At 41.4% G+C, this 122,344-nt stretch overlaps 11 protein-coding genes across 12 annotated transcripts; 3 read left to right on the top strand and 8 right to left on the bottom strand.

The window, feature by feature from the left end:
• The first annotated feature begins 8,209 nt into the window (after positions 1-8,209).
• LOC102700131 (patatin-like protein 6) lies at positions 8,210-10,267 on the top strand. Its single transcript, XM_040522259.1, has 2 exons — positions 8,210-9,680; positions 9,777-10,267. The coding sequence occupies exons 1-2, from the start codon at positions 8,577-8,579 to the stop codon at positions 10,068-10,070; spliced, it is 1,398 nt and encodes a 465-aa protein (XP_040378193.1). The 5' UTR covers positions 8,210-8,576; the 3' UTR covers positions 10,071-10,267.
• A 14,544-nt stretch (positions 10,268-24,811) lies between these two features.
• LOC102712512 (protein TPR3) lies at positions 24,812-33,189 on the bottom strand. The gene is made up of 27 exons (XM_006649696.3): positions 32,941-33,189; positions 32,643-32,825; positions 32,359-32,538; positions 32,168-32,281; positions 31,887-32,045; positions 30,959-31,136; positions 30,765-30,885; positions 30,546-30,661; positions 30,273-30,426; positions 30,072-30,181; positions 29,914-29,983; positions 29,770-29,843; positions 29,567-29,662; positions 29,386-29,481; positions 29,171-29,298; positions 28,846-29,080; positions 28,575-28,739; positions 28,244-28,342; positions 27,993-28,139; positions 27,482-27,592; positions 27,174-27,350; positions 26,973-27,101; positions 26,789-26,884; positions 26,516-26,704; positions 26,274-26,440; positions 25,446-25,713; positions 24,812-25,108 (listed from the first exon to the last, which is right to left on the bottom strand). Exons 2-26 carry the CDS (start codon positions 32,720-32,722, stop codon positions 25,506-25,508), a joined length of 3,399 nt encoding a protein of 1,132 aa, XP_006649759.1. The 5' UTR covers positions 32,723-32,825; positions 32,941-33,189; the 3' UTR covers positions 24,812-25,108; positions 25,446-25,505.
• Positions 33,190-36,596: 3,407 nt separating this feature from the next.
• Positions 36,597-40,447, bottom strand: LOC102700417 (chorismate synthase 2, chloroplastic). The gene is made up of 13 exons (XM_015834350.2): positions 40,233-40,447; positions 39,673-39,823; positions 39,450-39,526; positions 39,288-39,346; positions 39,129-39,212; positions 38,932-39,024; positions 38,695-38,775; positions 38,476-38,607; positions 38,164-38,266; positions 37,959-38,053; positions 37,773-37,838; positions 37,107-37,191; positions 36,597-37,012 (listed from the first exon to the last, which is right to left on the bottom strand). Exons 1-13 carry the CDS (start codon positions 40,381-40,383, stop codon positions 36,858-36,860), a joined length of 1,332 nt encoding a protein of 443 aa, XP_015689836.2. The 5' UTR covers positions 40,384-40,447; the 3' UTR covers positions 36,597-36,857.
• An 847-nt stretch (positions 40,448-41,294) lies between these two features.
• Positions 41,295-45,362, bottom strand: LOC102712788 (probable E3 ubiquitin-protein ligase LOG2). The gene is made up of 3 exons (XM_006649697.3): positions 44,442-45,362; positions 42,136-42,634; positions 41,295-41,923 (listed from the first exon to the last, which is right to left on the bottom strand). Exons 1-3 carry the CDS (start codon positions 44,996-44,998, stop codon positions 41,705-41,707), a joined length of 1,275 nt encoding a protein of 424 aa, XP_006649760.1. The 5' UTR covers positions 44,999-45,362; the 3' UTR covers positions 41,295-41,704.
• Positions 45,363-52,825: 7,463 nt separating this feature from the next.
• LOC102713058 (protein FAR1-RELATED SEQUENCE 6-like) lies at positions 52,826-56,141 on the top strand. Its single transcript, XM_006649698.3, has one exon. It carries the CDS (start codon positions 52,901-52,903, stop codon positions 55,886-55,888), a length of 2,988 nt encoding a protein of 995 aa, XP_006649761.2. The 5' UTR covers positions 52,826-52,900; the 3' UTR covers positions 55,889-56,141.
• An 872-nt stretch (positions 56,142-57,013) lies between these two features.
• LOC102713337 (beta-galactosidase 6) lies at positions 57,014-63,148 on the bottom strand. The gene is made up of 16 exons (XM_006649699.3): positions 62,699-63,148; positions 62,465-62,560; positions 62,003-62,115; positions 61,621-61,924; positions 61,336-61,530; positions 61,132-61,219; positions 60,707-60,825; positions 60,355-60,522; positions 60,044-60,261; positions 59,820-59,926; positions 59,583-59,692; positions 59,316-59,423; positions 59,058-59,165; positions 58,121-58,332; positions 57,494-57,821; positions 57,014-57,415 (listed from the first exon to the last, which is right to left on the bottom strand). The coding sequence occupies exons 1-16, from the start codon at positions 62,873-62,875 to the stop codon at positions 57,308-57,310; spliced, it is 2,559 nt and encodes an 852-aa protein (XP_006649762.3). The 5' UTR covers positions 62,876-63,148; the 3' UTR covers positions 57,014-57,307.
• Positions 63,149-70,238: 7,090 nt separating this feature from the next.
• On the bottom strand, positions 70,239-74,775 carry LOC102713609 (protein CHAPERONE-LIKE PROTEIN OF POR1, chloroplastic). Its single transcript, XM_040522084.1, has 5 exons — positions 74,631-74,775; positions 73,967-74,161; positions 73,771-73,871; positions 72,925-73,369; positions 70,239-70,728 (listed from the first exon to the last, which is right to left on the bottom strand). The coding sequence occupies exons 2-5, from the start codon at positions 74,116-74,118 to the stop codon at positions 70,578-70,580; spliced, it is 849 nt and encodes a 282-aa protein (XP_040378018.1). The 5' UTR covers positions 74,119-74,161; positions 74,631-74,775; the 3' UTR covers positions 70,239-70,577.
• A 382-nt stretch (positions 74,776-75,157) lies between these two features.
• Positions 75,158-80,400, top strand: LOC102713884. The gene is made up of 5 exons (XM_006649701.3): positions 75,158-75,609; positions 76,854-78,446; positions 78,559-78,623; positions 78,736-78,871; positions 79,629-80,400. The coding sequence occupies exons 2-5, from the start codon at positions 77,042-77,044 to the stop codon at positions 80,138-80,140; spliced, it is 2,118 nt and encodes a 705-aa protein (XP_006649764.1). The 5' UTR covers positions 75,158-75,609; positions 76,854-77,041; the 3' UTR covers positions 80,141-80,400.
• A 1,747-nt stretch (positions 80,401-82,147) lies between these two features.
• Positions 82,148-87,984, bottom strand: LOC102714161 (phosphoenolpyruvate carboxykinase (ATP)). Its single transcript, XM_006649702.3, has 13 exons — positions 87,920-87,984; positions 87,509-87,764; positions 85,388-85,596; positions 85,135-85,288; positions 84,949-85,033; positions 84,752-84,852; positions 84,170-84,468; positions 83,751-83,924; positions 83,608-83,673; positions 83,339-83,517; positions 83,067-83,236; positions 82,787-82,955; positions 82,148-82,676 (listed from the first exon to the last, which is right to left on the bottom strand). The coding sequence occupies exons 2-13, from the start codon at positions 87,742-87,744 to the stop codon at positions 82,533-82,535; spliced, it is 1,986 nt and encodes a 661-aa protein (XP_006649765.2). The 5' UTR covers positions 87,745-87,764; positions 87,920-87,984; the 3' UTR covers positions 82,148-82,532.
• A 14,176-nt stretch (positions 87,985-102,160) lies between these two features.
• On the bottom strand, positions 102,161-103,463 carry LOC102700696. Its single transcript, XM_006651166.3, has 2 exons — positions 103,010-103,463; positions 102,161-102,899 (listed from the first exon to the last, which is right to left on the bottom strand). The coding sequence occupies exons 1-2, from the start codon at positions 103,297-103,299 to the stop codon at positions 102,617-102,619; spliced, it is 573 nt and encodes a 190-aa protein (XP_006651229.3). The 5' UTR covers positions 103,300-103,463; the 3' UTR covers positions 102,161-102,616.
• Positions 103,464-106,672: 3,209 nt separating this feature from the next.
• On the bottom strand, positions 106,673-112,982 carry LOC102714439 (imidazole glycerol phosphate synthase hisHF, chloroplastic). Of its 2 annotated transcripts, none has more exons than XM_006649703.3 (17): positions 112,779-112,982; positions 112,362-112,643; positions 112,088-112,257; positions 111,892-112,006; positions 111,633-111,688; positions 111,512-111,550; positions 111,328-111,426; positions 111,055-111,117; positions 109,915-109,977; positions 109,750-109,832; positions 109,342-109,450; positions 109,221-109,274; positions 108,709-108,796; positions 108,600-108,637; positions 108,191-108,296; positions 107,235-107,401; positions 106,673-106,859 (listed from the first exon to the last, which is right to left on the bottom strand). In XM_006649703.3, the coding sequence occupies exons 1-17, from the start codon at positions 112,930-112,932 to the stop codon at positions 106,800-106,802; spliced, it is 1,746 nt and encodes a 581-aa protein (XP_006649766.2). In that variant the 5' UTR covers positions 112,933-112,982; the 3' UTR covers positions 106,673-106,799. The 2 variants fall into 2 exon arrangements, with proteins under 2 accessions (XP_006649766.2, XP_015690177.1); XM_015834691.2 differs by having other exon boundaries at positions 112,362-112,646.
• Between the last annotated feature and the right edge of the window lie 9,362 nt (positions 112,983-122,344).

Below are 122,344 nucleotides of genomic sequence, written 5' to 3' on the forward strand. Positions count from 1 at the left end.
TCGTTTTTTCATTCATGTCCAAAAAACCCCTTCCGACATCCGGTCAAACGTTCGATGTGATGTTTTTGCCAAAAAATTTTGGCAACTAAACACCACCTTAACTACCTGATCCAGTACCCAAGTAACAAAAATTGGGTGGTGTCGAATAACACCAAGGTTTCAGATTTTGGTACCTGAATTTTTATTGAGTGATACCAGGTATCATACCCGATATCTATCCAGTGCAAGATAAGATATTTAAGGTATCATACATGATACACCTAAGATATAGGTTTGATACCGACGTACTAGACATGATAACATAGGTATTGAACATGGTATCGAGTATTGCACCTGGTACCAAGTGCTACTAGACCACATAGTTGGATATCAATCCTAATATTAACAAGTAACTGATATGGTACACGTAATTATCATCTTGAAGTAGGACGATGCTTCGCTTTTGTACATGACATTGAGCTCTCTGCATACCTCTCAGACCATAGAGGTCAATGACACAAAGGGGGGAATACATGCCTTCGTCTTCTCAATGGTGCCCTATGGTAGAAACTAGGGTTCTAGTCTTGGGTCTAGCGGGTAGTTCTAGGGTTTAGTTCACGGGAGAGAGATCGATTAGGATAGGTCTATACCTTCGCTTTTAGATGAAGAGGACGTCATGGGACCGATGAAGGTGAAGGTGATGAAGGCGTCGATGGAGATGACGTGACCGACGACGACAACGTTCGGGGTTGAGGACTATGGCGACAGCAATGACATTCATCAGCACGGACTCTGTCATCCCCCAACCCCATTTTTGTGCTCGTTCTGATCGGTAGGATTCTAGGGTTTGTCGGGAGTCGTGTGGGCGCCGGTGAACCTCGTAACCCAAAGCCCCCGGTGACTTCCCCTGATTTTTATAGTGCAGAGGGCGTTGAGACGGACGGGGATTAATTGGACTCCGACCCCGTCAAGAGATCGTTACTAACACCCTACACTCGTCTCGTCGGCTTTGCCACCTGCTTCCTTCAAGTTGGCATCATGACTACAGTTGCCTTCCTCCTTGCCGAGCTCAGCAATTCCTGATAATCTAATGATTTTGTGCGGCATTACCAATGTGCTCACTGGTTCTGACGCCCGATGAATTTGACCATCATCGCTAATGTGTCCAAACCTAGTGTAGAAGAGAGGAAGAGGATGGAGAATGGTATCCGCATTACCGATAGTCAATGGATCCTCTGATGTTAAAGACATGAACGGTTGGGTCGGAGTAATCAAGGGAGTAACGGAGAAGCAGGAGAAGGGAGGCTGAGTCACACACGAAGATGAGGGGAAACAAATCGGATGTGTGCGTGGCGAAGAAGAGAGATAAATAAATCAATTGATGGTATGTCGTTCAAACAGAACAACCTTTTCTTTAGTTTTTCTATTATATAATATAGTGATGGGAAGGATGGTTTGTTGTAGACACAGCCCACAGTGATAATCAACTGATAGTTTCTTTTTCCCTTAAAAGTATCATTCAATATCAAAACCTAGGTTCGTTGTTCTTCCTTCTTTTGACTGTCTGCCATATGATTTTATACAAAATAGGGGGGGTGATTGTTTCATATTTGCAAACAAAAAATAATTTGTGAATAATATTTTTATATATGTATTCTTATCGATATAAAAGTCAAGGATTAACAATAAACTTTGGCGAAAAAATCTGAAAATCAACTCTAAATTTAAGATTAAAAATTTAATTTTGGCTTTATAAATATAAGAAAGCGAAAATATATAGATGTATACCGGCAAGAGAGCTGCCGTTTTCTTTCATTTGAAGAAAGGACTCGTAATAATGGGAAGGATTATTCTTGAGATATATATACCCTATAGCCTTACGAACTGGGCTCTGTGATCTGTCCAGCACACTGAACTAGTAAACCGTTTGTTATGTCCCTTGAACTTTTCGTGATGCAGTCACTTGGGGCAAGCGTGTTAGGTAAGAGTAACAGGCTATAAACCAGCTAAATGCTAAGGTGGAGGAGAGATGAGAGGAGAAGCGAGTTGTATGCTTACAGCCGGCTCTGACAAAAAAACAAGAAACTCTGTGAGAAAGACAAGTGTGTCCGAAAGAACTAATTACTATATGAGTGAGTTAAGAGAAGACTATAAGAATGCTTATAACCGTCTTGTTAACTACTCCCTCTGTCCCTAAATGTCTGACGCCGTTGACTTTTTTTTATACATGTTTGACCATTCGTCTTATTCAATTTTTTAAAAAATATATAAAGCTATATATATGCATAAAAATACACTTAACAATAAATAAACTGATATAAAAATAATTATAAATTATGTAAATTTTTTGAATAAGACGAATGATCAAATGTGCATTAAAAAGTTAATGACGTCAAATATTTAGAAACGGAGATCGTATATAAGATAGTATATATTATTAGCCTTGCTCTTAGAAGATGTTCTCATGGCAGATTCCATACTGACCGGGAAATCGGGAACTTTCGTTTGGCTCTGTTCACTGTTCAGGGAAGAAAAGAGTAGCAGTAGCACTAGCGGTGGCTCTTGCAGCTGCAGTGTGTTGATAAGCTGTTTTTTTGTTAATGTGATGTGCTCCTTGGACCTTGATACTGTAGTTGTTTAAGTAAAGTTGTTTTTTTGTCTTGTTCTCTATACTTCCGTGTGCTAAGGGGGCAGTTGTTCCTTTTCTTGTCTGCCTTATCTTTTTTCTTAATTTAAAGACACACGGGTTCTTTAAGAAAGAAAAATCAATCATAAGAGAACGAAATTAAATAAACCTTTGCATATTTGTGCGTGGACCAACACCTTTGCACGTTGGCCGCCGGCCTAACCATACAAAAACTGCACGAACCGCAGTATTTTTCAATAGAACAACGTAAGCTCGAGACTTATAAAAACATCACCTTACAACAAAGCAATTACATCGGGGTTATGCCTAATTGCCTATACGTCAACTTGGCTATATCAAAGATGAAAAAAGACTTAGCTATAAAAGTCGCTTAGGCTAGCACATCATGCATGCATTTGGTAATGCTGATTGCTGCATAAGGACAGAACCTCTATTCAGCTTTTTAATTTTATAATTATTTTATGTGGTATTTTCTTCGTTATTAAATAAGCACATATTTATAGTAGAAGATGTATTTATTTTAAAATAAATATAGTAATATTATATAATTACATTTTGGAACCTGAATCAAACTTGTGTATCCCATTCAATATAAAAGAATTAGGCATGCCAGAAAATATTTTTTTGATTCGACACATGCGTTGGAATTTGCTTACCCCGTGGGCGGAGGAGTCTTTTGCTAGGATCAACCAGCCCCGATGACCTCCAATAAAATCCGTTGCAGCAAGTAATATAATATCAAGAATTAAACAAAATTAGTGTATTTTGACTATAATAGCCATGATAAACTAAATTTCTAGCTTAGCCCCTTATTCCAGCTCATGGCGAAGTTATGGCCCGGTGATCATGGTACAGGTGGCCAGGCTCCGCCGGCCGCTGCATGCCCATATTGATATATACAGCATGTTATATTTCTTATTTATGCGTAGTAGTTAACACTAGACCAACAGTAGTTAAGCACAACCGTTATCTATGGTTAACCCACAGTTAGGTTTGCTCGGGCTTAAAAAAAATTTGGATCCATCGTCACTAAAACGTACCGTAAATTAACACCCGAAGACGTATCGATGCGATTAAATAAGCATATAATACAGCAAATCGTATAGCAACAATTATTTAGTTGGAATAAAACAGATGGACCGCACTTGAATTTAGTACACCGTACACCGAGATGAATGTTACAATTAAGCTGAAGAGGACAGGATGTACTAATTTTGATATAGTTCTACTATTAGCACTCCATGGTCGTACGGATGCTCTGTAAGGTTGCAAGGTTTACGAAGCCATGGGTTATAGTAGCCCGTATTTTATTTTTTCAAAAAAATTATTCAATTTTTTTCTGTCAATGGGTAAAGTTTTTCGCTTTAAACCGTGGGGTTATATGTTGAAACCACAGTAAAACCATCCAGGATGCGGACTTTTGATTTAAACAGCTAGGTAACAAAACCATGGTAAATCTGTCCTTATTGCTGATTTTAAATTTCAAAATTTAAAAGATAAATTCATGGTGTGCTGATCTAAATTCAAAGTTTAAAAGATAAATTCATCGTGGCTTTTCTTTGTAGGATAATTACGCTACCGCTAGGAAATGGCTAGGTAGGTCAAAGTGTCAAACAGTTTCATGAACAAAGATGCTCTCAGTCTTACACACTCGCCTTTTCATTTTTCTTATCAACTTTAAATTTCGAGTTAATTTTCAAGATTTTTCCATCATAGCTTATTTTTAGACTTAGCTTTTAAACCATAAAAACATATATATAACAATTCTATTTATAAATTACTTTTATCTACAAATACGTAGTTTGATATTTTCTCACCCCTCCCTTATCACCAGATTACTTCCATATCAAGCAAGACATGAACACACCGTACAAAACATTAACTTTAGAGACCGAATCATTTCGGAATACGCCAGTGCGTTGAAGTACAGCAACGAACCTGTACCTGTGAAACCAAGAGTGGTTTTGATTAATTGTGATGGAAAATTGGTAAGTGTGAGAGAAGCGTGTGTATTGACTAACGAGGGTCAGGTCACAAAATCTGTGCCCACAAAACGATGGTTCGGATTGTTTGTGTGCAGGTGCTTGGGGTCAACCTTTGTCAACGACAGACCGGGATCAAACTCAGGGGGAGTTGGGGTCTAGCACGGTCGAGGGCGTCAGGTGACAAGGTGGGACACAAGAGCATACACAAAAACGAACGTCGTGTGGACACATTGGATATTCGCGAAGAAAATAGAAAAGGAGAAGGAGTATGTACATGGATGCATGCATGCACAAGTGTATATGGCTGCATGCATACCTACGTGCAAAGAATGGAAGGCTAGCTAGCTGGTTGGTGCAAGGCATGGCTGGCTTGGATTGCATGGTCTAACGTGCATGGCCTGGTCAACATGCATGCATGTACCGGTGCTAGCTAGCTTTTGGGCGGATGGCAAGCAATCGGCAGAGAAGTCGGAAGTGCGAGTGCACGCATGCGTTTTTGCTCACGGGAGGAAGCGGCGTCGACCGTTCGGTCCATGGAGGAAGCGTCACTGGCAGGCGGGCCTAGCGAGGCATCAGGACGCGCGTGGTGTGACCGCGAGCGTTGTGCTCGACCGCTGACGAGCGGGCCCAGGCCGCAGGTGCGTGCGTGTTTGGCTTCAGGTGGGAGGAGCTCTCCCGCACGGGACACGCGGCCTATTCTGCTTCGGCGCTCGCGAGCGTTCCAAACGGAGGGCGACGCGTGGCAGGATTGCTCTCCCGTGTGCGCGGGCTGGAGGCAGCTGGAGGCTAGATCTTCTACGGTTCAACGGATCAAGATGTGGCGAGCTACGTGGTGCATTCTGGAGCGCTGATTCTCAGTCCGACGGCTGTGAAGACTTAGAGTAGCCGCCAAGTTTTGGGGGTATTTTGGTCTTTTTCCAATGGAGGATCAGCCCTATAAATAGGGGTGAAATGGTTGCTTGAGTTTGTAACTTGGCAATGGAATGAAAAATATTTTTCGAGAGTGGTTTGTTACTCTAGCTTGTGTTGGCTAGATGTGACAATAACTCTCATGAATTGTTATTGTTAAGCTTGTGAACCAAGCTTTGTGAAATTTGAAGTTTACTTGTGAAATGAAATTTTATTTACCGCATTTAAATTTTACGCTTTCCGCATTTAAATTCCTGTCAATATTTCCTGCTCTGTTTTATTTTTGATATCTCCATTCCTGTCCTTCTATTTTCACGGAGATATTTTTGGAGTTTTGCGATCGAGTTGGAATTTTGTTCTTTTCGGGGATAGTTACGATTTAGCTATATTCACCCCCCCTCTATAGCCAAATCCGATCTCACAGTACCGCACGATAGCAAATCGAGGCCTATACGATGATAAAGTAGCCAATCTATCCTGTAGTTAAATTTGTACGGTAGTACAATCTCGAGGTGGATGTTTGGCTTATCTGAGAAAAAAACAAATATATTCATAATAAAAATTTTATATACATATTCTTAACGATGTAAAAGCCTAAAAGAATTTAAAATCAAGTTCAAATTTAAAACTAAAAATTTAAATTTTACTACTTTATTATTAAAAGAATTTTAAGCACGACTTGTCATTTTTTTATATTTATACTAAATTTTTAAATAGGACGAATGATCAAATATTGCAACCGAAAAAATTAATTATTTTACATTATAGAATAGAGGTAGTATCTTATAAATAAATCTAAACAGAAAAAAAATATATGACCGTCGCCGTGCCGTTGGGCAGTCCAAGTTCACACGTCGCCGCCGGGGATTTGACGCACCCCTCCCCTGACGTTGATCATTCGCTCGTTCGCAGGAAGAGTTCAAAACCGTCTAATTAGAGCACGTAAAATAAGAATAATCATTAGCACGTAATTAATTAAGTATTAGTTATTATAAATTTGAAAAATAAATTAATATGATTTTTTAAAACAAACTTTATATAAATTTTTTTAGTAAACAAATACAATATTTAGTAGTTCGGGAAATATGCGTACGGAAAAGAGATGAAATTTCACGTCAACAGTGCATTGCAAGGTACCGTACCTTTCCCCGTGGTCGCCGCCGCCGCTCACACCGGCACTCGCACACACACGTGGGCCGTGCCGCTGCAGTCCAACACCGACGACGAACCCGGGGAGCGGCGGCCATGTCCGCGCCTCCCACCCCACGCGTTCCCGATCGCGTACGCCGGCGCCGCGGCCATCCCCGCCGCTCGCTCGCACGCACGGGCCGCGCCCGCGCGCCGTAAGGAAAAAAAAAAAGCGTCGTGGACCCGGCGCGTCGGGCCAAGGAGGGTTTTCCGGTTGTTCACGGGACCGACGAGCTAGCTAGCTGCGCCTGCGCCGAATCCACACTGTTTGACCGACCCCATCGCTTCTCTTGTCCCGTCTCCGCCGCGAGACCGCGCCCGTGGTGTGGGGAGGGGGATTGGAGTGGACCGACCGAGCCTTCGGTACACCAACAGCACCACAAAGAGATGGACCGTACGCGACACGCTGGTCTAATCCCACCTGGGATTGCAGCCTTCGGCTCAAAAGCTCCACTGTTTCCGCGCCAACAAAGCAGAGCTACACCGCTGACATGTCTAGCCCTCGCGGAAACAGGAGAGGAGTGAGAGGTTGGCCGGTATATTAGTAAAAAAAATAATTTATAAATAAAAATTTTTTATAGTTATTTTCAGTGATCCAAAATTAAGGCTGCAAAATAAACTTTAAAAACAAAGTCAAAAAATCATCTCTAAATTTAGGTTTTTAAATTTAAATTTTAGTTTATAAGCTAGGAGATGGGATGTGAGAGATCTCGACAGTACAACTATCACATCCTCCATCTTAAAAATAAAGGATCAATATTAAAAATTGAGCTATATCATTCATATTAGAAGAGCGAAACTCTATATATGGATGTTCACACTCTATCTTCAAAAAAGATATGGAGTATGTCATATATAAATGATCTATTAGAGTACAGAAGATATAAAGTATGAAACTGTTTTGATGATCATCTAAATAAAGTATGAAACTGTTTTGATGATCATCTAAATAAAAATATAGCCAAGCTCTTGGGAATGCTCTGATATGGCAGCTCAGTTATGGACCGGGTGTACGCAAAGGTACATGGCGCTCATGAACTGGCGTCCACGTCGTCCCTGCTGCTAAACCCTCTGGGGTCTAGAACGGCTGCCATCATTATTAACTCGGCATTATGCTGCCTCCGAGATGATTTTCACTTGACCACGCCTCTTTTAATCCGGATTAATCACTTCCTTCCTTCGCTTTAATTACTTTTCGTATGTTTAATGACCCCGAACCCCAGGTGACGACCGCGCCGCGCCGCCGGCACAGGTGGACCCGGTGCACGGTGGGGTGGCCTGCGCGCGGATCTCGAGGCAGGGCTGGACGGAGGGAGATCGCTCCACGTACGCTGACCCTGGTGCGTCGCGTCCAACCCGCGGGACTAGCGGGACGGGACTGGAGCGCCTCCATCGGTTACGGTGCAGCAGCCAAGACACGATCAAAGCAGAGAGAGAGAGAGAGAGAGGAAGACGACGACCTTTGTATCCTTCTCTCTCTTCTTCTCTTCCTCCTCTTTAGCCTTCGTCTCCTCTCGCTCTCGCCTCTCGCCTTCGCCTTCTCTCAATCGGGCGCGCACCTTTCTGTGTCTGTGTGTGTGGTCGTCTCTTTCCTCGCGTGCTCTGCCGCTGCGCAAGAATCAAAAGGCGCCACTAGAGGGTGTGGCTTGAGTTCGAGACCAATCCGACCATTCGCTGTGATCTAAAAAGAGAGGGAGAGGGAGAGAGGCAAAGCGAAGTGGGAGGGCTTGGCGGCAATCCTTGCGAATCATCCCAAGATTCTGTCTTTTCTTTGCTGCGATTGTTTCTTTGTAGGGGAGGGAGTGGTTCCCCCGCCGAGAATTTGTTGACAGGGAGGGGAGAGGGGTTGTTGGGTGGGTGGGCTGGGCATGGAGGAGGCGGAGGAGATGCAGGTGGAGAGGATGCACGAGGAGGCGGAGGGAGGCGGCGCGGATACGGATAAGCTCAGCTACGAGATTTTCTCCATCCTCGAGAGCAAGTTCCTGTTCGGGTACACGGACCCGCACCAGCTGTGGCTGCCGAAGGCGCCGGCGCAGGCGTCGGCGGCGACGGCCGTGCCGGGGAAGGCGGCGCAGCGGGGGAAGGTTTGCGTGCTGTGTGTCGATGGCGGCGGCGGCGGGCTACGGGCGCTGCTTGCTGGCCGGGCGCTGGCGCACCTGGAGGCCGCTCTGCGGCGCGCGTCGGGTGACCCGGACGCCCGTGTCGCGGACTACTTCGACCTTGTGGCGGGCACCGGCGCCGGCGGCGTCTTCGCCGCGATGCTGTTCTCGACGCACTCTCGCGGCGCGCCTCTGTTCCACGCCGATGACACCTGGCGCCTGGTGGCTGACCACGCTCCCCAGCTCTTCCGTAGGACCGTGGGCTCGACGTCGCTGTTCTGCCGCCCCAAGAAGCGGCCCCTTGCGGCGCCGACGGCGGCGCTCGACGCGGCCATGAGGACGGCGTTCGGCGAGGAGCTCACCCTTCGGGACACCATCAAGCCCGTGCTCATCTCCTGTTACGACCTCAAGTCGTCCGCCCCGCTGGTGTTCTCGCGCGCAGACGCCCTGGAGAGCGAGAGCTACGACTTCCGCCTCTGCGAGGTCGGCCGCGCGGCGTGGTCGGAGGCTGGCCGCTTCGAGCCAGCCGAGGTCGCGTCGGTCGACGGCGCCACGTCCTGCGCTGCCGTCGACGGCGGGCCGATCATGGGTAGCCCGGCCGCCGCCGCCATCACGCACGTGCTGCACAACAAGCATGAGTTCCCGTTCGTGCGCGGCGTCGAGGACCTTCTCGTGCTCTCCATTGGAGGCTGCTCCGCCGGTGGAACGGGAGCCGCGGCCGACGCCGACCTCAGACGGTTGCGCCGCTGGGGCCCCAAGGATTGGGCGCGCCCCATCGCTCGCATTGCCGCCGACGGCGCCGCCGACCTCGTCGACCACGCGGTGGCGCGCGCCTTCGGGCAGTGCCGCTCGTCCAACTACCTGCGCATTCAGGTGAGCAAATTCTCGCGCTGCATTGCACGTTTCTTTCCGGCCTCAACGAACAATTCCTCGGATTAATCCTGGTAAAAAAATTCGCCGCGTGATCAGGCGAAGCGGGAAAGCATGCCGCCGTGCGGGCCGGACGGCGAGTACGACCCAACCCCGGCGAACGTGCACGCGCTGCTCGCGGCGGCGGACGAGATGCTAAAGCACCGGAACGTGGAGTCGGTGCTGTTCGAGGGGAGGCGTGTCGGCGAGCAGACGAACGCGGAGAGGCTGGACGGCTTCGCCGCCGAGCTCGTCGCTGAGCACCGCAGCAGGGGCTCCCGTATTGGCCCCACCGTGGCGTTCAAGCAGGCGCCGCGGAAGGCGGCGGCGCCGGCGCCGGCGCTGGGTTCCTGAGCCGGTGGCCGCGTGCACTTCGGAGTAAGGACATGTAGGGCCCTCTCTTTTCTTCTTGCTTTTGCTGGAATCCTGCTGCATTTTTTACGTGGCAGAGTGGCATTGCTCCAGGAAGCATTTGCCAATGGGAAATTCGAGTTGGAAAAAAAATAGTATGAAAGAACATCTGTGATATATATGTCAGCCTCATTTCAACTTATTAGCATAGAAATGTACCATCTTTCTTCGGAATCATGGTTTCTTTGTTTTGTCTTCTCATAATTTGATGATGATGTTTAGTGTTAATACTTCCTTGGTGGTATGTGGGTACAACGGCGATATCTGAAGCTGATCTTCTGGGTTTGCATTGCATTCTATACATAACATGATACTAAAGAAAAAAATTATGGTACCCTCCACTTTATCAAATACAGAACCAATGTATTTATTCTCTGTTTTCACACACTTCAATGTTACCATCACTTAAAGTTCACTGATTTAGAATAATCAATACGAGCTAAAGTTGATCTTATTTTGGAACAGAGCCAGTACATAGAATCTACCGAGTAGTTGGTGATGTGGTGTACCGAATATGTGAAGTCATTTTCTCTCTTGCTTCTGCTACTTGCATACAGCACTGCACTGATCATCTGATGGTTCTTATTCCATTTGAGCATGCATCAATTGCTACAAACATATTGAAGAAACTAACTTGCACCTGCATTTCATCAATTCTCTCTCGTCTTGTTCATTAAAAGAAAATCTAAACCTGGTCAAATTTTCAGACGTTGAGCATTTCTGCCATGTTGCTGCCACGGCATATATTTTTTTCTCACAGAAAAAACCTACCCTCTCTGTCAAAAAAACAATTCTCCGGTTTCCGTGTCCAACGTTTGACTATCCGTCTTATTTGAAAAAATTCAGAAAATTAGAAAAAAAAATAGTCACACGTAGAATACTATTCATGATTTATCATCTAATAAAAATAAAAATATCAATCGCAAAAAAATTTAAATAAGACGAGAGTCAAAAATTATAGATAAAAAATTAGTTTATTTTGGGACGAATGGAGATTGCAAAACTATACCCAATAGACATATCTCAGATCTTTGTCCGCGATAGGAAAAAGGAAACCCTGTACATGCATGTCCCATCACCATCCTGATGCTGATCAGAACGTACTCCTTGTTTTAAAGCGTCTAAAGATTCCTCCAAGCACACTAAATCAAGGAACCTTTGTTTTAACGGCAAACACCTCCCTCCTTCAGAAACCGTCGGCAGCCACACAGAAACAATTAAGCAAACCTTTCATGGCAATAATGCATAGATTATGTCGAATTGTTCGCTTTTGCTACTACCACTCGAGCTCGATGGCATAGTCGTGTGACTGTTTGTGCATTGAAGCTCCATTGGCTGACACGCGCGTGGTCGCTGTCACTGAGCCTCTCGCACAGCAGCACTTGCTGATTGCAACACCCATGGATCTTGATTAGGGAGGCCACATCCAACTTTGCTGTTCTTGGATGTTCTAATCATCTTTTCTTATCGAAGCAGGTTTGGTTTTGGTTTTGGTGTTGGGTTTGGTTTGGTTTGGTTTGTAGACGAAGGCGTCGTGTCTCGAGACCGTGATGGGAATCGGGCGGTCGCTGCACCATGATTGCTGGTTGTTGGGTTTGGGAGTTTCCCAGCATTTCGCTGTCCGAAGAGGATCACATCAACACCAAGATGCCGGAATATGGCGTCGTCCGTAACTTCGTCAACCGACAGAGATCATTAGTGCCACTCGGTTGTCATCCTTCTAATCCCTCAACCCCTCTGCAACTTTGTTTCCAGACCTCTTATTTCCCAGTAGTGACTCTGAATTCATGTAAAAAAAATATACTACATAGAGAAGAAATCTTCTTCAGATCATAGTTAGAATTCGCATTCGAAGTACTGCCTGTATTGCAGGGATTGGGCCGTCAAAAAAATTGCATCTTGGAAACGTGGTGCCGGTGCGGATTTGAGGCTGGGCACCAAAGAGCTTCTCTGTGGAGAAGGAACAGTGGAGGTTTTAGTGCACCGAGCAGTGGCAGTAATGGAGTTTTGCACGGTGTTTGGTGGCACCGCCTTTGTTGGGTTTGGGTCGTATTCTGGTGGAGTCATCAGGAGGCGGCAGCGGGAGGAGCACGGCATGCAAATGCACGGCGCCACGGCTCGCGGCTCGGCGGGAGCGTGTGGCTGTCACTGTCGTTGAACACCATCTCCGATCAGGGTTCACCCTACGGCCAAGGGCGGAATGCTGCGGACGAGTCGTACAAACCGAACATAAAATTTATAACATACCCGTGAGCTGTAAAATTATAAATCATACTTAAAAGTTAAATAAATCTACGTTTAACCGTTCGTTTTATTTAAAATTATATCTATGTGTGCAAATTATAAAGCATATATAAAGTTCTTATAATAATAAATCATATTATAACAAAATAATTAATAATTATATAATTTTAAAATAAGAACGTGAATCTAAAAGTCAATCGTGTCATATAAAACAAATATAAAGGGAGTATCTACTTGCATAAGAAGATAAAAGAAACAATTAATGCAACTTACTCCAATACTACACTGTACAGGCATAAGAAGGTAGAGAAAATAAATAGTTAATATAACTTAATAATAAACTGTACAGGCATAAGAAAGACGAATGACTCACTAATATCAATCGTTACCATTACTCTACATTAGCATTAAACGCGGTCACAGCGATAACTAGCACAATAAGGCGTTGGAAGAACTTTGGTCGCGATCACATTTCAATTGTTGCTCGCTGCCCGCTTTGACGTCGGCGTCGAGGCATTGCATCTAGGTGTCTAGCAGCACAGCAAGTACTTTGCACCGGCGGTCTCTAAACTTGTATGCATGTGTCATCTAGATCCCTAAACTCTCAAAATGCATTTTTGGATCTCCGAACTTATCCGGAGGTGTCATATAGGTCCAAACGGGCTCCAACTAGCTACATCCGCTGACGTAGCATGTCACGGTAGCGCCTACGTGTTGGTAATGCCATGTCGGTCCCACATGTCAGTTTCTCTCTCTCCTTGTAGGCGCCACCGTGGCATGCCATGTCAACGGATAGAGCCGGTTGGAACCCGTTTGGACCTATATGACAACCCCGGACAAGTTTAGAGACCCAAAAATATATTTTGAGAGTTTAGGGATCTAGATGACACATGTATACAAGTTTAGGGACCGCTGGTGCAATTCACTCAATTTGATATAACATGACCCATGATATCTCCATCTTTTTGCTGTTGAAGCCAAAATTTAAATGTGAAGTTAATTTTATGATATTTTTATTAAAATTTATTTACTGTCTTTACTTTTAGATTGTTAAAAACATATATATAAATTTTTTATTTATAAATTATTTTTTATTTGTAAATATGTTTTTTTTAAAAGCCAAACAGGAAGGGTCAATCCAGACGAAATGTCCGGCAGCAGCACAAAGTACTACCAGTACCAACCTCTTCAAGATCCTTCACTGTATAGCACTTCTGTGACTTTCTTGGAAATCTTTTTAGCTGGATGTAAATAAATGCTAAACCTTTCCGGTTTGGCTAAGTTTGTCACAAATGAGGGTTTAGTTGTCAAAATGTGGTACAGTTTATTGCGGTTGATTCTGACAGCATTTTGAGCCCTAGTCTCTTGGCTTTTCATCTGAAAAGACCAAAATAATATATTTGCAAACGAAAAATTTCTTAACCATCTAAAAAATGCTGAGAAATAAACCATTATAAAATAGAACTTAAAATAAAATATAAATTTAATGTTAACAATTTAAAATGTAACTATAAGTATATAAGTATAAACAAAAGAAAAAATATTTAGTGATGTGAATAGTTATTTTTCCTATGTAATAGGTACATGCACCTAGATATGATTCAACCTGATTCTGCTCCATATCCAAATGCCACAGAGTAGCAGTTTAGCACGTAGTGCCTCGTGGGCTCCCATTCCGCAATTTTCAATGTCTACATTCCACGGAGTTGATTACTACTGCGCGCTCTCTCCTCCGTTACAAAATATAAACGTTCTAATTAAATACTAAAATAAAATAATTCTATTTAGTCATTTAAGTGGTCATTTCCTTCAAATTTAAATAGACATGATTTTCTTTGGAGGTATTTAATTGTTTTAGATAACATTAAAACAATTCGAATTATATAAATCAGAGCACAAATACTTGTAATGCATCTGTCTCAAAATAACTTTATATTTATCCATTCTTGTTTGTCCCAACATTAGTTTATTTTTAAGCAGTTGTTGTATTAGAATATTGATAAGTACAAAACAAATACATTGAAACTAGATAAAGTGGAGGACAATTGAATTGAAATTCAATAAAATGAATGATTCTTTTTTATTTTTATTGATATATATGGTTGAACGAAATATGAAGCCCCATATCTTTTCGCTTATGCTTATACTTATAAGCAAAAAATTCAAATTTTAGAACCTAAATTTGAAATTAATTTTGGGTTTTTTGTTGTAGTTTATTTTTGAGTCCTTGTTTTTTGATTGGTAAGAACATGTATATGAAAGTTTTACTCATAACTATTTTTAATATTTTCGCTTAAGCTTAATTTTAGTGAAACAATGATGCTTGAAGTATAGGATGGAGGTTTTTTCATCGTTTCGTATTATAAGATATTATGATTATACATAAATTCATCCATTGATCAATGAATATATTTATATATGTGTCTAAATTTATTAACATCCATATAAATCCGACGAATGCCAAAACATCTTATAACAGGAATTGAGGTAATAGTAATACTAGTTGACTAGTATTCTTTTCCTCGCAATTCAAGGCCTACTCTGTATGGAGTAAAGAAAACAAAGGAATTGAATTTTCTGGAGATTACTTTCTACAAAAGACATTCAATTCATTTATAGGAATAAAACATAGGAAACCAAATGATCTTTTCTACAAGTTGTATAGAGAAAATGTAGGAAAATTTTCATCCACTCAAACCTTTTAAGAAAATGTCTATATATTAATATGGGCATTCATTGTTATTACTGTTCTTATGGACATGAACTCAAATCTGGTAAATTGAAATTCACCTTTGCTTGGGAGGTCAAGAGCACGTTTCAGAACCGACAGGTTGGTCGTTAGTACTGGCACGGATAGGTTATCTACTTCCCCTTGATCGGCGCTCTGCTTTTCCCAAATTTTTGTGCTCTCTTTGCATCGAAAGAGGAGAAATGCTGTCCCAGCAAACAATGGCAACGTGCAAGGCATATAATGAAGGATTCTATTATTATTTCTGTAGGCTGTTTGTAGGTTAGGAAAAGGTCCATTCCCCATGGCAATCGGCAAAGTTGTCTTGCTTGATGCATAATGTCGTCTTATCTGGTTAATCTTAGACAATCACGTGGTTTCTTCGGTAATGCTCAAATTTGAACAGACACATAATAAGAATTTGGATCCTAATCTCCTTAAATCCAATATAACTACCATGGCGGTCTGATTATACTGTGCCGCTAGTATCGTTATATAGCGTATGTTATCTTGACAATAATTAATTGTTAATTTAAAATTAATTTTTTTTGAATTTATTTTTACATGGAACCATATTATCTGTATTCTAAATTAAATTATGCTTGTACATAAACTCTTTGTATAATAATGAATTTCTAGTTCAAATTTCCTATTATTTTACATATATAATACTACATCTGTTTCATATTGTAAAACTTTCTAACCTCGCCTAAATTCATCAATTAATATATATATATATAATTTATATATATGTCTAGATTCATTAGCATCCATATGAATCTAAGTAAGACTAGAAAGTCTTCCGTTGTGAAATGGAGTGAGTAGATTATAACACTATCTCGAGTGTAGTTGCTTGGATGGTAACAGTGTGTTATCCATATTAGATCATGCGGTTAATATGTAGTGTTGGGTTTTGTTCGGGTTACAAGAACATTTTCGTCTTGGAGGAAAAATAAGGATATCTAATCCTAATTAATAATTTTATAAATATCATTTGGTTGGTATGAGTAAAGTATAGAGAGAACAAATGAATTTCTTTTATAAGCTATACAGAGAAAATAAAGGGAATTTTACACTACTCAAACCTTTTAGAAAAACTTTTATATTAATTCTACCTTTTCTATTCCTATAAAGTATTCCAGCAAACGGAATAATAGGTAAATAGCGCTGTGGCTTCATTCCACGGTGCTCACCGTTTGCATTTAGGGATCAATGGCAGCAATCCCCACTCCTTGCTGGAGCCATTGAGCCAAGGAAGCCTCTAAACATTCTTCTGCCATTTGTTCGCTCCAAATAAGGGAAATTAAGCTGGTCACAATTGATCGGCAAGAACAGAAGAGAGAAAGCTGAGAGTTGGGAGGAGGCAGAAGAAAAGGGCGTGGCAGTTGAGGACTTGAAAGAGCCAGAGAAAGTGAGGTCCGTGTGGTGGGAGCCGCTTCCACTTTGTCGTGCGACGCTTGCTTTGCTCGTCGAGCCGTGTCCGAGTGGATGGATCCCGAAATGCTCGAGTTTGGAATGCCGCCACTCGCGGATGTTTTGGCTACTGGCTCGATTGTGTGGTCAACTAGTGGGGCAATGCATGGGCGCATTTCTGATTTCCCACTAGAGTGGAAGTTCATGTTTCCAGTTGTAGACTAAATATTAAAAATTATGATTTTTTACCATTATTTAATAATATAAACGATGAATTTAGTTGAAAATCTTCTTTTACAATGATATATGATGAAGTTTTATATAAAAATATTATAAAAAATTATATTGTTTAGTAATTCAGAAAACATGTGGATAAAACCGAGGAAAAAGCTGAGATGGAAAAGACCACAGCCTAACACTGTTTGGGCTTTGGAGTGTCCAAAAGGCTAATATTCTTTCCCCCAAAAAAGTTTAATTGTTTGGGGTACTCAATTAAGATAGAAAATAGTAGATTTATTTTCCATTAAGTACAATTTTTTTGATATTATGTTAAAGTTACTTCTGAAATTATAGCTAAGTGTATTAAAACTAAAATTTAGAGTTACATTAACAAAACACTACATTGATAGGCCAAGAAAGAGACGAGATTATATCTATTAATTAAAATTGCAGAATTACTAAATTAGACTCCGTACTATTTTCAACTACATGGTTTATTTAACATGGAGTCTCAATATGATCCACGGTCACAATAATATGATCCATAAAATCAACAGCACACATACGGTTTATAGAAAGTCTCAAATTAGCGAGCGTGTAACGTTGCATGAAAAGTGATTTAAGGATGTGTTTGGTTCGTGGACGTGGTAGGTTGGGTTGGCTCTATCCCTAGATTGTAGGATGAATTATTTTATTTTTCTGTTTGGTTGGATGGATGGGTTGAACCCTGTTTTTTGTTTGATAGAAGGGATGAGATGGGATGAGTTAGACATGTTTTTTTTGGTTGAAGGGTTGAGATGGGATAAATGTTACCTCTCATATCCAAAATAAAATATTAAATATTAGGATTAATATACGAATAACCTAAAGTAATTGAATGTATATTTATACGAGTAATATATTTTAAATAAATTTAATAAATAAAATAGGCACACATCTGTGCGTCGTGGTTGTTTTGGGACGGATCCATCCCACCGTTTTGGTGGGATTGGTTGAACCTGGATCTAGAAGGAATATTCTTCTACTGGATCTAACCCATCTCACCCATCCACCAACCAAACACGGTCAGGGATGGGTTGGTGTCTCAACCCATCCTATCCCTGGAACCAAACACATCTTAAGTGTTGTGTACTCATGTGTGAGTTCGTGCGTCTAACTGTTCTTTGCAAATTGCACAGAGTTAATTGATTTTTTTTACAAAAATGCATTTGATATTCTTGTCTGATTATTTTGTATACACAAATATCGTTCAATACATGTTATTGTAATCTAGATTCTCCATACATCTTTCTCGCTTTTAACCAATTAACATGGTCATTTCTATGTCGTAGGACTTGATTTGGAATAAGGTAGTAACCTTTTTCATGATCAGTGTGACAATTAAATTCCACCAAGTCGAAATCCTACAACAGTTGTAGTAGTATGTTCCAAAATACACTGTGAATCACTCCGTTTTCTGCATAATTCTCGCAAAAAAGTCATGCTTAAGAGGGCTTACTAGTTTTATCCAGTATCTTTTCGCTTCTGCTTATATTTATAAGCTAAAATTTAAATTTTTAATCTTAAATTTAGAATTGATTCTAGGGTTTTTCATCGGAGTTTATTTTTCATTCTTGCATTTTAGACTGCTCAGGACATGCATGTAAATGTTTTATTCACAAATTATTTTTCTTTTACAAATATATTATTTGGTGTTCACCCTCTTTGTTTCGAGCACTGGGCTTCTCCCAATTCCAGTAAGAACGAAACTAACTTACTGCCAAACCCAAGTGATAAGAAGCTGCGTTGCATACTTGCATTGGCTCGATCTCAATTGATGAAATGGATACCTATTGGCGAAAAGCCGAAAAGTCGGACTGATTTTGAGTAGATGAGGCGTCTTTCGGCGAGAGACAGAGATGACTAAAGCTCAACCTGCCGGTTGATGTGTCCAGAAAAAGGTTACATTACACCACCGGAAACGGATTGATGGAAGGTGATTTCTTGCCATCTGACAATCTGTTACAGTCACATGTGTATAGTGCGTGATATGCTTCTGCGTGCATGTGTCCAAAATACACTCTGCTCCTGCATGGTTACATTACTTTGTTTGGTCTCTACCTACGTATTTTAGCTAGAACAGTGATGTTCAGAGATTCTCGGCAGTAGACTGCTAACATTTCCATCCAATGCAGACAAAAAACTCATGGCTCGCTAGCAAGTTTAGCTTGTGGCTGGCTCGGCTTGGCTCGATTCATTTTAATTTATTAATATGTCAAGCCACCGTTTTAGCTCGTTTGCGATAACGTGCCAGCTCGAACTGGCTCGCGAGCTACTCGTGAGCTAAACGAGCCGCGTCGAAGTAATTTTCTAGACTATTTTATACTTTGATACTTATAATTTAAACAATCTTGATCATGAAACGATAAAGGCATGAAATTATATTAAGATTGTGTTTTCATATTTGAATTGAATTTAGATTATATTTTTTATTTTTTTATTTTTATGATTATTGTAAATTTATAGTGCGAATAATCTATATAAATATTATGGCTCGTAATCCTAACGAGCTAGCTCGAGTTGGATAATGAGCCGAGCCGAGCTGGCTCGACTTTCAGCCCTAAATGCAGCAAGTCCAGGAGGCTGGAAATTGATGTAGATTTCCCTTCTCTGAGATGTGATTGCTGCCATTCCTCGGGCCCGTCAATGGCCATGAGCCAACTGAGCGGCTGCACAGGGCCCCCAATTTTAAGGGCCCCCTGCACTGCTATAGTGTTGTATGATCCATTGTTACCTGCCTGCTTCGGTGTGAACCAGTTCTTGCCTCACGTCCTCAATTACTCACTGCCTGTCGGTCTCTTTTGAGTCCTTGGCTTTCACTAATTGACTAGCTGGTTTCTTAGATTAATTTCTTACCTCAGTCAATTCATCAGATGAGTGATTAGACATAAGATAATTTACTAATTTAAATCAAATTGACATTTACCAATTTCAACGATTTGTTGTGAATTAGTAAATTACTTACAAAATTATAGGATTTTATATGATTAATTGGATCAATGATTGAATCAAAAGTAATGTGAATGTTTTTTTTATAAAATAGGAAGAAATTTATGAAGATATAATTGATGATTTTGTTTCGAGAAACGCTAGATTGATGATGCTTTTTGGTATAGCGTAAAGTCAGTACTATATTTAATCTTTTTAGCATTAATGTTCTATATTTTTTAAATATTGTATGAAATAACATATATTAAAGTTATATGGTTAAATCAAATAGTTCCTTGTTTATATTGACATATTAATTTTCTATAATTTAGGGCCCCAACTTATATTTTGTTCCGTGCCCCAAATTCCTGGAGACGGCCCGCCTGCCAAAAATTAAGGGGAAAATATCTCAGCTTCAACATGTAAACTTAGCCAACTGGGATTGTTATTCCTTCATTCGTGCTAAAAGATTTTATTTTAGCTCATCTCATTTTATACCTATACAAAAAGCTATAAAGACTAGAGCATTCATTATTTTTCAAACTCCAATACATTTGTCCTCTGTTTTTCAAATATAAATATATTTATAATATATTTTGCCAAGTCCAATACAATGATTAATTAAAAGACGAAATCTTTATGAGACAAATAAAAACAATCGAAGATGACTTTTTTCCGAACGGAGGTAATACTTACCACTATTCAGGATACTGATATGTGGTAGCGTTAGTGAAGGTAACGCAATCAAATTCTCAGATAAACGATAGCCTTAAATTGATCAAGCATCACAATGCATGATTTGGTAGGGAATACAAACACCTCTACAATTTGAGGCATTGGACCAAAAGGACGGCGAATCTGATTAACATTTATACAACTTGGAACGACAAAATTAGTCACCCATTTTGACCAAACCAACCGTACTGCATGAGAACTTGAAGTTTGGGCCGTGGCCCTCCTGCAGAGGTGCCAAGCCATTGCCAGCACATGAGCTCACTGGCCACCATTTTTATTCCCTGAGGCCTTGTTTAATTTTTAAAAACTTTTTTAAAAAACATCGTATCGAATCTTTGATATCTAAATAAAGCATTAAATATATATGAACATTAAAACTAATTACATAGTTATGGTGGAAATCGTGAGACGAATCTTTTAAGCCTAATTAGTACATGATTAGTCATAAATGCTACAGTAACCAGCATGTCCTAATGACGAATTAATTAGACTGAAAAGATTCGTCTTGCGGTTTCTAGACGGAATCTTAAATTTATTTTGTAATTAGACTTTAAATATGTGTCCGTACAAACTGAGGGACTGTTTGGATCCAGGGACTTTTTTTAAGTCTCTTGTCACATCGAATGTTTGGATGTTAATTAGAAATATTAAATATAGACTAATAAAAAAACTAATTGCATAAATAAAGGCTATTCACTGGACAAATTTTTTTAAGCATAATTAATCCACGATTAGCAAATGTTTACTGTAGCATCACATTCGCTAATCATGGACTAATTAGGCTTAATAGATTTGTCTCGCGAAATAGTACAGAGTATAAGGTGGGTTTTATTAATAGTCTATATTTAATACTTTTAATTAGTATCCAAACATTCAATGTGATAGCGACTTAAAAAAAAGTCTTGGGGATCCAAACCGGGTCTGAATTCCTCAGTTTTGCTTGAGACTCGAGACGCGACGTTCCTGTCCGTCATGATCGCGAGGCAGCCGTCAAAGCTTCCCCAGGTGCCCGACTGTAAAAAGCAGAAAAATTGCTACCCAGCAGCAGCAGCAGCAGCCAGCAGCCACTGTTGCAATTATTATTCATCCAAAGTGGGAGTACTACAGCAGCCAGTTCCTGCTACTGCATTTGTTTTCTTTTGTCCTCCACGACGGACGAACCATTGATGAAGACAATTATTACTGTAGTCCCACAAAAAAAGAATTATTTTTGCACTCTTTATTTATCTAACATAGGCTTTATTTTTGATGCAATCAATACGGTACAAATGCACTAAAGTTTAAAATATAATAGGGAGAGAAATGCATTACAGTTTGAGATTTCTTCTAAAGTTTTTATTGCTATGTGTTAGGCTGAAGATAAGGATTTTCTGGAACGCGGTTAGGGCTATTTGGCTGCTTGTTATGTTTATCAAACCACGCTTTAGGCCTTGTTTAGTTCTTAAATTTTTTTTCTAAAAACATCACATCGAATCTTTGAACACCCAAATAAAGCATTAAATATAGATAAATCAAAAAACTAATTGCACAGTTACGGAAGAAATCCTGAGACGAATCTTTTGAGCCTAATTAATCTATCATTAGCCATAAGTGCTACAGTAACCAACATGTGCTAATGACGGATTAATTAGTCTTAAAAAATTCGTCCCACGATTTCTAGGCTAGCTGTGAAATTCATTTTTTTCATTCGTATCTGAAAACCCCTTCCGACATCCGGTTAAACGTTCGATGTGACTCATTTAGCAAAAATTTTTGCCAGCTAAACAACCCAGACAAGATATGGCTGCCCCAAAAAGTGCAATTAAGAAAATGCTAGCCGTAAGTTAGCCAATGTTAATCTAGTACATAAGACTGAGTACCTGTAGCTCGAGATATGTTTCGTTTGACCGTAACAAATCTCAATTTTTAAAGCTCGGAGTGTCAGCGGAGGCGGCACAACGAGTATATATGCAAACAAGGTAGGCGAGGTCAATACTGGGGTCGGGACTTTTGGAATGGTTAGGGGACAAGAACGGCGGTAACATCTTAGATGAGTTGGTCGCTGCTTATTGAAATTGCAAGCTAAGCACATTCCTCTTGTTGAATCTGCAGTTGGCTCATCCAAGCGCACCAAACATCCCATCCGCCACACCTAGAACTTTTGTTTGTGATAACAAATACCATTGAAATAGTTAAATATATTTGTCCTGATTGATAATGGTGTATTTTAAAAAGCTAATGGATGTATGGGCTATTTGTGCCACGCTTCTTCCAAAGGTACAGACTCTCTATACGTCGGTATTGCTTAGATAACATTTTCTAAGTTAATAATCAGCTTTATAATATTTGATTCATCCGGACAAATATAAGCTTATTCATAAGAGCAAGGCTAATAATATAGCCAACAAGCTGGCTATAAGATTTTTTATAGCCTTCTCTTAACCCACCCATATACTAGTTAGCTCTTCATCATTAATGTAGGGCTCACGTGTCACTCTCATAGAGTTTTTTGATTCATGTGCCCAAACTGGCTATAAGCTTACAGTCTGCTTACACTCTCTTTCATCTCCTCTCTCATCCATATAAGCATACAGCAGCTTATAGTCTGCTATTATACTTGCTCTAACGTATCCAATTATCCTTTTTTTCTCTTTAGAAAGCTCAGTCATCCGGTTGGAATGCCCTTCTACAAAGGACTTCAGCAAAATATAGCTCGATTCTTTCGGCCATCGCCGATTAATTTGAAATAATGAGGGGCTGAGGGGCTGTCTGAATTCACTGACTTTTTTTAATTTCTTGTCATATTAGATGTTTGGATGTTAATTAGGAGTATTAAATATAAAACGAAACAAATTAATTGTATAAATAAAAGCTATTTCATTAGACAAATTTTTTAAGTCTAATTAATCCACGATTAGCAAATATTTATTGTAGCATCATATTCGCTACTCACGGACTAATTAGGTTTAATAGATTTTTCTTGTGAAATACTCTAGAATATGAGATAAGTGTTATTAACGGTCTATATTTAATATGTTTAATTAATGTCTAAATATTGGATGTGACGTAGACTCAGATGGAAAGAAACAGGGTCTGAGTTGATGCACCCGGTAGCCTTTGAAGTTTGAAGCCTTGAACTCCTCTTCATCCTGCTGCCCCGGTCGTACACAGACTGCCCGTAAACGTGTACGATCATCTAGCGGACGGCCACATGACCACCTGGGCAGCTTTTACATTGGTGCGCAGCGCGTGTGTACGAGGCCGCGCGATAAACAGAGCACGACGCCCCAACCCAAGCTGTACTACCACTGCACTGCTGCTACTACTACTCGTACGCTGTACCAACTGGCGATGTACTACTGTACTGATCCAGCCAGTGCAGCGCAGCTGTGGCGATGGCGATCCACCGACCATGTCTCTCCCATGCGAAAACGCCGAGTCCTCTGCGTCCTTTCCCATGCCTCCCCTGATCACGCAGGCAAGCCAGTGCGTGTGCGTGCGTGCGTGCAGCGACGACGACGACGCAGCAGTGGGCGCGCTTTCAAATGCTTCCCTGGCTGGCTAGCGATCGCCTCTCCTTTTTCCGCCGCTGCATGCGCACAGACGATACGCCGGCGAGGAGGGCGAGCCTGATTCATCAGCCTTTCGGGGTTCGAGCGGCGAGAAACGGGAAGAGAGAGCAGAGCTGTGCTGGCCTGGCCTGGTGCCGAAAGCGGTGTCAGAATTTGAAGGGCGGCAGGCTAGCACGAGGAAAGCAAAACTGAGTGACGAGGGAGTACGTGAAGGTACGCATGGTTGCGGTAGCTTTTTGTCAGAGGTTGCTGCTTTGGGCGACGATGAAATGGCACGCTGCAAAAGCCCGCAGTTGCTCGGTTGTTTCCGCTGGCATGGCTGCTGCATGAGTATGGCAGATGTGTACTCCAGCATGGAGAAAAACATCACCCACCCATGCGTGTAAAACCTCCGAACCAATTAAGACCCTATTTAGTTTGGATGTTGTAATGGATTTTCAGACACAAATAAGAAAACGAATTTCATAGCTCACCTGAAAACCGCGAAACAAATTTTATGAGCCTAATTAATCCATTATTAGCATATGTGGGTTAATATACCACTTATAGCTAATCATGAACTAATTAGACTCAAAAGATATCTCACGATTCCCACCTAACTGTGTAATTAGTTTTTTCATTTATGTGTAATGCTTTATTTATGTGTCCAAGGATTTGATGTGATGTTTTTAAAGAAAAAATTAGGAACTAAATAGGCCCTTAATGCGTAATCGAGCTGCATCGTCCCACCGTGCTACGCGGTTGGCACGACCAGCGGCCAATGGTGGAAACAATCAAACAATGCAAGGCGATGCATCATCACCAAAGCAGAAGTGAAGGAACGGAACTCTGATAGAAGCAGCCATTTTACTTTCTAGTCGTGAAGAAAAGGTGGTAGTTCAGTTCAGGCAAATTGTTGCTACAACTTTAAGCTACTGGCAAACATTTTTTTTTTCACAGCACGATAAACACAGCAAAATTAAATACTAGGACTAACTATTCCCTCACTTAATACAGATAATAGAGGCATATAAGCAACAAATGAACTGCTGTTAAGCTTGTCTTTTTATTCCTTCTGGTCATCGACTACCATTTGGAACCAGCTCCGCGGAAAGGAAGGTGTAAATAAGAGTGAAGTGCATCATCTGCATAACAAAGGAGGGGTCAGAAACTAAAAAGGAAAAAAAATACATTTGGATATCAGCTCAGGCCAACCAAAATGCATGTGTTTCTCAACCAAAAACACAAGGAAAATAAGGACATCTATATTTTTTTTTTATGTGTGTAAAAAGACTTCTCAGGAATACGACAGATATTTTTATGGCAAGTTAATCAAGAAATCATAAACAGTGGTAAATTCATCACTAATCGTTGCAAGCGATGCAATATGATTGTTTTTATATCTCAAGAGAATCGGTTATACTTCTGTGGCTTTTGTTAACTTGCAATGAGGCCCAATGAATTAACTTGTAAGAAGGATACCTTGGTTAGTGATTTGTACCATGCAAGTACAAAAAATGTAACACTTCAAACTCCTCATTATTATCTTTCTGGTTGATCAGAACTTGATGCTCCATTAGGAGGTGTGGACAAATTGCTGGTCGACCCATTCTCTGCTGGTGGAGGATTTCCCCATTTTCTCTCAGATTCCAAGGGTTCCAGTACATAAACACCACCATCAGTCAGCCCTAGAGCAACCTGATTTGGTTCCGAAGGATGTGCCGCCACAACGACAGGATAAACACTTGAGCTACAAATAACAAGGATACATCAGAAAAAAAATCATAAATACCATAAAAATATAATGGTTAATACTTGTTATAAGATCAAGTTTGAACAAAAGAAACATTGGCTGATCAGACAAAGATAATTTGTACTTTTCCTCCAAAGACTTCCTTTTCAGTTCAGCACAATCTCACTGAACATGTAGTAATGCATTCAATAAATATAGTAGCCAATCCAATGGTGAAAAGAAGGAGGAAAGATCATCACATCTCTCTCACTCCTAGGATTGGTGACACAGCTACGCACGATAAACATCTAGTTGCTCAAGGGAAATCTCATCCAACTAGTCATAGTGATTTATTGCAGATGTCTGTGCTACCATGTGTTGGTAGTTGATAGCCTACCTGCTACCTCTCAACTCTATATATTCTCTTTGTCTCTTAGGCTCTTAGCATAATATGTCAGTGCATTGATTAGTGAGATTGTTTGAGAACAGCAAACGAAGATCTTTTCAGAAGCAAGAGTACTAATTTAGTCCAGTACTAAGACAGATAAAAAATGCTGCCCTGTTCAGCTTTTGTATACCTGATATTCTGAGGAAGATAGGAAGCTGGAAGAATTCGACATTGTAGTCTCAAACTCGATGCATTAAATATGCAGACAGTGGCATCCAGAAAGCTTGCATAAATCAGTTGACTATCGCAGGAGAACATGGCATGTGTTATTGGAGGAGAATTCTCGCGAACAGGCCACTGAAAGTAAAGTTAATGTGAGTAATGAAAGAGCCTTTGTAGTGAGCTTGAACTACATGCACAGAGAGACCTTACCTGCTTCACAGGTTCTAATTTTGTAGTTTCATATATGGCAATCTGGGTTTCATGCACAACAAGAAAATGCAATTGATCCTGATGGAATTGAACGCGCGTGTCTAAGATATTCGATGTTGGACGACCTGATGGTATCTGTAACATTCTGTTCTTTAATTTATCCCACCCATCTGTGCTCCACACACATATCTACAAGGGTCAAAAGCATAAAAAGTAAATACAAGCAGAAGTGCCTTGCTAAGTATGATCTGACTAGATAGTTCAGTAACTAACCTGAGCATCAGCTCCAGAAGAGACTAACACATTTAATACATTTGAAAAAGCTAGTCCAGTAATTTTTTTAGAGTGCCCTCGAAGTTTGCTTTTGACCTGTGTAAAGAATGAAAAGTAATATTTTCATTGTATCTTGTTCCATTTTGAAAAGAACAATTCAAAGCCTGCCATCAGGTGCTAGTACCTCATCAATTCGGACATTGTAGATTTGAATGGTTGAGTCATCCATTCCAATTGCAATGATGTTGTTATCTTGAGGGTGGAAAGCAAGAAATGTTGCCGCTGGCGGTGGAGGCATAAAAGTTGTCATCGTCTGCAGTCACCATATATGCAAAGTTCAGTATCTACATAGGAGAAGAACAACAAAAATAGACATATAATAAACCTTAAAAGTCATCATGTTGAATAGAGAGATTTTCCCTCCAGAGGCAGACATGACATATGAATCATTCTTTGACAATGCAAAGCAGTGAACAGCTTCTTCAGGATTATCGGTGATGTCATTAGTCATGAGGATGCCACTTGGAGGTTGCCATAATTGAGGAGAAACACTCGCAGTAGCCTAGAAGAGTCGACATAAACAAAAACAGTCAGTAACAATCATATGTACAAATTGCTTGCCCCTGAACCTGGTATACAGAACAGGTAGGTAAAACTGAGCCAAATTTATGTGTGTAAATAATCCAGACTAACCTTTCCAGTTGAGTTCCGGTCATTGCGAGGCCATTTCCAGAGTAGATGAACAGCATTTGAAGCTAAAGCCAAGATAGCAACACCAGAATTTGTGTAAATAAGTCTTGAAATCTGCAGTTAAAAACAAATAAGCTTCATGGGAAAGCCTTACAAATAAAAACAGCAGTTGATAGTGACTCTGGAGCACAAGAATCTCATGAATGCTAGTCAACAAATGTGATGACAAAACATTTCATTCTATTGTGCAAGCATGATTCACGGAAACAAAAACCTAGGGTACAACACACATGCAGTTGCTTTAGTGCTTTTTTTGTAGGGAAGCTTTTGTGAAAATGTGCAAACAATCATCCTACACTTCATCAAATAATATTAGTTATGCAACTTATCAAAAACATGCAGTGTTCTATACATCCTAAAAAAGTATTAAACAATATACTTAATTATTTTATAGAAACACTGTGACAGCTACACTGCAAACTGCACCAAGGAGTATGAGGAGGAGTAGTATCACCTTGCTTGTCCTCATATTATCTGTTAGTTTCAATGATCTGCACTGACTTGACTCAGTTATCTCCATAAGCTTCCAGACTTTTGATTTATCCAATGGCTCTTCAGCTATTCTCGGTTTTACATCCACCAAGCTTCTGCTATCCCCATTCTGTGGAATTTTTCCAATAATGTACAAGTTAGTTGGGTCACTGTAGAAGGTTTTTCTGATAGAAAGACAGATCAATAGAAAAGGAATTGTGAACATGGTCAAACCAGTGCAGTTATTGCCGGTGGAGCAGCATTTGCTGAACTAGTTCCAGCAGCAGCAGCTGATGCAACCGCCGCAGCAGCAGTCAATGGATTCATTAGGGGCTGCATCAAGATGGATCTATTAGTTCAATTGCAATACACACACACACATACTAGGAAACTCACTCTGTTTCATATTGTAAGACTTTCTAGCCATGCCTAGACTCATCCATTGATCCATACATATAGTTTTTATATATGTCTAGATTCATTAGCATCTATATGAATCTAGGCAAGGCTAAAAACCTATATTGTAAAACAGAGGGAGTAAGTTTTAATGGTTACAAGAACTTACCTTTGTTACAGTCTCAGACGCACTGCGAGAAGCATCAAATGAACGATTTTCCAGTGTGCGCAGCAACCGAACTCCATCAGCATTTGCTAAGATCTTGATACCATTGTCATGGGTAGAAACAGCCAGCAAAGTACCCTCCTTGTTAAAGCGAACCCGTGGACTTGCCTAATAATTGCATGCTAGGTTAGAACAAGATAGAAATTTCCTTGCTCATTTCATTTGAACCAATCATCAGTTACCAAAGAACGCACAAATAGAGGAAAACACTCACAGGAAGACCACCATCGGCATCAATGGTAGTCAGAAGACTTGTGTTGTCCATGTCCCATATTTTAATCAAGAATTCATCTCCAGCAGCCAAGAACCTGTTCCGGGTGGTATCAAATTGAACAACACCCATCGATCGCTTGCGAAATCCCTGGTAAGTTCTCTTGACAGCTCCTTCACTTTCATTCCATTCCACCAGATGTGATTCACCATCTTTGCTAGTCCCACAAGAAAATAGCCTACTCATAAGGGGGGAAAGAATCAGTGAAAACAAAACCCCATATTCATATGCCCAATTGAATAATGCTAACAAAGAAATAATTATGAACCTTGAACCATCTGCACTATATGCCATTGTCGTGCACCAATGTCCTGGTGCATCATAGTCAACTCTAGATCCCAAATTATCATATAGCCAAGCCTTTATCTTTCCATCTAAAGCAGTTGAGAAGATGAACTGCACCAGGCAAAAAAAACAGATGAAAAAAAACTAGCCTCCAATAGTTGACATCGATGGTTATTGGCATACGAAATGCATGTGCACCTGAATATTTTCCTTATAATGCGGACAAACTGAATAAACAGGAGCTTCGTGACCTTCAAACGTAAATTGCTTTGCTCCACTTGTGGCCTCCCAGACCTAGAATGTGATGCTCATAAAACTTAGTAGCTCTGTTAAACAAAGAGACCACAGTCCCAGAAACCAAGCAATCACAGAATCTCACCTTAATTGTCTTATCATCTCCACAGGTTATTATACATAGCTGCTTATTTGGATGGGCAAATGCAATGTCGTTTACACCACCGACATGCGCATCAATCTAGTGAAGAAAAGATGGATTAGTCAAATTCAGGAATCAGGTTAAATGATCATAAAATGAAAAACTAATACCAATAAGGCTGAATAACAATGAATATGCATTCATACCTCCAAGAGCTGCCTGATATCATCACCGCCATTGTATGAATAGATTTGTACAATGTGCCTTGAATAAGCAACACCTGTCAAAAGGGACACATCAGAAAACTGTGGCATAAAAGGAAAGAAAAACAGAAGTCCTCATCATCTTACCAAACAAGGTTCCGTCAGGACTCCAGATTATGCGATTAACTGAGACAGTAGGGTCTTTGACAAGTGAAGCCTATTTCAAGATTTGACATTGTATACGTAGTTAGATTAAGCCTAGTAAAGAGCAACAAATACTCAATAACACACTGTAACGTACAAACCTGGAGGGCCATTGAGCATTTTGTAACATCCCAAACCTTGAAGTTTCTTAAAACAAGTCTTTCCTTGGTACCAACATCCCATAATCCAATGTCACCAACATTGGTACCAACTATAATACAAGCATAGTGTAGATGAGTAGTTATGAAAGGAGCAAAGCTCGATTTTATCATTAGAAAGCACTAAGAATTTTAAGAACTGACCAAGAAGAAGAGTTTGCTGAACTGGATGGAAGTCCATGCTCATTGGAGCTGATCCTTGACTCAATGTCCGTGCAACAGTTTTATGAAAATCATCTTGTGGGTAACTATGACTCTGTGGATAAGTCACAGGTAACATATTCATTGGAAGATTCACCTGCAAAATTAGATCATCATATATGTCAATAATGTTAGGCAAAATGCATCAGTATTACAAAGTGTCAGCCGTAAGCTAGAAATAGTGAAATGTATTTCACAAAGAGCCATCACAAATACCTCCTCAGACATCCCAACTGGTCTCGTTCTCTTGGAGACATGATCAGAATCTCCTGATGGATAATCCATGGAAGGATTGGCAGTTGTTGGTGTTCTAGGATGCTTTAATATAGCCGCTACAACATACAAAGGAAGAACGACATTAATCAACAGACTCTGTGTGCCGTTTTCAATGCAAACCACTCAATAATATTTTGCAACAGTAGTAAGTACAGGTACCAGGATTTGTAGGAGTACCAAATCCAATAGCTCCACCAGACACGGCAGGATGTGTTACTGCTGGAGGGTTTGACATCCAGCCAGCCAGTGGTGGGACAGGTGTAGGTGCAGGTTGAAACGGCTGAAAAAGGACATGGAATCAATTTCAGGACAAACATAAAGATGAAGCATCCAAATATGCTAAAAAGACTTACTGCATGAGCACCCAATGGGGGGAAACCTCCAGGCTTTGGTATAGATCCAATTAATGGATTGTTTGCTGGCGATGGAGCACGGGCACCATTTGGTTGTCCACAAGAATGATCAACAAACAGAGTCTTAATATCAGGATTAGGTCTAGGGTTTTTGCAAAGCTGGTGCTGCCAGTTTAAGCTGCATCAAAAGGATAAAGTTATACATTTAAAAGGTCAATGCACTTGCATTATCCCTCCTCCACATTAAAAATATTAACCATATGATAGATCAAAAGTATACAGTATGGCAATGTGAAATTAACCCTATAAATTAGAATCAGCTAGCACTAATTCTGACAACCTACAGAGTAGCCAACCAAATCTTACAGATAATAAATAGTAATAAGTATTAGCAACATATAAAGAAAAAAGTACAGCTGGTTGACTCAACAAAGATGTGTGACATAAGCAGCATTCGTCCCAGCATACTTTTCCATTTCCAACTTCACGTTCAATATGTCTACCCAATTGCCCAAAAATGAATAATGCAACAGAAGATTTAGAGTTTGAAATTTATACCGCATATCCATAAGATCTATTATAAAAAGAAATCTCATTTAAGATGTGAAACAATCATAAATGGATTGAGTCGAAAAAAACCTTAATCCATCCAGCCATTGTCACCTTGGGGACAAATAAATGGGCCATGTTGCTCATTTAACTCATGATAAATATACAGTTTTTTTTCTAAACTGTTGGTGATTTAAATAAATTTGAGAAAAAATGGTGTGGGTCCTGTGGTCCAAGGTAGTTGTTTTGTAAACTATAACATTTTCACTGGAACTATTAAGTCATGAGTTTACTGCTCTCTTGAGATGTAGTTATGTAAGCAACATAAGTCCCGATGACTCAGAGTAAAAGAAACCCAGATTTTTCTATCATGTGCTACCTCTGGTTTATAAGGGTCCGCAATCTTGAGCTCTTCAGATTGGGAAACTGGAGCTTGTCACGGAACAAGGGGTTAGCTTCAATCAGCTTCTTCAGCTCAACAAGCATTATTGCTCTAGCAGATTTTGTATCACCGTATTTGGAGAGTTGCTCATTTTCCCTACCAGGACAAAAAACCATAGACTGAGCCAAACAATAATTACAATCACAACAATAACGATGACAGTCTAATGTAGATAAATTCAAAGACCAGGCTACCCTTTTGGTATATCACACTAATACCTAAAGTTTTCCAATGTTAATAGCTGTGTGATCTCCTTAAACAGCTCCTCGTTAAAAGACGCAAAGACCTTCAGGTCCTTGACCAAGATTTCAACTGCCTTGGAACGATCATGCCTTCAGAGCAGCAAACAAACCCAGTTAGCATCACTTTCCACTTTAGCAACCTAAAGTTGTTTCCTTTCCACACTTACTTATCGAGAGCCTCAAGATACTTCTGTTTGCGGATCTCAAAGAATATCTTCATTGAGTAACGGTTGTCATCAACCTTGGTAAAGCCACCGAGGTAGCGCTCAACCTCATCCCAATTGCCATTGATCACTTCATCCTCAAAGTACTTCATGTTGAAGTAGAACCCAGACTCCTGCTCAAGCCTAGACAAAAGCATAAGAGTCCCAACTGAGTAAGAAACAGATACAAGAGAGAATACATAAGACTACTGTACTCATTTGTTTCTGCTATAGCTTGAAACACCCACTTGTGAACAGTCTCCTTGAACTTTTCCTCATCGAGGAACTGCAGGATGAGGAAGACCAGCTCCCGGCTCAGCGACGACATCCTCTCTCCACGCCGCACCCACCACCCAGCGGCGGATGCGCCTTCTGCTCCAACCCTACCCTATCCTACCCCCTCGCAGCAACCTCCCTCCCGGCACCGCACACTGCAGGAGAAGAACACGTTCGGCGTTTGGATTCCGATTTGGTCAGTCACAGTGGCAGATAATACACAAACAGCACAAATCACACCGAAATGAACCCAAGCGAGCCAGGGCTCACCAGCAGAAGAGATCGGCCCGGCCGGATCTCCTCACCTCCCCCTCCCCTCCCCTCACCTCTCCTCCCCGCTCCACCCCGCACCACGCCGGTCCGGTGGAGAGGACGAGGGACGGAGGCGGCGTTGCTTCGCTCGTCGACGGAGGCGCGCCCGCCGGGGAAGATCGAGGGCCCGGCGGCTCCGGATTTGGGGATGCGAGGGGAGAGGAACAAGGAGGCCTGCCCGGAGGATGAGACTGAGAGAGAGAGAGAGGGGCAGTATGGTAAGTCAACAAATGGAAATGTGGGAGCCGAATTTTTTTTCCCTATTTATAATAGGAACCGGGAATTTTCGTATTGGGAAAGAAAAAGGCAACAGTAATACTGCTACTCCGTAGGCACCCAAATACAGTAAAGAATAAACAGATCGCAGGTAAGGATGAACATATATTCTCTGTTACTACAAATACTCGTTGGTTTTATTTATTTTGGGACTAGTAGTATAAAAAACAGCATAACGATATGAAATTAGATGTCCGTAAATATTAAAACTAGACAAAACATACATGCACTAAACAAGTATTTTGCTATGTGACTTTTATTGATTGAGAAAAATCATGCGATCTATATGTCGGTTCATATAATAATATAAATGGTTGTATTATGCTGGAAACCTCAAGATCTATAAACAAGAAATAACAAAGATGAATATAGAAAAAAAAACCTCAAAAAAAATACATGCATGTACCAGTACTCTCGACAAAAGAGAGGTTTTTTTTTCCTTCTAAAAAGAGGATTAAAACCAAAATTTCAGATATTACGGTGGCAAAGGCATGGCATTTCCCCGTCAAACCAAAAAAATCAAAAGCTTTTGTCTTCAAATCAAATCCCCAAACACCCTATTGGATCCAGACACAAAGAACGAAGGAAAAAAAAAACAGTCCTTACATGTGAATCGAAGTGGCTGATGGCTAGCAGATTCCGACGGGCGAGCAAACACCTGGAGACTGAGGGGATGAGAAAATTATTCGGGGAGGCTCTTATTTATAGAGGGTACACTTACCCTAGAAATGATAAGTCTGACATCTTATCATCTGCTAATGAACGTATCGATCTGCCCGTGTGCTTATTAACTGTGATAAGCCATTAGATGTGATAGGTGATAAGCACAACTGGAGAGTGGTGGGTGGGGTCCGCTGGAGCCATTAACGCAAAGGAATCCGGTGTGGTGTGGCTGGGTGGAGTGGATTTGCTTTTTGGTGACCTTTCAACAACCCAGAAAAAATGCCTTTTATTTAATGACCTCTTGATTAAGAAACAAAATTGGCATTTATTAGCAAGATTTTTTTTAACAAAACGTGATGCCTGAGCGCCTGGCACACTGGCATAATGACTAACGAGTGTTGGCTACTCCATTTGTCCCAAAATAAACTACTTTTTCTATAGATAATGATAGTGGTCGTGAATTTATCACCCCATCACTTATCTTATTTCCTTTACTAACTACTCTGTCTTTTATTGTTAAAAAATATAGTATATTTTACATATTATTAATATCTTATTTCATCTTATAATACAAGTTTACCGAATCTATCATCTATGAAATATTTGATGTATTGTTGTAAACTATGGGTACTTGGCTAGTAGAAATAAATATGAACACTCAGTTGTCCATATTCATTCTTAGAAATTGATTCTTTTTAAGATGAATTAAGCATGTACTGTCATACGAGTATTGGCTTAGAGCAATCCCAATAAATAGTCTTGTATAATGTCATGCACCCTCGGTCCCTGAAAATACTAATTTTCAAACGAATCTAGAGCTACGTGTTTCTAGATTTGTCCTTGGAAATTGGTTTTTATCAATGAGGTAAGCGTATTCACAATGCAATAACTAAGATGGTGTCCATAGAATTAAATGAGTCGTTACATAGATAAAAGATATATAGCAAGTGATTAAATAAAGAAAAAAGAAAGAAATCATGTTATGCATGAGACATTTTCTACACAACACCCAATATATGATAAGAGACGAATAACATTAAATTCATATGTGAATTAGTAGTGTTTGCATGGTAAGAGTGATGTTTGATACTAGTCTCTAGATAACATAGAGGCTATAGAAATTATGACCAGTGTCTTGCATTATGATTGTTCTAATACATTCCCTCTCCATAAATGATCAACTCCTTCACACATGATCAACGACATGTTTTGTCCAGCAATATCAATACACTTACCCAGACAATTTAAGTCTTAAACAGGCATCAAGAATATACATTGTGCATGGCTTTGCCAGCTCGTGCCAACGGTTATGCATGCCGCTTACTAGGTTGTCCTATAGTGGAACGATGCATGCACCAAAACATGTGTTGATCATTTAGTAATGCACAAGAAAAATAATAGGATCACGGAGTCACAAAAGGAGGATCAAATATGTTTATCATTTTTTGAAAACATCACAAAAAGATATACCAGTCATTTGTAGATGGAGGAAGTGTCAGTTTAGGCATCATTTGAGATAGCTCCAGTGCATAGGTCTAGTTTAGTCAAAGACTCAGAGGTACTAGCTTTAAATATACTTGCAAGCCACTCCACAGTAGTTTGTTTTTGAACTAGAGGAAAATCTAATATGAGAGCGGTATGGGCTCAAGCCTCAGCTATCCCTGTTAAAGTCATTAGAGCTCTCACGAAGACCCTCTCTAAATTTTTTATGACAAAGATCTCTAATCTTATTGACTAAATCCATCACTAAACTACTCCATCCCTTGTCACTCTATTTTCCCAGTACATTTTAAACCATTTAGTTGAACTCTGGCTCTACCGAAGTAACCGAACCATAAAACTCTCTCCGAAGAGACCTTGGATCTAGTCTCGTATAACTTGGTTTCTTTACATGTCCCTTTTTTTTTTTGCAAACATATTCACGTAGATACCTGAAAAAGGAAAAATTGCTAGAATACCCCAGCACAGTTCACCTGGGTCTAATTATCTTGGATCTTTCTGTCCAAGATAACTGCTGCATGACAACCTGGGCATATTTCTTTAATTTTCTCTATCTCGCTCTTAACTATGTTGCTACATTAGACTTTTACAATTGCATAACTCTCAAATAACATATATAGAAAATCTCTAATTTATAGAAATTTATAGAAAGTCTATGTAAGAAGAGTTAAAGTCCATTCTAACCATCCGATCTTATCAAGATGATTTTAGTAGGATGAGTAAAATCGAATACAATTAGTTGGTGCACCGTAGGCTAGATAGATAATTGGATTAATGGCTCATCAACAACCAACAGACATTTGTAGGTAAAAAAATTATCCTATCTTTTTGCTTCTACTTATAAAACAAAATTTAAATTTTTAATCTTAAATTTAGAGTTGATATCAGGTTTCTTTCGCTGAAGTTTATTTTCCGGTCTTGGTTTTAGATTTGCTAAGAATACATGTATAAAAGTTTTATTCATAAATTATTTTTCGTTTGTAAATTTGCCAATCACCCCTTATGTGCCGTTGGTGATTTAGAAACAAAGACCGAAAACTAAACTATAATAAACAACCCAAATCAACTCCGAAATTAAATTTTAGAATTTGCACGATGGGTTCCTTCCACGTGATTTTGCAACGAAGTTTCATGAAAATGTCCAGACATCCAGTGATCATACAGGAGGCAGTAACTTTCATAAATGTAAGATTTTTATTGCTAGGAAAAACCTGATTCAAGTACAGATTGTCCATATCACAAAACATGCACGGATGCAATTTTATCTTCATGCTTACTGTATAACAAATCTCTTGGGTACAATAACTCAAGGTGTACACTAGGATACAGGCTTTGTGCAAAACTGCGAACTGCTTAGCCAAACCCAGAAGCATGGCAGATGAGAGAAACCGAGGTGGGGAAATCGCATAGGATGTACTCCTTGTTCAAGGCAGGCATTATGACAGATCTGGTGCAAACGCAGGTACACTGCTGGCAGAGCCTACTGGTTCTTGTAGGGCAAGGTTCAGTGGAAACATCTCGCATTGAGCAATGTGCGCCATCAGCTGGTCCATGAGAACCAATGCGGCCATGGACTCCACCATCGGAACAGCTACAAGAGTAATGGATGGAAAAAGGTCAGATTATATGGACTATCATGAGTGATCAAGGGAAGGGAAGTCCAGGTTGAGCCGTAGAGCCATCACCTCGAGGGACAACACATGGGTCATGGCGACCCCTTGCTAAAAGTTCAACATCCTGATGCTCCCTTGAAACAGTATTTTGTTTCTTCTGGAAAAGTGAAATCGAATACTCAAATAAGTGGCAATACAGCATTTCAAAAAACAGCAATCCTGAAATGTTACATAAATTACACCACAAAACGCACAAAATGTACTACTATGGCTGCGTTCGGTGAGAGGGGTAGATAAGTTAATTTATCCGGTACAGAAAACATAGTAATAGATTAGTACATGATTAATTAATTATTAATTATTTAAAAAATATAAAATAGATTAATATGATTTTTTGAAACAACTTTCCTATAGAAAATTTTTGCAAAAAATACACCATTTAACAGTTCGAAAAACGTACGGCGCGAAAAATGAGGGAGTTAAGTTATCTTCAACCGGGGGAACGAACGCGGCCTATACCCCACTAGAAAAGATTCAAATATACTGCCCAAAAGGAAAATTTAGATATTCCTGATAGTTGCTGAAAAGATTAGTATAGAGAATTGAGAAAACAGTGTTTTATTAACTGCATCCACAACATCATAATACTTGCTATTTGAAGACATGACATAGCACTGTTGCTAAGGGGGAAAATTACACTGAAGAAAAAAATGAATTACTTGAGCTGGAATATCTTACCCCAATAGTTGCTGTTGGCTTGAAAGCAACTTTGAAGTATATAATTTCACCATTTGATATCCCTCCCTGCATGGACATACATGTTATAAATACTAATCCATCAGTATATTATACTTTTGACTAGATGTAGTGAAAACAATAGATGATAGGGAGTAATATAACTGTCAAGCAATAGGGGACTATCACCTGCACACCGCCTGAACGGTTACTTTTTGTTCTCACATTTCCAGCCTCATCCATATAGAACTCATCATTATGCTCACTTCCAGTATAGTCAGTACCTGGTCACAAGTTATTAGTTAGTATTGAGGCCAGTTGCAAAGTAGTTGGCATGCTTTCAGCTATTTGCAGACAATAAACCAACTAACTATGTGCAGATTATTTCAATTACCTGCAAATCCACTACCGATCTCAAACCCCTTGCTTGCAGGAAGAGAAAGCATAGCTTTTGCTAATTCAGCCTCAAGTTTGTCAAATACAGGTGAGCCAATCCCCTACAAATTATTGTTGCTCTATCATATCAGTATCTCAACAGAGAAAACATATTTTTGTAATGAACGATCAAACTTCAATTTTCAAACATATGATCTAGTCCAAAGTCCAGAGCAGGGCAGTCATGAGTAGAGAGTGCACAGTTCATTTAGTTTATATGGTTGGAGGACATGTAACAAAATCAACATAATTGCAGGGTCTCAATACTTACACGAGGAACATTTCTTGCAATGCATGTGACCACACCACCAATCGAATCCCCTTTAACTCGTACTTTGTCAATTGCATCAATCATCTTCTGTGCATATTCTGGATCAGGACATCTAACAATGTTGCTCTCTATCTGAAAGACAAAACAAATATCATATTCAGCAAATGCCTTCAGAGACTGTCCAGTAATGTTAAACATGAAATGGCAAGAACCACAAACCTGTTCCATCGTTACAGTTTCATAGTCAATGGCATCTTCTGGAAGTACAACTTGATGCACTTTAGAAACAAATGCCAATATCTGCAATCAAATATTTTGCTGCTATAAGGTATTGGACCAAATTTGTTTCATGGTTTTGACATATTTAGGATGTATGTCCAAATGCAGTTTCATTTTTCTTCAGCATTCAATTGTTCATGGATAAGTAAACAGGTCAATTGCCAATTAGAATCACACCTCTACTCCAGATTTGAGCTTAAGAATTTTCTTTGCAAGAGCTCCTGCAGCCACCCTTCCGATGGTTTCTCTTGCTGATGATCTTCCACCTCCCTGTCATTCAGTTGGTACAGGAAGATGTTTGATTAGACATTCAGTAAATGAAGTATTCAACATAGGTGCCATGGTTGATGGTTAAATGACATGACGTAAGGTACCTGAACTGCCCTAACACCGTATTTGAAGTCATAAGTTGCATCGGCATGGGAAGGTCTGTATGCCTTAGCCATTTCACTGTAATCCTGTGGGAATGAATATGGTTATGCCCGGCTTTTATATGTTATATCAATAAATTAATGTGAAACATAGATACTTACACCCCCTCTCTGATCCGTGTTTGGGACAAAAACATGAATTGGCGTCCCAGTGGTCACTCCTGCAGAAAACCTATCAGTGATATGATGAATATAAGACAAGCTAATACTCTACTTTGAAGAATTATTTTCCAAGTTTATCCCATGTCCTGGAAGACAGCATACCTTCATGTGTCCCTGAAAGAATTTTGCAGGTATCGGTTTCCTTTCTCGGGGTGGTTATTCTGCTCTGACCTGGGCGTCTGTGACGATCAAAATTTCATATCAGTGAATGCATAGCAAAACAATCGTATCTGCAGGGGGTCAGCAGGACCGCGTTTGCGTAGTCCTGTATTTCGACAGAAGCTAGCTGTTGCCACAGAATTAATGAAATTTGTAAGAGACAAACCTTCGGTCCAGTTCTACTTGCATGTCTGCCTCAGTAAGTGGGATTCTGGGTGGGCAGCCACTGATTACGCAACCAACACCACCTCCATGAGACTCTCCATAAGTTGCGACCTGGAAGTAGTTCCCAAAGACATTTGCAGACGCCTTCACCTCTGTTTTCGAATAATCAGGAGCAACCAATGTTAGAGTAAGCACTTTCACCATTCTTCATGGAAAATCCAAACGTAGCAACATTAAAACTACAATTTTGTTCCAACCCTCAAGATCTAAACCAGCAATGATACTAAACAATTTTTTTGATGTTAGCATAGAACAAAGCAGAAGCTTTTCTCTTCTTTCAAATCACCCCTACAAGTAAAACACGCCCATGGCATAAAAAAATGCTGATTCTTTCCCCTCCAAAACAACGAGTGGCTGCCCTCTTCGCCCATGCCAACAAAGACGGATCAATGGATAGATAGATAATCTCGAAGCCCCGAGCAACCAAGCAGTCTACCAAATTCCACCAAACAATTTCAGTAGCAGGGGTCAGGGGGGATGGATGGAGCGGAGCAGGCGGACCTAGGCGCGCGGCGCGGCGGCGGCCGACGGAGAAGCGGAGGGAGGCGGGGGCGGACTCCGGGAAGGCGCGGAGCCCGCCGCCGCGGGGGAGGACGCGCGAGGCCGCCCTGGCGCCGGCCACCGGCTGCGACGACGTTGGCGCGGCGGCCATTGGAGCCGGGCCGGGTGGTTGGTTGGTTTGGTTGGTGAGCTGAGGCGAGGCGAGGCGGGGAGGGGAGGGGAGGGGAGGAGGAAGGAAGCCGCCGGTTTAATACGCGACGGGGGGGGGGGGGGGGGACTCGGCCACCTACCCCTCCCCCGCTTCGGCCGCCCGGTTCTCCACTGGCGTGCGCTCCACCTACGACCGCCCGGTCCGGTTCGACCGGAATGGGATTCGTACCGCCCGGCTCACCAGGAGGAGCGCTAGCCTCAGTGGCTCTGACCCGCCCGGTTGATTCGCCGATCCAGTGTCTGAACCGGACATACCTTTGTGATTTTGACTTGGAATCTGACCTCGCTTCTGCTGGATGGAGTGATCGGTCGAATCTGGTAGCACCTACCATCGCCATGGTTCTGCGAATACCTCCTCACTTCTGGTAGAAAAACAAAGAGGGTCTTCTTTTTGCTAGTAAAGGCATAAGCGAATCTATTTATTAACGATTGAAAAATACTTTAATCTTTAAGGTTAAAACTTTTATGTATACGCTCTTAGTTATCTAAAAACAATAGTTAAAAAATAAATTATAATAAAAAAATTTAAATTAACTTTAAATTTAAGTTTTATTTAAATTTTTTTGTTTATAAGCATAAATATAAGCGAAAAGAGGAAAACATTTTTGACTGGTCTAAAGTGGTCAACTGCCCCAACTCCCATCCGCTGATTTCCTACCAGCACCAGCCAGGTAACTGAGGTTGGGAGGATCACACGACAACACATTTCTGGTTTGATTTTACCACTATGACAAACAAAGTTTGAAGCGTGATCCCAACGGCAGGTTGACCATTGCAACAATTAGCTATCTGGCCATGTTGCAAGTTATTTCCATGCAAAACGCTCTTGCAGTCACAGCACAACAGACAGGGTATCATCATCAGGGTAACAGTATAATGGGAATCATGTGGCTTTGTACAAATCTGGAGTCCACCTTCTGTAGCAATTTTTTCTCCCTGATGATGGAGGAACCCCAGTAGAGTAGGCATGGGATGTCCTCCACTTGTTCAGGTTAGGGCAATCATACAAGCATGAATCCATGTGATGTGTTATATGGCACACCCAATCCACTCCCTCTCGGCATCCACAGCCCAGAAAAGCCACATTATACCAGGAGCTTATGTGCTAACATACACTGAAGGTACACATCTGTTACATCCCGCCATGCTTGAGCAAAGAGCGCAATCACAAAACGGAGAAGGTCGGATGGCCACAAGCCCACAATCTGGAGGGCATATCATGGTCATACACGCCCAGTATCTTTCGTGGCTACACCCCTTCCTTATGTCGGAGGCGTGGGTGGGATAGGTGATGATTGGGATTGGGGTGACTGCTCCTGCTCTTCAGCTTTGCTGTTGGCTTTGATCGGTGATTGCGGTGACTGCTGCTCTTCAGCTTTGTTGTTGACTTTGATCTCGAGGAGCCGCTCAACAGGCTGTCGGCAGATAGGGCATCGGGTCGTCTGGTACCTCAGGACCTTGGCACACTCACTGCACATGCACTGTACCAGAAGATATAAATGTCAGTGTTTATTAGAGATGCTAAAAATGCGCGGAAATCGCTGACAGATTTGTTTGAACTGGTTTTCAGAATACAAAATGTGAACAATCATACCAGGTAAACCATAAGGATATATGGTTTTACAAACAGATAACTTTGCAGCTTTATTTAATGCCGAACATGAACTAGTCCATACACAAATTGGGTACTTACCATATGCCTACAAGGGAGAACAGTAGTATCCCTTGGCTCCGAGAGGCAAATAACACATTCTTTCCCAGGATCATTGGCATCAACATCGCCTTCCACCGAGTTTCCTATTCCGTATATTTCCTGCAATTCATACCTAGTTCCATTGACCCAAAGGATCTGGCTAGCAACTCGAACTTGATAGTCCCCGCTTTCCTTCTTTTCAAACAGGGCCTGTGTGATCTGTGAGTTTGGAGTTTTTGTCTTTTGATCTTCTCCTTCCAACTGCTGATCAACAGGCCTCGTTTCAGCTTTAACTGCAAGTGGATATACATCCATGTCCCCCTGCTTCAATAACTCAGATTTCTCAAACATGGAGAAGTCGATTCCTGTGCCAGAAGGCTGCCTGAACTTCTGACCAAGACCCTCTTTGAAGCTAACAGTAACAGGCTTAATCAGGTCTTCTTTCACCGCTGTTAGATTGCAGTTGAGGTCTTCTTTTGCAAAGAAGTAAACAGTCATGCTGTCCAAAGAAGTAGATCAAGAAGAATTGCTTAAGCACCTTTTCTTAAATAAAAATATATATTTATTTTGCTTGTAGTACAGATGTTGACAATGCTTGACACAAACGGCATGAATAATATGATGACACTACATAATTAACAATAACATACCTTCAGTATTCCCTCCTTTCCACATTATAAGACTTTCTGGCCTTGCCTAGATTCATATGTGTATTATACACTAATACATGTATGAATCTAGAGAAACCCAAAAAGTCTTATAATATGAAACAAAGGGAGTACAAAACAGTAGAAATTCAGTATAAGTATAAGCATATCAGTACCAAATTCCGAGGAAATATGTGCCAGGTTGTGTTGGGTAATGCGATTCACACTAACACAGACAGATCAATGGAGAGAAATCACAACAAATTCAAACATTGAACACCCTACAGAATTTCAAACTATTTCTGAGAAAAATGCAGCCAAAACAGGTTATCACAAAACAGTATCTTATTGTACATCGTTAAAGCTTCTTGATAAGGGAAAAAAGGGATTACACTCATAATATCTATCTAAACTACAACTCGAAGGAACACCCTATTTGGTTGCAACTTGCCAAACTAGTTATTCCTGCCAGTATACTGCATATTATGTTGCTAAATACTTGTTTGCCATAAATCACACAAAAGTTAGCAACAGAAGTTTCGAATGTGATAGGTTGAGCACTAGACTAAGATTTAGTGGTGCACCAAAAGTTTGCAGCAAGCCTGCCAAAGTTGGCCAAACATAGTTGTCAAAGCCTTGAAGGTCTTTCAAAGTGTGGGCTCAAACCACACAAACCCTAACTTAATTTGCCTCAATTGGCATCTCCTGATAACATATACACTTTTAACCTAGAATGGACGTGTGGTAAATATGCTGATGATATAGTGAAAATGGTAAGTGAAGAGTATAAAATAAACTATTTGATCGTACCGTAACAAATATTATATCAGAATAGCACTAGACATCTTATATTGTAGCTGGAGTAATAACTGATGCAAACAATATAGGCAGGATAGGGGAGCAATAAAAAAGAATAGTTCAAATGAGGGAAATCCCAATCAATCAAGTTACTAGGCAATGATGTAGTAGAGTGAGAGTTGGACATTATAGCATATATATGTCTATCACCATGTTACAATATCTCTCATAAAGCCGTTGCAATTCTCATGAACATTGCCTTTTCATCGGTTCCAACGTCACTGTTCTGCCCCAGGACAGGCAGCTGGTTAGGTTAAAAAACTATTGAGGGGATCAATATATGCAAGCTAATGGTCACTTGAGATCACTGGAATTTGAAAAGAAGTTTTTCAATTAGTCATTGGCTCATTGCAGTGTCATCAGTCGTAGCTCTAGCTAAGGCCTAAGAAACAAGGAATAAAGTATAAAGCAATAACTAGCTAGACAATCGTGGTACAAGATCAAACATCAGGTCTTATTAGTAGCTTCAGTGTTCAAAAAGCAAAGTAGCTTTGTGGAGTAATTGCTTTTGTGTTCCTTTACTATATATGTGATCTAGAGATTAAATTGTCAAAATGATATACAGACGTAAGATCACTGAAATGGAAATTGCGACCCTGAAGCGCAAGAAAGCGTTAGAGTCACCAAGAGCGCTAATTCCATGTTAGCACCAACTCCAGCGAATCAAGCCACTTGATTCAAAATAGACCCAGACTCCAGTCATATTTTAAGTATGCAACTGAACAGCAAAACTCCTCCAGTGCATACGTGAAATACTAGCACATAAGTTCGATGTACTGCAAAATATAAACAGAGATTCACCTTCCAGCAACGGTGGCGTCAAAGGTGAAGGCTACGAGGAAGCGGCCGGGGCACTCCTCATCAGGCTCAACCCGAAGGGTTTCCTTCTTGAGATTGACATCGTTGCGGATCGTAATAGCCTTCTGGTGCTCGACGTACGGCGTCGGCATGTGCTGCTGGAATCCGCAGGGTTGCCGCCCAGAGGCCCCAGGCCAGCCGTGGTAGTGGTGGGGCGGGGCCGATGGCGGGAACTCCCCCGCGGCGGCGCCCCTGTGGTGGTGGTCGTACGGCGCCGGGAGGGGCACCTGCAGCGACGGCGGCGGCGGCGGGTAGTAATTTCCGTATTGAGGGTAGTACCGCGGCGGCAGGTTGGGGTTGGTGTACTGCGGCGGAGGGTACGGCGTGGCGGCCGCGAACACGTAGTGGCTGGGGGACGACTCCGGCGGCGGCGGCGGAGGCGGAGAGGACGCCTGGTGGTGGTGGTGGTGGTGGACCTGATGGTGGCCGTGGCCGTGGGCGGTGCCCCGGCGGCGGCTACCAGGGGCACCCCCTCCGCCGTTGCTACCGGCGTTGCCCATCCTCTCTCGCGGGATCAGCACGGGGAGCTCAGAGACGGCGTCAAAACTGGATCTTGAGGCCTGGGAGCATCGAAATCGGACACGGCAACCTCTCCCGTCGAGATTACCGATATACAAAAAAAAAAGGCTTGCGAAGAACAAACACTTCCGACGCCCGAGGAATCACAAGCCAAAAGAGAAGAACGATCTACAAAGCCAACACAGAACTCGATCCCCTCTCGAATCGAAATCGATTGAGGAGACCTACAACTCAAACGATTCGATCGGGAAAAGAATGAAAGAAAGGATGGATGGGGAGAACGAAAGGGACGACGCGATAAGGGGGATGCTTGCACACAATTCCCCGCTGCTTTTCTTTTTCTGTCTGTATTTTTGGGGGCTATAATGGAAGGTTGCGCGTAAAGCACCACTACTGTCCTGTGCTTTTTCGGTGGGGTTAAGAGTTGGCACTTGCAAAAAAGAAAAAAAACAAAACAAATACGCTTATTTATCATCAGGCCCTTGTGTTTTTGATTTTTGTGCGGCATGTGATTCTCGTTTTTGACGTGCAAACATGAGTAAAAAAGAAGAAACTTCGAATAGAATGAGAGTAGAGATTAATAAGAAGTACACGCGGTGGTTGATGCGGTGGCCGTTTAATCTAGAGTACTGTCTATTTTTAACGAGGTTTGGACAACCACGTTGGTTTGCCTACCGATGATTTTGCGGATAGTCAAGCATGCACATGGTTTTTTTTATTAGTCTCAAATGCCCGTATATGCGCTGCTTTCAATGCTATATTTCAAATTTTCCTCTCAAACACACCGTCTGATTTGTTGGACAAAGTTTTAAACATACAACAGGTTAGTTCAAACATGTACATGTAGGTATATATTAATTAGTACTATGGTTGCATTTGTTCGTAACCTAGATTTTTTTTTCGCGCGTAGGTTTTCTAAAATATTTTGTGTTTTCTCTGAAAATTTTCTATAGAAAAGTTGTTTTAAAAAATATATCAATCTATTTTTAAGTTTTTTTAGCTAATAATAAATTAATGATATTAATTTATTATTATATTTTTTGTGCAGGTTAATATAATATACTCACTAAACCTACTGAAGAACATGGTTTACCTTATCTCATAACATCAGTAATCGTGGTATTTATGTAACAGAGGTACTGGCATGCTAGAATGACATTTTCAAGTTGAAAAATAGGAAATGAGAATCAACAAACTACTATAGGTGAATCTATTAATTGCATATTCAGATTTCTGGTACGAACAAGATGTTATGTTGAGGTTTCTTACGAATATAGTCTAACAGGACCATAAATCTTTATTCATGGTCTAATTAGCCATAAATGTTTGCTCATCCAAGTATGCGGTGCCGCTTTTACCTACCTCTAATGTGCAGGTATAACTAGATGGGATTTGGGTGGCTTGCAATATAACAAAAGCACTGTAGATTGGCAATGTAGTTATCGTTTTAGATAACTCTACTCTAGTGGAGACCCTAACCAAAAATGATTTCATGGTGTCTCCTGGACATTGGAGCTTGCAGCAAAAATAAACGGAGTAGCTACACATGAGACGGATAGCGTGAAGACTAAATGGAGTAGCTAATTTCAGCAAAAATAAATGGAGTAGCTAATCGGATGGCTAGAAAATCAAGAAAATCATCAACTTATGTGCCGACGAGAAGGGGTTTCATAACCTGACATACGGTTGGTAGCTCCCTCTTGTCAATTTTTAGAACTGAAATCCTAAATCTTGAAGGGTTTAAAATCTCCCATGTATTTTACCTGTAACTTTCTTTTCTAATAAAGGTCACGAGTTCTTAAAAACATGTTTAATTGGTATTGTTTTTTTAAAAAATATTTTGAGTAAACGGCAGTTTATTTACATTTTATTACCTGAATTTTATTTTAAATCACCCATAAATCTATATTTTTACTTTGGTCCACTTAAATTTATCATTGTCTTATGAACCACCATCAACGAATTTTTAGCATACATCAGTGACTTCAAACACATCGACTCTGGTACACCGGGGAACTCTCACCTAGGTGCAGTCCATATATTGCAAAAGTGAGATTAGACCTGATGAGAAATGTTGCTATTTGAGACCAGTCAAACTATAGCAATGATAAATTTATTTGGTCTAAAGTAAAAAAGTTAAGCTTAAAGATTCTAAAGTGAAATGTAGGTAACAAAGGCCCAAATGTGTACATTTTACTGTAAAAAAATATATTATGCCGCCACGTATCCTAGAAACACCTCTATTTTGGTTTATGAGAAGGTGAATGAGAAAATTGATGTCATTATGATAATCTGTTCCACACGGTGATGTCAATAGACAGAGAACCGAGTGCATGTTCGTTGTGCCCGTTATCACTTGCTTAAGTGTGAATTCTACTCGATTGACTTTGTTTGACCTGTACAATGCCCCTGCCAATCACGGTTAGTGTATCAATCACTGTTACGTTTCAGAAATAAATAAAACTATTCACCCTTCAAGGAAAAAAAAATGTGGTTACCGTGATGGTAAGTTTTCCTCTATGTTCTACTGGAAACTACCATGAAAGTTGAAACCTGCTTCTAAAATGGTCGTGTGCTTCCACCAGCTTGCTCTTGCTAACATGGAACCTGGAGGGGCTATTTGTTAACTGCCCGAGGTATTTTTCTTTTTCTTATTGAGCTTTTGGAAAAGGAAAGGGGTTTTGTAGTGAGTGGGAAGCGGTTCAAGAGCTCAACCAGAGGTGTCCCTGTTCTGCTTTTGCCTAGTGGGGTTCAGCTTAAGCCCAATTCACCATCTTTGATTTTGAAGAAAGTATGGTAGGCACGAGTGCATAAATTGGAGATGCCAATGATAATCGGAAGAAATCCAGGTCACTGGTGGTGCCATGCATAGGTCTGCGAATTGATGGATGGGATGTGAGATTTAAACTGAAACTGTGATGCTCGTATTTATGGGATGGGAGACGCGGTAGCATTGACAAATCATGGATAATAGAGATGTACTATAGGTACAATCATACGTGGTACACTTACTATAGCTGGCTTGGTTAGCATTCAAAGTGGAGTTTATGGCCCTACTTGAGTAGATAAACACTCTATCAACAAAACATGGCTTTACAACAAGTGCATGGAGCTCCAAACGACCGATCAGGACAGAACACGAGGAAATGGCTGAGCCGCTGAGCTAAAGAATGCATGAGTCTAAAAACAAAACCACTTTTCTTCTTATCTTTTATATCAACCAATCATAAGACTTCTTCATTTAATTTATTGAGTAAAATGCATGCTCGGTCCTTAAACTTATGGCGCGATACCACTTAGGTTCATAAACTTAGAAAATACACGTTTAGATCCATGAACTTGTTTTAATGTACCATCCAGGTCCATGAATTTAGATATTAAAACGAGTTCATGGACCTAAACGTGCATTTTCTAAGTTTATGGACCTAAGTGGTACTGCGCCATAAGTTTAAGGACCGGCCACGTATTTTACTCTAATTTATTTGTCTACTTTCCTATTTCAATCAATCTGTTGGTGGAACGAGCACCGATCAACGGGAACCCGAGTTGGCTTTGTTTTGAATTTGGCCTCAAGGTGAACCATGCGCATCAAACACATGTATTGAATACGGTGAGCTCAAGAACAAATGAGAGAAACAAAATTTTAGACATGTTTAGGTCGCTGAGAAACATAATATCATACTTCTATATTCTCAATTGCCCTTTTGCTACAGTGATTTTCTTGAAGAAATATTCCCCCCTCGGCCAAAAGGTCATCCTCTTATTAGGCTGCCACACATAGCAAGATAGGTTGCAATAAAAAATATGGTACAATATGAAATGTGTGACCTACGTGGATCCCTCCAACAGGAGTTAGGTATATTGCCCATCTCGTCAGAGGCGGGGATCAACCGATTTATGGGTGGTGAAGCCTCTCTGTAATACGGACCCCACCGATCAACCTGGCCATGACGGAAGAAGTAAGGAATGTGGGCTAGTGAGTAGACTGACTATGGCCTCGTTGCCCGTGCTCATGGGGAACGTTAATTGTCTTGACCCATGTCTCCGATCAATCATTGGTCCCATCCATCCTATATGTCTGGTGGCATAGGCACATGAACACTGTCCTGCATGAGACATCCTTCATACTACATTGAATGTGGTAGTTTGGACCATCCGGACCTTGAGCTCCTCTAGATTTGACCTCTACAGGAAACGATAAGCTCAAGGACATGTATTGGCATCGAACACCTCGACGTGGCTAGTTTTTTACGATCAGAATGGCCAGGGAGTCCAGTATTGCTACTCAGGACCGAATAGTGCTACTCGCTTCCGGAGGTACGTGACTAAGAACCACATTCGTTGGCTAGCGCAGGGCACCTAGCTTAGGTCGTTTCTCTTTGAGACACTCATACTATGTTCTGGAGTCCCTCATGGATTTTGGCCCTAAAGTGACACTTATTTGCCAATGTGGGGACCTCGTTTCCCATTCCGTCGACAAAATTATAACCATTTCTTACTTCAAAACTTAATTTATTCCAAAAAAGGATATAAATATCTATATTCTAAGGTAGGTTAGTCTTTGAAAGTATACTTAAACAAAACATCTGACACTAACATGGTTTATCACCAAATCCATGAGTGCCTTATGTTGCTTTTATAACTAATTGTTATTTACCAAGCAACTTGCTTATGTCCTATAACTAAATCATCAAGTATTAAGACAAAGGAAAGATTTAGCGTCGACATCTTGGCCACTCTTTTTTTTGGTGGGGGCGGTGGTGGGGGAGATGTCAAACATTGCTTTAGCCTTGCACTGCGAAAATAGTTTCATAGTTGCGCTGGAATCTTCTATTTAAGAATGTGATATTCTAGATCATGGTTTCATACGATTAGTAAATAGGCGAAACACCTTTTCTCTAAGAATTGCATACTATTCATAAGAGTGTTGTGGTTATCTCATCCACATTTATTAAGCTTCACAATAAACCAAATTTCACCATCTTGTAATAGTGTTTTGGGTCATTTAACGATTAAAGTTAAAATTACTCTATTTATTTTCACTTATTCAGACATCAATTAGTACAAGTTCCCTAGATGCAGGATATGAAATGATGCTTGTACCACGCATTCACGCTTGTACTCAACACCAATACTACCTCACCAAACATGTTAAATCCAATATGATTGTTCAAACTATACATTTTATGGTCATTATGAGTTTAAGGTGATAAAGCACTTATTAATATTTTGCATGTGTTACATAGGATGCTAGAGTAAGATATAATTGCACCAAATATTCCAATGCGACATATTAAATTTTCCTGCCTTCTAATCCACGTCCATGGACAATAAGGAAAGACATCTCACAAAGACACAAGGAAGAGTTGGTTGAAAAGACAAAACTATATAACCTCCATACAAATATGAAACACTTCATCATTTTTTCTTAAACAAATACATGGAAAATCAATACACCTACAAAACAAAAAATGCTATGAACATAAAACAACTCAATATTAAATGACCCAATGGTTTAAGTAAATAATAGCATGGTAACCCTCGTAGATTGCATGAATAGCATCATTATTATAAAGTTTACTTAGAAAACAACATTGAAAGTTTCACATTTTATTTTGAACAAATTATAAAAACAAAAATGTAATAAAATTCTAGGGTAACTTGACCAAACTTAGATATATGATATTTCGATTAATATAGTGATTCATATGTCCATAAAGCTAACATGATGGGTCATTTAGTAACATCTAACATTAAAATAAATCAAAGATAACTTTATGATATATTTATTCCATTTTTTGCCTATATGTTTATCCTTAAACTATTAGTTGTATCCTCTCACTTGTAGTATGTCTTCACCTAATAAATACATCATATTCTATCATGTATTGCGTGATGCATCTTCTATCGTCACAAGAGTTATGCTTTTAAGTTTTTTAAAAGTTCCGCTAGTCGTCCTATTCCTTTTACTGGTACTTCAGTCACAGGGTAGGTGTTCATTGCCTTTGTCTGTTTGTGTATGTATTGGATTTTTTTTACACTTAGTAAATTGTTTGATTTATATTTCCTTGTAGGTTGCCTCAAGCTTCTTTATCTGGAATGGTTGTTAGCTTGTCTCTATTTAAACTTCAGATAACTCAAATAGTCATATGTGAATACATATGTATGTTTTGCAATTTACAACATATTGGCTACCAGTACGACTACTATACAGAGACCTTTCTAAAGTCCATCAAAGCCTTCTTTAAATTTATAGTCGTATGTTTTCCCATTTTGGTATGATGCACAGGTTTAGCTAGTTCACACGTGTGAATGTTGTTTTGGTCTTTTGTCTTTACATATGTGTGCATGTTATTTTGAACATATCAAACTCTAACTCCATATCCTACTATAATTTCTCCATTTTCTACGAGAGCATCTAAAGGAAACTATTGATTGCATCACAAGTGAGCTCTTTTAGCTATAATCCAACATATTTATTTTTCCTATATAGTTCTTACCCACTAGTTATAAAGCTTAACATGTAAACATGACATGTCATTTTTCACTAGCAACTATTACATTTAAAGCTCATGCAAGCATGCTACACAAGCTCAACACACAAATATGCAATGACACAACTCATCAGCAACGGTTATATTTAAAGTTTATTTAATCATACATCATATACAATCTATTAGATTCTAAAGATTAATATATAACAATGCCAAAGCATCATACTCTTTACAATTTCCATAATATTTCAACATGTATTCATTTATTATTTCACTTCTCATTAACATGTATTCATTTATTATTTCAACATGTGTTCATGCATTATTTTAACAATTTAACATATATTCATCCATATATTCTGTAGCAAAGCACGGAGTGTCATATAGTATCTATTAAATCTCAACCGTTAAAATATAGACTTGCTATGATCTAACATTGTTTTTTTCCTTTCCTTTATGATTAAAATGGTAATTTCTAGCACATATAGCAAATTTAGAGGCTCATTTTAAATTATATTTATTTATCATATAATCAAATAGATCGTATTTAAACTCTTTGATATTCCCGCCCTTGTTGTATATATGTAGGTTATATTTTCTCGCGTGTGCCTTTGTGCATTTTAGCACACAAAACTTAGGCTCAATACGCTCTACTTTGAATACATGGCATTACCCCCATCCCCATTTCTACGAAAATTGCCTGTTTATATTGTAATAAAACTCTTCTGTATCAAACACGTAGTACAAGTCATTTTTTGCTCGAACAGATACATGAAAATAAAAACCCCAAGCAGCAGTCCCGGACGTTCACAAAAAAACAATTGATCCACACATGTAAACGCACACACAAGTTTTGCTCGCACGCAAACGCACAGAGCAACCCGGGCCCACACGTCAGCCTCGTCCACGCGTCGATCCCCGTCCTCCCCTATCCGCCACATCCCCCGAGCCATGTCTCACGTCGCAAATCCTTAGACCCACCCGGAAAGACGCAGACAGAGGGAGAAACTCTCGTCCTCCTCTCCTCCTCCACACCAGTGACCACCAGTCTCTCTCCCCCCCCCCCCCCCCCCCCCCCCCCAAAATTCCCAAAATTTCCCTTCTCCCCCCGGCGACGTCCCCAGGCTCGCCGGCCCCGCCCAGATCGACGGCCCCCCGCGCGCCCCCGCCGCTCCCCCGGTGACCCCGCGCCCCTCCCCCGCGGCGCCGTACGGCTGCCCGCGCCGAACCCTCGCCATTTCTCTCCGCGAGGTATCGGGCCCCTTGTACCCCTAGTGTTAATGCTTTTGGGAGGCGTGGCCTTGTGGTGAGCGCGCGTGGGGCGGGGCGTGGGCGTGCGGGCGTTGGGGGGGGTGGTGCGTAAATAGGGAAGGGGGGCAGGGGGGGGCCATGGTGGAGGGTTCGGAGAGGCCCCGCTCCTCCCGCGCCCGCCGGGCGCGAAACCCTAGCTTGGAGGAGGAGGAAGAGGACGAGGCGGCCGCGGCCAGGCGTGTCAAGAGGGAGGTCGCTGATGATCTGAATGGGGAACCTGCGGATGACGTGGATGAGGATGAGGAGGTGGTGGTGGAGGAGGAGGAGGACGACGAGGTGGTCGTCGCCTCCGACGAGGAGGGGGATGCGGACGGCGGTGGCGAACCGGTTGAGGCCTTCGAGCCGCGCACGCTGGAGGAGGCCCTCGTTCCGCGTGTGGGTGCGGTGTTCGACTCTGTGGACGAGGCCTTCTCGCTCTACAAGGCCTACGCCTACCACACTGGCTTCCATGCGGTGCGCCGTACCTGCCACAACTACGAGGGGCTACGCTACCGCTCTACCTTCACCTGCACTCACGGTGGTAAGTCCCGTGCTGGCGCAAGCCCGTCTGATGGCTCAGGTGCTCGCTACCCACTCCGCAGTAGCAAGCGAGCAGCTGCCTCCCAGGAGAAGCGGGCTCGACGTGGCGCTGCCGAGAAGACGGGATGCAAGGCGATGCTGATCATCCGTGACAAGCGGGCAGAGGACAAGTGGAAGGTGGAGTTCGTTGAGCTGGAGCATAACCATCCCTGCACACCTGACATGGTGAGGTTCTTGAAGGCTTACAGGGAAATGCCTGATTCAGCTAAAAAGAAGGCCAAAATTTCTGATGAAATGGATGATATGGTGGAGAAGTCGCTGAGTGAGATCGCTGAAACCAGGAAGTTCCCAACTCGGCCCAAGCGGAGTGTTGGTGGAGCCTCTGTTGGTGGGTTTAGGTTTAGTAGAAGTGACAGTTTTGTGCAGCGTTTCGGGGAGGATGACCTTATTGCACTGAAGAAGTTTATTGAGACGATGCAGCGCAAGAAGCCAAACTTCATGCATTACTGGGATCTTGATCACGAAACTCATGTGAAGAATTTTTTTTGGACTGATTCGAGGTCCCAGGCACAATACCGCTATTTTGGTGATGTGATTACACTTGATGTGATGTATTTACAGCACTCTCGTGTTAGCTTCCCATTGGCCACACTCCTTGGTGTGAACAACCATGGTCACCTTGTTCTACTTGGTTGTGGTCTCCTTTCTAGCGACAGCAAAGAAAACTATGTCTGGTTGTTGAAGAGGTGGCTGAGCTGTATGAGTGGCAAGCCACCAGAGGCAATCACAACCACCTATTCAGATGCTGTCGCATTAGCTGTGGCTGAGGTGTTGCCAAATGCAAGACACCGTTTCTGTTTTTGGCATATCTTGAAAAAGCTCCAAGAAAATGTTGGACGCACACATGAGAAAGAGGCGATTTCCTCAAGATTCAAGGAGGTTGTTTATGACACGGTCACACTTACTGACTTCGAGAGAGAGTGGGGGTCCATGGTTGAGCAGTACAAGCTCAAAGACAACGAATGGTTCTCTGCTTTGTACAGCTGCCGGAAACAATGGGCACCTGGTTATGTCAACCATTCATTCTGGGCTGGCACTTCTGCTATCAGGAAGGTCGAGAAACCAGATCCATACTTTGATGGCGTGGTGACAACTAAAACTACCCTGCCAGTTTTCCTTGAGCAATATGAGACTACTCTAAGAGGGAAGCTGGAAAGGGAGGCATATGATGATTTGCGCTCTTATTACTCTAGGCTAACTTTGTTGTCAGGATTGCCCTTTGAGGAGCAACTCATGGAGCTCTACACAGTACCTATGTTTCAAGCATTCCAAGACGAGATCAAACAATTAATGCATGTGATTTGCAAAGAGGTAGACAGGAGTGGAAATTCAATTACCTATATGGCTAGTGAGTTAGTACAGGGAAAGAAGGTCGACTATACAGTTGTCTACAATAGTGCTGACAAGGATGTCTGGTGCATCTGTCGCTCCTTTCCATCACGGGGCATTCTTTGCAGCCATGCTCTCTCTGTTCTGAAGCAAGAGAATGTATTGATGCTGCCATCAAAATACATCCTCAACCGTTGGAGGAAAGACTTTAGAATACTTCATGCATCTGCAAGCTCCAGTTCTGTATCATCCAATAGAGATTTGAGCGTTTTCAATGATCTTTATGCGTGTGGTCATGAGTATTTAGAAGACGTCATTGACATTGGAGCCAGAGAACCTGAGCTGAAAGAGTTTGTGTTGTCGGTTATGAAGGAAGCGAAGGACAAACTAATTAGGCCCGACCATGTTCAGCAAGATGATCAGCAGGTTGATGTAAATATGTCAGTAACTGGTCAAGTGTCTGCGGATAGGAGAGTAGATGTGAACATGTCATCAAATAGCACAGCCCTGATTCAGGGAGACAGAAGGGTCGATACAAATGTGACTTCAAACACCACAGCCCTGGTTCATGGTCATGGGGATGCCATAACATCAAACACCACAGCTATGATTCATGGGGACAGAAGAGTTGAGATGAAGATCCCAACACCCCACCTTATTCATGGAGAGGGAAGAGTTGACATGAACATGGCATCCCCTCACTTGATGCAGAGGGACAGAAGGGTTGACATGAACATGGCCTCCCCACACTTGATACAGGGGGATAGAAGAGTTGATATGAACCTGGCATCGCCGCACTTCATACAAAGTGATAGAAGGATTGATATGAACCTGACATCTTCACATCTGATACAAGGGGACAGAAGAGTTGATATGAACATGTCGTCCCCTCACCTGATACAAGGTGACACCAGAGTGGATATGAATATGGTATCTACTGCTCAGAATGGGTTGCACTCTTTTGATTTGGTGAATGTGAATCTAGAGAGTGGTCCTTTGCCAATGGTTGCAACAGATTTCATGCAAATGCATCAGCACCCACCCGTCTACCATCCAAAGCAACTCCTCAATATGAGAGATCAGGTGATGGACACAAACAAGAGGCCCAATATGGAAACAAACACATATTTTATGGGAGGTGGAATGCATGTGGGCTAGTTTATTGTCTAGAGACCCACTATGTAATATTTTCTGTTTGGAAAGGAGATGTCCTTTCTTATTTTATATTGATATGTATGTTCCTAGAGCAGGCAGTGCAACTAATCCACTAGGTTGTAGTAATTGCAGATTAATCTTGCAGTGCTGGTAGCTTTGTTGTACTTTGTTGTATCATCTTCTCTGTTCGGCTGTTGTAGCAAGCTACCTGCTATTGTCTTGTGCATAATAGAATGCAATAACCTTTTTCTTGTCATTTGGTACATGAAAGTGTGACACCTCCAGCTTCCAGGGTAGACGATGCCTGTTTGAGTTTTGACTGATGTTGAGTTTGGACCTGTCCTGCATATTGTGTTTCGCCATATGGTTTAGATGCTCAGTGTGAAGGGCATTTACCTATTCTTATTTTCAGCTGCTAACTTATTGATAGATCAAATGCAATTTCATGTTTTCAACTCTTTTTGTTAATGATGCAACTTGGTAATATGTCTAATTGGTTGTAGGACTCGGTAGCTGTGCTGCTAAAAGGGGCAATGTGTTAATTATTGTTCAGTAACATGTTGGATGTATCTTTTTGTAGATGTGTGCCTCACATCCTCACCGTTCAGTGAACATGTCTTGTTATTGCCTGTGCAGTGGTGCTGGCTTCATATTTTACAAAATCTGCTGCATAATGCATGCCTACGAGCTACAGATGCAATGCAGATCAGTGGTTATTGAACGCTAGACTACGCATATATCTTTGATTTCTTCATAGATTTACTAATACTATAGTACTAACCAATTCTTAGAACATCGCAATCTAGAAGGTGATGGAAGGTGGATCATTCTGATATTGCCAGGAACCAAAGAAAGTCAATTTTACAAGCTGAAGCAAAGTTCCACGCAGACACTAATCCATGATGCTGCAGACACCATTGCGGTAGAGTATTCTTCAGCTCAGCTGTCCACACAAAGGGGTATATCTGTTCCGCGAGTAAAAGCTTTTGCATTTTCTTATTTATGAAGCAAAACATCTATTTTATGGACCTGCGTATCTGCAGGCACGAACATTTTCAGAGTTTCACATACTTTTCTACAAAGTGCATTAGAGTTTCAGGTGCATTTATAGGGATAGCAAACTTAGAATTCAATAAAGGAAGGCGTGCGTTATCTTTGATTGAATTACAAGTATATCTCAAAATAATTGCAAAAGATCCACTTGTACAAATGTAGAGATTTATAACATTAACAAGTACAACTCAATCTAAGCATATAATCTAACAGCTTGCAAGGCTCCAAAGCTATTTGGGATCATTTATTCCTTTTCCACCTGCAATGTGGGAACATTTATTCCTTGTTGCATGTTTTCTACACGGAAGGTTTCTGGCTTCGCCCCCTCAAACTACTTTTGTTTCCTACTAACCAGCATCGTCAAACCTGTCATGAGCATGCAGCTTCGACCACAAGACTTTTTGTGACCCCGCTGCATGGATCCCCGAAGTTCGTTGATGACACTGGAACAGTGCAATTTCTCACCCCAACACAGGCCTGCAGAGTTCAACCAGTAAGAAAAACATGACTGCCATTGAGGTATGGCAAGTACGGAAGTGGAGCGGCTCAGATTACCTCTTGAACAACTGCAAGAGCCTGAGAGCTGCTGCATTCCCCATGGTTGTAGTTCCCACATGTGCCACTTGGCGTCCCAAAGCTTGCAAACTTGATATTGCTAATGACCTGGCCTTCTCTAGGGCACTCCAGGCGAATTGCTGGTCCAGGCCTCTGAGATTGAGAGATCCAGCTATCGATTTGGGCTGGATGCATCTCTGAAACATGTGCGCATATACTAGTTGTCTGCCTTGTTGTGAAGGATATCATACTCGGGTCACCACCAAACTGCTCAAAGAGGACTAGATCATTGCTGCCTGGTTGGAGAAATGAACGGGGCACGTGATACCTGTTTAACAAGGTAAGGCATCCAATTAGTAACCATACTGGGTTTCATGGCGCTCATAAATACAGCTTTGAGATTTTATGCCTAGATGTTTTAGTACAGTAAATACATCAATACTTTTTAATAAGTACTGAAATAGAAGTGGGATGTCATGCACAGCTAAATGACACTTTGCCAAAAATGTTCTAATATGTGAAGATGCGAATATATTGGAATTGGCTATGCATTAGGAAACATATTGTAGATATGAAAAAAACTGTGGATCATATTCTGGTGATACTGAGATTTTGCAGAACTCATACAGGGTCTGTGATGGCTGTCCACATTTATTTAGGCATTTATTCGAACTATAAGCTCCTCTGTAGTTGCATGAGTTTACACAGCCGCTCTGTGGAGCCAAATTGGTTGGCCAGTAGCGACCAATGCTCTGGCCATTCACCCATGCCTCCCCTTTCCCCATTCCTGTGAAGTCTATAGCAACAGGATGATCACCTGCGGGTGCCATAAACTTGGTCTGCAGTTTGGAGCATCTCATTTAGCAACTTTGCACATTATCCCAAGGTAATAATTCAAGAAATAGGGGGTCACTGCTTTGCTTTTTCAGGGGAAAAAACGATATATTTATAAAATAAAAATAATTTATGAATAAATCTTCTATATTCATGTTAGTGATCTAAAAGCAAAGATTGAAAAATAAACTACGATGAAAAACCTAAAAATAAACTTCAAATTTAAAGTTGAAAAAGAATAAATTTTGGCATATAAGCATGAGCACGAGCGAAAAGATGAGGGTGGGATTGATCAATCAATAGAATGTATAGATCTAGCTAACTGAACCCAAAGCCATCTTACACGTACCCAAACACCAAAAGCAGCTTTCACGATTTTTTTAAAAATCTTTTTAATAAATAATTTTATTACCAAACCTCCGGGAAAAATATTTTGATCGCATGAACCTTTTGGCCACGTTACCAACAAAGACGCGGGGAAATGGCTTGCCACTCCATTGTCGGTGGCGTGGCGGCATTGTCTTGCCACGCCACTGACATTGGCGTGGCAAGACCGCCATTCCGCCCAGGCTACGTGGCAGCGTTGTCTTGTCACGTCACCAGCATTGGCGTGGCCAAAAGGTTTAGTTTTGAACAAATTTTGCCCGATGGTTTAGTAATAAAATTATTTGCTAAAAAGGTTTATTTAATAAAAAAAATTTTGCTTACTGGGTCATAGGGTCATACTGACCTTGTACCATATCAATGGTTGGTTGATCGGGTAACTGTTGTCTGAAACCCATTCTGGTGAGGCTTCTGAAGGATTATACAGATGCAAGTCTTCTCCTCTGAGTCCAACCTGAAGTGGTGAAAATTATGATGAGGGAAAACAAACCATATTAGGCCTATGGTTGGTGTATTGTATTCAAGGCAATCTCAAAACAGCATGAACAAATGGTTTTTTTGATTAAAAATATCTGAAACAGTAAATGAGTGGATAGTAGAATACCTGGTATGTCCAACCTGTAGAAGATAGATCAAGGGCACCATTTAGTCCACTAAGCTTTACTGGACCAGTGATTCCAGCGCCAACCAGGTCAAAGAATGCACCATAATTCTGTTGTTACAGAGTTGTTTATTAAAAGAAAGAGGTAGAATAGGATATAGTTTTACTTTCCAATACGTCTATTCTAAAATATCACACTACAGATGGACAGACAAGTATTGAAAATTAAATGTGAATAGGTGCATCACTTCTAAGTTAAGAATGAATTACCGATAGCCCAACTGTTGTGCTCAGAAGATCTATCTTATTCTTCCCAGGTACAAGTGTAACTGGTGTCTGCAATGAGATGAGTGAGCTGCTAGCACTGCCCTTAGCATTTCCTGGTAATGTGTCAGCAATTATATTTCAGTACGCAAACACTACTTATGCGTGTAAGATCATCGTTCGTTTTTAACATCACAATTCAAATATCATATGAATGCATTTCATTGTCACTTCAAGCTTTACCTGCCAATTTGCCATTGATGTAGACCTGAAGAACATGTCCGAGTGAGCTGACGAGCAGATTGGACTGGCTGCCGTTCAGATATGGTTCATCACCTTTAACAATGATGCTGCACAAAGCACGGTTAATATAACCTTATTAACCCGGTGAATGACCTTGTGACTGCCAGTTTTCTTTTATAGTTATATGGACATCTACACATAAGAGTATAGTATAAGGCCTATACCTAGTTGAGTACCAGAGGAAATCACTGGCATCAGCCGTGGTATTTATCTGCTCCATCAGTCCAGGTTTTGTCAAGGCATTCTCCTTTGTGATACCAACAGGCTCTATGGCATAGCTCCAGCCAGCTGTAGCAAGTTCCGGTGTAATGGATGAATCATCAGTTCCTTGAGTACTCGATCCCAGGCTTCTCATTTCTGAAGTTGTGACCTGAGTATTGATCTGCAAGGGGATAACCACAGGCATCATTATTAGTTCTGTTCTTCCCCAAATGCATATTATGTTCAAGCAAGTGAGGACAAGGAATGCACATACCTGAGCTGTGTTCAATACCACATTCTTGCAGTCAGGTAGGATGCTCACAGACCACGCTGGGAGCTTATACATGTTACCGTTGAATTTGACAGTTTTATCAGACTGGGCATCCATGTTGGCCAGGAATGCCGCGCATACTGAATTGCCAGCAGTCTGATATACGGTAGCCTGAAGCCAGAAGAGTACAAACACCGTCATCATGTGTACCGGAACAAATCATCAAAGGTAAACAGATATTTTATTTCTGAACAAGATTAGCTACATCTGTGCTCCTTCACTGTTGATTGACTCATATTTCTTTTTCGTTAATTAATACGGGTTAGTCACTTTTTGAAAGAGAGGATCCACATACCTCAGCATTTTGACCCAAAGAACTATATGATGGCTCAGCTGCTACGAGAGCTGGTTCGCACAACTTTATTGCCTTGTGCACATCCCTCAAGTGGCCCCACTTTGGCTGCCTGACCATCCCTGAACCACAATATTGCAACAAAAGATGGTGTTTCAGTTAGTGAGAGGTGTGACTGCACACACCCAAGTCCCACACAAAGGAAAGTTCTTGTGGGCTCAAAATTTTGATCATATTTCTTTTAAAAAAAGATACTACTCCACTATACAGTTCCTCAAGTGTGTTCTTGACTTCTTGTTCTTTTTTAATTGTGATCAGTCAACGATTCCCAGACGACAAACATACTTCGATTAAACGTAGCTGCCATTGCCAAGCAAACTTAAACATGCCAGTAAATAAGTACAGCCAGCTGCTGACGGTACACTCACCGTACTCATCAATGGGGGCATCGTAGTCGTAGCTCGTGGCGATGAATGGTCCTCCCGTGCTGCGCCCGAAGTTGGTCCCCCCGTGGTACTGCAAGCCAACAAAAAATCCACAGTTAACTTTGCTACGGAAAAAAACTATCAACAGCTCGAAGAGTCGGAGAGCCCGCGTGTTTACCCAGGAACACTTCTGTGCTGCCTGCTTACCATGTAGTAGTTCTGGAACGTGCCGCCGCGCTGGTAGAACCTCGCGACGGCGAAGGCGAGGTCCTCGGCCGGGCGGTACGGCACGGCGCCGCCGAAGGAGAGGAACCACCCGCTCCAGTTCTCCGTCCACATCTTGGGCTTGCCGTTGGAGTTCGGCGTGAACTGGTCGCAGTAGAACCCGTTGCACGTGTTGATCTGCACAGCATTCGGGTGCGGCCACGTCACGCGTCAGCGTGTCGGTCGGTGCGAGCGAAGGCAGCTGAGAGACCTACTACTGCTACTCACGAGGGGGTCGGGGGCGTCGGACTGCTGGCACATGACCCACGGCACGCCGGTGTCGAGGGAGACGGCCATCCCGGCGGCCCACCGCATGTAGGCCTTGCCGGCCGCGCCGTACGCCGAGTCGACGTTGCCGTACTCGTTCTCGATCTGCGACAGGATGATCGGCCCGCCCTGCGACGCGTACAGCCCGGCGCCCTTCATCGTGTCCACCACCTTCTCCGTGAACCGCTGCATCTCCGCCTTGAACGCCGCGTTGTCCGTCCTGAACTTGATCCCCTCCACGAAGTGCAGCCACACCGGGAACCCCCTGCATTTTGTAGCTGCCGATCAGCCGGCGACGGAGACGAAGCGCGCGAGAGCTATGCGAAGCGGCAATGCACTGCACCCGTAGTTCCACTCGGCGCAGACGTACGGTCCGATCCTGAGGTGCACGTAGAGGCCGGCGTCGGCGACGGCCTTCACGAACCTGACAAGGTCCTTCCTTCCCTCGAAATCGTACTGTTTCCAATCAGCTGGTCGTTAAAATTTCCATACATCGATGATATACTACAAGTAGTAGCAGTTCATGAGAGGCAAGAAAGTCTAGAAGTGAGTCAGATGAGTGGGAGAATAAAGCATAGGGTGCAGAGGAAGCAAACACCGCCCTTTGACACATGATGGCCAGGAAGGCAGGAGATGATGACGGGAAAAAGAAAAAGAAAAGATTACAGGTAACTAAATTCGGGGAGATTCTATTACTGGAGAATAAATGGATAATACTAGTACTGGGAAGTAGCAGTTGGGACTTGGGAGTGAGAAGTTGATGCCTTGGTGGTATCGAGAGACAGAGAGGTGGAGGAGTACGTGCCTGTCCCCGGACGGGCTCGTGGATGTCCCAGAAGACGTACGTCTCGATGACGTCCAGGCCGCCGTCTTTGGCCTTTTGGATCAGCCCCGGCCACATCTGCAACCGACGAACACCGCCACCGCCGCCATGGCAATGTCAGCTTTTATTAGTACCAGCGGCCTAGCTACCAAGAACAGGGGAGGACGAACGGTGCGTGGACAAGAGAGAAAGAGAGAGGAAGAGCCGTCGACGCACGTCGGGGGTGCTCCGCGGGTAGTGGATGGACCCGGAGACGAGCACTCGTCGCACGCCGTCGATGACCACCGCGCGGTGGTCGTACGTCACGTTTGCCGCCCGCGACGCGCCCACCAGCGCGGAGAGGAGCAGCAGCAGCAGCCGCGGCCGCAGCGGAGCCGCCGTGGCTGCCGCCATTACTGCCACCGCCGCACGTTCAGCGCCGTGCTAATTACCACCGGCACTGGTGCGGCCGATGAGGAGGAAACAGAAGCAGGAGTTGCTCGGTAGAAGAAGCGGCGAAGAAAGAGGCAGAAGGAAAAAAGAGAGAGAAAAGAAGAAAGAAAGAAAGGAAGATGAGTTGCTGGTTGGAGTGGCGCGAGACGGGAAATAAATGGCAAGCAGAGCAGCGACGAGGCTCGCTTTCTCGCTCGGTTTCTTTCCCGCGGATCCGCGGACGCGGTGGTGGTGGTGGGAGACGGGTAGTGCATCCGCTGCGTCCGCGGCTAATAAAAAAGGCACGCGAGCGCGCGATGGGGTGGGTGGGTGGGCTGTGCCCTGTGCGCGCGCGGTCGCGGCGGTGGAGTTCGCGGGGTGCATGCAAGCAACAACGGCAACAACCCCGGCGCCGTGCGTCTCGTGGACGGACGGATGGATCGGAGGGAACTCATGAACCGAATCGAAGGATTGGGTCGGGCAAAAAAGGATAATTACTGCGGCTGGCTTGGCCAGTTAAATGGTGGTTGTACTACGTGATGGTTCGGTGGCGCACACGGCGTGGATGGGAGGGTGCGATGCTGCACCCGCATCTTCATGCATGTGCCCTTGGCATTGGCCGCACGGGCTCACAGCTAGGACGTACCAGTAAACAAAAGGCGCCGGTGTGGGTGTGGGTGTGACCGACAGACAGACAGGGCAGGGGTCGTGCCCGGCCCGACCCGGCGTTGCCGCCCGATTTCTTTTTATCTCGCTAGTGTTTGGTACTAGTACCGGGTCTGCTCGGGCCAAGAGCTTGCGGCCCTGTCGCTTCCCGTCTCGTCTTGCTACTAATCCTACTACTTTTTTTTTTGACCAGTACTAATCCTACTACTTATCTCTATTGTCTGACACTACTACGTATGATGTGCTGCACTAGCACACGGCTGCGGCTAATTAGTAGTGGCAGTAGACAGTAGTGTCATGGACTGTACCGCACAGTGCTCATCTTTTTGTTTTTGGGAGGTTTGGAAAAAGAAAAAAAAAACGGTGGCGCAAGTGAAACCGTGAAAAGTCTCTCTCTCTTTTGTTCATTCTCTGGGGCGGTGGGAAATGATAGTGCGGCGACGACAAAACGTGCGCACGTTAGCGAGTTGTCGTCGCTGCACCTGTGGCGTCGATCGGTTCAATGGCGGGAAAAGGGCTCGATCGGGACACGTCCACAGGGAGCAAGTGAAAGGACATGGAAAATTGTAGGCAAAGCTCTTACCGCTGATGCAAGAGAGAGTGCCTTTATGTTGTGTTTGCCATTTTTCGTGTAACAATAAGGTTTGTAGCACTAAAGAGGTTAAGTAGATTTGGACCACGGTAGTAAAAGGATTAAAGGACTTGTCTGTGTAGAGGGGAGATTGTACAAGCAACAATATACTTTCGGCCTTTCCGGCATGTTTGATTTGCTATAGGTGCCCATCTTTTGGCCTTTTAAGAAAAAAAAAACATGAAAACAACATATCTGCAAACAAAAAATAATTTATTAATAAAAATTTTATATGTGTTATTAATAATTTAAAAGCAAAAATTAAAAATAAACTACGATGAAGACCGTAAAATCAACTCTAAATTTAAGATTAAAAAAATATATTTTAGCTTATAAGCATAAGCATGAGTGAAAAGATGAGAATGATACTCTATATGACTTTACTGGATTATGTAAATATGACGAGCCAAAAATGCTTTGGATACTCCTACCCTGTGACCGTCATATATCCTTCCTCTCGCATTTATATCAAAGCATTACACTTGAACGAATTGAACGTAGCTTAGCTGGTTAGACTACTAACGATAAATCATGTGCATCTGAATTTAAATGCTAGATTTGATATTGTGGTTATATTTATGGTTAATTACTCTCTAGTGGTACATGAAATACCCATTGACAATTATACGCATGTGACGGTATCATTGTAAATATAGGGCGCGTTCGAAGTTGACGTGTCCAACATATCTAATCAGCGCACGTAAAACGAAAAAAAAACATTAGCACATGATTAATGGATGGGTTTTAGCTTTTGCAAACTTGAAAAATGAATTAATCTGATTTTTTTGAACAATTTTCATATAAAACTATTTTTTAAAAATACACCGTTTAACTGCTTGGAAGGCGTGCATACGGAAAAAGAGAAAAAAGTGTTCCTCCTTTGTTGGTTTCGAACGCGCCAGTACTCATTCTATTATAATGTTCATAAGGTACGATGTAATGTATGTCAGTGTGCGTGTTAGAGTGCCTATGTTATTACTCCAATAATTATTGTTATTTTGGATAACAACACGGTCTTCAAAACCATACTTTAACTTTGATTTTCTTTTATTAAAAAATAAATATTTAGTTTTATTAGAATACTTTGCTAGTCATCTGGACATGTAGCGTTAGTGTCTTCAAATTAAATATTTTAAAATATATTGATACTTAAAGTTTTAAAATTTTAACTTTAACCTTATAAAAAACGACCGGATTTATCCAAATGAAGGGAGTATTGTGTTTCCCAAAAGAGAAAACATTACATTCAAGTCTACAAAGCTAGAATTAACAAAGGTTTGTGGCGCCTTGATACATGACAACCATGTGAGGCAACTGCTACTCTCAGCATTTCCAAGGATATATATTTCTTTTTTGGCTACTGAAAAAACCGACGGCAGAATCTTTTCTGTGCTCGAATATCATGTAATTCAATGTGAAATTGACATGGAGGCACACGCTATCGTTAACCTTGTTGGTGACCCACCTGCATTCACAGCATATATACCCGGACTGTGGTCTGTGCCAGCAGGTAGGACTATGCAATTACTACCCAGACGTCACAAGCATATAATCTTCTTCCTTGCGCGAATGGGACGTAGCCTAACCAGTTATTTATTGTGATGGAATTGTTCGCTTGGGTTTAAATCATATGGTTGATACAATTATTTTGTATTTATAGCTAATTATTATTTTGATGGCAGACGATGTATCCGTCAACACAACCTGTCTATGGTGATCCCCTCGATATTAAATATGATCAAATCAGTCTTAGAAGGTGCTTATAGGGATAGTGCACATATGTATTATTAGGATTGTGCGAGTGCGAGCGCATTTTTTTATTGCCTTTCGTAAAAAAAAAAATCTTCTTGTTTGAACCGTCACGAACCGGAACTGTTTGGAACGCTGTAAAATTCCTGCAGGAGCACTGAGCAGCTTTCAGTAAAAGGTGCTGCAAAATTCCTACGTGTGTTTGGCCTAAGTCTCTTTGGGCTTTTTTATTTCTTTTTTGAGAAACTTAAGATTTGAGAAGCAGGCGATGAGAAGACAGCTTATAGAATTTGAAAAGGTTAGATTTTACAGTTTATGGTTTCTTAGTTCGTTTTTTGGTTTCTGTAACTTCAGATTCTCAGAAGCTAAGTGTTGTTTGAGATGAGAAGCTCCAGCTGTCAGAAGCTCTACGACCAGACCTTTATAGGACCTAGGCAAGCTGAAGATAAGAGCATCCCCAACAGCTCATCTAAATTTGGTCATCTATATCTTTATTTCGGTGATCATCTAAACTAGTTTCATCCTTCATATTTTTATGTACTCCACTAGATCATCCATATATAACATCATCTATATCTCTTTAGAGGACGGAGAGAGATCATCCAAATATGAAGGTTCTCTCTCCTAATATGGATGACATCTAAAAATAGATGATAGTATATCCATTCTGTTGGAGCTTAATTTGTAGTCTTTATTCTCTATTTTTAGGATAGAGGATATGATATATGAGCTGTTGAGAATGCTGTAAGCAAGCAGCCACCATTTATCGATATCGCATAGTCAAAGCTCACCATTTATCGATCAGTGGCAAGTCTGGTTGTTGTCTATCATATTGACTAACGTCTGAAATTAGTAAACGTATAGTAGCCACAAGTTCATAGGACACGCAAAAACTGACAAACAAATGCAGAATCACTTGAACCTAACCCACTACAGGCTCCAGAATCGAATCGCACATTTGGTCTGCTTCTTCTCCAGACCAGGTGCTCATCTTAGGTGTGTCGCAGCTAAGTCAATCGCATTTGCTGTTGATTTGCTAGTTACAGTGGGCTAACCACACATCTGACACGTCAAAGTAAGTGCATTTTCAACCTCACTTTAGTAACGAAATTACCAACTCCACCAACAAACTGTGTACCCTCTTTTTTTTTTTTGAGTAATAACCGTGTACCCTCTTTGAACATATAAAAACGGAGAATCACATCGGCTGACTGAGGTGTCTGTCATCTACGTTTATGTGACGAATGAATAAAAAAAAAATCCAAAAGTTTCATCTGAATGCTGTGCAAGAAAACGAGACACGTGAATTCAAACGAACAACAAATCCATGACGATCATATACACGAACCGCATTTCCGAAAATTGTTGACTAGTACCAAAAACAAAATCTCGCGCTGCTGCTGCTGCTGCTCCATTTGCCACCTCAACCATTCCATTGCCAAAACGGATAAGAGGAAGCAAGAGAAAGAAGAAAAAAAAAACGAGACGTGAAACGGGTGAAGCAGAACGTCCGGAGGAGCTTCCTGATCATCATCATCATCACCATCGTCAGAAATTCAGAGCGTAGCAGAGCTGTCGCAGGGGCTGCAGGTGCAGCGTCACTGTTCCCGCGGGCCGCGGGTTCGTTGCGGCATCCCTGTAGGCGGCAGCGGCAGCAGCACATCCATGCGATGCTAGCGTCCGCGGAGATCGGTCACGTCTCTCGACGTGCGACTCTGATGCAACGCCGCCCTCATCTTTTGCGGCGGACTCGTCTGGGCTCGGGGCTCTCGCGCGTGTAGGTGTGCACAGGCGCGCGCGTGCGTGCGTGCGGTACCGGCAGTATCCGGGGCTTTGCTAGTTGCTACCCATGCGCCGCGCGAGAAGGTAACAAAAGGGGCGCCTTCTCCCGTTCGCGTCCATTTTTGTCGTCGTCATCTGGCGGCGGTTTTGGAGCAGTGCGCGGGAGAGCCGGCCGGCCGGGCACGCCGATGTCGATGTGGCGTGGCGATGTGATGTGCACGCCTGAGTTTGTGTGCAGAACTGCAGAATATTGCTGCCGGTGTGGTTAACGCCTCCTACCGTCTGCTTGTTAGCTTACTTAACAGAGACTGCCAATTTGAGTGTTTTGAAGCTTAATTTTGAAGTTGATTTCAAAGTTTTCAAGCTGTTCATAACACAAATGTAAATTAACAACTCTCAAGGGCTTGCCGATGTAATTGGAACTCTTGGACTTTTGCGCTCTTCGCCACGTAGTTCTCTTTTGATCCTTGGTTACTCAACTTAAACTCTCTTTCTATTTCGAATGATGTTTTCTCAGTCTTATCAGTATTAACTATGGGGCGTACAAGCTATGACCAGTGATGACATTGGAGAGGAGAGTTTTGCTTGGAAGAGTTAGCAAGAACAAGAGAGTCTATCTGCTTGAAAGCTGAAGCCTCTCTCTATAAGCGGATGATGCCGCGGCAAGCAAGGAGGAGATGAGCTCGGTGAGAGAGAGAGAGAGAGAGAGAGAGAGTGACACTGACAGGGACACACGGTTGCATACTTGCATGATCATCCAAGGCGATGTTACGGATCAGATAAGAGGCACGGAGCATCGGCATCTCACGGCAGCGTCGTCGAAGAGCGGCACGGCACGGCACGTTTCGCGACGGGAGTAGATGAGTACGTCAATGTGAGCAAGCGACCACCGTAAAAAATCTCAAAGAGCTCGACCAGGACAACGGTGAATTTAACCGATGAACATGGCAAAAAATGGGAGAGACAAATCGGGGATTGATCAGATCATAGGACTGATTGACTGACTGTGCAACTGTGCTGTACATCCATCCAGGTGCACCGGCACTGAAAAGTCTGGATCTTGTTCTGAAACTGAAATACCGAAAGGCGATTATCTCTGGATTCCGTAACATTTTCCTTGACAAAGATCATTGAGCAGTCAGAGCATCAAAAGATGGGGCCAAATCATTGAAGGAGACAGCTTTGATGACCCATGTAGCAGAAGGGATCAGTACGTTATCTGAAGCCAAAAGAAACGGAAAGAAATAAAGAAAGGAAGAGTTAAGGATTTAGATCTGACGTCCTGAGTTTTGCACGTTAATGTACTTTACTACCCTCCGCCCAAGTATGCAAGTTACCTGCAGTTATGGAGTGCACCCAACTGCTTCAGATGTACAGCTAGTATAATAATAACATCAAATATCACAGAGGATCACTCAACCAGATACAGGTGAAGAATAATATCACGCAGTTGCCGGATAAGATTTGTGTAAGAGATGCTAATCTGTCATGGACGAAGCGATGAAGATTAGAGCGTACAATGGCGGGCTGGCGGCAAACCCACTTAGCGAGTCAACACAGAAACAAATGATTAAAACAGAAAAAAGGAACCACCGATTTCGCTAATAGCATGAAAAATACATTAGTCAATGATTTATATTAGAGTACAAGCATAAGGGAGTTGAGAGTAGTTCTTACTCTTCCTTTTTTATTACTATTAATTACTATGCTTATACGAAAGACGCACACACGTTTTTACACAAGATTACAGCCACCAATATTTATGCACCTACAATCACATGGCCAAAACAAATATCCTTTCCATCCTCTTATCTACTCTTCTTTTGGATAGTTTGATCATAGCTGGGTAGGTGGGAAAAGTTGCTGACAAGAGTAGCCAGGCACTATTAATTAGCTATTCTATCCAGTATCCACTAGAGTGCTCAAAAGATAATGGAAATCCCCTAGAGTGCCCTAAAGATAATAGAAAGGTTTGAGGGCATCCTTCCGTGTCACTTGACGCCTTGCCCAATCCACCACAAGAGGCCAGGGCATCAATATTATTACCATTCATCACATGAGACATCAAGACATACTACACATGCAACAAACCTGACTGACACAGGAAACCTATAGATTATATTCTCCATTGGCAGCTTAGGGCCAGAAGCATTGTGGAGATCGGATCAAGTGATTTAGTAATCTAGCATACATCAAGGCCCCCCCACCAACAGGAATGTCATTAGCCTATCAATGTGACCGACTGTTCTCTGAATTCTTCCTGCCAATGCATTGCTGGCTATGGGTCACGGGATTCATAGCTCTGGAGTAATGGCCGCCTATCTCTCGGTAGAGAGCTGCAACAGCTGACGACACATTACGAAACGACAAAGCAGGCGCAACAACTCAGAGCTGCCAAGATCAGATCACAGCAGGCATAACAACCTAAGATACCCCTTCAGTTCAGACCTTGCAAGCGCAATCATTACTGTTGAGAGGCAGCACTCCAGTGAAAAGGATTGAAAGAAATTGTGGCTGCCGTCAGATCCAAAAAGGCGATTACCGGATTGGATTGAATCTCACATTTAATCCACAAAAACGTTATTTCATATGATTTACTATCTGAAAACCAACTGAATTTAATACAGCAATCAAAATGTCTAGAGGTACTCAGACTCTCTGTCAAGGGCCAGGGCAAAAAAGGGTCTACATCTCACATTACAACCTTAAGACTATTAGCAACTCAGCAAAGGACTATATTTCCACCTCCCAAAAAAATGCTGATGCCTGATGGATTGTACAAGCTATCAGAAGTGGGAATCATATTGACTGTTGCAGGATTAGAGGCTAACATGAAAATGACAACATAGAGATTTCCTACTTCAGGAAGGTCGACGATACAAAAAGGAGTGCATAAGTGACACATGCAGTGCTCACTTCCAAGTTTCTTGGACCAGGCAGTATAGGCGGAATTACAGATACCATCAAGAATGTGGCAAGGAACCAGGAAGCAAAGAAGGATCCAAACCTGAAAAATCAGACAAACTTAGCATCAGGAAATTATGCATTTCAGCAAGCCAGTTGTATCCTTTTGCATATCGTAAACAAATATATGAAACGTTGACAGTCCATTAAAGTATTAACTTACTCCCTCTAGTTCCATAATCCTATAGTTTTGGACAAGGGTTAAGTCAAACTTTTAAAACTTTGACTATCAACTACTATTAAAATATTTAGTTTGAAAACACTAGGACAACATGTCTAGATTAGTCTTTAAATGTACTTTAATAAAAAAATTATTCATTTTTAGTATATACTATAATAGAAAATTATAGTCAAAGATAGGCCTTGGAGACCATGTTGTCTGAAATGATCGAACTATCAAACTGGAGGGAGTAATTGATACCACCCAATACTTAATGAAATGAATCCTATGAAGGCATCAGCATATGTCTACTACACAATTGCAATAAGCCATCACAAAACAACCACCATATGATCCATAGGGTATTCATGATACTTGTCTCAAAATATAAAGACAAAATTGTAAAATAAACAACATTCACACATTTGGCACCATTCCCATTGAAGAAACGTTCTAAAAGAACAGATGAGATTGACATGCCATAATTGGTAGCATCTAGGTTGTGCTTGCACACAATTTTTTGTGCTTATACATCAGCAATTTGATTATTGATTGAACAATGAATAGGCACTATGTTAATATGTAGTTGATAGGCTCTGAAAACATTTGATGAGCATCTCACAGTGGCCAGGCAGGCATTTTGTAGTTTGTACTGTGATGGTTGATGAATGAGTTCATAATTCATCAGATAAAATTTGATCATGGATCCAATGAAAAACAGATTTCCAAGAGTGTTCTGGATTAAGGAAACTGGTTGGATTAGCAGTTGACTAAAATAACAGTGATATACTTTAGAGATTTGCTTCAGTCAAACAAAAAGTAACAAAGTACCTCGAGGTATCGGTACCTCGCAGCACCAAATCGTTTCTGATTATTGGATCTAATAATGCACATCTAATTCAGCTATATCCAAGCGCTTTTTTATCATCCTTAAAAAAGTACCTCAAGGTACCACCTTTTTAGTGTAAAAAATATGTTACCTTGAGGTACCAAAAATTTGTACTAAAATTCTTGGTACCTTAAGGTACTTTTTAAGGATGATAAAAAAAACCCTAGATCCAATGGTGGAAAACGATTTGATACCGTAAGGTACTAATACCTCGAGATACTTTTTGTTGGACCGGAGCAAATCTCTGTACTTTATTATATACATCAAATAGTGGAAACATGTTCCCAACATTATTTTGATTAAGAAAGTTGGTCTCTTTAGTGGTTAATATAGTAATATGACAATTGGCAAGAGGGATACATTCTACTATGTATTTCAGAGGCAAACCCTGAAATAGAGTACAGACTGGCAGATATTGAATTGTCATGCTAGGAGTACTCCCTCCACCCCAAAATATAAGGAATTCGGGGAGAGCAGAAAATGATTGTGATAAGGAAGTATATGGAGAAACTAAATAAGATATGGTTGTAATTGGTTGAGATGAGGGAGTAGGTGGACAAGTTGCTATATTCTAGGACAAATTTCAAGCACTAAATTGCTATATTTGGGACGGAGGGAGTAGTAAATATTTAGGATCCACCAAGCAATCCAAGATTTAATCCAAAGCCAAGTACTACAATACAGCCCTTGAATTACGAGCTTCAAGCTCTAGAACTAACCAATGCAGCATGATGTGCACATCATGAAAGCAACTCCAAGAATATTTTGAAAGATGCAGTCTGAATATTACAATGCACACCGGTCTGGAAGATGTAGAGAAATAAGGCATGCTTGCTTTCATGAGGTGAGAAGATGAAGTTCTTGTGTGCATTGTGCATTTTATCCTGAGAAACTATGAAGCACTGCAGATATAGTGGCAGCACCACAGCAGTTGTGCAGAATTATGTTTGAGCAGAGGAGAGATCATGTGCTACCAAAGCAAATTAGTACTACTTTTGGGGGTGGGGGTGAGGGTGAGGGGGTTAATGTGCACTGCTATAATACCGCATAAACCAAAAGGTACAATACAGGGTGCAGTGTAGGAGTCCAAAGTAAACACTGTAGTACTGTATGGAACTAATCATAGATTAATCAACTATATCATTAGCAACCCAACCAAAATAAAAACTGAAAAGTGGAAGAAAATATACCCATAAAAGAATGTCCGCCATCCACTTTTGAGCCTCTGATAAATGAAATATATGTTTGCTGCACAAGAAATGGCCACCTGAAGAGTTGGCCCTTCTTCAGTAGGGAAAGCAAGGGTAAGCACTCCAAGCAATACAAAAGTTAATGCTGTCTGCCAAATCACTCTGCTAGAAGGTGTTTGAAATCTTCCCTGAATAGCCTTGACTGGACGTGACTGAGTAAGTTCCCTAAACTTTTTCTTGAAATCCACTTTTGGTCTTTTTCTGTCAAAGAAACTCTGCATGATGATTTTGTCATGGGCAGACTCAATTGCGTCAACACTTGGTTTATGCCCTGCATACTTATTTATCAGAAAATTCCTGGCAGCTCGAATTTCTTCTTCAGATGCTTCCCTGCTGATTCCAAGTCGCTGATAGGGATCCTTCACATGGATTCTAGGAAAGATGGCTGAAGAAATTAAGTGTTAAGAAACGAGGTGAATAATTACAAAAAAAAAGAAACTAATCCAAAATAACAACGAAACTGACAGGACAAGAAATGCATGTGAACTCAAATAAAACAGGAGAGGAACAGATTGTGAGACTAAATGACACACTTTTGACATAATACATGTCCAATGCTACACATTTGCCAACATTATAGTTAGGTATTTATAATTTACAATTTGATACCAACCATGTCTTAAAACAAACCAGTACTTGTTACAGAGGCTGAGGCATACCCAGTGATTCCTAGTAAACCATATTGCATGTTACATAAGTCAACATGACAAATTTGGTTTGTACAAGTAGACATATGTACTAACTATGTCAAACTTTTTACATAGCACTACAAGATTAAATACTTACGAGTTGATGAATCAGCCGTGTCACCAAATGATGCAGTAGCAAGTGGTGTGATTCTGATGTTTCGCGGTGCGTAACAGAAAGGAGTACTATAATTTGTGTATCTGCAATGAATGATTGAAACAAGATTTCTCACTGCATAAACTAAAGAAATCTTTGATAGAGCTGGAGAGACTAGAAGAGGCACAAGATACTATACCTATCCACATTGATGAAAACTTTAACCTTTTCCTTACGTCCCCTGTTGAAGGCCAACGAAGAGACGAGACCCAAGGGTGCACTCGATGCCCTCGAATTAACTGGACATCGAGCAGCCCTTGAGGGATTGATTGCTAGACCATGCGCCAACATATCAAGGAATAGTTGAACAGCCTAAACTGAAGCTTTCCTCCACCTAAGCATAACAACAGTAAATTCATCAATCAGCTAGAAAAAAAAAATATCAAGAAAGAACATGTGAGTGGCACAGAGAGCCAACGCAATGCACACAAACATACACAACCGAATGCTCACAGATTACTAACCAATTAAGATAAAATGTAGAATCGTCATAATACAATTTGGGCATCTGGATAGGAAAGCGATGAAATCAAGCATGAAAATATTGAGCAAATTGAGCGGACCATCACGCTCGCAAATCAAGCGGTGTAGACTAGAACCTTCCACCACTCACCAGTCAGCACGCGGTGCCACGGAAACCCTAAATACAGTCACCAACGCTACAAGCAGGCGGACCTAGGGATACGGCCGGGCACGCGAACATCATTGCGCACATCCCGCGGCTAACATAACCTAACCATCGGTGCACCGGAGCCGCGCAGGAATCGGGCGGTGGTTAGGAAGACGGAGACGCGGGGGCTTACCGGGGGAGCGGGCGCGCGCGTCCGGCGGGCCGAGAGAGCGCGCGGCGGCGGGCGAGGAGGCCGCCTCCGTGGATAAGGGGGCGGGGCGGGGGCGGGGGCGGGGCGTCGGTGAGGGTAGGGGAGACGCTCCTACTCAAGGTGGTGGATTGATGGTGGTGGTGGTGCGCGACTCCCGGCCGGCGGCTCGACCGGCCCGAAGGCCGAAGCGAAGGGGGGACGTCCTAGTCCACGGGCCTACACGTTGGGCCTAATTAGGCCCAACCCAGGCGCGATCGCCAACGGCCCAAGGGAGGAAAAGCAGCGGGCGGGCCCCACCCGCTGACAGGGGACGGAGCGCGACGGGGGGCACGGTCAAGGTCGTCCCGCTCCGTACCCGCAGCCGCTGCGGGTTGGCCCCGCGCCCTCCACGTCAGCGTCACGCCGTGTGCGGGTTTATCCACTTGGACAGTTGGGCGGATACACGCACGCATCCGCTCGCATCCGCTCGCAGTCAGTCGCCCTCCCCTCCCCGCGCGGGGCGATCCTCCGCTCCACCGCGCGCGCGGGCGATCCTCCGCCGTCCGTCTCCGCTCCTCGGAGATCCGGCCTCATCCGCGCGGGCGCGGCCTCCGCCTCGTCGTCTCCTCCCCCTTTCTTTAATCTCCTGCACCCCCCCCCCCAAATTGCAGTCTCCACGCCGCACTAATCCCACCCCCCGTAATCCCTTTTTCCCTGACGGCGACGACGACGACGATGAACGGCCGTGGCGGCGACTCTCCAGCGCCGAATTGCTGCGCCGGCGGTTCTTCTCCTTCCTCGTCGTCTTGGCGGTCGGCGTGGGCCTGGTCGTCGCTTTTGTATTCGATTTGACCGCTCCCACCTGGCGTGCTGGTTTGTGGTGCAACTGTTCAAGCTCTCGACTGTTTTGTCTCTGTTGGCTTCTTGGCGTTATGGTGTCCATTTGGGGGTTGGGAGTATTGGAATCCTGCTGCTTATTCAGGTATATGACAAGTTCTTCCCTCCAAAAGAGTTATTTTTTCCCCTTCTTGCTTTCCTTTGGTTGTTTTACCGTTATTATTGTTGACCATGGCTAAAGTTCCGTTTTTTCTTGCTTACTATGTGTGTCAAATACGTTCTCTGCATTCATACCATAAATGGAAGGTTTTGTTTTTTATGTCATCCTGCATGGACCTAATCGCTTGAACAGTTTTGGAGTGTTTTGACCGTTTTATGTGTGTTAGAAGTGGATCCCTCAGGATCGTATGTATTCTAGGCTTGCAGCAGAATAGTGTTTTTTTTTTGTTATAAAAGGTCCTTCCTTTCAAAATCCCTGAGGATTATATGTTGGAGTAATAACATTGATAGAACTATGACGCATAACAATAGTAAGTTTCAAAATCCCTGAGGATTATATATGCTGGAGTAATAATAACATTGATATGACTAGGACGTTTCTTCTGCACTTTTTAGCCCCTATAGTTTCCTGGACAAGCTACCAAAAAGACCCAGCCCTTCACTTAAGCACTTAGCTTAAACTGAAACCATTGAACTTTAGGGATCTTGCAGACAATTTTTGTTTCATCTCCTAGAGCTTCCAGCGTTTCTTATTCGAAAAAAAATAGAGCTTCCAGCGTTCAATTTCAAGAAGTTTTAAGAGCATTCGTTAATCGTGATGCGGAGTAGTCTCATAAATTAGCGATTCCAAGCGGACCTAAGTTTTTAGCCATGATGTACCGTAACTTCCCAATCTAATTTTGGTGAGATCCTTAAATCATGTACAACCTCATTTTGTTGCTTATGCTTATAGGCCAAATTATAAATTTTAAAACTTAATTTTGGGGTGTTTTCATCACAGTTTATTTTTCCAGCCTTTGCTTTTAGATCACTAAGAACACGTAAATAAAAGTTTTATCTGCATATTACTTCTCAAATCGTTAATAAGCATTTTTGCTTATGCTTAACATAAGCGAAAAGATAACTGTGGTACTCTATGAAAAATCAATAAATAGTTCAGGTAAATACGACCTGTTTTCTGTTTTGCATTACCTAAAAGGTCTTTCCAGATACCTTTTCGGTAGCCATATTTACTTACTGCCTGAGTAACTGAGTACTGTTTCTCTGTAATTTGATAGCTTTTAGCTAAGCTAAGGTTATAGGCTTAATGGCTTATAACTGTTTGATTCATTACAGTTTGCCTTTACAGACATGATATTTTCTGATCATTACTTTTTAATTTTGTAACAGTTCTCCAAATTTCTTCACTGGAACAAATCTGTAATCAAGACTATCTGATTTTTCGCTAACTTTAAACATAGTGACTTGGTGGATAATTGATGCTAGTAGGTGTTGTTGCATTTGTGCTGTCTTTTTCAGTAGTTTATGAAAGAGATGTTTAAGGAAACTCAGATAATTCTGTGAAGAGGATAGTGGTCATGGAAGGTGTGGTAACCAGTACAGTTAGTGAGCCAAAACAAGACAATGAGCAAAGGGATTCTTCAGCAGAATTTCCCAGAGCCTTGACTGACATGGAGACTTCAGCCATGCATGATCCTGAAGCTCAAAATCTAATTGGACATGAAGCTGATACTGAATTAACGCCTTATGAAGGAATGGAATTTGAGTCTGAAGATGCTGCGAGGGATTTCTACAGCAAGTATGCAAGACATGCAGGTTTTCGAATTCGAATCAGCAGGTACACTCGCTCTAGGCGTGATAATTCAATAATTTCTCGTCGTATTGTATGCTCAAAAGAGGGGTTTCATGAAACTCGTGACTGTGAAAACCTTCATGTGGACCAGAAACAGCAAGCAAGGGTAGGAACTAGAGTTGGTTGCAAGGCCATGTTAATGATTAAAAAGTTTGGGCCTGACAAATGGGTTGTTACCAAATTCATAAAAAACCATAATCATGGACCAGTTCCACCAAGAAAACTTCATGCTGGAGAACATGATTCTGATCTAAAGGAAAATCCACATTCTATTGAAGCGGTCCCTATTGATGAGCCAGTCGAGGGTATGGAATTTGAATCTGAAGAAGCTGCTAAATTGTTCTATATAAACTATGCAAGGGTTAATGGTTTTCGTGCACGAATTAGCAGGTACTGCCGTTCAAGGCGTGATAATTCAATCATTTCACGCCAGATCGTGTGTTCCAAGGAAGGCTTCCGTGAGGTTCGAGCCAGAAAAGATATTACAGATGAAGGGAAAACATCGAAGCGCCCTAGAATGATAACAAGAGTTGGATGCAAAGCTATGATTGTAGTGAAAAAGATGAACTCTGGAAAATGGATGGTTTCTAAATTTGAGAAGGAGCATAACCATTCTTTGTTATCTTCTAGAGCAGTCCCTATTACATCAACTTCTGGAAAAGTTGTTGATATTGCTGCAACGAGCACAGATCCTAATGAAGTAAAGGTCGAAGGATATAAAGTGGGAGTTCAATGTAATTCTACGGATTCACTCACTGTCCTTTATAACCATCTATGTCAGGAAGCCATAAAATTTGCAAAAGAAGGGTCAGTTACAGAAGAAATTTACCATGTGGCAATGAATGCTTTGAAAGAGGCTGCAAAGAAGGTTTCTGAAGTCAAAAGGAGTCATCCGCTAATGTCACAGGGTGGATATGCTATTAATAAAAGTAAACATGAAGTTATGCGAACAGAAATTGTGAGTGCTTTACAGTGTTCGAATGAGGACAACCAAAAAAAAATGACACCACAGCTCGAGCTTTTTCAAGAGCCTAGTTCCAGTCTTGTGCTAATACCAACCAACTCTTTAACTCATTCAAGCTCGAATTGTGCTGACAATATTCCACTCTCATGTGATTTAACTATAAAAGGTAACTATGTTATGATAATGATCAGCTAACGCAGTTCTTTGGGTTAGCTTTGTCCAGACCAAATGATGTTAGGATAATTGTTTTATTTCTAACTGCTACCTTTGTATCAAAGCTGGGGAAGTCAGGCATGTATCAGAAAGTTCTTATTTGGCCAAGGACTCTTCCCAAAAATCTCAGGTACAAATTTCCTGATTTCTTAATGTCATAATGTTACTAATATACCTGGATGATTTGTGTATTACTATTTCGTAATGGACTAGAAAGATCTTATATGTAGTTCTGACTGCAGAATTCCACTTGTAATCAAGCCTTCCAGGGAAAGGATGGAAAATTTCATGGACCTGAAGAAACTGCAGTTGCTATTCCTGCGATACCTCTCACGCTGTACATGCCTATAATGAAGAATCCGCCTAGAGATTCTGCAGGTTACTGTAATCCATTTCCTTCTATATAGGTTGCTTTCTTCATCTTATATTTCAATATAGGTTAGTAAGCTTCCAGCATTAAATTTTTAGAAATGGTCCAATAATTATGTGGTAACTGGTAATGCTTCTACTCGTCGTTTTCTTTTGAAGCAACATGAATATTAGCGTATGGTCTGTTGTATTCATCCGCAAAATTTTACTAAATCTTTTTGCTTGACAATTTATTCCAGTATATCTTGAAACATGTTCAGATCGAAATTTCTCCTGAGTTCCATTAGAATCATTGGAGCATTGTGTTTATTTGGATTACATTTTTTCAATCAAAGTAGGTCAACTCGTTTAAGGATACTTAAGAGCTCATATATAGTTGTAGCCAAATATGGTTACAGTTTCCATTGCTGGTAGCTTAAAACATAGTTATAAAATTCTGGTGAATCGATGTTCACTGCACCTGTTAATAATTACTCCTTCCGTTTCGTATTATAAAACTTTCTGGGTTTGCCTATATTTATTCATGTATCAATGTATATGTTTTATATATGTGTCTAAATTCATTAGCATACATACGAATTTAGACAAGACCAGAAAGTCTTATAATATGGAATGGAAGGAAATATTTATTTTCAATGCTCCAAAGATCACATGAGTGTTTGCTTATCATAATTATATATTTATATGCCAATGGATCTCGATTGATTTACCTGCCCACTGACGTTAGAGTGCTGTCCTGACATCTTCCCATTTTCCTGAAATGTAGATGGCCCGTACAGGTTGCTGACGGCACCTATTGAAGCAGTTCCAATCTCATACCGTCCTGCAGAACCCATCCAACACCCACAGAGAAGTTTCAGTAATCTAAGAACATTGCCTGGTTTTCTACCTAAATCGAACAAACGAGGAAAAGGTCCAAATTCTCTGGTGCATGCTACAGCTCTTGCTTGTGGTGCTCGTGTTGTGCCTCCTATGGAGGCTGCTTCACTGATCAAGGTTATTGAGTCCAAGATCAGGTCTGGAGGTGCAACAATAGCAATATTGCCTTCAAGCAGCTTGACACCTCTAATTCCTGAGGTTGCCTCCATGTCATCTTCTAGTGAAGATGATGAGGAAAATGATCACAGTGAACCCCTGATGGAGAGTATTGAACACAACTGCCATGATCAGAGCTCTGAGGAAATGAAATTGCAAGCTGATCCATCAGAGTTGGAAACTGAAACTGAGAATTGTTCTGCGCAGCCAGAAAATGAAAACGACGATCCTACTCGTTTCTGACAACATAGTACTGAAGGATTCAAGCTGGCTGAAATCAAAGCTCCGCAAGGTAGTGATTTATACTGGGGCTTCGATTATTTACGAAAGATTGGATTTAGGATTCTAACAGCTTGTCTCACTTGAATTATAGATTCTAATTGTGTTAACTTAAATAATTAACTTCAATGAAGGACTTGTAGAGCCCCGCTCCCCACCCACCCACCTTGCTGTTACAAAATTTGTGGATAATATACATGCATTTTTTTTAGAAAGCAAACGAATGCCACATTATCTATGCTTAGGTTGTGTTCTTTTGTTGATGTATGATGAAAGATTAAAAAATTATCTGATTTTCTATAGCTATTTAATATTATAAATGATATAATCAACTACTAGTTAAAAATATACTATAAAAAGGTGAGATGGTAAACTTCTATATAGAAACCTTTTGTAAGAAATGCATAACAGTTTAGGAAACGTGCGTGTAGAAGCTGATAGAATTAACTACTAGTTGAAAATATACTATAAAAAAGTGAGATGGTGAACTTTTGTATAAAACCTTTTGCAAGAAATATATAAACGGCTCAGTAAATACATGTGCAAAAGCCAAGAGAAAAACTGAGGGAAAGAATAGAGCCTAAACTAAAATGAGCCCATATGAATGAAGAAAAAAATAGCCATGTCATATGACCACATTTCACGGTTTAGGAATTTCACATATGACAGTGGTGTTTTTTTCTCATGAGATTGAGATTTTTTAGAATTTTTTTGGCTATTTAAGGGTATATGATTAAATTAGTTATTACAACGGTAAAAAATACTTTAGAAAAGTTAAGAACACATTGTTTAAGAACTTAAAAGTCGTGCCAAGAAAAATCCAAAATCTTCTACTATCTCCGTTTCACTATTTAAGACTTTCTAGCTTATAATATAATAATTCTTTGTATTGACTAGATTTATATGTATGCTAATAAATATAGAAATATATTTAAATAATATATATTGATTAATAGATAAATCTATCTATGGCCAAAACATCTTACAATATGAAATGAATATACCTTCTAATAAGCTATGTCAATTCTTAAACCCAGTGCTTTTGACAATGCTTCAATGGCAAACAACCTTCTACTCCCTCCACCTTTTTTATTCGATGCTGTTAAACTTTGGATCTATTTGACCATTTGTTTTATTTAAAAAATTATATAATTGCTAATTCGTTTATTATGATTTGATTTATTACTAAATATTCTTTAAACATAACTTATAATTTTGTATACTTGCACAAAAATTAGAGTATGATGAACGATCAAACATATATCTAAAAGTCGATGACATCGAATAAAAAAATGGAGTAGTAAGTTATGTCACCAAAACTCCTGCAATCTGAATATAGAAAATGGACAAAGGTAATTTTATTTCCTGAAGTTGAAACTCAAATTTGATGCTGCAGTATAAAGCATGCTTGTTGGTGTTGAGCGCCACAACGTATTCCACGTCTCCTGCATTTCTTTGAAAAACAGCCCCTTATCATCACTCTTTTTATGCCTGAATAATTTCAATCCAAACAAAAATGTCAGGAAGAAGCCATGTTAGTTTGCCTCTCGTGCACGCTCCGGCACTTTGTTGAAAAGGTTACCCACTGGTTTAATCAACATTATCGCTGACCTTTCGACAGCGAACTGGCGAGGCAAATATTGCACTAATCCGTGGCGTTGCCATGAATTTTTTCTTCAAGAATGGCGTCGACATGAAAAGGAAAGCCCCCTTGTCAAACGGACGTCGTACCAGAGCTGTACAAGTGTACGGTGGGTGAACAAGATTCTCGTTTATTTTCTCCCGGGAGAGAGGTTCAAAAGTCATACTGTAGTTCTCACAAACATTTCTTGCAAATTTTCTAAGTGGTTTATTTAATGCTCACACGATCAATTTCACTAGGACCTTTCCATCCGGTTTGACAATCCTCATCGTGAGTTCTATATCCATTATATATAGAACTATAACACACAAACAAAAAACATATCTGAAAAACGATCTCAGGCAGAATGGAGGTGTTTGATGGTGTGGTAACAACCTGGCCATTTGATTAAATCAAGATGCTTTCAAATTCCAGTTCAGAAAGTAGAAATGGGTACAGGGGATTAGGGGAAGTTGCAATGGAGCATAAACTAGAAATGGGTACAGGGGAAGTTGCAATGGAGAATGGTGCATACATATACCATCAAGCGGGACAAACTGACAACCTAGCAAACACGCACTTATAGGAAGCTAACTAAACTCTACCAGTAGCTGCACATCGATCCAACATTTTCGTCATCATCATTGGCGAACATGGGCATAGATCACTTCTTTATTGTAACCAAACTGACTCTCTTCAGCGCGTTGTTTATCTGCATTTTATTTTTTCAGTTACTCAAAAGTTTGGTCCAGCTGCGAGGATCTCATCTGTCAGACTGCTGTCTCCACCGATCTTGTAGTTGGCGAACACCTCGAAGTTCTTCTTGAACAGGCCAGCCAGCTTCAGGAGCGTCTCCTTGTACGCGTCCTTCTCCGACCACTGCGCGGAGGTCACATTTCCGACGAACAATAGTTCAGTCGCGGCATTTTTTTTTGACATATATATAGAAGAAACGGCATGAAATTGATGCGTGATGCTGTGGAGCTTACGGTGTTGATTGGGTCCAGGATTTCAGACGGCACGCCGTTGATTTCAGTGGGGATCTCCAGGCCAAACACCTCCGTCTTCTTGTAGTTGGCGGTGAGGAGCTCACCGGAGTGGATGGCGTCGATGATCTTCCTAGTGTACGGCAGCTTGATCCGCTTGCCAACTCCGTACCTGAACAGTGACAGTAACATCCCAAAATTCAGTGTTATTTAGTCCATGCTTGCAATGGCACTGTGAAATGTGCAACGGCGTGGACACTGCCACGGTGGACAGCAACAGTACCTTCCACCGGACCAACCGGTGTTGACGAGCCACCCTGTGGCGCCGTACTTCTGCATCTTCTCGGCGAGCATGGCGGCGTACTTGGTCGGGTGTAGCATGATGAACGCTGCACCGAAGCACGCGGAGAACGTAGCCTGCGGTTCCTTGATGCCATCCTCCGTGCCGGCAACCTGTTGAAATGACAAGATTCAGGCTAAATTCCCTTTCTGAGCAAGGTGATAAACAAGGTGAGACATGTGACACTGTTTCTGATAAAAAAAACAAAATGTTACCAGAGCAGTGTAGCCACTGATGAAGTGGTACATGGTCTGTGCGAGGTTCAGCTTGCTGACGGGTGGGAGGACGCCGAACGCGTCGCATGCAAGGAGAATGACGTTCTTTGGGTGTGGCCCGACGCACGGTATCTTCGCGTTGGGGATGTACTCGATAGGGTAGGCAGCCCGGGTGTTCTCTGAAAAAGTTCAGAGTTGTGACATTTCCAAACTTCGTTTGCTAAACTTTTGCGACTGAAATAGGATTTTGCGGTTTCGAGATAACTTACCAGTGACAGATTTGTCGGTGTAATCAACTTCACGGGTGTGCTCATCAAAGACAACATTCTCCAGCACTGCAGAAAGCCAAACATTTTCGATCAGAAACTAAAACGATCGGCTAAATCAATGAACTGAAGGTTCAGGCAATTACCGGTCCCGAACTTGATGGCGTTCCAAATATCAGGCTCTTTCTCCCGTGACAGGTCTATGCACTTGGCATAGCACCCACCCTCGATGTTGGACACGCCACTGTCACTCCAGCAGTGCTCATCGTCCCCGATCAGCAGCCTGTTGTGGTCAGTTGACAGCGTAGTCTTTCCAGTACCTGCCGATATAAAAAAAACCCCACAAAATCAGCAAAAAAAAAAAAGACAGTAAACAACAAGGGCACTAACAGCACAGAAAAAAAACAAACATCATGCACACAGCAGCAAAAGAAGAAAAAAAAATATCTCAAAACAGACTTAATTCAGTTATATGGTGAACAAGGGGGAGAAGGCGTCAGATGCGACTGGGCAGGTGACGGCAACCACGGACGGGGTGGCGTTACTCCGTGGAGAACCATCTTACCTGACAGTCCAAAGAAGAGGGCGACGTCGCCCTGCTTGCCCATGTTGCAGCCGGAGTGCAAGGAGAGGATCCCCCTCCTGGGCATCAGGTAGTGCATCACCCCGAACAGCCCCTTCTTCATCTCCCCGGCGTACTGCGTGCCGAGGATCACCATCTCCCTCCTAGCGAGGTTGATGTCTACGCTCGTCGACGACGTCATGTAGTGCGTGTACCGGTTGCAGGGGAACTGCCCGGCGTTGTATATGGTGAAGTCCGGCGTCCCGAACTCCTCCAGCTCCTCCTCCGTCGGCCGGATGCACCTGCGAGCGAGCCGATCCGCCCCAACATCCATCCGGTTAACTTTACTACACCTTCTACTTTTGCGTCGCTGATGTGATCCCCCCATGTCTTGGTAGGCATGCAATAGGATTCCAGCACGTATACAGCACGCAAAACACAGCCACATCATTCATAATATTCATTCATGTTACTGTGTTCGTGATAGAGCAGGGGCAACGTCGAGGTGAACTTATCTGGTGGTGGCCACACGAACGAGCAACCTACGGGTTAATTGCAAAGGCAGTGGTGACGGCTTTCACTTACATGTTGTGCATGAAGAGCGAGTGGTACGCTCTGGCTGAGATGATACGGACTTTGATCCGGTTCTCCGAGTCCCAGTTCAGGAACTGGTCGTTCACAAACACCTACAGGACATACCGAATAAAATATAGTTATCAACTGTTGATGTGAAAAAAATAATAACAGACACGAACCACTGAATTTTCAGAGGGTGGTATCACCTTGTCAAGAGAGTTGAGGTAGTCGACGGCCCTCTCCCTGTTTGTGAGGAAGGTGTGCTCGTCCATCTCGATGTTCGGCGAGCCCCTGAAGTGGGAGAGACGCGCAAAACAAAGTGTTCGTTCAGTCAGCTGCAAACCACCAAAGCAGATGCAGAGGTTGAGGTGCACAGGGGGGAGTGAACTCACTTGCCCCACCAAAGCTCCTGCGCGGCGGCCTCATCCTTGACGACGCGCTTGTCCCTCGGCGACCGGCCGGTCTTGGCGCCGGACAGCGTCGCCAGCGCGCCGGTGGACGTGATGAACGACCCCTTCTCGTACTTGATCGCCTGCTCGTACAACTCTGCTCGACCACCACCACCACCAGAGCTCGTCAGTGCACATGTCTGGATTGTTAATCTCTTGAACAAAATTGCAGGCGGTTTCGCGTCGGTTCACGTACCAGCAGGCGAGAGGTTGTAGAGCACATGGGTGAACTTGAGGGAGCTGTCGCTGACGCTGATGGTGGGGGCGACATGTGGGTGGTGGTGGTGGTGCCGGTGCTGGTGGTGCGGCGACGGCGCGCCCTTCGCGGCGGCCTCCCCCTTCCTCGCCGGATCTCCCTTGACGACCTTCGGCCCGGTCTCACGCGTCAGCGACGCCAACGACGCGCTGCATCCATCGTCGTCATCAGTGACGAACCACATACTAATTATCTAATTTTTATACTTATATACTAATTAATATGATATAATTTAGTAAGTATTGGATAATTTATATGAGGTCTGAGGACCCAGGAGAGTGGACATATGTTCGCCCCTGATTGTCATCATGACAGGGATAGCTCCATCAGTTATTTAGACAGGTAAGTTAACTTACCTAGCGCGAAAAACGGAATAATAGATTAATATGATTAATTAATTATTAATTATAAAAAATATAAAATAGATTAATATGATCTTTTAAAACAACTTTCCTATAGAAAATTTTTGTAAAAAAAAAATACCGTTTAGTAATTCAGGAGATGCGCGCGGAAAACAAGAGAGCTAAGTTAACTTAGCTATGTCGACGAACACGACCTTAGTAGTTTAGCAAGTCAATGATAATTAATTAAAAGTCGAAAAATTCAGCACTTGCTCGGTTGCTTGCTACTCTTGCAAAACTTACTCCTAAGAAGTACACCCTCCGTCAAAAAAACCAATTCTTCGGTTTTCATGTTCAACGTTTAACCATCTGTTTTATTTAAAATTTTTTAGGAAATTAGAAGAAAATTAGTCACACGTAAAGTACTATTCATGATTTATCATCTAATAAAAAAATATCAATCGAAAAAAATTTGAATAAGACGAAGAGTTAAAAATTATAGATAAAAAATAAAAAATTGGTTTGTTTTAGGACGGTAGGAGTAAGACCAATTCATCGTGTACTACGCGGCTAGCTAATCCGAATAGAATAGTGTGTCCAGCAGCTTGTGTAGAACGATACGAGGTTTCCTCTAATATATGGGCGGAAATCCAGCCGCATGTCGCTGTCGCCGCCGCGGCAGGCTGACGAGGAGGTTATCCGGCATCCCGCGAGGCCACCTTGCCGCCCCCCAAATCGCCCTTGCGTCCGTTACGTGCGTGACACCGCATCGAAGGCGGGTGCATCGTATCCCCCAAGCCCTATCGCGATAGATACATATCGGGATCATATTTTCACCTTTTAAATAAAAAACAAAAATCATATTTATAAATAAAAAAATAATTTATAAAAACATTATATGTGTATTTGTAGCTATCTACAAATAAAAATAAACTATGATAAAAAAACTCTAAAATTAAAAAATGTAAACCAACAACGGCCATGTCTTGTCTCTAGTGCACAAATCGAATTCTGTCACGACAAGGTTCCCCCACAACAAAGTGACGGCAAAACGGCGTTGGGATTTGTGGATTCGGTGCGAGGGGAATGGGACCTGTGCGGTGCGAGCAAGCGGGTGGGTATTTCGGACAGTTTTGTGATACGGTGCACTGGGGGAGGTCACGTGAAAGGCTGCGGGCAGAGAGGGGCGTGGTGCATGGGACGGTGCAGACACCTTGTGATGATGGTCCTTTCTGCTGGAAAATGACCTGGGATTGTAATCCGGCACTACCTTTATATCCCTGCTTTTTGTGCGGATTAGCCGGTTGGCCCACGGTAATCGTCATCCCAACACTTACTCCCCCGTGAATTATTTTTGTTTTAGGTTTATGCGTTTCATTTATGCACTAAACTTTATGTACCTGTTACGAATTTAGGTTGCTGGATATGGTTGATATGCCCGTTCACCAATGTCCACGTGGCAGTCAAGAGCACAACTACCTTGATGGTTCATCCTTCGTTCTCTTCCATGGGAGTAAAATATCCAGCAACAACGTTGGGATTGTTCGACTCCTCCCATCGATTTTCCATTTTCATGTGCCGTTCCCATGTTAATTTTCTTAGCGAATGCATTGGCCAGTTGCCAATACCAATACCAATACCAATTTCGATTTCAAGTTAAGGGGAAAAAAAAGGCAAGCGGATTAATAAAAGAGCAAGAGATCAAGCGAGGCTTCTTCACCTGATGGACTGGAGCTGCTGCCTGTGCCGCTCCTCCTCGGAGAGCGCCGCCGCGAAAGGGGAGGTGGCGCCGTCCTTGATGGGCGTGGTGGGCGCCGACCGCTTCCGCTGCAGCGAGTGGAGCTCGTCGATCGTCTGCGCCCTCACCGGCGGCGCGCTGTCGTCGTGGCATATCCCGTTCTCGTGCTTCTTCTTCCCGTGCGTCTCGATCCGCGCCAGCCCGTTCGGCGTCGCCATGGCCTCCGGTCGCGCGAAGCCTGCAGTTTTTGCCCACAAAAAAAAAAAAAAGATCATGTTAGCAAAACACCAGCACAACGGCACGGCACTACGACCCCGATTCTGCCATTGATGCTTGCAGCATCCGAATGCCGGCCGGGTGCAAAACGACCGCGAAAGAAGAGATGATACGTACGAGCTAAGTAGTCGAGGAAGAGAGCAACGTGAGAAGCGTACAAGATGACAGGAATGGATAGGTGTGAGGGGTGGTGCATCGGTTGGAGTCCGGGGTGCGCTTTTATAAGGGCGACGAGTAACCACGGTTAGGTGTTCTAACCTGACCACGATGCCACATCGTTGATCAGGGTTGGGCAAGAGACTTCACTGCCCCGGGGGAGCTTTGTGGTTAAAAGACAGAGCAGGAGTTCGTTGCACGGATAAATGAATTCAGACGGTGGTTAACTGGGACCTGGCTGGATTAGCACACGCTTTCCCGTTTTGTATAGATGGTTATTGCAAAATTAAAGTTTACGGAAGTAATTATCCATCTACATATATTCCACATATATTTGCTTTTCCTTTGAAATCAAACAGAATTAAATTACGGTAAGAATATCCCTTCATTATTTATTTGTCGCCTTGTCAGCCGTAGCAAAATTTGAATTTTGAAATTTTTTAGAGTTAATTCTAGTTTTTCCCCTTTGTAATCCATTTTTTAGGCTTGGCTTTTAAAAGCATATGACACGAGATAAAATAAATGACAATAGTACGTGAAAGAGGTATTAGTATTATAATATACCACACTAAGTAATTTACAAATTGGGTTATCGGGCATACCGCATACTTATCATCTGCACTGACAACTATCCAGCTAGATCATTTGTGTACGATTGTATTATTCCTTGGTGGTCTCCATTATCATTCTAAGATAATTTGACCATCCTGGGTCGGCGCAGGTCGGTCATCCCCTGTGGCCCTGTTCATCTATCTAGCTTTTGTTATCATCCAACCTGAAGATAACCCAACAAAAAAGGGTGTGCACAACTGTTCAAGCTCAACATGTCATCTAAAATAATAAGACCAGATCGATTAGCAGTGTTGACATTTGATCGAGTCCCAACTCCCAGTTAGTCAATGCAGACGTGTGCATTACATGGATTTGGATAGGGACGACAACCTCCTGCTCCTTCTCAAGTTAAAACACCCTTTTCTACATTTTTTTGTGATTGATTATTACTAGTCTACCAGCTCAAATAAAAAGTACTACAAGTAGTCTTCGAATATTTAGGACTATCAGTAGTGCTGGTCTATGGTCTAAAAGCAACGAACTTGCTGTGCATATTTCAACTCAAGTAACTCAATATACTTCACAAGTTTATTATTATTATTTTTGAAAGGTCACCGGGGGGAGAGTTTCCCCACCTGAATGCTTTCATAGCAGCACAAGCTGAGAAGAGAAGTTTTTTACAGAAAGACGGTTCAGACAAGTTTATTAATTGATAGGCGTTAATTTCTTGGCATATTCATGTTCCCTCCAACTTTGCTGCATCTATCGTTTTCATTATCGCTCTCCAAGTTACTACTGGCCGTAACCCAGCTATGAGATTTCTCGAGATTTAGGTGAACGAAGGGGATATTGCCGGGAAGAAGAGGTAGTAATTAACTACACCTAATCCATTCACGCGAGGATGCATGTAACCAAGTTTGGTTCCGTGAACCCAACTAACATAGTGGATCAAATACAAGGAAATCGAGAAGGTATATATTTAATTTTCCAATATTTCTTGTACACATTTTGCACTCAGAAGCGAAATGGAATTGTGAAAAGCATGGTGACTTTTCATGTGATTTTTTTCTTCCGTCCCATTATGGAAGAGTCGTGACTACTGTTTATTTTTAAGTATGCATCCAATGTTATAGGAAGTGACAAGAGGAGCTTTGATGCGTGTGCTACATCTCTCCGTAAAGCATTTTGACTCGTTTTATTCTTGATTACCTTCTGCCGGTATGTATGCATGGGCTTGTCTTTGCTGTTCACGTGCAGATACTTCTATTTCATTAAAAAAAAAAAGAGGAAGTCAATTGCCACCGCGTAGTACTGTCGTGCTATTTGCATTTTTGAAACGTATCCTACGCTAATCCTGGTCATACTCCATTACTACTCAATCCTCATCTGCATGGCATTGGCCAAGCTATCCTGGAATTTTCATTGTATGTAGACGTGTTCCCTAGCTGGATGCCCTCGCTGAGAGGATGCTTCGACATCCATGGCTTGAACGAGTCTCCAGGACTGCCAACAAGTACAGTAGCACGAGCGCGCTAGCATGCCAAGTAGCAGCAGCGTGGCCTTTGCCCCTTGGTCTTGGGGCAGTAACCGGAGGACGAGATTTCGCCGAAGTTATTGAGCCGACTAACGACTGCACGAGCGCACATGTCTTTGATCATTCATCTCTCAGTTAATTAGTCAATCAAAATAATCGATCGCCGCCTACCACCAAAATACTACCAAACTATAATTTGCGAGCTTTTATTTTATAGATTTTGAAAAGATAACTTAGGCCATGTTGAGTTTCCAAAAATTTTTGGGGAGGAATACACGCCAACGTGTACGGTTATATATTTAAAGTATTAAACGTAGTCTAATTACAAAACAAATTTTAGATTCCGCCTAGAAACTGCGAGACGAATCTTTTAAGTCTAATTGATCTATCATCAGCACATGTTGGTTACTATAACACTTATGTCTAATCATGTACTAATTAGACTCAAAAGATTCGTCTCGCGATTTTCCTCATAACTGTGTAATAGTTTTAGTGTTCATGTATATTTAATACTTTATTTAGGTGTCTAAAGATTCGATATGGTATTTTTAGGAACTAAACAAGGCCTTAAGTTACCATAATTTTCTACATAAAAATTTAGTATGTTGAGATATATGGTGCATTAAGGTATCGGAAATTTGTATTAAAATTTAATAGTACTTCTATGGCTGTGTTTGCCTCCTCTTTTCGCCTCCTTTTTTAATCTCATATTCTCATGTTTTTTACGCATAGGCTTTCCGAACTGCTAAATGTTCTTTTTAAAAAAAACTATAGAAAATTGCTTTAAAAATATATTAATATATTATACATTTTTATAATTAATAATTAATTAATCATGTACTAATTTATTATTTTGTTTTGCGCTGTATAACTAACCCTTCCATGAAACAAACGCGACCTAGGTGATTTTCGAGAATGGTAAAAAGGTCCATGATTTGCCTGGAGATGTACTACATCACAGTGTGCACCGCTAGACTGAAAGGAAACGTATTATACCTGCTGAGCTTGGACGCCGGAGCACGGAACGCGATCGAAAGAAGGCGTCATGGACGAGTTATACGAGCAGGGGGGTGACGACTCGCACCCATACCATGAGATCGGTGCACGCACGCGTCGGTGACAGGCGCCGCGCGGCAGTGGGAAACTGGGAAAGGGAGCCAGGGGCCAAGCGTCGACAGGGTCGCGCCACACGCCCGCGCTCGCGCGGGGGAGGGGTTACTATACGTGGAAAAAAATTGCATGCACCCTCGCGCACGCAGCGGTCAGTGCGACGCTCGCAGCTCATTCATTTATTCTCCATCGGGTTAGATCACGCGCTACATGCGCAGCCGAGCCGCTCGCATGAGCGTATTTTGTTCAGATTTTTCTACCACCTCTGTACATATCAATTATCAATTAAATATGTACTGCAATAAAAAATTATCATATATTTTATCAAGTTGTTACTTATATTTTTTACTTCATTACATACTTCATTCTCTAGTGACGCAACTTGTGTTAATTGTTGTTTATCTTCTCCACGATCGCCACCAACGACATCAATTTCTAGTAAACATGAATCCTCCAATGGAGCAGATGATACAATCTCTTCAACGTCTCGAACACTAGTCATGGAGGCAGCTGGTTCATCCATGGAAGCAACGGTGATTGGTATACTTGTATTCTCCTGCATAAGAAATTAATCTGTTTGCATGTGATCCACGGAAGCGGCTGAGATTACTGAGATGCCGACGGTGAAGTACCCCGATCACGTCGCCGCCGCCGTGAGGTAGGGCTCGAGGCTCCCACGCCGCCCTTCGAACCAGGAGATGAAACGTCTTGCGTAACGAACCGTCGCTTAGATCGACCCAGATGGAAAATAAGTGGATCGAGCCGGATGAAAAATACGCTCATGCGAGCGGCTTGGCGGCTCGGCTGCGCTTGCAGCGCGTGATCTAGCCCGATGAAAAATACGTGAATGAGCCGCTCGCATGACATCGCCATACGCGTACGATGGAAAATCCACGGCATCGCGCGGAGGGGCGCACGGCCCGCTGCGTGCGCGAGGGGCGCATGCAATTTTTTTCCCTATACGTACGTCGATTCACCTTGTGGCGTTAAGGCATTGATGGTGCACTCAACTTGCCACATAGGGTTTGCAAAAAAAAAAAAAAACACTTGCCACATAGGGATTTAGGGACTGTTTAGTTCCTAAAAATTTTCACCCAGAAACATCACATCAAATATTTAGACATCTAAATAGAGTATTAAACATAGATAAAATAAAAAACTAATTGTACAATTATGTGAAAATTATGAGACGAATCTTTCGAGTCTAATTAGTACGTGATTAGTCATAAGTACTACAGTAATCTACATGCGCTAATGACTGATTAATTATACTAAAAAGATTCGTCTCGCGGTTTACAGGCTAGCCATAAAATTCGTTTTTTCATTCGTGTCCAAAAACACCTTCTAGCATCCGATCAAGTGTCTGATGTGACATGCAAAAATTTTTATTTCACCAACTTAACACCCTCTGGCTGAGGAAAGAGGAGTTGGGAACAGTGGTTTACGTAGGATTCTTGTTTCTTCTGTGGGATCCGAATGGCTTCGAGGTGAAAGTAGAAAGACAAACTTGGCCAAGCGATGGGGCGCGTGTTACCTCACCTCCCCCACCCCATCGAGCAACGAGATGAGCTAGTCGCCACGACGCCATCCCAATCGACCAGTAGCAACTTGTTAGCTGCATGGATCATATACAAGATTTGAGGTTTTCTTGTAGTTTGGAACAAATAAGGACTAAAATAAAAAAAATATTAGGGATCAACATATATAATAATATCATCATAGAAGGCACATATACTAATTTGGACGTGTAATCTGAGTCTACATGACACTTGGGATCACTTCGTGTGACTTACGCTATGAACTTAATCCGCATGGATCGGGCGAACCAAGGCTCGAAACAGTGAAACACATGCACAAATGCCCCTTGTGCTTGATGTACATCATGCATGTCACTGGAGTCTGGAGTAGCTAGACAAGCCAACTGCCCAACATTTGGCTCGTATAGGGCGACGGTTGAACCGAAAATACCACAACCGATAACCTAGGCTGCTCGGTTATGCTTAAAAAACATTCTTGCAATCGAACCAATAAAAAACCAATCAGCCAATGGTTTTTTTAATATGTGAACCATGCGGTATCGTAAGAATCAAACTGGTTTTTAATTTGTCTTAAGTATGACATCATGAATTTATTATGTTACTATATTGGATTTGCTTTTTACTATACTAGTTTATTTATATATATATTCACCAATTTATAATGTTTCTATGTTAAAAATAAAAGAAATCAATATTACCTCCGTTTTATATTGTAAGTCTTTCTAGTATTGACTAAATTCATCAATTGAGAATGTATATAATTTTTATATATGTCTATATTTATTAACATCCATACGAATCTAGACAATGGTAGAAAGTCTTACATTATGAATAGAGGGAATATGATATTAATAAATAAAAACCAATGGTTTGACCAATGATCTCACGATTCAATTGGTGAACGTATGAATCACCGACTAAAGCGGGTTAACCTCTGGTTTTCTTTTTTACTATATATATGCTGCCTCATCGTGTCTAAGGATGGATGTGGGTCGATCCGCGGATAGCTTAAGATCAACAAAATATGAATTAAGTTTTACCATAAAATAAAATTTAGTTTATTTATTTATTTAAATTAAAATCAACCATAAAATACCAGTGGATCGAGCTACGCCCATCCCTTCCCTCCCTAGTCGTGCTGCTGCTATCCTCTCGGCGCCCCGAGCTAGAGACGCTCACATGTCACATCACAGCGCGCGCGCATACCTTATCTCCGCTCCGGCTTTTTTGCGTGGCGCGGCTGCGTGCATCCCCGATCTCTGTGTGAGATGCGGAACTTGGGTAATGGGTACGTTACGTAGCGCGTGCAGAGGCGGGTGTGGCGAGCCATTCTGTTTTTCAGTCCAAGTGTGGGCTCGCCCGGGGGAGGTTCAACCGGCACAATCGCGCGCGCTTGCACGTACGTTAATAAACTCTGCGCGCAACGACTTTTGTACGTACGTGCTGCTTCAGTCCCAGTCCCTCAGTTTGCTTTGCTGGTACGTTTTTTGACGGGCCATAAAAGAGGCAACCTTTTCTGGTGGAGTGCGTTCTAGTGGACTCGGCCATTTCGCGGCCAAATCGGTGATTAGTTTTAAAAAAAGTATAGAGATATTGCTACAAAAGTAATGTGCGGTCTTCATTTTGTTTCCTTCCACGAGGCTCTCTGTCTCAAGGAGAGAGTGTATCATGTAAAGCTAGTGCGGTGTCTTTGGGATGGCAAATTGCAGGCCAATCGTGGCTTCGCGGTTTTCCTGGGAGCATCAATTTTTTTCCCTCTGTGTGTGAAAACTCTGGGAGCGTCTCCGATCTCAGATAGTAACTGTTCAGAATATTTTATGAATAATCACAGAAAGAAGTTTTAATTCTTGAGAGAATAAAAATATTGACATTTTGACCGAGTAAGAGCAGTATAGTAAAAAAGGACCAGACGAGTAAGGACAGCCGCTTGATTAAAGTGCAAAACGGGGGCAAACATATTTTCCTGCAAGAGCGTGTTGGCTACTTGTTTCGAGTCGACTTTTGCAGTGCCGCATCAAGCAGTGGTAAACTGCAGAGACGCCAGGATAGGCCAGCTTTCTTTTGTAGCAGGTCTGGTCCGGTGGTGCCTCCCCCGGGCAGGGCCTTGGGCTGGCACGGTGGCGCCTGGCACTCGCAAGTTCTTCCAGGCCGAATCAATTCGTTCACATTGATCAAAATTCAATGGGCGCAAGGTGCTACTACCTACCACCAGGCACGGGTCAATATCAGGCCTTTATTAGTTCTTAATTTTTTTTTCTCCAAAAACATCATATTAAATTTTTAACACATAAATAAAGCATTAAACATAAATAAATCAAAAAACTAATTGCACAGTTATAGAAGAAATCTTGAAACGAATTTTTTGAGTCTAATTAGCCATGATTAGTCATAAGTGTTACAGTAACCAATATGTGCTAATAACAGATTAATTAGGCTCAAAATATTCGTCTCGCGGTTTCTAGGCTAGCCGTGAAATTCGTTTTTTCATCCGTGTTAAAAACCCCTTCCGATATCCGATTAAATATTTGACGTGATATTTCTCCTAAAAATTCTCACAATCTAAACAGTGAGTGACGAGTCAGTGATCTCGGTGAAAGGTAAAGTACGTGCGCTTGCAGATTCGCAGATGCAGGAGGGCGTAACCGAGTCAGGAGGGATAATAGGCAACGATTCCAGAGGAAAAGAGAGAACAAATAACGCTCATGCTGAGAAAAATGGCTGAAACTTGACACCATTCAAAACTAAAGTAGAGAACATGCACATGGTTTATTTTTCCCGGATTTACCAAAAGCAGGACAGCATACCGTCCGCACTTTGTCTCCGTTACGGTTTAGGTTGAGACGCTGGATTATTTTTTAAAAAAAACAAATGAATGAAAAAGGATTTGGATATGATTATAACGTGCAAAAAAGACAATTGTAAAACAGATAAAAATCGTTTGAATGGATCTAAGAAAAAAACGCATAAATCGGATGGGAGAGATAAACTCAAAGTAATTTGTTCAAAAGGTTGGGGCTTTTGCTAACTTTACTCTAAATCTCTATATGATTGGGGCTTTTAGATTGCTAAGAACATGTTTATACAAGTTTTACTCATAAATTATTTTTTTAATTTTCCGTAAGCCGTTTCACTTATTTTTTTTCCTATAAACCGAAAGATGATCAATATTGTTGGCATATATGTCCAAATTCACCATATACATATAAATCTAGTTAAAACTAGAAGATCTTACGTTACGAAACATAGCTATGTTTTTTTGGGCTCTAATTTTTTTGGCGGATCTGTCACCGGCACATAACACATATTTGTCAACAAGTCTAATCTTATGTTTATAATCCTCTATTTACAATTTACAATCTTATTCTATTTCTGTATTTCTTATTTCTATTTTTATGTTTTTCTCTCTTGTGCTCCAAACGAGTCCTTTGGATCGTTTCACATATCATTCATGATGTTAGGACCGTTTAAGAGCTAGTTTTAGTATTTCCTCTAGGGCAGCGCTCGGTTGGTGGGCGCCCTGGCATGGAAAACGTAGTAATAAATTAGTACATAATTAATTATTTATTAATTATTAAAAAATAAAATAGATTAATATGATTTTTAAAACAACTTTCTTATGGAAAATTTTTTATAAAAATATACCGTTTAATAGTTCGGGAAGCGTACGCGTGAAAAACGAGAGTCTCGTAAGTTACGTTACCACGCCAGCCGAACGAATGAAAATGCAGGAAGCCATGTATGCTAGGTGGTTGGTGATCCGATTGGCAGTGACGGCTTTGGGTCCAAGCCACTGACTAGTTCGATGATGCCGACAGTTGACTTGTTGATCAACCGAAAAAACTAAGGGGTGATTTCCAAATGGCCCATGTTAACGAAAAATAATTTATAATAAAGCTTTTTTATATGTTTTTACTGATTTAAAAGTTAATGTCGAAAAATAGACTACGATAAAACTCTTAAAATCAACTTAAGTTAAAATTTTAAATTTTAGCTTATAAATATAAGGAGAAACGAAAAAATGAGACCGGAAGGCGACGGATGATGCTCGTTAAAATACTGTTATGCAGTTAATTAGCATTGTGGTTGCTCTTGTCCACTCACATCTACTGTGGTATTCTAAGTTGTGATGCCTTTTATTTTTCAGCAAGAGGAGGACTATGAGCATATCTTGTATGTATCTCTTCTTTTACAAGTAACTAATACTCTATCTGTAATTTGATAATTATTGTCGCTTTGAACAATAACACGGTCTTCTAGAGCATATTTCACTATGATTTTCTATCAAAAATAAAAGTAAACAAATAAATAGTATTTTTATCAAAATACTTCTTATGAATTATCTATACATGTTATCATATTATTTTCAAACTAAATATTTTAAAAATTATTAATAATCATTGTTTTAAAAGTTTGAACGTACCCTTGTCTATAATGGCAATTATAAAATTGGAAGGAGTAATAGACTAGAATTATATTTTTAACACAATCTGTCTTGTTCCGCTTAAAACATTAGAATGACCAACGTATCAATAGAGCAACTCGAACACTGGTACCTACGCTGGTTCAAAACTTTGAACAAGCTATAGTCCCTCGTATCCGAAGAGGAAGAGAGGAAAAACGCTCGCTCAAAAGCCGGAAGCTCGCCGGCGTCGCTTAGCAGAGGCGTACTGGGGGAGGTGCAATGCATTACCGCTGCTGACCGACCGTCTCATCTTTCGCTTTTATTTATGTTTATATGTAAAAATTAAATTTTTAATCTTAAATTTAAAGTATTTTAAAGATTTTTTTTATTATAATTTATTTTTATGCCTTGATTTTTAATAGTTAAGAATATATATTCCTTTATCTAATATGTATATATATATATATAATTTTATTCATAGATTATTTTCTATTTATAAATATACGCCAAACAATCACCTGCTTGTTGGTCTGCGTCGAGCCTAACGTAAATGAATATTCTTCGGTTCCCGTCAAATCTACACGATGCCGCCTAATTGCCTAACGCCGAGATACTAAAGCGAGGTTTGCTCTGTATTTATCGCCATTTAGGACAGCGTGAGGTGCTCCAAAATGCTAACGAAAACTGGGCCCTGGATAAGGTCAGGGAACCGTGGGGGCAGTGAGCATCTATCCTTGTAGCATTAGCGTGTCACCGGCCTCAACACGCGCTGTTGTCTTGTTGGTGATGGTTACGTGTGATTAATTCCTCGCTGTTTGGGCTGGAGAAGGCGTTGCCCCGGGGATGCGAGACGGCTAAAACATGGCTCGCCTTCTTCTCCGACAGAACCTCACTGTTTCACACGGCTTCTCACGCAGTCACGCTTGCACTGTTCGCGGTCTCGATCCAGACCGAAATGGCCGGTTAAGCTTTGCCTCCACTATCTCCCGTTCGGCTGTGCCAACTGCTGATACAAATCAACAGTTCAACACCCACCCAACTGTGGTCATCTGCTCTTGAGCATTCGTGCATACCAGATGTATTGAGTTTTGTTGGACAGTAGAACTAGGGTGGGTATTCCGATGTTTCCACCAAGAGCAGTACAATAGCAGGCTATAAGCTGGCTATAAACATATTTTAAAAAGATAAAAGAAAAGAGAGAAAAGAGGTGAGCTACTAATTTATAGTCAGCTGCAACGGACTCTAAGACATAGTGTGTGTATGACATGTGAGACCATGTACTGATGTTTTGTAGGTAACTATTGTATGAATTGGCTTAGATTGACTACAGATGAATTAGACCTAGTAGTTGGCTATACTATTGAACTTGTTGCTCTTAGAGCAAGTTTTATGAATACGATTATTTAGAGTGACATGTTATCTTAAAAATGTTTAAAACTAGGATAAAACACCCCTCTCAATACATAGTTTCATCTATTGTTGTTTTCAAGGTTACATGCAAGACACACGTTATCTAGGTAACTGTGCATATAAAGTTTGCACAAAGTTTCATTTTCATGAAACTCATTTCATCTCTCTCTTTGTTAATACGTTACCACATCATCAAAAATATCTATATGACACCCTATGTATTGTCTATAAAACTCAAACTAAGACTGCCTAAGGCCATGTTCGGTAGCAGGATTAACCTACATGAAAAATATAGTAATATATTAGTATATGATTAATTAATTATAATTATAAAAATTTTAAAAAAATGATTAATTTGATTTTTTAATGCAACTTTGTAATATTTTTTTTAAAAGAGAGAATCGGCTTACTTACTTCGCTGAACGAACACAGCCTATCTCTATCTTGATCTTCGTTTTAAATTTCAATCATCAAAAACTCAAGACTGGTTGTCTTGAGAATTAATGAGGACCGAGCAATTCGGTCCTACTGAAAATCATCAACAATTTCTATATGCAAAGAAATCATTTAAATTTTCAACAGAAAAAAACGTGAGCACACTCAAGTGAAGATTCTTATCGGTTAGATGTCTAGGAGTAGTAGGAACGTGAAAGCGAGAGTTTAACCCTATTAAACATAGTAGATTGGATGTTGTATTTGGATATTTTTCTAATTTGGTCTTTTGGGTTAACCATGAACTAACCAAATCGACCAAACAAAATTTGGTTGTAATTTATTTTGTCATAAAGATACTTTAAACATAAGTATATCCAAATTGACCGAATATCATGGTTTCATCTTTTTCTTCCCACCCATAAGTAGAAGTGTAGAACCATTGTTTTGTAATTTGATGACACAACTTTTGAATTAATGTTTGACCATGTTTTATAAAAAAAATTATATAATCATTAATTATTTTGTTACGATTTATTTTATCATTAAAAATATTTTAAGCATAACTTATATTTTTAAGTATATAAAAATTTAAATATGACGACCAATTAAAGTTAGATTTAAAAGCCAACGGCATTGAATAATAAATATTGTTTTGAATCTACAGAATATTAGTACCTTTTGTTTTGTGCCAACAAACTGTAGTACTTTGGTTCTTTCAACGAGAGAATTTGGCGCCTGCGGAGTGCCGACGAGTCCGGAGTCGTGACGGTCCTGGAGCCCCTCCGCGCCATCATGATCGTCCTGGAGTACAGTACATCCAACCCCAGCCCAATCCATCACGGACCAGCCTCCGAATTCCGAAGATGCATAATAAAGTTTTGACGTCCCTCTCTTATCAGCCCAATATTCCCGCCCTCAACCGCAAAGCTAAATAGTACAAAGCATCCCTTAACTACTAATATCAGTGCAAACCTGGAGTAGTCCCTAGACAATACTGAAAACTGTTTTGCTTGACGTGACATCTGTGTGGTTTGTTTGGCTTAATATCTATTTTTTTTACGATAATGTGCTTTTTGTTTTTGATATTGAAAGCCAAATAAAAAAAATCAACACAAATACATTGGGTCCATATATAAGTAACAAAAAGGATGAAAATATTGTAGAACCTATATGTCAATGGTTCCACTCTCACCATGACTATACTTCACCTCTCCTTCCTCTCTTCATCCCGTCTTCCTCTTTCCACCTCATTTTCTTCGTCCTCTTCTCTCTACCCTAGTAGTGAATAAGATGGGCCAGTTGACACCGTATCCTAAGCGCGTTCGAAGATGCAACCACGGTCCTTCAAGCTTCCTCTACACAACCCATCGACTAAAGTGAGCAACCGAAGGAGGAGCACATCTTATGATGTCCTACTCCATTGGCTAGTCAGCGCTCCATTGCACTGCCTCTTCATCTCCATTGCCCTTGACCTCAACTTTAACCGTTGTCCTCTAGTTCCCATGTAAATTTAGCGAGGACAACCATGATTTTGTCATTGCCTTATCGATAATGAAGTGTCTCTGCCGAGCTCCCTCGACTCGGCTGCCTTGTGTGAACTCCGGTGCCCTAGGCCTTCCCCATGCCACTGACCCATCTCAACGCCATCCCCTAGGTATGTGAGGAATATGGCGATGAGGGCTACTTCACTTCTAACCTCTTGTACTTGTGTGTGACCCTGTGCAAGGCCATGAGGTTGTACCTCACCAGTGCCTTTGTAGCACAAGGCAGTGGTCATTGACGACATGATGCCAAGCGGTTATGAGGTAATGGGTGGTGACAAGGTGCTACTATGCTAGCTAGTGTTATACTACTATATGGGGAGGATGAAAGTGGGCGTGGACTATAACACAGGGTAGACGTTGCGAGATAATGAAATAAAGAGAGGTAGAGAAGAAAGGATAGAATATTTCCTTGACATGTGGGCCCTATTGCTTTTTTTTTCTAATTTGAGTGTCATGTAAGCATCACGATATTGCTGAAGACTAGTCAGCATGCCATGCAGAAGTTAAATGAAGTACTATATAGTATATGGTTTTCTAGTTAAGGGATGTGAATGAAACCCTGCTCATAGTCGAGGGATGCCAAGGGAACCTTTTTTCCTGAAAGTGCAGACTCGGTTAGGAACGACCGGCTTGTTTGTTCCTAGTGTGCTGCTATTCGAGGTGGCTAGGGAGGCTGAGAGCTTGGTGCCTAGGCCGTGACTCGAGCTCGAGCCTTGCACCCGATGTGTGAAGGACAAAGCTGGACGGACACCGTCTTGGAACGACAACAATTGGCGTAGAAGATGACAATGAGACACGTTCAGAAGAAGATGGCGGAAAGGGTTTATCTAAAGGCATCGTTCCGCATGAAGATAAAAGACGGAAAATGTCTGTTGGCACATTTTTGTGAACGGTATGTTTTCTAAAAAAAATAATTTTATTAAAAATTTACTTGAAAAATATATTAATCCAATCTTTAAGTTAGAAACGGTTAACACTCAACCAATCATACACTAATGGCTCAACTTATTTTGCATATATTTTTCCTTCTTATTTCCCTCCTCCTCAAATTCACCTTTAAGGCTGAGTTAGTTTGGGGTTGTGAACCCTTACTTCGGCACTTAAATGGAGTGATGAATTAGCGCATCATTAGTAATATTAGATATAAGAATGGGAAAATATATTAATATGATTTATAAAGCAAATTTTCTATAGATTTTTTAATGCACAGTTTAGTAAGCCTGTGCACATGAAATGAGAAAATAGAAGTTAGGAAAAGAGAAAAGAGAGAGCCGAACAAAGCTTAAGTGAATAGAAAGAATTGCCAACGAGAGGGTTCTGCAGGAATGCGGCAATAGGGAAGCGCAGCAGGGAAGAAGATCGCAGTGTTCAAGCTAGGGGAGATGAAGAACAGGGTACATGACAAATCAAAAAGGCAAAAACTGCGGTTCAAAGTAAAAACATTGATTAATTTATGATCTGAAGTGAAATTTAGGTGAAAATAGATGGTCTATTATGTAATTCACTCAAATAAAAATGATCTGCCTCAACTGCATTCTCTTTTCCTTTTGTCCATATCCTTTCCCCGAACAAATTGGAGCCCAAAGTTACTGCACAGAGCGCACAGTTATTAATTCTACTTGGGTCGCATTCTTCGTGACGTTAGTAACTGGCACGGCGAATGTAGCAGCTGGTTAAATATTATTAGTTAAATATTAGTTACAAAAAATTGGAAAATAGACCGATATAACTTTTTTAAAGCAACTTGCCTGCATAAAGTTTTCACAAAAATTGAGAAACATGTGTCTGGAAAACGAGAAAATCGCTAAAGCGGACTAACGAACGCCGGCCTTGGTTACTCCAGAATGCGGAGCCCATATCCTGCCATATCAGCCCATCTCGCAGTCCATTTCGGTTGAGACTGGGCCAGGATTTCTGCTTGGTATGGGCTCTCAAAAAAACAGATTCTCCCAACGCAGAAGATCAGTGGAAGAGATTCAGTTGCGCCAATCTGTCAACATATCCGCCAATACATATGCACAGTATGTAGAAGTGTTACACGAGCCGTCAATCAAATGGGCAAAAGAAAATGGCAAGAGGCTAACGCAGGACGCCGGTGGTGGTGGTCGCGGTGCGTGCGGGTTTCTTCAGCTGTTAGTGGCCGCAGCAGATGGCCTGGGCGATTTTGGCGCGGCGCTCCGGGCGGAGGCTGATGGTGAACCAGAGGAAGGCGAGGACGGCGACCCAGACGAGGATGTTGAGCGACAGGTGCGTCCTGGGCTGCGACACGATGAAGGTGAGCACCAGCGTGGAGTAGGCCACCGCGAACGACCACCGGACGTTGCGCGAGTCCACCGGCATCCTCACCAGCAGGCTCAGCGTCATCACCATCGAGCTCGCGAACCCCACCCAGCTCGCCGCCATGAACACCCAGTACCTGCGTCGATCGATACAGCAGCACGCCGGCACACAGTGAGCAAATCGAAACAGCGACAGCGGCAGCAACGAAGAAGGCGCCCCGTTTAGCTGGCCCGGCCGGGATGTTACCTGGGCCGGTGCAGGTCTCGCATGATGGGGTCGCCGGCGAGGTGGCCGTTAGGCCCGTCACGGGTATCCTGCCAATAGCCACCGGGGATGTTGGTGCCGAGCTGGTACGTGAGCGTGGTGATCAGCGTGGCCACGACCAGCAGCGTGTTGGCGTCGTTGCCCACCCAGAGGTTGGGGCGTCCCCCGCCGAGCTGTTCCTGGTTCATGACCGGCCCGTGCGGCAGAGGCGGGTACACGGCTGGTGGCGCTGGGACGACGGCCGGGTGCACGCACGGATGCTGCTGTGCCATGGCGCAACACGGCCGTGAAGCTTCTGAACCAGGGACGAAGTCGCAATTCACAAGTGATTCTTGGCAGATTGGTTTGACCGGAGAGCCTAGATCGATCGATCGATCGTCGATATTCGGTGTAATTGGTGGCAGTCTGGATTCTGGAACTGTGGATATGATGCGTATTGAGGGATGGGGCTGTGATTACGGCGGAAGTGGAGATGCTGTCGGAGGTATATATGGATCGATCGGGTTCCGGGTCAAGTCAACTACTGCCGTGCCGTTTCCCCCCAGCATTGCCTGTTTACTGCCATGTCTTAGACCGCGTCAGACCAACGAGGCACAAGCATCCGCTCTCGTACTGGTAAAGCCCAGATAGTGCGTTGCGTTGAAATGTTCAACGGACACAGTACGTACAAATTACAGGTCTAAAAGACGAGCAAATTTACATCTCGGAGGTGCCATGAGGTACCATTATTTTCTAGTACCTCCTAATATCTAAAGTATTTGTAAAAACAATAATACCTCCTTATATCTTTTCAAGAATAATAAATCAGTACGTACATATAAATCAGTAGAAGATGTGACCCACGTGTCAATGATCCTATCGATGTAAGTCCAAGTAAGATCTATGCTCATCTAACAACTCATTACCTTATTACCACCATCTTAGTCAACTTGTATGGGGATCTGAACAAGACATTTTCCGGGTTATACCTAGCTATAATTAGAGTTGCGATCAAGATGCTGACAGCTGACACAAGAGGAAGAATTATATACACGGATGAATCCGTATATCTCCTTCGATTCCAAGCTTTACTCTAATGGCTGGATCAAGTCCACCACGGAACAATCGTCCCAATTGGGGATTGTTAAATCACACAAAACGACCGGCTTTTTGCAGCTGTGAGGCTGTCTTGTGAGAGTAGGATGCGGTTAAGAGGAAGCGCATCACGTCCGAGCCAATGCCCAACGGCGGGGCTAGAAAAACGGAGCGCTAGGGGAGATGACGATGCTGGAAGGGCTGCTGGAATCAAATTCTATTGCTATGCATGGGAAGGCATTGTTTGGACTTTGGCCATGAGTTTGGCTGTCACTTGCCAGCAGCAAAGCTCTCCTTTGGCCATACGCTGCAATGCTGCCCTGTAGCAGGCAGAGGGCAAGCAGCGATTTTGATCAGGAGACGGATAGCTTCTCCGGTTAAAGAAAAAGGAACTTGTTAATTATTGTCAGATCTAGTCCGCTTGGGCGTTCGTACATGAGTAAGTCTAAACAGAACTTCTGTTTCGATGTATAGTGCTTTAGAAATTAAAGACTGATGAGTAGAATTTCCATCGTAGGAGTATTTCCCATATATACATGTATCCAATCAATACAAATGGTTAAAATATAGGTCCAACATGATCCAACGGTGTAATTTTTTCTCTTTTTCTTTGATTAAATGATAATTTCTAGGCTCCAGAAGTGAACTTGGTGTATTCTTTTTGAGCCGTCTTTATAATATAATATAATATAATATAATATAATATAATATAATATAATATAATATAATATAATATAATATAATATATGGATCCCACATTCTTACAAAATAAAAGATGGAAATCTTAATATCTACAACTATATCGGCATGACTACATGTGAATGGTTATCGACGTCTAAGTATTGTTGGGCTTTTCCGATATCATCTTGATAGAATTTGTATTGTATTGACTTTTAGTCGCTCTCCAGGATCTATTGGCCTATCGAGGCTTATTGGATTCTAATTGTCTTTCAAGGCCTATTCGGTTGGATTGATCTCAGTCAGCCATCATGGTCTATTGGCCTACATGTATCTCAGTGGCAAGAGGGTTGCATTTGCCTTCCCCGCTATCTGTCAAGGCCAACGATATCCCAAGGTGTGCATCAGGTGGGAGGGGCGAAAGCAGTTACGGAAATTACCAATTGACCGAGTGTCGTTTCCATACGAGTGTCGTCGTTTTTAACTATTTTCATTTTAGTTATATCAGAATCGTAACAGTGTAGTTCAATTCAATTGACAAACATGACCGATTTGTGATTAACCGAGCACCGTTTTCTCGTAAACATGCTACCGATTCCAATCGTTTTTACCGGGGAGGGCCGGGCCGCATCTGTGCCTCGAATGCCTACGTACGGCGCAGCAACGATGATGGTGTTCCGCGAGGAGGAACTGCACCGTCTGCACGCGTATATCCCGCCGCGCTGCAGGGACAGTGAGGAAGCTACTACGCTAGAGAGAATGCGGGTGTGTGAAGTGCTCGACGGTGCAGTTACCAGAGTTCGCCGCTGTTCTGCTTTTCGGTTGTATGTTGTGGACTTTGGGATGACTGCGACCTGCATGGTCAGCCTGCCTTCTGCCTTTGTTTTTAGAGTAAGTTTCACGAAACTACAAATAGTTTGATCAATCTATCACAAAATTATAGATTTAAGAGTATGTATCATAAAAGTATAGTTCTAATATTATTTTTTAACAAAACTACATAATTAATATCAATTTTATCACAAAATTGCAACTCTTGTAACTAAAAAAAATACAATAGTGAGACTAAAACTTGTAGTTGCTTCACCACTAAATTTTTAGTTTTCTAAAAAATTTGATGCTAAACGTATAACTTTGTGAAACATAACCTTAAATATATAGTTTTACGATAATTTGATCAAAAGTAATGCATGTTTTATTTACTCTGAGAAATAAAGGTGGTGTTTAGATTGAGCAAATTTTTGGGAGAAGTATCACGTCAAATGTTTGACCGGATGTCAGAAAGGGTTTTCGGACACGAACGAAAAAACGAATTTCACGGCTAGCCTCCAACCGCGAGACGAATCTTTTGAGCCTAATTAATCCATCATTAGCACATATTGGTTACTATAGCACTTATGGCTAATCATGGGCTAATTAGACTCAAAAGATTCATCTCAAGATTTCTTTAATAACTGTGTAATTAGTTTTTTGATTTATCTACGTTTAATGATTTATTTAGGTGTTCAAAAATTCGATGTGATGTTTTTGAAGAAAAAATTTGGAAACTAACCAAGGCCAAAATGCCTCCATAAGTTTTTTGGCTGTAGCTCAAATTTACTGTCACGTCGCTAGCAAGAAATGTACTGTCCATGAATGTGTGATAAGACAAGTTGTTCTGGTTTGATTGCGTTTCTTTATGAGCTACGTCAGCACGCCCCATTCATTCTGCATGGTGGCGACGGATTTCGTCACACTTACTTACCGAAATTTCATGTCAATATGTGTCGCAAACCAAAGAGCTCCGATTTTGTTTGCATGGGTAGCAAGTTAGCAACCAAATGGGTGAATTTTCTTTTCTAAACAGATAACTTGTTTTTAATAATAATAATAAAAGAGAAATAGACAGGCAGAAAAAACCAAACAGAAGATTTTAGACAATTTATTACAAAAAATGCATTTCCAATTCATGGTCTATGCAATATGCATTGACATCTTATTACCAAAACAGAATAAACAACTGTTAGAAAGGGTTTCCATCCTACACTCTGACCTCCACGCCAGCATCTACCAGATGTTCTTTCACAGCTAAAATCGGAACCTGTGATAAAGCAGAAGCGCGCTGTTACGCCCAACAACCCTAAATAATCTTTACTCTACACGGGCTAGGGGATGTGAACAAAGATTCTAACATAATGTGGCAAGTATTACCAACTCGGCATTCCAAGTCCACAAGCAAAGAAATACTACGGGGACAGATCAACTATTAGTACAATGATTCCCAGATTCAGGATAGCTAATGAATTTAGAATCTGCGGGCGATAATTCCTAACTCATATCGAACAGACTAAACACTGCTGAGCAAATGAGAATCGTGTATGCTAGGGCCACGTTTTCCAAAACTTGCAAAAAGGATTATATCACGTAGAGGTCATGGCATAGCATTTTGAATATAAAAGGCAAGGCATGATAATACCTCTTTCCGATGGAAAATACCAGCAGCAAGGGCAGCAGACGCATTTGTTTTCTCAAAGACCTCAGAAAAATGTTCCACAGAACCAGCACCACTGCTTGCAATGACAGGGATAGTCACAGCATCTGATACCATTTTTACCAGATCTATGTCAAATCCACAGCCCTGGCCTGCAAAATAGAACATGATTGCATTCATCTTGGATTTATAATACACCTGCTTTATTATACCTCTAAGATACTCCCTCCGTTTCGTAATGTAAGATGTTTGACTTTTTTACATGTAATGTTTAATCATTTGTCTTATTCAAAAAATTATGGAAATATCATTTATTTTGCTTATGACTTACTTTATTATCAAAAGAATTTCAAACACGACTTGTCATTTTTTATATTTGTACTAAATTTTTGAATAAGATGAATGATCAAACATTGCAATAAAAAAAATTAAACAGCTTACATTATGAAATGGAGGTAGTAGTTAGGAACTATGTGAAAATCCAAACCAACTGGCAACAAACCACCCTAATCAAAACCCTTTTTTTGGGGGAAAAGAACTTACATATGGTCAAACTGCTAAAAACAGCCAGTACGACTCCGTGATTTACCACCGGTCTATTAATGATGATGAAGTTTACTGTGATTGTACACTTCATATTGTATGTGGATAAGGATTGTGGCTAAAAAGTACTCCTACATGGAAAAAAAATACAATATCCTAGGCTCCTTGTGTTTAGATGTGTCGTTTGTTCAGCATGCCTTGTTGAATTACCAAAACAATCATCGAAAAGAAAATTCAAGATTCTCGAAAAAAAAAGTAACTACAATGTTCCGATTGTTTTTGAGTACCACTTTGCTAAAGTACTTATTAGAAAAAAAATCTGCAAATATTATGTAAACAAAGATCAATAGGCACAGCATAGTTGTAAATATTAAACTGTTCAAAACTTGTGAACATACCATCACAATCAATACAATTAAGAAGTATTTCTCCAGCACCCAATTCTTCTACAGCTTTGGCTAGTTCATATGCTCCTATAGGACGGCTGTCACGCCCACCACTTACCTGGAATAGACAAACAAAACTTGCTGTGGAAAAAAATGGACAATCTTATTAAGGGATTGCATGCCACAAATAGAATATCCCAGCATAAATCTGTTTGTTTCCACCTAAAAGGATTAGTTCACCAAATATCTGAAGGGAACATAAGTTTTAAACAGCCCAAAATTTGCCATAAACATTGTAGGTAATAATATTCCTTGGTATGGGGAAATATTTTATATGAATATATGATGATACCCCTTGCATGCATGAATATGAGGGTAATGTGAAATTATTAAAGCAGAAAATACAAAACAAATGACTTACTGTGCACTGGTACCATGCGTATTCTTCCCCTAGTGGACCTGAAAAAGGGCAAGAGATCTTAATGCTTAAAATGCAAATACTGATATGGATTTTGGGATGATGGTTGTACCTTTGTTGGACACCTTTACAGTTTTGAATGCCACCTCTTCTGGATTTTTGACATACACTCTTCGAGGGTCAATACTTACAACAACTGCCTGATAAGAAAAATACCTTCACCCTGATTAGCTATTGACATGTTAATAACTATAATAGTAGGACCGGAACATATGGTATACCAATGGCTAAGGTGAATGCTATATAACAAGATTGATATGGACATCAGTAATCATACCAAGTATCTTGAGCAATCACACAAGATCCATTGTTTTTTTTTTTTTTTGAAAAATACTAGTCAACAATTCAATATATAGTGATATTTCATTGAGTTTCAACAATCCAATACATCGTCTGAAATTAATGGTATATGGATGGAAGAACAAAAACTTTGTTATGATTTTCTCTGGAAGAAAATAACGATGAATACCTTTCAAATATCAGCTAACACAAATACTAAAAACAATGTTGTAGTTATGTATGGTAATACACAAATTGAAACTCAAAAGGATTTGCATTGAGAACCTGATTGCCATATACTCTAGAGATTTGCTCCAAGCTGCTTTTGCCTGTCTTCACCTGATACACAAAAAGAACTGTGTAATACAGAAATAGATGAATACTGTATGGAAAATAAAATACATACACCAGTCTCTAAATAGGCTTCAGCAGCAAAAACAGCATCGCTTCCAATTGAAATCTTGTCAGCACCAGACCTGAAATACTCTGATGCTACTTCCAAACTTGAGTAATATCTGAAAAGGGAAGAATATATGATTACTCTGTCATTTAAGATTGTGATTGTAAGTGTGAATATCGAAACACAATATGCAGAGTTGCAGCCAAAAGAAGAAATAAGATAAATGTGCTCTTAATTCTCAACAGAGATCGAATAAAAGGATTAATAATAACCAGGTCTGTCTAGAGAAAGAAGAGGTAATTTGGGCGTCATTTGCAATAAAAAAACTATCTCATCAAGTCTATAAGAAAAGGGTTTGGTTAACAAATAAACGTTTTAATCCATGGTACTCTTGGACATAAATGGAACCCGGACCTCCCGTTTGCATCTGTGAAATCTCTTATACCTCCACCAACTGTAAGTGGCACAAAAACTTTCTCGGATGCACAACGTAGTACCTACAAAAAAAAACAAACATGTCACCTCACTAACTAAAGGGAAATGATGAAATCATTTGGAATTTTTAGGTCTTGAACAAACCTCTAGCATTGGTAAATCTCCCAATGGAAAGTCACGGAAACCAGTTATATTCAAGAAGCTAACCTAAAGGAGAATTTTATTCACAATATCAAAACATAAGTACATATAAAGAAATGTTAACTGTATTCATGCCATTGTAAATTCTCCAGTTTTGAAATATACCATTACAATTCATGAAAATGAAACCATGCCGTTACAATTTTATATATATCTGATACATGCCAGTACTTACCCCTTTGATGCATCATTCAATTTTTTTTTTCCAAATTGCCCTTATCTTATTCATTCATTCCCTTCTCTGTTGTTTATCTTCACCAATATATGGCACTAGAACCATTCGGCCAGTGCCATGGAGCTGGAGCTCAAAGCAGTAGGAGGCGGGAGCAGATCAGTACTGGTATCGATGCTGCTGCTGCTTCACTAGCAGTGCTGCTGCTATGCTCGCTCCGCTCATCAATCAACCAGAAGCAATGCAATCACAGTAGCTGCATATGGGTATTTGATCCGCTACATATGGGTATTTGATCGAACACCTAGCTGGTGCTAAATCGAGATGACAACATCTGATGCATATGTACAATGGCAGCACAACACCATCCTGAGCTAGACCTGCTCATCTGCGCAACAAAAACTGAAGCAGAGAAAGAAACTTATGGAGCCTAGAAATGAGAGAGTGCCTCCATAACAATTCGGATTCCATCGATCTGAAGCCAGTGCTGTGAATCCCAACGAGCTCCCTACGCCGCCGCCAACGCAGCCATGATGAGTCCGAGGAGGAGCAGAGGACAAGGAGAACCTCTGCACCAGATGCCATTGTGTGCTGTGTGGCCTCGTGCAGTGCTGCCATGAGTTCCATGAGGAGGAGGCGGGTGAAGGTGGAGGGGGGTGGCGGCTTTCACTAGAAATGGGAGAAAGGATAGAAGGGGCAAGGAGGAGAAGGAAGAAGACAAGGGCAATTTGGACCAAAAAGTTAGATGCATCAAAGGCTAAGTAGTGGTATATTTCAAATAGATGTAAAACTGTAATGGTATGGTTTGAATTTCATGACATGCAATGGCATATTCAAAACTGAAACATCTATAATGGCATGAATCCAATTAACCCAAAGAAGAAACAGTAAAAAATTATGTAGAGAAGTACCTCATCAGCACCATCTATGTAGTACTGGCTTGCTAAATCCACTGGCTTCCCTAGGTTTCTTACCTACAGATATGGAATGCAAAGGTATTCAAGTACCAGTCAATAATGGTTCTACACAACTAGTCAGTTATACTATACAAAATTATTATTGTTTCAGCAGATTCTTGGAAAATGAATCATCCCTAAAGTGTCACAAATCAAATCGCAAAGTTAGAGATAGCTGTTGAGTACAAAAAGAAATCATTCTTCGGGAAAATGGATAGAGTTAGGTACCTCTTTGCTACTGCTGTGATCTCTTACATCATACTGGTCACCTTTTGTTACCACAAGATCCCCACTATCATTTGACCGAACATCAAGACATGCTATGACCTGGAAAATTTAAGGCAATAACACTGGTGAAAATGGAAGCTGCATTGATGCTGATTGCTGAAATATTTGACAACACAAAGCTTACTCTCTTTGCAAGGTTTGATGCTTTCCTACAAGGTGGGACCTGCATTGCAAACACATATGAAATTTTACATTGAAGAAATCATATGACGAGGAATAACAATAAGCATACATATAGCAGCTACCTTTGATCCTGAAGAGTTTGGACTGAGAAAATTTTTCAAAATTGAAAGCCCAGTAGCTGCAGAAAACAATATCGGATATGCTTAGGAAACCTGAAGCATCTATATATTCTGTAATATTAAGTATTAACAGACCATGGTGATAAAGATAAATCAAGCTATCAGGACTCAAGAATTTAGATGTTTCTATCTCAGCTTAAGATGCATTGTACACAATTGTCTAGGTCATATCATATGCACTCAATGTCAAACTACATTTTACCTCCACTCTTTTCTGGGTGAAACTGAACTGCCTGAATGTTGCCCATCGAGATGGATGATATAAAACTCTCGCCATAGTTGCATACAGAAGAAATCCAGTCTTTGTTTGCCTCTGACTAAGCATGTGGAAATAAACAAATAACTCAAATTTCATAGGTCCGCTAAAGAAAAAAGTATGTGATAGAGCTGCTCCTTACCGGCAGAGCATGATAGGAGTGGACGAAGTACACATGGTGGCCATCAGCTCCCTGCAGCAGCTGCGTGTCCTTGGTGATGTCTAAAGCATTCCAGCCAATGTGAGGCACAATGAGACCCTTCGAAGAGTCGAATCGCCTGACCACTCCAGGTATCACACCAAGCCCGCTTACTGCATGGGAGAATACTACTATCAATTACCGTTCATGCGCTGGCTAGCAATGAAATAAACTAGTGGTAATCCAGCAAACGAAGAGGCTAGCGTAAGGAGCTTACCCGGGCCATTCTCCTCGCTGGAGTCGAAGAGCAGCTGGAGGCCGAGGCAGATGCCGAGGAAGGGGCGGTCCCTGCGGATGTACTCGCGGAGCGCGTCGGCCATCCCGGTGCGGGTGAGGACGTCCATGGCGGAGCCGAAGGCGCCGACCCCCGGGAAGACGAGGCGGTCGGCGGCGAGGATGTCCTCCGGGCTGCGCACGTCGCGGATTCCGAAGCCGAGGTGGCGGATGGCGTTCCGCACGCTACGCACGTTGCCCGCGCCGTAGTCCAGCAGCGTCACCGCTGCTGCGTCAACCGACCGGCGAAGCGAAGCAATAGCAATAGCAAACGCAGGCGTGTGAGGCCATGGGGTTGAAACGGCTGGAGCTCCGGAATTGAAGAGGGTAGAGAGACTAGAGAGGGCGGAGCGGTGCTTACTGCTAGCGTCGGTGGACGCGCGCACGGAGAGGGTGGAGGTGCCGCGACTCTGGCTCCTCCGCTTCGGTCGACCAGCGGAGCAGGGGACGGCGTGGATGGAGGTGCCGGTGGCCATCGCTCCCTGCAGCGGCGGCGGCGGCGGCGGCGGCGGCATTCGCCCTTGTTGCAGTTTGGTGCCCGTGCGCTCTCCCTACGGAACCTACCAAGCTACAGGAAGCCGCACGGGGAAAGGCAGATTCGAGTCAACCAAAAGAAGGCCCAATCTAGCCCACAGGTAAACCATTCTATCCTCTGTGTGGGCCCTGTGGCCCACTTTTTGCTGGGTTGGCTGTGGCCCAAAATTTCCGTGATGCTAAACTCAAGTAAAAGAGCACGCTTGCATGTTCCACATGTCAGTTGCAGTTGCATTAAGTGCTCTGGGTAAAAAATTGCTATGGATAAAAGAAAGTAAATCGGATAAGAGAAAAATAATCCTGAAAATATTTTGCAGTCTGTTTGCTAAAACATCATGTTAAGAGTCAAAAAAAAAGTTCGCTCTCCTGGAAATCAGCCAGAAACATTTTTTGAAGTGAAAACAGCACGAGAGTGTGCCTTTTCATGAACTATAGCGTGAGAAAAACACCACCCCTAGGGGCAAAGAAACGGAAAAACTCAACCAGGGTTGTACCCTATACAAGGTGCGGTAAAAGTTCAAAGCCTAGCTTCTTCTTTGGGCCGTCTTTCACTAAAAGCACAAAGCCGTTAGAATTCTAGAAACTTCGCTTCAAAGAGAAGTCGAACCTAGAACCTCAAATAATATTAAGACCTTATGTAACCAGTAGGCTACAGACACTTTCGCCGTTTCATCTTCTCTTGGGCGGGCAAAAGAAGAGGGCACTGGCCATTATTCTGCCAGCCCCTGGTCGCGAGTATGTCGGAGGTCCAAACTCTACTGTGGAATCTGGATGATGAGCCAGGCATGAAATTTGCGTTGCCCCTGCGCCCAAGGCCCCAAGCTTTCCAAATCAGTGAGTCAAAAGTTGATCTACCGATTGAGATTATCATAATCCATTCCAGCAACTCTTACATGTCGAAAAGGATAACTCTGTACAGCAGGGAGATACGATGAAACCCTCAAGGCTCAAGTCACCAGGTAACTCCGTTGAAGGCAAGCAGCCAAGCAGGTAATTGGCACTTTGGTTTAACTATCTACAGCAATGGCGCAGCCCAGATAAGTCGATGTTCTTGAAAAACTACTTATGAACATCGTGGTAGAAACATGATAACCTGATAAATTTACAGATTATGTTTGCCTAGAAACATGGATGTTTGTCCAATCAACGATTTATGTAAACACCACCAGCATCCTCTTTTTTTCTTACGCGATGATGCATCTCCGACTGGGACACTGGGTAAACCTCCTGGTAAGGTTACAATATGCATTATCCCCATCTTCCAGAACCAGGATTTGAAGTTGCCTATGTAGCGTCCATCATATGTGCATCACTAACATTTCGAGAATGAATGAAGCCATGTTAATGTAGGATCGAACAAGATCAAACAAACCTACCAGAGGGGGGGTGAATGGTAGGGAAAAACAAAACCCAAAAATCTTTCGCGGAATAAAAGATTGCCTCTGTCGAAGAAATTGACGCAGGCTTGCTACCTTGATCGCGTCGCTCCTGTGTCGCCGCTATCTTGATCGCGCCGCTCATGTGCCGCCGAGCAGATCATCGAATCGCGCCACTCCTATGACGTCGATCGGATCGTCGGAATCCAAAAAATCACCAATAGATGAAAGCCGAAAACGTAGATTGAATGATCTTGACTTTATTGCATCAACTGGTATTTACAAAGTGCACCAACAGCACTCCTATCAAAATCGTTGATCTAGAATCAACAACTAAGTCTCACAAAAGCACACCGGGGGCATACCCCTCGGTCTCTATTTATATCGAAAAGTCTATCACCAAATAGGAGTAGGACTCCTTATACTAATATGGCTCATCTCTTAGTTTTCCTAATCAAATCCAACATGCCAAAATCAGCCGTGCTACAGTAGCCCGGCTGCTACAGTACCCGCTGCGCTACAGTAATCCGATCCGGTTGCTACAGTGCCGCGCGCTACAATAATCCGGTTGCTACAGTATCATGCGCTACAATATCCGACGCTGCTACAGTGTCCGAACCTGTAGCAAATTCCTTTCCTTTTCTCATCCAGTTTTGATCCGATTTACTTCTCGATTTTTCCGGCGCTTACACACACAACATGTGAAGCCCGTTACGATTCCATCCCACACGGTGTTGCTCCACCATGTGCCAACTCGTATTCAATATCGTCACCTGGCATACTCGATCGTCCGGACCTCAGCTCCTCCCTGAGCCTAGTCACGATCACACCGCCATTGACCGATATTGACCTCAAGTCACCTGCACAACTAGAGACAAACCAACCGTTTCCGAGCACAGATATCGCAACCTGATCACATTAGTTACACACACTCGCACCAACACCTTAATTGTTTCCAAACCAAATTCAATTTATAAACCAAATCGCAAGCCAATTGTTCATCAGAAAATATTAATCATGCTTATGATCTTACAATCTCCCCCTTGATGAACACATTGGCAAACACTTCAAAATTTGTTTTGTTGTTTTTGTGAAGTAACTCCAAAAAGCATGCAATGCAAAAATCTCTCACTTTTGAAAAGAAAGAAAATCCTTTGAGTATGACAATTATGCACAAATTTTTTTTTGTTATCTTGTTCTTTTTGTTACCTTGTTCTCCCCCTTTTGACAATGAATTCATCAATGAAGGTTTTTATTTTCATTTTTTCTCGGGGAGCTTTGCAATGTACCAATAGTAACTCAAGAACTTGTATTGCAATAACAAGGTAGAAAAAGTGACTATCTAACTAACAAGCATGCACTAAAGTAAAACCATGAACTTGAGATATGGCAACTAAGATCAAGTCAACATTAAGAATTCATGATTTCAAAGAGTTATAATGCAACATCGGTACAAGCACATAGATTGAAAAATAAATACTGTACATATATACCCATTGTATTTATCACTCTTTCTCAAATTAGCTCTAGCACAAAATTACCAAGAGAATTTTTAACCTTTTTACTTGAGCCTTTTTGCTCAATTTTTTTCTCTCAATTATTCCGGGTACGTCCTTGTCGTCAAGACTGTCCAAGGATTCGGCACCCATTATTTTTTGCTCACATCGAATACGTCCTTGTCGTCAAGACTGTCCAAGGATTCGGTATTCATTTTTTTCTCTCATAGATTTTTTTATTCTCTTGAGCAATTTAAAAAGCTATTGAGGAATAACAAATCAATAAAGCATATATATAAGCATTTAAAAACAACCCATATGCTAGCATCAATATTGCATATTTACTTAATTCAAGTATAGAATTTAAGTGTCATGCATCATCTCCCTTAAAAGCAATATCAAAAGCTCATGTATAAACCAAAAATGCAGAAAAGCTAGATTACTAATCATATTCTCTAACAGGTATTGCAAGTAAGTACTACAATATACTAAAGGCACGAAACAAAGCTCTTCCTTTTTTTTTTGATTTTCTTTTTCTTAAAACACACCATGCATTAATTAAAACATGTATGCAAAATCAAAAGAGGAAAATGCAACACGGAGCCAAAAACTCCCCCTTAATTGATGCCAAAAGGATGAATAACTCCCAATTCTCCCCGAAGAAAAGCAAATCGAGAAGAATCCAAAGGTTTCGTGAAAATATCAGCCAATTGCAATGTAGTATCAACAAATTTTAATTCCACATCTCCCTTTTCAACATGATCCCTCAAAAAGTGAAAACGAATATCAATGTGCTTAGTGCGTGAGTGTTGAACAGGATTCTTAGCAATATTAATAGCACTTGTATTATCACAAAAGAGAGGAACTTTCTCAAAAGTAAGACCATAATCTCTCAAGGTTGAGATAAGCCACAAAATTTGGGAGCAACAACTAGCAGCAGCAACATATTCAGATTCAGCAGTTGATTGAGCAACATTAGATTGTTTTCGAGAAGACCATGCAACCAATGAAGTACCAAGAAAATGACATGTACCACTGGTACTCTTCCTATCAATTCTACAGCCTCCAAAATCCGCATCCGAATAACCACTCAAGCATATAGAAGATGAAGTAGAATACCAAATTCCAAATTCAAGAGTGTGTTGTAAGTACCTCATGATGCGTTTAACCGCTTGGTGATGTGAAGCTCTCGGAGAAGCTTGAAATCGAGCGCACAAACACACAGCAAATTGTATATCCGGTCTTGAAGCAGTGAGATAAAGCAATGATCCTATCATACTTCTATATTCCTTTTGATCAACCGCTTCACCATCTTCATCATGATCCAACACAGTAGCAGATCCTATAGGTGTAGTCATCGGCTTGCAATTGTCCATCTTGAAACGTCGTAAAAGATCCTTGGTGTATTTTGTTTGATGCACAAACGTACCTTGAGGTGTTTGTTTAATTTGCAATCCCAAAAAATAAGTCAACTCGCCCATCATACTCATTTCAAATTCCCTGTGCATCGTTTCAGCAAATTCCACAACCAAAGGGTGAGATGAACAACCAAAGATGATATCATCCACATAAATCTGAACGAACAGTTGATCATCACCATGCTTAAGAACAAAGAGAGTTTTATCAATTTTTCCCATTATAAAACCTTTAGCAAGTAAAAAGTTTTTAAGCCTATCATACCATGCTTTAGATGCTTGTTTCAAGCCATACAAGGCTTTAGATAAACGAAAAACATGGTTGGGAAAATCAGGATTTTCAAAACCAGGTGGTTGTTTCACATAAACTTTCTCCTGTATATAGCCATTTAGAAAAGCACTTTTAACATCCATTTGAAATAATTTAAAACCTTTTGAAGCAGCAAAAGCCAACAAAAGTCTAATTGCTTCAATTCTAGCAACAAGAGCAAAAGTTTCATCATAATCCAACCCTTCTATTTGAGTAAAACCCTGAGCCACAAGTCTAGCCTTGTTTCTAACAATTAAACCATCCTGATTTTGTTTATTTTTGAAAACCCATTTAGTTCCAATAATATTATGACCAACAGGAGGTTCAACTAAGTACCAAACTTTATTTCTTTCAAAATTCTCAAGTTCTTCATGCATGGCATTAATCCACGATTCATCAGTTAAGGCATGAGTAACATCTTTGGGCTCAAAATTAGCAACAAAAGCAGAATTCACATGAAAATCACGAGTTATTACCTTCGACCTTGTAGTACGTTCATCCAAGTTACCTATTATTTGTTCCGGAGGATGTCGTCGTTGAATATGAAGTGGAGCAGTGGCTTCAGATGAATTTTCATGTTCTGTACCCTGTTCTGACGAACTAGAGGTTTCTGGAGGTCCACCACCATCCGCACCTGAAGCACATGAGGAAGATCCTCCGGGCCTGTTTGACCGCTCTTCTGCCTGCGGTTTGATTGACATTGTGCCACCGGTCTGACCAGCCGACAATTCGTCGTCGTCCTCGTCATCACTTTCCTCCACAAATATATCCTCCCCCTGAACCTGTGATATTGTACCTGAAATTTCGGGTCTAGTACCTGGACTAGCCTCATCAAAAGTGACTTCACAAGTCTCAACAATTTTGTTAGTTTCTAAAACAAGTACACGGTAACCTCGAGAATGGGCAGCATATCCTAACATAAGTCCATCACGAGAGCGTGATTCAAATTTATCTAAAATCCCAGACTTTAACACAAAGCACTTACACCCAAAAACACGTAAATGAGAAATGTTAGGTGTATGTCCAAAACGAAGCTCATAAGAAGTCTTTCTAAGTTTTGATCTCAAGAAAACACGATTGGAAATATAGCATGCAGTATTAACCGCTTCAGCCCAAAATTTCCTAGGTGTACTGTACTCATCAAGCATAGTCCTAGCCATCTCAACCAAAGAACGATTTTTTCTTTCAACCACACCATTTTGTTGAGGAACCCGGGGAGACGAAAATTGATGTTCAAGACCTTTTTCATTGCAAAACCTCTCAAAAGAAGCGTTTTTAAACTCTCCACCATTATCGCTTCGGATGGTTCTTAAAGATCTAGGAAGTTGAATGGCCAACCGAAGATACAAACTTTTAAAGTGTTCAAAAACCTCATCTTTGGTAACCATAAAGAAAACCCAAGAATAACGAGAGAAATCGTCAACTATAACCAACACATACCACTTTCCTCCAACAGATTGCACTCTAGCCGGACCGACAGTGTCCATGTGTAAGAGCTGTCCTGGTGCATCCGTCATCACAGAAAATGTAGGAGTATGCGAGCATACAACCATTTTAGCATGACGACATGGCGAGCAAACCAAATCAACATCTTTTTTAAGTTTAGGCAAACCACGAATAAGATCTGAACCACTAATCCTAGTTAGATGATCAAAGCCAATATGTCCAAGTCTGCGATGCCAGAACATCACATCTTTAGAAAACTTTGCAACAAGACATATAACTTCAGAAGAAATACTACTTTCAAAGTCAGCTTTAAAAACTCTTCCATATCGAGAAATATTAAGCACAACATCTCCAGAAAAATCAAAAATTTTACTTCCACTTTTCTTAAACAGAACATCAAAATTCTCATCCACAATTTGAGAAACAGAGAGCAAATTGTACTTTAGATTTTCAACCAAAGCAACATCATTCAATGTAAATTTGTCACTTACCTTGACAGATCCAGTTGCAGTGATCGTACTAGTAGAAGCATCACCGAAGATGATTGAATCCTTCCTTGATGCCCTCACGAGAGAGGAGAACCAACTTTTATCACCGGTCATATGTCGCGAACAATCGGAGTCCACAATCCACACGTTCTCCTTCCTCGCCAAAAATGCCTATGCATAAGCAGATGCCGAAGTCTCAGTACTGGGGTTAGATAATAAACATTTAGGAATCCAGTACTGAGACACACGACCAGATCTAACAGGAACATAACCAGTAGAAAAATTCAATATGTTTCCTTTTAGAAAAATGCTCCCAAGGCTGGTTTAACTGCTTAGGAACCTGCGGTCTGACCAAAGCTTTACCACCGTTCTGACGGGGGTTATAACACCGGTTTGACTGCTGGTACTGCTGCAGTCTAACCGCCTGCCACGAGGTAAAAGCCAATTTTTGCCATCTTTGTTTTGCAAAAGCAATTTCCCGTTCCTTTTTCTGCTTTCTAGCAAGTCTAAAACAGAAACCAACAATATGGCCATCTTTGCCACAAAAGGAACATGTATACTTATCACGATGAGTTGAAGCACAAGTTGATATAGCAGGTTTAGCATTAACAACCGATGTAGTACTAAAGACAGGTTTGGCATTTACAACAGATTTAGTGTTAAAAGCAGGTTTAGCATTCACAACATGTTTAGCACTCACAACTTTTGATGAAGAAGCACTCAAGGAAGACATGATGCCAGCAGATTTAAATACAGTGGTCTTAGGTTCAGGTTCAGTCAAAATTTCACCATTCTGAATAATACTTAAAACAGTAGGAGGATGTCTAGAAAAGTGAACATGAGGATCAAAACCTAAACCACGATTGTGTGTGCTAACTTTAGATTGATCAAGAATCATGTTGAGGTTCCTTTTTCCATCAGAAAATCTTTGCAAAGAACTTTTTAAATAAGAAACCTCTTGAGTTAAACTAGCACAATTTTTGCAAGAAATCACTTCATCTCTTTTAATAACTTCCTCCATTTGTTTAACACATTCCAAAGCATGTTTAAGTTTCATCTCATTAGCAGGACATGTCAAGCAAGGTTTAGCACTAGATTGCTTGATTCTTTTAGAGCTAATCAAGTTAAACATAGAACTAGCAAACACAGCAACTCGACATTTGTTTAAAGCTCTCTTAGCCAAGAACAATTCATCAACCAATCTAGTATTCATTGTAAAGCTAAGAGCAAGACAGGATTCAAGTTTTCTAGATTTCTTGGTTATAACATCAAGTTTTTTGCAATTATTCTGATTAACTTCTCTTACAGCATTCACTTCAGCAAATAAAACATCACACGATTTGCATTCATCATCATTAGAAGCAAGAGATTTTAATTTACTATTTTCAATATTAACAGAATCAATAGTAACTTCTTGTTGACTAATTTTTTTCTCAAATTTAGAAATCTTGTAACCAAGTCTAGCAATCACTTCTTGAAAATATTCAACACTAGAAGGACCAATTACCTCGTTGTCATCGTCAGAATCTTCAAAACTTTTAGCCATGAGACAAACACCAGCAATGTTCATACTCTTGTCTTCTTCTTCATCATCTTCAAACTCAACGTCGCTGTTTTCTTGAACAGCTGCAAAAGCTTCATCCAACGCCTTTTGATAATACTTCTTCATCTTCATATTCTTGATTTGTTTCTTATTCTGCTTGGCATCTTTGGATGCATCTTGAGGTTTAGCTTCTTCCTGTTTATCTCTTCCAAGCTTGGGGCACTGAGAACGGATGTGATTCGGTTGACCACATCCAAAGCATCGAATTGGTCCTCCTCTTCTCCTGATCCTGATATTACTCATAGCTCGAGAAATTCTGTTAGCGGCCAAAACCAAGTCCTCCTCACTGATCTCTTCCAGTTGATCATCGGACAAGGCGGTAAAAGCAGCAAAGGCTGCCAAAGAAATAGACTCAGAAGAAGATCCAGATGAGGATATTAAAGCAGTAGATTTCAAATCAGTCCTTTTTCAAAGAATATTCATCTCATATGTTTTTAATTTAGTATAAAGAATATCCAAAGTTAAAACATTCATATCAACAGACTCTTGAATTGAAGTAACTTTAACATCCCAAACTTTCATATCAAGGCCATTCATAAAGTGACGAGCAATCTCAGATTGAGAATAGTTAACATCATAAGAAGCATCAACAGATCTAAGATCACTCAGGATTTTATTGAAACGAGCCAAATAGTCATCCAAGGATTCTCCAAGTTTCATCTCAAATTTTATATACTCCTTTTTGAAAACATCCTTTCGCAACTCTTTGATATTTGAAGTTCCAGTATGAAAATCATTTAAAGCTTTCCAAATCTTATTAGCAGTTGCAAGATGCGAAACACGATCAAAATCGGAGCGAGAAATCCCATTCAGAATAATATTGCGCGCTTTGCAATTATTTTCAAATTCTAATTTTAGAGCCGGAGTATCAATGCGTTCAGGAATCTCATAAGGTTGATTAACTTTAAGCCAAATATCATAACCCTGAGATGTAATATAAGATTCCATCTTTTTCTTCCAATAGTCAAAATCAGATCTATTAAATATGTGAGGTTTGTTTGAAAACTTTTCAGCCATGGCAAACAAATCTAAAGATCGGCGAAGATCAAATAGAAAACGAGGCTCTGATACCACTTGTAGGATCGAACAAGATCAAACAAACCTATCAGAGGGGGGGTGAATGGTAGGGAAAAACAAAACCCAAAAATCTTTCGCGGAATAAAAGATTGCCTCTGTCGAAGAAATTGACGCAGGCTTGCTACCTTGATCGCGTCGCTCATGTGTCGCCGCTATCTTGATCGCGCCGCTCATGTGCCGCC

Source organism: Oryza brachyantha, chromosome 3 (assembly GCF_000231095.2).
Source record: "Oryza brachyantha chromosome 3, ObraRS2, whole genome shotgun sequence".
NCBI classification, from domain to species: domain Eukaryota; kingdom Viridiplantae; phylum Streptophyta; class Magnoliopsida; order Poales; family Poaceae; genus Oryza; species Oryza brachyantha.

Coding starts and splice junctions, on each gene's coding strand:
- LOC102713609 (XM_040522084.1), bottom strand. CDS start 74,118: ATGTTGGCGCATGGTCTAGCAATCAATCCCTCAAGGGCTGCTCGATGT. Junction 73,370..73,770: donor CACGGCTGATTCATCAACTC/GTAAGTATTTAA, acceptor TAATTTCTTCAG/CCATCTTTCCTAGAATCCAT. Junction 70,729..72,924: donor TGGCGGACATTCTTTTATGG/GTATATTTTCTT, acceptor CTGATTTTTCAG/GTTTGGATCCTTCTTTGCTT.
- LOC102714161 (XM_006649702.3), bottom strand. CDS start 87,744: ATGGCGACGCCGAACGGGCTGGCGCGGATCGAGACGCACGGGAAGAAG. Junction 84,853..84,948: donor ACCTCAACTCTCTTGACAAG/GTGATACCACCC, acceptor TATGTCCTGTAG/GTGTTTGTGAACGACCAGTT. Junction 83,674..83,750: donor CGCCATCAAGTTCGGGACCG/GTAATTGCCTGA, acceptor GGCTTTCTGCAG/TGCTGGAGAATGTTGTCTTT.
- LOC102700417 (XM_015834350.2), bottom strand. CDS start 40,383: ATGGCCGCCGCGCCAACGTCGTCGCAGCCGGTGGCCGGCGCCAGGGCG. Junction 39,347..39,449: donor TCTTTCAGGGACACATGAAG/GTATGCTGTCTT, acceptor GGTTTTCTGCAG/GAGTGACCACTGGGACGCCA. Junction 37,013..37,106: donor CCCATGTGTTGTCCCTCGAG/GTGATGGCTCTA, acceptor TTACTCTTGTAG/CTGTTCCGATGGTGGAGTCC.
- LOC102712788 (XM_006649697.3), bottom strand. CDS start 44,998: ATGGGCAACGCCGGTAGCAACGGCGGAGGGGGTGCCCCTGGTAGCCGC. Junction 42,635..44,441: donor GACGCCACCGTTGCTGGAAG/GTGAATCTCTGT, acceptor TTCTTTGGACAG/CATGACTGTTTACTTCTTTG. Junction 41,924..42,135: donor TTCTCCCTTGTAGGCATATG/GTAAGTACCCAA, acceptor CTTCTGGTACAG/TGCATGTGCAGTGAGTGTGC.
- LOC102713337 (XM_006649699.3), bottom strand. CDS start 62,875: ATGGCGGCAGCCACGGCGGCTCCGCTGCGGCCGCGGCTGCTGCTGCTG. Junction 62,561..62,698: donor ACCCGCGGAGCACCCCCGAC/GTGCGTCGACGG, acceptor CGTCGGTTGCAG/ATGTGGCCGGGGCTGATCCA. Junction 59,424..59,582: donor GCACAACAGTTGGGCTATCG/GTAATTCATTCT, acceptor CTGTAACAACAG/AATTATGGTGCATTCTTTGA.
- LOC102714439 (XM_015834691.2), bottom strand. CDS start 112,932: ATGCCGCCGCCGCCGCCGCCGCCGCCGCTGCAGGGAGCGATGGCCACC. Junction 111,689..111,891: donor TCACCCAGAAAAGAGTGGAG/GTAAAATGTAGT, acceptor TGTTTTCTGCAG/CTACTGGGCTTTCAATTTTG. Junction 109,451..109,749: donor TTCACAGATGCAAACGGGAG/GTCCGGGTTCCA, acceptor TTCCCTTTTCAG/ATATTACTCAAGTTTGGAAG.
- LOC102700696 (XM_006651166.3), bottom strand. CDS start 103,299: ATGGCACAGCAGCATCCGTGCGTGCACCCGGCCGTCGTCCCAGCGCCA. Junction 102,900..103,009: donor CGAGACCTGCACCGGCCCAG/GTAACATCCCGG, acceptor CGATCGACGCAG/GTACTGGGTGTTCATGGCGG.
- LOC102700131 (XM_040522259.1), top strand. CDS start 8,577: ATGGAGGAGGCGGAGGAGATGCAGGTGGAGAGGATGCACGAGGAGGCG. Junction 9,681..9,776: donor CCAACTACCTGCGCATTCAG/GTGAGCAAATTC, acceptor CCGCGTGATCAG/GCGAAGCGGGAAAGCATGCC.
- LOC102712512 (XM_006649696.3), bottom strand. CDS start 32,722: ATGTCGTCGCTGAGCCGGGAGCTGGTCTTCCTCATCCTGCAGTTCCTC. Junction 30,662..30,764: donor TGGTACTCCTACAAATCCTG/GTACCTGTACTT, acceptor TGTATGTTGTAG/CGGCTATATTAAAGCATCCT. Junction 26,705..26,788: donor CTTCTGGAGCTGATGCTCAG/GTTAGTTACTGA, acceptor TGACCCTTGTAG/ATATGTGTGTGGAGCACAGA.
- LOC102713884 (XM_006649701.3), top strand. CDS start 77,042: ATGGAAGGTGTGGTAACCAGTACAGTTAGTGAGCCAAAACAAGACAAT. Junction 78,624..78,735: donor ACTCTTCCCAAAAATCTCAG/GTACAAATTTCC, acceptor TTCTGACTGCAG/AATTCCACTTGTAATCAAGC. Junction 78,872..79,628: donor TCCGCCTAGAGATTCTGCAG/GTTACTGTAATC, acceptor CCTGAAATGTAG/ATGGCCCGTACAGGTTGCTG.
- LOC102713058 (XM_006649698.3), top strand. CDS start 52,901: ATGGTGGAGGGTTCGGAGAGGCCCCGCTCCTCCCGCGCCCGCCGGGCG.